The 144,179-nt window shown below is 42.5% G+C and overlaps 2 protein-coding genes across 4 annotated transcripts; one reads left to right on the top strand and one right to left on the bottom strand.

Annotated features, from left to right (window-relative positions):
- Nucleotides 1-44,043: 44,043 nt before the first annotated feature.
- LOC106611615 (AP-1 complex-associated regulatory protein) lies at nt 44,044-51,282 on the bottom strand. 3 transcript variants are annotated; one of them, XM_014212006.2, is made up of 10 exons: nt 50,901-51,282; nt 49,749-49,797; nt 49,609-49,635; nt 49,429-49,454; nt 49,238-49,334; nt 48,768-48,866; nt 47,566-47,630; nt 47,390-47,463; nt 47,070-47,192; nt 44,044-46,845 (listed from the first exon to the last, which is right to left on the bottom strand). In XM_014212006.2, exons 1-10 carry the CDS (start codon nt 50,969-50,971, stop codon nt 46,565-46,567), a joined length of 912 nt encoding a protein of 303 aa, XP_014067481.1. In that variant the 5' UTR covers nt 50,972-51,282; the 3' UTR covers nt 44,044-46,564. The 3 variants fall into 3 exon arrangements, with proteins under 3 accessions (XP_014067481.1, XP_014067482.1, XP_014067483.1); XM_014212007.2 differs by having other exon boundaries at nt 47,566-47,624; XM_014212008.2 differs by lacking the exon at nt 48,768-48,866.
- A 39,848-nt stretch (nt 51,283-91,130) lies between these two features.
- Nucleotides 91,131-134,606, top strand: LOC106611614 (gamma-aminobutyric acid receptor subunit alpha-4-like). Its single transcript, XM_014212003.2, has 9 exons — nt 91,131-91,634; nt 91,867-91,985; nt 94,078-94,145; nt 94,281-94,501; nt 95,812-95,894; nt 97,891-98,034; nt 98,415-98,567; nt 125,557-125,813; nt 127,727-134,606. The coding sequence occupies exons 1-9, from the start codon at nt 91,549-91,551 to the stop codon at nt 128,273-128,275; spliced, it is 1,680 nt and encodes a 559-aa protein (XP_014067478.1). The 5' UTR covers nt 91,131-91,548; the 3' UTR covers nt 128,276-134,606.
- Nucleotides 134,607-144,179: the final 9,573 nt, after the last annotated feature.

The raw sequence follows: 144,179 nt of genomic DNA, 5'->3' as shown, positions 1-144,179 counted from the left end.
GCCATAATGACCATTGTTATGTTTGGAGGAAAAAGGGGGAGGCTTGCAAGCCGAAGGACACCATCCCAACCGTGAAGCACGGGGGTGGCAGCATCATGTGTTGGGGGTGCTTTGCTGCAGGAGGGACTGGTGCACTTCACAAAATAGATGGCATCATGAGGTAGGAAAATTATGTGGATATATTGAAGCAACATCTCAAGACATCAGTCAGGAAGTCAAAGCTTGGTCGCAAATGGGTCTTCCAAATGGACAATGACCCCAAGCATACTTCCAAAGTTGTGGCAAAAATGCGTAAGGACAACAAAGTCAAGTTATTGGAGTGGCCATCACAAAGCCCTGACCTCAATCCTATAGAAAATTAGTGGGGAGAACTGAAAAAGTGTGTGCGAGCAAGGAGGCCTACAAACCTGACTCAATTACACCAGCTCTGTCAGGAGGAATGGGCCAAAATTCACCCAACATTTTGCGGGAAGCTAGTGGAAGGCTACCCGAAACGTTTTACCCAAATTAAACAATTTAAAGGCAATGCTACTAAATACTAATTGAGTGTATGTAAACTTCTGACCCACTGGGAATGTGATGAAAGAAATAAAAGCTGAAATAAATCATTCTCTCTACTATTATTCTGACATTTCGCATTCTTAAAATAAAGTGGTGATCCTAACTGACCTAAGACAGGGAATCTTTACTAGGATTAAATGTCAGGAATTGTGAAAAACTGAGTTTAAATGTATTTGGCTAAGGTGCATGTAAACTTCCGACTTTAACTGTTTACAGTTATACAGTTTTTATTTATATAGTTTTGCATTGTAAAGGACTTGTTGATCCTTGAGATTTGGTAGTGGGTAAAAGTATTTTTTTTCTTCTTTTCTTCGTCCTTTTTCTTCTTTTTTTGTGTACTTAAGGTGGTTAGGTGACCTACGCTCACATGACCTATGCTCAACTGAAGACTTCCTCCCAGAACCGTTGCAAGATGACAAGTCTGTACGCTTATGTAGATATTCCCCCCCAAAATCTGCAGTTTCCAGCTACAATAGTCATTTACAACATTAACAATGTCTACCCTGTATATCTGATCAATTTGATGTCATTTTAATGGACAAAAATGTGCTTTTCTTTAAAAAACAAGGACATTTCTAAGTGACCCCAACATTTTCAACGGTAGTGTATATGCCGTGCATTCGGGAAGTTTTCAGACCCCTTGACTTTTTCCACATTTTGTTACGTTACAGCGTTATTCTAAAATTGATTTAAAAAAAATGGTCCTCATCAATCTACACACAATACCTATTAATGACGAAGTGAAAACAGGTTTTTAGAAATGTTTGCATATCTATAAAAAATATACCTTATTTACATTAGTATTCATACCCTTTGCTATGAGACTCGAAATTGAGCTTAGACGCATCCTGTTTTCATTGAGATGTTTCTACAACTTGATTGGAGTCCACCTGTGGTAAATTAAATTGATTGAACCTGATTTGGAAAGGCACACACCTGTCTATATGTGACTAGTTTCAGAAAACTAGGCGTATGTCATGCGTCACTACTTTACAGGAGAGCCATTAGAACATAAACTTTTTTTTATCAATATGCGTTTTTTTTTGCAAAAATGCCTTCTTGAACATGTGAATTTTCACGTCCCTTAATAACAAACTTGTATGTCATCTGTAAATACGAATACAATTTTTAAATTACGTGCCTAGTTTGTTTAGCCACAGAAAAAATCAGCAACCTTCCTGCTAGCCATGATAATGATAATGAGTTGGCTGGACATGAGAGATGAGTTTGGATTGGTCTGACATGTAGCACGCTTCTGTCTGTAACATGAGCTGGTCAGTATGTGTAGGTAATCCTTTCTAACACGGCTTTTAAAATATATATATATCATGTAGTAGAACTGCATAAGTGTTGCTCTCCACTATCTGGAGGACCGAGTTTTGAAATCATTGGAATTAGAGTATGATAGCTAAGGAGATGGAGAATATTCTGGCGTTTGATTGCAAATATGCAGACGGAGTTGAAAAGAGAACATCCATGTTTACTGATAAGATAGTCTAGCTAGCTACATTTTCAGATATTACACGTTTCTAATTTTGTCAGAAAGTTAAAGTGTACTGTTAGCTAGCTAACATTAGCTGGCTGGCTCGCTAGCTAACATTACATGTATGATCCGTGTAGTTATATTATTCATATCTCAGAGCCATTTGCATTGCTAGTTATAGCCTAATGTTAGCTAGCTAACGTTGAACCTGGTTGGTTAGCTACCTACAGATTTATGCAGGGTAGTAACATTATGAGTTGGGATTATGGTTCATTGTTTAGCTTGCTAGCTGCATGTCTAAACAAAAGACTCCACTATGTAAGTAATCATTTCAATAGAATGTTCATGATGTCACTGCGACAACTGCTGATAGACGTAGCTGGTAAATTCGCTCTGAATAACATGAAAACAGCCTAACCAGCTCTGCTAGAGTGAGTAAAATTGTAAAAGTGAGGTGTTCTCTCATTTGTACTGGAAGCAGCTAGCAAGCTAGCCAACGTTAGCCAGTTAGCTTGGGTGCTTGACTGCTATTGTGAGGTCAGAACGTTCGGATCAACCCTACTCCTCGGCCAGAGGGTCCAGTGTGTGCTCTGAACACTCTGTATTTACGAATGGACAATCTGACAACGCTCTGATTTTAAGAATGCCCAGAGCACACTCTGGCACTCCAGATCAAATTCACAAACACATCCTTAGTATAAACCAGCCTTTAGTCTTGAAATCTTTGGTTGTTTAGTACATTTTGATGTACCAAAACATTCAAGAGACGTTTTCTCCAAAGTGAGGTTACAAGTTTAGCAACTTTCAAAGCAGAATTACTTTCCCATTGTTCCTCTACTGTGTATTAAAGTCTCTACTTTAATCCAATGTGAAAAACACAATTTCAAATGTTGCTACATAAGACCGAATCGAGCCAGTCGGTCACATTTAAGGTCCCACAGTTGACAATGCATGTCAGAGCAAAAACCAAGCCTTCAGGTTTAAGGAATTGTCCATAGAGCTCCGAGACAGTGTCCCCAAGTACACAGTGGCCTCCATTATTCTTAAATGGAAGAAGTTTGGAACCACCAAGACTCTTCCTAGAGCTGGCCTCAGGGCCAAACTGAGCAGTCGTGGGAGAATGGCTTTGGTCAAGGGGGTGACCAAGAACCTGATGGTCACTCTGACAGAGCTCCAGAGTTCCTCTGTGGAGATGGGAGAACCTTCCAGAAGGACAACCATCTCTGCAGAACTCCACCAATCAGGCCTTTATGGTAGAGTAGTACTCCTCAGTAAAAGGCACATGACAGCCCACTTGGATTTTTTCAAAAGGCACCTAAAGACTCTCAGACCATGAGAAACAAGATTATCTGGTCTGATGAAACCAAGATTGAATGAACTCTTTCGCCTGAATGCCAAGCGTCACGTCTGGAGGAAACCTGGCACCATACCTCCGGTGAAGCATGGTGGTGGCAGCATCATGCCGTGGGGTTGTTTTTTAGTGGCAGGGACTGGGAGACTAGTCAGGATTGAGGGTAAGATGAAAGTTCAGACTGGGGTGAAGGTTCATCTTCCAACAGGACAACAACCCTAAGCACACAGGCAAGACAATGCAGGAGTGGCTTCAGGACAAGCAATGAATGTCATTGAGTGGCTTGTATCGTCATACCCAAGAAGACTCGAGGCTGTAATCTCTGCCAAAGGTGCTTCAACAAAGTACTGAGTAAAGGGTCTGAATACTTATGTAAATGTAATATTTCAGTTATTTGCTAAAATTTCTATAAACCTGTTTTCTTTGTCATTATGGGATATTGTGTGTAGATTGATGAGGAAAGAATTACATTTAATCAATTTAAAAATAAGACTGTAACTTAACAAATTTTGGAAAAAGTCAATGGATCTAAATACTTTCCGAATGGACTATATACACTCCGGACTCCGACATTGCTCGTCCTAATTTTTTTATATTTCTTAATTCTTTCTTTTACTTTTAGATGTGTGTGTATTGCTGTGAATTGTTAGATATTACTGCACTGTTGGAGCTAGGAAGATAAGCATTTTGTTACTCCTGCAATTTCATCTGCTAAAAATGTGTAGGCCACCAATAACATATGATTTGATTAGATTTTTCTCTCAAAAAGATAGGTTTCAAAATTATTAGCACCGCTAAAGATTCTTGTAAATAAAATCAAACAAAATTAAATATGCATTAACATTATACTTTTTAATAAAGCTTAAGAAACTGGAGTGTGGCCTTCCATGGCTTACTATTTCACTGGGGTATAAAAATGAGGTAAAAGGCATGTAAAATCAATTTGTCATCCATCACCATGAGAAAAGGCAAAGAGCTCACAAACCAAAAGAGACAAATGTTTGTTGACCTTCATAGATCAGGCAATGGGCACAAAACAATGGCTATAAAACTAATTAAGACGTTTAAAACTATTGGAACGGTGGTAAACTTGCCTGGTAGAGGATGCATGTGTATCTTGTCCCAATGCAAAGAGAGGCAAAGATAAGTCCAAGGGCCACAGTTGGAGAATTACAGAACTTGGTCACATCTTGGGGTCACCAAATCTTTAACACTATAAAAGACTGGCCTAGATTGACCCCCCTTCGAGCCAATGACGTGTCTTTTAGATGTCAACATTATAACAGTCTAATAAACACATTTCATACATGCTATAGACAGGGTTGGGTATATTACTTTCTTAATGTAATCCATTACAGTTACTATTTACCAATCCAAAATTGTGATCAGTAATGTAACTTTTGGATTACCCTAATCTGATTACATTCAGTTACTTTTAGATTACTTTCCCCTTAAGAGGCATTAAAAGAAGACAAAACTGTATGTTACCAATTGAATGACATCTATTGCAGGATAAATCAATGTTAAGGTTTACATAGAAGTAAAATGTTACTTCATGAGGTGGTTATGTAGGCTTCTTCTAACCCATCCCTTTCTACTACATATAATAATACGATTAAATTATAGATTTACATTAAAAAACAAAGTCGATCAGCATTCCAGTCATTCCAATAAATGTTATATCCCTTGATCTTCAAGAATATGACTTGGAAATATGGAAGTATAGATTAGCTAAATTGTTTTACCTGAGCATGACCCCAAAACTAAGGACTTATTACCCAGCTCTACTCTGTTGTTTATGATTTGGTTGTCATGAAGGACTGATTGGGCTCATTGATTCGAGTTGAAAAATAAATGCTGCGCTGATGGTATGGCATGCTTTGAGCACTACTGAAAAGTGCTATTTACATGTAAAAAATGAATGCCAAATGCTGCTTTTGCAATAGGCCTATTGTTTACCTTTTTGTTGGTGACTCTTTGATATCTTGATAATATGCAGCTGTTTAAAGGGCAAATCCACAGATGAAACAATAATAAAATCGTCGCCCCGCCTCTGTTTTGGTAAAAAGCTGAGGGATGGGCCTGGAAACATCTAGCCACTCTCAGATTAATAGACAGAGCTATGGATGCAAGGACTGACCATCCATGATATCAAAATTATTGTTTTAACCATGTTTACAATGTTTTCAACATTGGAGAAAAACAAGCGTATATTTTGGGTTCTCATGGAGTTTGACAGTTGAACTAAGCATTTAGAAGTTATATTCTTCAAGAAGCAATGGATAGTCCAAAAATTGATGTAGCAACTACAGATTGTCCCTTAAAGTCTATCAAAAGTGTGCGAGTTTGGGCATGTGTCCATTAGGCCTATGGATTTATTTATTGTAGCAGCATTATTTAGATTGAGCAATAAAAGCCCCACTTTTATTCCATAGGCTGGGATCCGCACTATGCAGCTGTTGCAAGAGCACATTTTTCACTGGCTGTCCACTGGTTTCCAAAACAATGATTGATAGGCAGTTTTAACTACTTGAATTCAACCATTATTGGGTTTAAATACATATTTAGATTTGTGAACAGCCATCCACAACAACCACAATCCGTAAGGCACAAATATCTAAATGAGAGCGCAGTGTGATTCACATCAATGCATTATGTAGATATGTAGACCCAAAACAACGTTGCCGCAGAAGAGGTAGATGGAAAGGCCTCCTGGTCAGGCTTCGAAGGCGTGCACATCGCCCACCGCTTCCGAGTATACTACTCGCCAATGTCCAGTCTCTAGACGACAAGGTGGACGAAATTAGGGCAAGGGATGTCTTCCAGAGAGACATCAGAGATTGTAACATTCTCTGTTTCACGGAAACATGGCTCTCTCGGGATATGTTGTTGGAGTCAGTACAGCCACCGGGTTTCTTCATGCGTTGCACCGACAGAAATTAACATCTCTCTGGGAAGAAGAAGGTTAGGGGTGTATGCTTCATGGTTAACGACTCATGCTGTAACCATAACAACATACCGGAACTCAAGTCCTTCTGTTCACCTGACCTATAATTCCTTACAATCAAATGCTGACCATATTATCTCCCAAGAGAATTCTCATCAGTTATCGTCACAGCTGTGTATATACCCCCTCAAGCAGATACCATGACGGCCCTCAAGGAACTTCACTGGACTCTATGTAAACTGGAAACCATATATTCTGAGGCTGCATTAATTATAGCTGGCAATTTTAACAAAACAAATTGGAGAAAAAGGCTTCCTGAATTCTATCAGCATATAGATTGGACCACTGCTAATCTAACTTCCGCGATGCATACAAGGCCCTCCCTCGCCCTCCCTTTGGCAAATCCGACCACGACTCCATCTTGCTCCTACCGTCCTATAGAAACTCAAACAGGCTGTACCCGTGACTAGATCCATTCAACGCTGGTCTGACCAATTGGAAACCAAGCTTCAAGATTGTTTTGATCACGCGGACTGGGAAATGTTCCGGGCAGCGTCAGAGAATAACATCAATCTATACGCTGACTCAATGAGTGAGTTTATAATGAAGTGCATTGGAGATGTTGTACCTACTGTGACTATTAAAACCTACCCTAACCAAAAACCATGGATGGATGGCGGCATTCGCGCAAAACTGAAAGCGCGAACGACTGCATTTAACCATGGAAAGAGGACTGGGAATATGGCCGCATATATACAGGGTAGTTATTCCCTCCGCAAGGTAATCAAACAAGCAAAATGTTGGTATAGGGACAAAGTGGATTTGAAATTCAATGGCTCAGACGCAAGACGTATGTGGCAGGGTCGTCAGGCAATTACAGACTACAAAAATATAACCAGCCACATCACGGACACCGACGTATTGCTTCCAGACAAATGAAACACCTTCTTTTCCCTCTTTGAGGATAATACAGTGCCACCGACGTGGCCCACTAACAAGGACTGTGGGACACCCCTCTCCTTCTCCGTGGCCAATGTGAGTAAGACATTTAAGCATGTTAACCCTCGCAAGGCTGCCGGCCCAGACGACATCCCTAGCCGTGTCCTCAGAGCATGCGCAGACCAGCTGGCTGGTGTGTTTACCGACATATTCAATCGCTCCCTATCCCAGTCTGCTGTCCCCACATGCTTCAAGATGGCCACCATTGTTCCTGCACCCAAGAAGGCAAAGGTAACTGAACTAAATGACTATCGCCCCGTAGCACCCACTTCTGTCAACATGAAGTGCTTTGAGAGACTTGTCAAGGATCATATCACCTCCACCTTACCTGCCACCCTAGACCAACTTCAGTTTGCATACCGCCCCAACAGGTCCACAAATGATGCAATCGCCATCACACTGCACACTGCCCTATCCCATCTGGACAAGAGGAAAACCTATGTAAGAATGCTGTTCATTGACAACAGCTCAGCATTCAACACCATAGTACCATCCAAGCTCATCATTAAGCTGGAGGCCCTGGGTCTCAACCCCGCCCTGTGCAATTGGGTCCTGGACTTTCTGACGGGCCGCCCCCAGTTGGTGAAGATAGGAAACAACATCTCCACTTCACTGACCCTCAACACTGGGGCCCCACAAGGGTGCGTGCTCAGCCCCCTCTTGTACTCCCTGCTCACCCATAACTGCTTGGCCATGCACGCCTCCTGCTCAATCATCAAGTTTGCAGATGACGCAACAGTAGTGGGCTTGATTACCAACAACGACGAGACAACCTACAGGGAGGAGGTGAGAGCACTCTGAGTGTGGTGTCAGGAAAACAACCTCTTACTCAATGTTAACAAAACAAAAGAGATGATAGTGAACGTCAGGAAACAGCAGAGGGAGCACTCCCCTATCCACATCAAAGAGACAGTAGCGGAGAAGGTGGAAAGTTCCTTGGTGTACACATCACGGACAAACTGAAATGGTCCACACACAGACAGTGTGGTGAAGAAGGCAGAAAAGCATCTCTTCAACCTCAGGAGGCTGAATAAACTTGGCTTGTCACCTAAAACCCTGACAAACTTTTATAGATGCACAATTGAGAGCATCCTGTCGGGCTGTATCACCGCCTGGTACGGCAACTGCACCGCCCTCAACAGCAAGGCTCTCCAGAGGGTGGTGAGGTCTGCACAACCCATCACTGGGGGCAAACTATCTGCCCTCCAGGACACCTACAGCACCCGATGTCACAGGAAGGTCAAAAAGATCATCAAGGACAACAACCACCCGAGCCATTGCCTGTTCACCCTGCTACCATCCAGAAGGTGAGGTCAGTACAGGTGTGTCAAACTGGGACCGAGAGACTGAAAAACAGCTTCTATCTCAAGGCCATCAGACTGCTAAACATCAGTCACAAACTCAGAGAGGCTGCTGCCTACATAGAGTCTCACTGGTCACTTTTAACAATGCCACTTTAATAATGTTTACATATCTTACATTACTCATCTCATATGTATATACTATATCTTATACCATCTATTGCATCTTGCCTATTTCGCTAGGCCATCGCTCATCCATATATTTATATGTACATATTCTTATGCCATGTATTTAGATTTGTGTGTATTAGGTAATTGTTAGATTACTTGTTAGATATTACTGCACTGTCGGAACTAGAAGCACAAGCATTTCGCTACACTTGCATGAACATCTTCTAACCATGTGTATGTGACCAATAAAATTGGATTGGATTTGATTTGATTTATCAATAATAAGTGTTATCCGTATCGCTGTAGACTACACCATTGCTGTCATCCTTACCTGCAAGCGTTTATTCAAGTTGAATAATCGCTGACAGCGGTCGCACCATTGGAAGACATAGTTTGGACTGTAGCCTACAAAAGCCTATTTCTGCTCTTTTCCCACAATCCATCAAACCAATTTTGCATGTCATCATAGTGGTCTCTGACTTGTGGTCAGACTCACTCAGGTGGAACAAACTTAAATTTGCACCTTTTTTCAATGCTGATTTGAATGTAATTGAGAAAACAGGGAAGTGTCAAACATCCTTTCTGAATTTAAAAGTAATCCTCAAAGTAATCACCTAGTTTTAAAAAGTATCTGTAATCTGATTACAATATTTTCGCTGGTAACGTAACAGATTACAGTTACCGTTTTCTTTGTAATCCCTTACATGTAATCCGTTACTCCCCAACCCTGCCTGTATAAATGTTTTGTTTTTGTTTGTGTCTACGAAGGTCTTACATAACATTAGAATACAAAAGAAAATGTATTTCAAAGCACACAATAGCATTTTCATTAGTTTATATAACTGTAGGCTATATGTATAACACAAAAACACAAAAATACCACAATTCAAGTTTTGAAATCCATTAAATGTATAAGATAACAAAGATCATTAATTATTAATTCATTAAGGGCAGGTCTTAAGGAACATAAGGTAAGTAAAAAAATGCATTTGAAAAGAACAAAATGGCATATTTTTTGTTTAAATATACTACTGTGTTTCGAGTGTTGCACGTGGGAGCCCGAGGAATTGTGGTAATTCTGCCAAAAAGTTACATTTTGAAATATACCTCAAGGGGTCATTTTTAGGAGTTGTTTGACATGGATAGCTGATTAGGAAACTGCATAATCTGTTCTTTCTGATACTATATAGACATTAAAATGTCTTACCAGCTTGTGACTGAAAAAGTAAATTCCAAGCTGCTTTGTTCATCAGATTCTTCATGTCCAATTTAACGACTGATAATATTGCCAACTTAATCTAGTCTTTATTCTAACTCTATTATTATATGTGTGAAATTTGTTTCAATATAGTTTAGGTGTAGTTTCGATGGGTCATCATCAGCTGTGCAGGCTGACTGCCGATGAAGGTGAATGACTTCAAATCAAATTTTATTTGTCACATGAGCCGAATGGAGAAAAAGGCTTCCTGAATTCTATCAGCATATAGATTGCAGCACTCACGCGGGCTTTACACTGGACTACTGCTACTCTAACTTCCGCGATGCATACAAGGCCCTCCCTCGCCCTGTAGACCTTACAGTGAAATGGCTACTTACAAGCCCTTAACCAACAATGCAGTTTTAAGAAAATACCTAAAAAAGTAAAGATAAGAATAACAAATAATAAAAGAGCAGAAGTAAATAACAATAGCGGGGCTATCTACAGGGGTACCGGTACAGAGTCAATGTGCGGGGGCACCGTTTCCAAGATAATTGAGGTAATATGTACATGTAGGTAGAGTTATTAAAGTGACTATGCATAGATAATAACAGAGAGTAGCAGCAGTGTATAAGAGGAGCGGGGGGGCAATGCAAATAGTCTGGGTAGCCATTTGATTAGCTGTTCAGGAGTCTTATGGCTTGGGGTAGAAGCTGTTTAGAAGCCTCTTGGACCTAGACTTGGCGCTCCGGTACTGCTTGCTGTGCAGTAACAGAGAGAACAGTCTATGACTAGGGTGGCTGGAGTCTTTGACAATTTTAAGGGCCTTCTTCTGACACCGCCTGGTATAGAGGTCCTGGATGGCAGGAAGCTTGGCCGCGGTAATGTACTGGGCCGTACGCACTACCCTCTGTAGTGCCTTGCAGTCGGAGGCCAAGCAACCAGTCAGGATGCTCTCGATGGTGCAGCTGTAAAACCTTTTGAGGATCTGTGGACCCATGCAAAATCTTTTCAGTCTCCTGAGGGGGAGGTTTTGTTGTGCCCTCTTCACGACTGTGTTGGTGTGCTTGGACCATGTTAGTTTGTTGGTGATGTGGACACCAATGAACTTGAAGCTCTCAACCTGCTCCACTCGATGAGAATGGGGGTGTGCTCAGTCCTACTTTTCCTGTAGTAAACAATAATCTCCTTTGTCTTGATCATGCTGAGGGAGAGGTTGTTGTCCTTGCATCACACAGTCAGGTCTCTGACCTCCCTATAGGCTGTCTCATCGTTGTCGGTGATCAGGCCTACCACTGTTGTGTAACTTAATTATGGTGATGGAGTCGTGTCTGGTCATGCAGTCATGAATGAACAGGGAGTACAGGAGGGGACTGAGCACGCACTCCTGAGGGGCCCCCATGTTGAGGATCAGCGTGGCGGATGTGTTGTTACCTACCCTTACCACCTGGGGGCGTCCCGTCAGGACGTCCAGGATCCAGTTGCATTAGCTTAATGATGAGCTTTGAGGGCACTATGGTGTTGAACGCTGAGCTGTAGTCAATGAAAAGCATTCTCACATAGACTTACGGTGAATGTGGGGGGGGGGGGGGGGGGGAATTACACCCTCTTTAAACTGCTTATAACACACATTCTGTATTATTTAGGAAATGTCAAGGATGGGGGACATTACTTAAAAAATGTCAGAGTAATAAAACATCTACTTTCATTTTGCGTCCACATGATGCTCTCGACTTTTCTAGTGTTAATCTACAATCAGACGCCACCTCCATGCCAATAGGCTCTTTGGAGGGGTTGGCAGAAAAAAGCCTTTATTGAGAACAACCAACAAATGTAAACGTCTCAAGCTTGCTAAACTCACATTGGCACTAGTATTGGAACCAGATGCTATGGTGATATGAGCCGAAAATAGAGGTCTATTGCCACGCACACCAACGGTGGGTTTGGCGCCGATAGATGAATGCATGTGCAGAAAAGAACCTCATACCTACTTTAATTTGAAGTGGGGGATATTTTATATTGTGGGGCTGTTTTGCTTCCACTGGTCCTGAGGCCCTTGTTTAACAGTATCATGAACTCTACCAAGTACAAGGACATTTTAGCCAAAAACCTGGTTGCCTCTGCCAGGAGGCTGAAACTAGGCCACAAGTGGATCATCTAACAAGGCAATGACCCCAAACACAAATCAAAATCCACAAAGAAATGGTTAATTGACCACAAAATCAACGGTCTCTGGACTTTAACCCCATTGAAAACCTGTGGTTTGAATTGAAGAGGGCACTTCATAAGCGCAGACCAAAGGATATCAAGGATCTGGAAAGATTCTGTATGGAGGAATGGTCTAAGATCCCTCCCAATGTGTTCTCCAATCTCATAAAACATTATGGAAAAAGGCTGTGTCGTTGTCCTCGCAAGGGGAAGGTGCACAAAGTAATGAAAACGGGTGCCAATAATTTTGACATTATCTTTTGGAGAAAAAAAGTATTACTTGTTAACCAAAATCTTTTTCTCTGCGCTATTGTATTACTATAAAATAATATAATTGTATAATTTTTTTAGCATACAATATAGCTCAATATTTGGTATTATTCATTTTATACTGTATTTTTTGCTCATTATTATCAAGGGTGCCAATAAGATTGAATTGAGCAGGGGTACATAAACCTAAAATACTACCAATATATTATATACCAGCAAGATAACAAGGCCAGACCACCATGGTATCAAAATGATGTGCCACTGACACAGCAATCAGATGTGATCTTATTAAAAGGCACTAATGGCTTTGAGATTTGTCACATTTCCCCCTCAGAAAGGCTGCTGAGTTTGTTAGTACTGACATCAAAGGCGGGCATGACTATGATCATCAGCGCTCTGCTCATTGACAACATCTCGCATAAATCCACTTTGAAATAGACTTAGAGCTTACACATCAAATGTGGGAGCAGATTTTCGCTGTTAGTTGCAATTCCTTCCAGTGTGGCGGATGGGTGAATGGGTTCTTGTGATGGGAATTGCTTTAGTGTTAAATCCCAGTGTTAGAGGACACCATCTGGCATTAAATAATTCAGGACCCCACACTACCATCGAATACCAAGTCTAGTCGACACAGCATCTCTAAAAAGGGCTGGTGGCTACTTCTGATAGGGACAAACGGAAATGCTATAACATAGACAGGGACAGACACATACTGTAAATAAGCATGGTGCCGTGGTTCATTGATGTCAATTATTTTCACGATCACAGACCAAAGAGCATAATGCAACACATTACATTTTGCACTTCTCCTCTTGAACGTATCCTATTAGAAGTGATTAACTGTTACTAAAGGCATCAGTGTGTTGCATCTTGAGATGGACATCACAGATGTCTATGTTTATGTTTATTGATCACATATCAAACAACATTAAATCCATTAGGTCATCTTCCGCGGGCACCTCAGACACATTCTAATGAGATATATAAAAATGCTAATCCATCCACTAATGGAGTTTCTTCTTTTTTTTTGTTGTTATACTCATTAATGCAGGGGAACAGCGATGTGCAATCTCTCTCTCTGACTATTAAAACACAATTGGGGATAGCGTAAAGAGGCCTATTAGGCACCTCAGAATAGGCAATACAGAGCAAAAGGCACTGCACATACTTTGATCTAATTACGCGTCTCGCCCGGCTTCCCCATATCTTAACGGATGTTTGCGATGAGACGTGCTAGCTTTAACTTATGTTAATGTGAAGCAGGGGGGGAGTATATGAGAAGTGGGGTCATGACCTATAGTCTTCCTATTATGGCAGAATGCAATGGGCTCAGTCGGCACAGAGAATTCCAATTGAGATGCAGTACTTGAATAGTGGGTGCATACAATATACAGTATTTGACTGCTGATTGCCTATGTGCAGAGGGATTCTTAGTTGATATTCAGCTCACACACAAACCTTTTTATAGAGAGATTCACATTTCATATTTCAACATTTGCTTTGATCAACCCTGTTCCAATAAAATGATTGGAGTGATACTTCTACCCATTGGAGCAATACTTCTTCCCAAATTACTTTTCAGGTTCTATGCAGTACACTTGCATGATGAGGAAGAACATTGTATTGAGCCATACAAATAACATCTGCTACAGATCCGAAAGATGAAACACAGGGAATTTTAAGCCGTCGAAACTATCCTGAACTAAGACAGCCTGGTACCTCTGTGGGCTGTGGGCAGAAAGGCTGTGGGCAGACCTTTCTGTTTCTCCCTTCATTCAACACACCTCACTGCCCCACAATAGTGCCAGTCCCGCTTTAACAGTAATGGAGCTCAACATGATGAATAAGATGTGTATATGCTTATTAAAAATGGCTAACGAAGCGTTGAGGTTAATTATGCGTGGACGTCGCTCTCTGTATCCCTGACCACAGCGATTCAAAACCCAGGTTATTATTACATCTTACAGTATAAACCCAGGCAAGGTAAAACACTACATTTTAAAATTGTATCAATGTTGCAGATACATTTTATGTACTAATGTCACATTTGAATTACTCTTGAGAATGCAATTAAGAGTCCCACCACTCCCACACACAAATATGTTAACATTTAGCAGGATTATTGTATCCAAAAAAACCTCATAGCGGACCTGAAAAATAAGTAGTATGACGGCAGTATGTAAAAACAAGTAGGAGTTGTTCATATGTACTTAGTTGATAGCTCTAGGGGGTTAAAAGTGATAACTTTGCTGTTTGTGGGATTCCTGCAGGGTACAGGGTGTTCCCATTACATAATTTGCTTGGCATTGGCCTTATTTTAGCCAATAATCCCACATACCCCCTCCTGCTTACATACACAGCCCTGGGCTTAGTGTTGAGGATGTTAGCCAAAGATTCCCTTCTCTAAGAACTTTTTAGTAAAAAAGTTTCAAAATCTTCATCCTGGGATTTTTTTCTTAGATTCCCACAATACTTTTCTCAACGTTTTGCCCAGTGGAGGTGGAGCATTGACAACCTGAGCTATAGTGCATAAGGAAAACAAGAACTGTAGTGATTTGTTGTAGTAGTTTGCCTGTTAACTGGCTCTCCTGTAAACTGTATATCAGTGGATGGATGAAGTCCTTGTATATCCATCGTACTAAAATGAACATATTACCCCACATACATGTTCTACATACTAAACAACCATACATTCTCATTATGCTAGATATTGTGTAGGTATGTGATTCCGAACAAAGAATGAATGTTCTATAGCTCCTCAGACTCCAATTTTATAACTGTGTGGTTAATGGTTTGTAAGCTAATTTCCCAAAGTGCTCATCGTGTGACTGGCTATATCAAATGAGCACCTAAGAGGCAAGCTAAACAAAGCACCTCATTCTCCTAGCGGTACAGACAGAAGACTAGGGAGAGAAAAAAATCACCCTGCTTTAAATTGGCTGTGGCAGATTACATTTGACTTTTTAAAGGAGGGAAATCCATTCTCTTGATGAAATTCTGCAAGCGAGAGAGAGAATACTCCCTTCCTCAGATTCCACAACAGAACACAGAGAAGATTTAGACAGTCACTAGTTGACAGTCACTGGGAAATTCCACAGTAACAGAATGATGCTGAGACTTCACTTTATATAGACTCTTCACTTTAAAATGTACATCAAACAAAAAACAATGATTGCAAAGAATGGCGCCGAGACTCATATTTTTCACTTTTCAAACAAAAACCATTGATTGATAAGCTAAACAAACCGTGTAACTCCATGCACGAGGACATTCTTTCTTTTTTTTTTTTTACATTTACTCGAAGAACCGTGCAGATGTAAAGTTTGGTAGAAGTTTCCAAAAACTCTGTTAATTATTTAGTAATAATTAAGATTCAAAGATGTCTGCAGAAAGAATGGGGTGTCAGCTATGATATGACATCTTGAGTTTGAAAAAAAAATAAATGATTTTGGTGAAGTGGATTAACACCCAGTAACAGAATGTTCGTAACAGAATGTCATCATGGGTCCCTGATCTGTACTATACAGAAATGCATAATTATGCATGTCATTCTCTTCACAGTGATGTATGCTGGATAGGCACACAAATGTTTTTAATTTTGGGGCATTATTCTACTCACTGGCAACTGGCATTGAGCTCCACCCCCAAACAAGACCAAATTTGGTTGGTATGGACTGGACCATATCTGTACCAATCATACAGTTCAAGTCAGAAGTTTACATTCCCTGTTTTAGGTCAGTTAGGATCGCCACTTTATTTTAAGAATGTGAAATGTCAGAATAATAGTAGAGAGAATTATTTATTTCAGCTTTTATTTACTTCATCACATTCCCAGTGGGTCAGAAGTTTACGTACACTCAATTAGTATTTAGTAGCATTGCCTTTAAATTGTTTAACTTGGGTCAAACGTTTTGGGTAGCCTTCCACAACCTTCCCACAATAAGTTGGGTGAATTTTGGCCCATTCCTCCTGACAGAGCTGGTGTAACTGGGTCAGGTTTGTAGGCCTCCTTGCTCGCACACGCTTTTTCAGTTCTGCCAACACATTTTCTAATGGGTTGAGGTCAGGGCTTTGTGATGGACACTCCAATACCTTGACTTTGTTGTCCTTTTGCCACAACTTTGGAAGTATGCTTGGGGTCATTGTCCATTTGGAAGACCCATTTGCGACCAAGCTTTAACTTTCTCACTGATGTCTTGAGATGTTGCTTCAATATATCCACATCATTTTCCTTCCTCATGGTGCCATCTATTTTGTGAAGTGCACCAGTCCCTCCTGCAGCAAAGCACATTTACATTTATATTTAAGTCATTTAGCAGACACTCTTATCCAGAGCGACTTACAAATTGGTGCATTCACCTTATGATATCCAGTGGAACAACCACTTTACAAAAGTGCATCTAAATATTTTAAGGGGGGGGTTAGAAGGATTACTTTATCCTATCCTAGGTATTCCTTAAAGAGGTGGGGTTTCAGGTGTCTCCGGATTGACTCCACTGGTGATTGACTCCGCTGTCCTGGCGTCGTGAGGGAGCTTGTTCCACCATTGGGGTGCCAGAGCAGCGAACAGTTTTGACTGGGCTGAGCGGGAACTGTGCTTCCTCAGTGGTAGGGAGGCGAGCAGGCCAGAAGTGGATGAACGCAGTGCCCTTGTTTGGGTGTAGGGCCTGATCAGAGCCTGAAGGTACGGAGGTGCCGTTCCCCTCACAGCTCCGTAGGCAAGCACCATGGTCTTGTAGCGGATGCGAGCTTCAACTGGAAGTGGAGAGAGCGGAGGAGCGGGGTGACGTGAGAGAACTTGGGAAGGTTGAACACTAGACGGGCTGCGGCGTTCTGGATGAGTTGTAGGGGTTTAATGGCACAGGCAGGGAGCCCAGCCAACAGCGAGTTGCAGTAATCCAGACGGGAGATGACAAGTGCCTGGATTAGGACCTGCGCCGCTTCCTGTGTGAGGCAGGGTCATACTCTGCGAATGTTGTAGAGCATGAACCTACAGGATCGGGTCACCGCCTTGATGTTAGTGGAGAACGACAGGGTGTTGTCCAGGGTCACGCCAAGGTTCTTAGCACTCTGGGAGGAGGACACAATGGAGTTGTCAACCGTGATGGCGAGATCATGGAACGGGCAGTCCTTGCCCGGGAGGAAGAGCAGCTCCGTCTTTCCGAGGTTCAGCTTGAGGTGGTGATCCGTCATCCACACTGATATGTCTGCCAGACATGCAGAGATGCGATTCACCACCTGGTTATCAGAAGGGGGAAAGGAGAAGATGAATTGTGTGTCGTCTGCATAGCAATGATAGGAGAGACCATGTGAGGATATGACAGAGCCAAGTGACTTGGTGTATAGCGAGAATAGGAGAGGGCCTAGAACAGAGCCCTGGGGGACGCCAGTGGTGAGAGCATGTGGTGCGGAGACAGATTCTCGCCACGCCACCTGGTTGGAGCGACCTGTCAGGTAGGACGCAATCCAAGCGTGGGCCGCGCCGGAGATGCCCAACTCGGAGAGGGTGGAGAGGAGGATCTGATGGTTCACAGTATCAAAGGCAGCCGATAGGTCTAGAAGGATGAGAGCAGAGGAGAGAGAGTTAGCTTTAGCAGTGCGGAGCGCCTCCGTGACACAGAGAAGAGCAGTCTCAGCAGTCTCACCCCCACAACATGATGCTGCCACCCCTGTGCTTCATGGTTGGGATGGTGTTCTTTGGCTTGCAAATCTCCCCCTTTTTCCTCCAAACATAATGATGGTCATTATGGCCAAACAGCTATATTTTTGTTTCATTAGACCAGAGGACATTTCTCCAAAAAGTGCAATCTTTGTCCCCATGTGCAGTTGCAAACCATAGTCTGGCTTTTTTTATGGCGATTTTGGAGCAGTGGCTTTATTCCTTGCTGAGCGGCCTTTCAGGTTATTTCGATATAGGACTAGTTTACTGTGGATATAGATACTTTTGTGCCTGTTTCCTCCAGCATCTTCACAAGGTCCTTTGCTGTTGTTCTGGGATTTATTTGCACTTTTCGCACCAAAGTATGTTCATCTCTAGGAGACAGAATGCGTCTCCTTCCTGAGCGGTATGATGGCTGTGTGGTCCCATGGTGTTTATACTTGCTTACTATTGTTTGTAGAGATGAACGTGGTACCTTCAGGCATTTGGAAATTGCTTTCCACATTTTTCTTTTTTCAGAGATATTGTCTGATTTCTTTTGATTTTCCCATGTTGTCAAGCAAAGAGGCACTGAGTTTGAAGGTAGGCCTTGAAATACATTCACAGGTACACATCCAATTGACTCAAATGATGTCACTTAGCCTATCAGAAGCTTCTAAAGCCATGACATCATTTTCTGGAATTTTCCAAGCTGTTTAAAGGCACAGTCAACTAAGTGTATGTTAACTTCTGACCCACTGGAATTGTGATACAGTGAGTTATAAGTGAAATAATCTGTCTGTAAACAATTGTTGGAAAAATTACTTGTGTCATGCACTAAGTAGATGTCCTATCCGACTTCCCAAAACTATAGTTTGTTAAGAAGAAATTTGTGGAGTGGTTGAGAAACTATTTTTAATGACTCCAACCTAAGTGTATGTAAACTTCCGACCTCATTTCTAGATGTCCAAGTTTGGACATCACAGTACAGCACAGTACAGTACAGTGCAACACAGTACATTAGAGTATAGTTTTGTACAGTAAGGCAAAGTAGAGAAGAGTATAGTTCATTACAGTACAGTACTGTACACTACAATAGAGTAATTTATACTGTACTCTTCTTTAGTGTGTTCTACTGTCCTGTTTAAACTGTCCAAGTACCTCTGCTCCTTTGGGGATTTGGCTTTCAGCTCGACCGCCCCCAGCCTCTGGAATGTCCTCCCTGACGACCTGAAGGCAGCACTGTACAGCACTGTGTTCTACTGTACTGTACTGTGCTATCCAAACTTGTGAAACAGACATCGATGATTAGTTTACATTAGAACTGGACGTCCAGTGTCGGTCAGTGCTCAGTGGGTTAGAGGGCTGGTTACAGTGAATTGAAAGAGAGGGGGCTCATGGGTAGGTGTCAGTAAGAGCTAGGAGAGGTGACATTAACTGGAGAGAGAGAGAAGAAAGACAGGGAGCAAGAGAGGCTAGGGGTTGTCCAGACTGTTTTCACATTCTTGCTTTGGCCACCATGTGAGAGAAAGAGAAAGAAAACAGTTATGAGCAATGTTCCCTCACTGAGCAAATTTCAGCACAAACTTGAACGTTGTGAAAATTCTGTGAACACAGTTACAGTTTCACACAGTGGTCAAGTAAGCTACTGTGGCTATTTGATCATAATGTAGGTCTACCAGAGTGGCCTACCATCAAAAACAAAAACAGCCAATGTGTGGTGTTCAGTGTAGGTCTACTGTGCCTGCCATGAGACTTGTGAAGAAAAAAAACATGCAGGGCTTGACATTAACCTGTTTATCCACTTGTCCTTCAGACAAGGTGATTGAAAATGTTGTTGTGTTGTTTGATGCAAGAAACCACTTTACAAAATAAAATACATTATTATTCCCATACCATTATCAGACAAATTATGCTACCCTCTGCCTATTGGCTGCTTAGCTTATTCAACCCTGTCTGAAAATACAACACTTATCCTTTAAGACAAAAGAAAATGTCTTTACCTGACTCGCTTTTCAAAGATGTATTAAAATGTACACGTTTTGTGGTCTTGTAGGAAGCAATCACTCCTGCCATGGCTGGCTACAAATGATCTATAACTGGGCTAATACTGTAACTCACTAACTAGCAAAGCATATGAACAAATGTGCACCCGAGGCTACATGAAGCTCCCGCTTTGATCTCAGAAAAAGCACATCTACTCACAACCGCTCATGCTTTAAACGCAGTCCAGTTCAAAGTGAATGGCACAAATCCATATATGGCTATGGTCGATTGGTTATACCACACAGGTCTGTGTAGAGTTTGGGCTGAGTCCTCTGTGTCAATGCAACAGAATCCTCCTCCGATGCGTTCTGTCTACAACAAAATCTACTGCATAGTTAATTTTGCATACTAAGTCTCGCATAGTTCATTTTGTTTTGGTAAATTGCATTGAAAGTGTCTAATATTGCATTGATTCGATTCCCACAGTAATTGGAAACGTTGATAGTGTTAACTAAGGGGGAAATCTCTAGAAAATTGAGTGAAGTTCAAGCTCGTGCTTCTCTGCGGGGGCTGATATTTCTGCATGCGCAGCTTAGAGGAAACATTGGTTATGAACTGAACATAACAGTATCCCAGTGGACGGGAGGACAGTAGCAGGTGACCCAACTGTGGTTTGTGACTGCTATGAATTCCCACGGTAACCAATTCAGTTAGTCAATCTGTTACTGATTGTTTAGTCATTCTGTTACCAATTTAGTAACAAAATGATGCATTTTCATCAATTAATAAATCATAAACCAAATTGTTATCAGTAAAAACACTATAACTAATTGGTAGGTATACCTTACCTTGTTACTTCTGTAAACTTTCATTATCCTCCCTCCTCATGAGGGAGAGACATTATAAAATATCTTAAAGATATGTGGGGTTTTGGTAACAGAATAACCAGACACTAGGCAATATTTCTTACATTTATAGAAGGCAAATCATTTCTGAAAAACTAAATATAAATGTTGACATAAGTTGGAAGGGGTCTCTAATTTATTTCTAATACTTTTGAAGACTTTTTTTGCTCGAAATTTTCTAAGACCCCATTTCTATCTGTTTGGCCAGAAATCAAAGCCTTTGCTTATTCCAAATTTTGGGGATGGAAAAAGGTTGAACAATTTATATATGACTTAATTTTTCAAAAGAATATAGACTCTTAGCTGTCATTTGACACCAAATTTGATGAGCTCCTACGAACTTCACATGTTAGTGCTCATGGGGCTTTTTACATGGACATCTCTAGTTAAACGAATCATATGCACAATAACTACTCTAATAAATGTCCAATGGAAATCGAACAAAAACACATTACAAAATGTGGTATAAGAATGACAGCACAAACAGCACAAACTGTCATTCTGTTATCAAACTTTGCATCTGCACTGTTCTTCAAGTATAATCTTCAGTGAAAATTGGTAAAAGTCGTCCTTGTGCATAGAGTTGTATGGTTTGTTTAACTTTGCAATCATTGGTTTTTGTTTGGCATCCATTTTGAAGTGAAAACTCTGAGTCTCAGCATCATTCTGTTACTTTGAAATTGCCTATCTACCATGTTCATTGGGTACGGACTAGACAAGAAGGTGCCATATTCAACCATAGAATAAAAGGTTTTTCCTGTTAAGCTCTGGCAGTCAGGTGATTTTCCCAACCATAAGAACTGTCATAGATATATCTGCCATGTAATGCACTCCCTAATAGCCATGATGTTGTGAATTTCTGCAGTGCACATCTGATCTGAGGCCTATCAAATCTGGACCTGACGGGAAAACCCACCAAATCGCCTGATTTTGGCACTTTCAGAAAAAGGACGACTGATTGTCAAACTGGTTGAATTATTGTCTCCTACCCAAATAATACCCATGAAATGTGAAAAAGCAGGGAGAGCACAGGGGAATCTGTTCCTGTTGCACTGAGCTTAACCCCTGCAAACACATCACATCACAGCCAAACCCTTCTGTGTGCCTTCGGCAATGGTTCAAAATGACAAGATTTCAAGTGCTACTTCTTTCTTGCAGGGTAGACAAAAGCATGGTGTTAAATGTTTTTATAGCATTGGTCTATTCTGGCAACTAAACTTGGCAACACAGAAACTGAGAATATTCATCAGAATATTGAACAATGTTAATCTGTAATAATAACCCTATTGTGGCTTGGGACAATTGTTGTGGTGTCTCCAGTGTCAGGTTGGAACAAACTTGCATAAACCATAAACTTGTCAGAAAAAAATATATTGAGGAACTGTGTCAGCGCAATAACAGTATATTGATAAGAATATAATAGGGGTTCAACATAAACCAAACAAGAATGATATCAACATCAACATATTAAACAGTCCTATCAGAGACAACAGTCCATAGAGCAAATCCACAATGTAAATAAATAAGTGATCCGACTTCTCTGGATCTTTCTTCCTGACAGCTAACGGTCCCGAAGCTTCTGCGCATGTGCAAGATTCTCTACTTTACGCAGTCTCTGCTCTACTCGTAGAGAACAGGCTACTCTGGCGAATGGTGCTCATTTAATGAAGTTAGATCAAAGCTAAATCAATGTCTGCAAGATCACATACCGTAATTTCCGGACTATTGAGCGCACCTGAATATAATCCGCACCCAGTGAATTTTAAAAAATATATTATTTTGAACATAAGTAAACCGCACATGTCTATAAGCCGCAGGTGCCTACCGGTACATTGAAACAAATGAACTTTACACAGGCTTTAACGAAACACAGCTTGTAACAAAAATAAATAGGCTTTAACGAAACACGGCTTGTAACAAGAATAAATAGGCTTTAACGAAACACGGCTTGTAACAACAACAAAAAAATATTAGCAGTAAGCTTTAGTTGTCTTTTTGCACTGAGTCAATTCCTCACGCTGCTGTTTCCAACGTCTTATCATCGACTCATTAAGACCAAGCTCCCGTGCAGCAGCTCTATTTCCCTTTCCAACAGCCAGATCAAAACGCCTTCAACTTGAAAGCTGCATCATATGCATTTCTCCGTGTCTTTGCCATGATGAGGGTGACAAAATGACTACCGTAATCAGAATGATGGGAAGTTTGAGAGCGCTCGATTTAATCTAAACAGTAAACAAAAAAGTTGTTTGACCTTAACCCGTTCGGCAATTTCATTGGTCTAATGAAAGCTTCATGCCGCCAAAAAACTGAGCACGTCACAGAATGTGTTTTTTTGGAGAAAATACATTTGAAAGCGGGAAAAATTCATATATTAGCCGCGTCATTGTTTAAGCCACGAGGTTCAAAGCGTGGGAAAAAAAGTTGCGGCTTATAGTCCGGAAATTACGGTAATTATAGTATTCTACACAACATAACTGAATATAATAGAATAGTATAACGCTATATGACAAAAAACACCACCTTATTTCTTAGGAGATTTTAGGATGATTGTGCGACTGGTAACATTTTTCTCTCATTTAGCCAAAACTCAACAGCGAGCCACTAGGCAAAATATGTGCTTGACTTTAACTAACCATGGGTAGGCTATGCTAGAGTTTGTTAACACCATCTTCTAAAATATGTGTTCCCTGCACATAATTCAAAACAACACTGTGCATAACTAAGAACCCCTAAATGCATATTCCCGTGAAACTGATTGAGATCAAACGGTTGGCATGCAGATGCTGCATTGTAAAACTTGAAGAATTATGATTCCCGTTTGACAGTGAGAAATGTGAAGGGAAGGTGACCACAAAAATGTATGCTTGACGTAGAGGTAAAGAAACACATGCACAGAACGTGATACAGAGCGGGGAGATTACCTATGGTTACCTATGGATCTGGAGCCTCGCCAACAAAAAAACTTTTGTCCAACCAGAACCTCCAGTTTGGGTCTTTAAGTTTTGAAAAGAAGTTCAAGGCCAAATCTAACGAGATGGATAGAGTATGTAGTGAAAAGAGCACACTCTTAGAAAAAAAGGGTTCCAAAAGGTTTCTTTGGCTGTCCCCTTAGGAGAACCCTTTTTGTTTCCAGGCAGAACCCTTTTTGGTTCAAGGTAGAACGCTTTTGGGTTCCGTGTAGAACCCTCTGTGGAAACGATTCTACATTGAACCCAAAAGGGTTCTACCTGGAACCAAAATAGTTTTACATGGAAACAAAAAGGATTCTTCAAAATGTTCTCCTATGGAGACAGCCAAAGAACCTTTTTAGGTTCTAGATAGCTCCTTTTTTCACACCCTAGAGTGAATACTTGGTGGAAATATCTTTGGCAGCCATTACAGTTATGAATCATTTTCAATAATATTCTAATTACTTTGCACAACTCTTAGGGCAACATATGTCCATAGTTTTGTCAAAATTGCTCAAGCTCAGTAAAGTTGGATGGGAATCATTGATGGACAGCTATACTCAAACCTTGTCTCAAATTTTCAAGCAAAAAAACTCAACACCTCTTCGAAAGCCATTCTGGTCCAGTATTGTGGTGGCAGCATCATGTTATGGGTATGCTTATCACTGGCAGCGACTGGAGAGTTTGTTAGGATAAAATGTAATATGAAAGGAGCAAAGCCCACGTAAAGAAGAAAACCTGCCTCAGTCTTCTAAAAAGTTATATTTTTCCACGGGACAATTATACACATTTTTATGCCAAAGACACGCAAGAAAGGCTTTCCAATAGGTTTTAAGTGTTCCTGAATGAATTTCTTGTCACGTCCTGGCCAGTATAAGGTTAATTGTTTTTGTAGTTTGGTCAGGACGTGGCAGAGGGTATTTGTTTTATGTGGTTCGGGGTGTTGTGTTTGTGTAAAGGGTGTTTGATTTAGTATTTCTGGGTTTTTGGTTGATGGTCTATGTGGTTGTATTCTATGGTTAGTCTGGTGTGTGTGTTTCTATGTTTGGTTAATTGGGGTTGGGACTCTCAGTTGAAGGCAGGTGTTGTCTATCTGCCTTTGATTGAGAGTCCCATATATTAGGGTGTGTTTGTGTGTGTGATTTGTGGGTGATTATTCTGTGTATAGCCTTGTGCCTTACCAGACTGTTTATTTGTCGAGTGTTCGTTTTTTGTGTTTTGTTATTTTTTATGTTCATTTTTGAGATTAATTAAAAATCAAGATGAGCATTCACGTACCTGCTGCGTTTTGGTCCACATTTTCTGATGACGATTTCGCATTATCGTCAGAAGACGAAGACAATTGTGACATTTCTTTAATAGATTTTTATTTCACCTTAATTTAACGAGGCAAGTCAGTTAAGAACAAATTCTAATTTACAATGACGGTCTACCAAAAGGCCAAAGGCCTCCTGCGAGGACGGGGGCCTTGGATTAAAATAAATACAATATAAATATAGGACAAAACACACATCACTACATAAAGAGAGACCTAAGACAACAACATAGCAAGGCAGCAGCACATGACAACACAGCATGGTAACAACACAACATAACAACATGGCAGCAAGACAACATGGTAGCAGCACAAAACATAAAACTGTCCAGTTTGAGTGTTTGTTGCAGCTCATTCCAGTTGCTAGCTGCAGCGAACTGAAAAGAGGAGCAACCCAGTGATGTGTATGGTTTGGGGACCTTTAACAGAATGTGACTGGCAGAACAGGTGTTGTATGTGGAGGATGAGGGCTGCAGTAGATATCTCAGATAGGAGGGAGTGAGGCCTAAGAGGGTTTATAAATAAGCATCAACCAGTGGGTCTTGCGACGGGTATACAGAGATTACCAATTTACAGAGGAGTATAGAGTGCAGTGATGTGTCCTATAAGGAGGGAGCATTGGTGGCAAATCTGATGGCCGAATGGTATAGAATGTCTAGCCGCTCGAGAGCACCCTTACCTGCCGATCTATAAATTATGTCTCCGTAATCTAGCATGGGTAGGATGGTCATCTGAATCAGGGTTAATTTTGCAGCTGGGGTGAAAGAGGAGCGATTACGATATGAAACCAAGTCTAGATTTAACTTTAGCCTGCAGCTTTGATATGTGCTGAGAGAAGGACAGGGCACCGTCTACCATACTCCCAAGTTCTTGTATGAGGTGACCACCTCAAGCTCTAAACCCTCAGAGGTAGTAATAACACCTGTGGGAAGAGGGGCATTCTTCTTAACAAACCACATGACCTTTGTTTTGGAGGTGTTCAGAACTAGGTTAAGGGTAGACAAAGCTTGTTGGACAGTAAGAAAGCTTTGTTGTAGAGCATTTAACACAACATCCAGGGAGGGGCCAGCTGAGTATAAGATTGTATCATCTGCATATAAATGGATGAGAGAGCTTCCTACTGCCTGAGCTATGTTGTTGATGTAAATTGAGAAGAGCATGGGGCCTAGGATTGAGCCTTGGTGACAGGCAGTGGCTGAGACACCAGATTTTCTGACTTTATACACTGCACTCTGAGAGAGGTAGTTAGCAAACCAGACCAACGACCCCTCAGAGACACCAATACTCCTTAGCCAGCCCACAAGAAAGGAATGGTCTACCGTATCAAAAGCTTTGGCAAAGTCAATAAAAATAGCAGCACAATATTGCTTAGAATCAACGGCAATGGTGACATCATTGAGGACCTTTGAGTTTGCAGTGACACATCCATAACCTGAGTGGAAACCAGATTGCAGACCCGAGAGAATACTATAGATATCAAGAAAGCCAGTCAGTTGATTATTGACAAGTTTTTCCAGCACTTTTGATAAACAGGGAAAAATAGAAATAGGCCTATAACAGTTAGAATCAGCTTGATCTCCCCCTTTAAATATAGGACGAACTGTGGCTGCCTTCCAAGCAATGGAAACCTCCCCAGAAAGGAGAGACATGTTAAAAGGGTTGGAGATAGGCTTGGCGATGATAGGGGCAGCAACCTTAGAGAAGAAAGGGTCTAAACCATCTGACCCAGATGGTTTTTTGGGGGTCAAGTTTAAGGAGCTACTTCAGCACCTCGGACTCAGTGACTGCCTGCAGGGAGAAACTTTGTAGCGGGGCAGGGGAAAAAAAGAGGGAGAAGCATCGGGGCTAGTCGCATTAGAATGGGTGGGAGATGAGGAAATGTTGGACGGGAAAGGAGGCATGGCTGAGTCAAATATGACTCCATCCTTAAATCATGACTTAAATCTTAAATCTGCTTTAAAAAAATCTGAGACAAGGTTTGAATATTGCTGTCCTGTAACGGCCGTCTGAAAGAGTAGACCAAGGTGCAGCGTGGAATTTGTTCATCTTTTATTTTTTATGAAAAAAGGCACTTCACAAAGAAAAAACAAACGACAGCCAAACAGTCCTGTCAGGTATCCTAACACACTAAACAGAAATTAACTACCCACAAACCCCAAAGGAAAACAGGCTGCCTTAGTATGACTCCCAATCAGCGACAATGATGTACAGCTGTCCCTGATTGAGAGCCATACCAGGCCAAAACAAAGAAATACAAAGCATAGAAAAAAAGGACATAGAATGCCCACCCAAATCACACCCTGACAGTGACAGTACCCCCCAAAGGTGCGGACTCCGGCCGCAAAACCTGAACCTATAGGGGAGGGTCTGGGTGGGCATTTCTCCGCGGTGGCGGCTCTGGAGCGGGACGCAGACCCCGCTCCACCACTGGCTCACCCCACTTTGGTGGCGCCTCTAGAGCGGGGTCCCTCGCCACGGGCCCCGGACTGGAGGGCGACTCTGGCTGCGCCGGAGGACAGGCGGGCGACTCGGGCTGCGCCGGAGGACAGGCGGGCGACTCGGGCTGCGCGGATTCCCCAGGCTGGGGAGACCCACTGGAGGCCTGGTCCGTGGAGGAGGCACAGGATAAACCAGGCTGGGGAGACTTGCAGGAGGCCTGGCTCTGGGCGCAGGCACAGGACTCACCAGGCTGGGGAGACGTGCAGGAGGCCTGGCTCTGGGCGCCGGCACAGGATTCACCAGGCTGGGGAGACATGCAGGAGGCCTGGCTCTGGGAGCAGGCACAAGACGTGAAGGGCTGGGGAGGTGCACAGGAGGCCTGGTGCGTGGGGCTGGCACAGTCTTCACCAGACGGCTAGCACGCACCTCAGGACGAGTATGGAGAGCTGACTCAGGTGACATCAATTCTAGGACACGCTCCGTAGGGCGAATGTCGTGCCTCATGCACCAACACAGCAGCTCTCTCATATCTCTCTCCTCCAATCTCCCCATCAACTCCTTCACTGTCTCTGCTTCGCTCACCTCCAACTTCACCCCGACTGGCTCTTGTTCCATCCTCGGCAACGCCGACCTTCCGGTGTGCCCTCCCCCCAAAAAAATATTGGGGCTGCCTCTCCTCCTCTTGCCGTGCCAGCCGATCCTCCCAGAAATGCCGTTCTGCCTTCGCTGCCTCTATCTCCTCCGGCGGGCGGCGGTATTCTCCAGCTTGTCTCCAGGGTCCCTTTCCTTCCAGTATCTCTTCCCAAGTCCAGGAGTCCTGAACCCTCTGCTCCTCCTTACCACGCTGCTTGGTCCGTTGTAGGTGGGGTAGTTCTGTAACGGCCGTCTGAAAGAGTAGACCAAGGTGCAGCGTGGAATTTGTTCATCTTTTATTTTGGATGAAAAAAGACACTTCACAAAGAAACCACAAACACCAGCCAAACAGTCCCGTCAGGTATCCTAACACACTAAACAGAAATTAACTACCCACAAACCCCAAAGGAAAACAGGCTGCCTAAGTATGACTCCCAATCAGCGACAACGATGTACAGGTGTCCCTGATTGAGAGCCATACCAGGCCAAAACAAAGAAATACAAAGCATAGAAAAAAGGACATAGAATGCCCACACAAATCACACCCTGACCAACCTAAATAGAGACATAAAAAAGGCTCTCAGGTCAGGGCGTGACATGTCCATCCTTTATTCCCAACTAAATTAACTGAATTTAAGGAATTTTGCCAAAAACAATAGACATATGTTGCCCTATAGGTTGCCCTAAGAATTGTGCAAGGTTGGTAAAATCTTATTCAAAATGATTCACAGCTGTAATGCCTGACAAAGGTGCTTCACCAAATACACTACATAACCATCGCACTGATGTTGGGCGATAGGGCCTGGCTTGCAGTCGGCGTTCCAATTCATCCCAAAGGTGTTCGATGGGGTTAAGGTCAGGGCTCTGTGCAAGCCAGTCAAGTTCCTCCACACCGATCTCGACTTTGTGCAAGGGGGCATTGTCATGCTGAAACAGGAAAGGGCCTTCCCCAAACTGTTGCCCAAAGTAGGAAGCACAGAATCGTCTGGAAAGTCATTGTATGCTGTAGTGTTAAGATTTCCCTTCACTGGAACTAAGGGACCTAGCCCGAACCATGAAAAATAGCCAAAGACCATTATTCCTCCTCCAACAAACTTTACAGTTGGCACTATGCATTTGGGCTGGTAGCATTCTCATGGCATCTGCCAAACCCAGATTCGTCCGTCAGACTCCCAAATGGTGAAGCGTGATTCATCCCTCCAGAGGACGCTTTCCACTGCTTCAGAGTCCAATAGCGGCAAGCTTTACACCACTCCAGCCGACGCTTGGTATTGCTCATGGTGATCTTAGGCTTGTGTGCGACTGCTCGACCATGGAAACCAATTTCATGAAGCTCCCAATGAACAGCCTTTGTTGCTCCTTGATGTTTCCTCTACACAATAACAGCACTTACAGTAGACCAGGGCAGCTCTAGCAGGCTAGACATTTGACGAACTGACTTGTTGGAAAGGTGGCATTGTATGACGGTGCCAGGTTGAATGTCACTGAGCTCTTCAGTAAGGCCATTCTATTGAGATTGCATGGCTGTGTGCTTGATTTTATACACCTGTCAGAAACGGGTGTGGCTAAAATAGTCAGAATACAGTAATATAAAGGGGTGTCCACATACTTTTGTATATGTAGTGTATTAATTCTGGGGTGTGAAGACATAAGCAGTCAATACATCCTCATGATTCTCTTGAAATGTTGAAAACTTTCTAGAATTGTTCTTTCACTTTGCAAACATGGAATAGCTTGTGTAGATTAACTGGAATGAAATCCTATTTAATCCCTTTTCATATTTATCAAACCAAATTGTATTTGTCACACGCGCCGAATACAACAGGTGTAGACCTTACAGTGACATGCTTACTTACAAGCCCTTAACCAACAATGCTTTAAGAAGTTTTAAGAAAAAATAAGTGTTAAGTAAAAAATAGATAAGTAAAAATTTTGGAATAAAAATAACAAATAATTAAACAGCAGCAGTAAAATAACAATAGCGAGGCTATGTACAGGGGGTAGCGGTACAGAGTCAATGAGCGGGGGCACCGGTTAGTCAAGGTAATTGTGATATGTACATGTAGGTAGAGTTAAAGTGATTATGCATAGATAATAAACAGAGACTAGCAGCAGCGTAAAAGAGGGGTCTGGGTAGCCCATTAATTAGCTGTTCAGGAGTCTTCTGGCTTGGGGGTAGAAGCTGTTTAGAAGCCTTTTGGACCTAGACTTCTGCTCCGGTACCATTTGCCATGTGGTAGCAGAGAGAACAGAGTATGACTCGGATGGCTGGAGTCTTTGGCAATTTTTAGGGCCTTCCTCTGACACCGCCTGGTATAGAGGTCCTGGATGGCAGGAAGCTTGGCCCCAGTGACGTACTGGGTCATACGTACTACCCTCTATAGTGCCTTGTGGTCAGAGGCCGAGCAGTTGCCATACCAGGCAGTGATGCAACCATTCAGGATGCTCTCGATGGTGCAGCTGTAGAACCTTCTGAGGATCTGAGGACCCATGCCAAATTTTTTCAGTCTCCTGAGGGGGAATAGGCTTTGCCGTGCCCTCTTCACGACTGTCTTGGTGTGTTTGGACCATGATAGTTTGTTAGTGACGTGGATACCAAGGAACTTGAAGCTGTCAACCTGCTCCACTACAGCCCTGTTGATGAGAATGGGGGCGTGCTCGGTCCTCCTTTTCCTGTAGTCCACAATCATCTCTTTTGTCTTGATCACGTTGAGGGAGAGGTTGTTGTCCAGGCACCACATGGCCAGGTCTCTGACCTCCTCCCTATAGGCTGTCTCATCGATGTCGGGGATCACGACTACCACTGTTGTGTCATCGGCAAACTTGATGATGGTGTTGGAGTCATGCCTGGCCATGCAGTGTGAACAGCGAGCACAGGAGGGGATTGAGCACGTACCCCTGAGGGGCCCCCGTGTTGAGGATTAGCGTGGCGGATATGTTGTTACCTACCCTTACCACCTGGGGGCGGCCCGTCAGTAATTCCAGGATCCAGTTGCAGCGGGAGGTGTTATGTCCCAGGGTCCTTAGCTTAGTGATGAGCTTAGTGATGAGCAACACTATGGTGTTGAACGCTGAGCTGTAGTCAATGAATCGCATTCTCACATAGGTGTTCCTTTTGTCCAGGTGGGAAAGGGCAGTGTTAAGTGCAATAGAGATTGCATCATCTGTGGATCTGTTGGGGCAGTATGCAAATTAAGGGGTTTCTGGGATACTGGTGTTGATGTGAAGCCTTTCAAAGCACTTCATGGCTAGAAATGTGAATGCTACAGGTCGGTAGTCATTTAGGCAGGTTACCTTAGTGTTCTTGGGCACAGGGTGAGTCTGTAATACCAACATGTTTCAAGGAGACCACCATAGTGGTGGTCTCCTTGAAACATGTTGGTATTACAGACTCAGTCAGGGACAGGTTGAAAATGTCTGTGAAGACACTTGCCAGTTGGTCAGCAAATGTTCTGAGTTTTAAGGCAGAAAAATGTGAAGACTGTGCAAGGGGTGTGTAGACTTTCACCAGCAACTGTATATGTTCTATTCACGTGCTTGTCAGAGCTTCCTATTTCCTAGTTTTTGTTTCATTCATGTGCTTTTTGGTTGGAACAATTATTTAATCAGTAAGCTCTTAGCTAACTAGATAAGCTAGCTAATGTTGCTTATAATAAAGTTAGCTAGCTTGCTCAAAGATATTCACCATTACTTTTGTACACTTTTTATCCAGTAGTTCTAAAAGTAGCTCTCACAAGCCATGTGGTCCTTTCATTGCTCTGTCTCTCCCTCGCTCTCTGCTGTGTGTGCATCTTGCTAGCTGTCATTCAAATGGTGAGAGGGCTGAGGCTCATGGCTAGAACTAGGGGGCTGACCCACGTGGGGGAAAATGTTGGGAAAATGGAGCAGAGCAGCTTCCAGAAAAACAGCTGCTAATTGAGGTAAAGTATAATTATGCTCACAGATTATGCATGTGATTATGCAGATTATGCAGATTATGCATTATGCTCTGTCAGGTTGGATGTGGAGCATTGCTGCACAGCTATTTTGAGATCTCTCCAAAGATGTTTGATTGGGTTCAAGTCCGGGCTCTGGCTGGGCCACTCAAGGACTTTCAGAGACTTGTCCCAAAACAACTCCTGCGTTGTCTTGACTGCGTGCTTTGGGTCGTTGTTGTGTTTGAAGGTGAACATTTGCCCCAGTCTGAGGTCTTCAGCGCTCTGGAGCAGGTTTTCTTCAAGAAGCTCTCTGTACTTTGCTCTGTTCATCTTTGCCTCGATCCTGACTAGTCTTCAAATCCCTGCCACTGAAAAACATTCACACAGCATAATGCTGCCACCACCATGCTTTACCGTAGGGATGGTGCCAAGTTTCCTCCAGACGTGACGCTTGGCATTCAGGCCAAAGAGTTCAATCTTGATTTCATCAGACCAGAGAATCTTGTTTCTCATGGTCTGACAGTCTTTATGTGCCTTTTGGCAAAGGCGTGGCTTCCGTCTGGCCACTCTACCATAAAGGCCTGATTGGTAGAGTGCTGCAGAGATGGTTGTCCTTCTGGAATGTTCTCCCATCTCAACAGAGGAACTCTAGAGCTCTGTCAGAGTAACCATCAGGTTCTTGTTCACCTCCCTGACCAAGGCCCTTCTCCCCCGATTGCTCAATTTGGCCCGGGTGGAAAAAGTCAAGGGGTCCGAAGGCACTGTATGAACTACACATTGACAAATCCAGCAAGAGTTTAAAAAAAGTAGTTAGTAGTCTCCAAGGTTATGGAGCATGTCTTTAACATTGACAATATGGTCAAACTAGATACATAGTTGTCATAAACGGATTTGTTGACATCTATTGGTTGAAAATGTAAATAGCCAGTGGTGAAACGTCACAACTCGGCAACTCAGTCAGCAAAATTGTCTGAGTTTCCCACTTGTAATTCTAACTTGGAGAGTCGTTCAAGTGAATCTTCCCTGTCGAAACTTCCGATAACTCCGATAGCACCAACGGAAAAAATACAAAAAAGATAATCCAATATTCAATGATTATTTTTCACCAAAGCAGACTGGTTATGGGAAAACATATGACAAACAAAAAAGTACAAACAAGTACTTCCCAAACAATGGGCCTGCAGCCTAAATTCAAGATGGTACCTGTGGGTTGGACCTACCTCCAACCACACCCTACCTGCAGCCTTAATAGGCAATTATCAATACAATACAGTGTGTTAACATAGTCTTGGCCAAGTACATACATCATACATTTTTTCCTAGTTTAATCATTTACTTTATTTTAGGGGAAGTGTTACATTCATTTTCACTTCATGATTTCATGGGAATTCATGTTGGAAGGTAAAATCACTTGAAAGTGCAGTGGAAAGTTTTAAGTTCCCCGGCGTACACATAACAGACAAACTGAAATGGTCCACCCACACAGACAGTGTGGTGAAGAAGGAGCAACAGCGCCTCTTCAACCTCAGGAGGCTGAAGAAATTTGGCTTGTCACCCAAAACTCTGACTTTTACAGATGCACAATTGAGAGCATCCTGTCGGGCTGTATCACCGCCTGGTACGGCAACTGCACCGCCCTTAACTGCAAGGCTCTCCAGAGGGTGGTGTGGTCTGCACAACGCATCACCGGGGGCAAACTACATGCCCTGCAGGACACCTACATCACCCGATGTCACAGGAAGGCCAAAAAGATTAAGGACAACAACCACCCGAGCCACAACCACCCGAGCCACCCCGCTACCATCCAGAAGGTAAAGTCAGTACAGGTGCATCAAAGCTAGGACCGAGAGACTGAAAAACAGCTTCTATCTCAAGGCCATTAGTCTGCTAAAGAGCAACCACTAACTCAGAGAGGCTGCTGCCTACATTGAGACCCAATCACTGGCCACTTTAATAAATTGATCACTAGTCACTGTAAAAAAATGCCCTTTAAATAATGCCACTTTAATAATGTTTACATATCTTACGTTACTCATATCATATGTATATACTGTATTTTATACCATCTATTGCATCTTGCTATGCCACTCGGCCATCGCTCATCCATATATTTATATGTACATATTCTCATTCGCCCCATTAGATTTGTGTGTATTAGGTAGTTGTTGGGAAATTGTTAGATTACTTGTTAGATATTACTGCACTGTCGGAACTAGAAGCACAAGCACTTCACTACACTCGCATTAACATCTGCTAACCATGTGTATGTGACCAATACAGTTTGATTTGATTTGATTTACTGGCAAGACGTATCCAATAAACGGAATGACAGGCCCACAAATTACCCCACATTTCACTGCCCCTTAACTGAAGTGTTTCTGAGCAATGGTGTTGAGATGCCTCCATTCTTTGGACTCCACCCCCCTTTGGGACTTATAGTATATTCCCAACAGGCGACCACCATTTTGATGGACAGTGTCCATTGAGCTCCACTGTGTCCATTGAGCAACACATGTGAAGATAAGGAGGCTCTCTCAAAACTAATCACGAGGTTCCAGGCATTAGAAAAGTCCACTTATGAGGAGAGAAGAAAGCATCTCCGGTCAAAAAAGGATCCATGTGGCCATTGAGGGATACGTACGTTTGAGTGGCAGTTTCCCGGGGGACGCAGTAGGAGGAAAACCCCAATGTGGTTGAATCGGGGAAAGAATTGTCCTTTAAGTCTCAATGGACTCTCAATGAGACGTTGAGTGCCACCTCCTCCTCTCTGAGACAGAAAGAAGTTCCACACTCGCAAGGAGAGGTCTTCACCCATCCCTGCCCTTTGAGAGAGAGAGAGAGACAGCGACAGAGACAGAGAGCAAAACATGTTCTCCATCATCAAATATGAACAACAGGACCTCCAAGACACATTGAGTTCCAAGAGAGCAAGCCATCTCCAAATCCTGTCTTACAAATCCCAGTGGACTAAACAGAAATTTCACTCAAAATGACATGGCTGCATGGGCAACAGAACAAATCCTCTGTTGGTGGCATTTGGGTCCTTCTCACAGATGGCCCCATTGGAGCTGTGCCTGTCAGAAAGAAAAGAGCTACACCATTTGAGATGACAAATTTTGCCCCCCCCGTCTACCAAGGAGGCTGCCAGAGCTAGTAAGGTACCTAACGTGCTCCGAGGCATTCATATATCTATGGCTGCTTCAGCAATAATGGACTCCTAGGAAAAAATCTCTGCAGTTCCACAACCTTTTCTATTTTTCTCTATACACAATCAAGGACATAAAATTAAGCCTAGTTCAGTTTTCAACTGGAAACTGGTCTTTCACCTATACATGTCCTTATTAAATTCAGAGATGAGTCTGTGTGTGTGTTTGTTCATGTGGGTACTTGTTTGCCTGCAACTGTGTGTGTGCATGCAAAAAAAAGCCATTAAGCAACCCAGTATGTTCCTTTTGCCTAATAAGAGGCCCTCGGATCTATAATTCCACACATTTCAATCCACATTGGATTTTTGTGCAAAAATCAATACCCTCATCGCATTGGTTTGTGATTACCCATCATGCAGAGTGAATTGATCCTTTAATAAAATAGTGTGCTTCGATCCACACTAGCCAGCTATAGAGGCAATTGTTCTTCCACATTCTTTCTCCCTCTCTTTCCCAACATACCTGTGCAGTGCTGATATTAAACACAATTTTTTTTTTATACCTTTATTTAACTAGGCAAGTCAATTAAGAACAAATTCTTATTTTCAATGACAGCCTAGGAACAGTGGGTTAACTGCCTTGTTCAGGGGCATAACCACATATTTTTTACCTTGTCAGCTCGGGGATTCAATCTGGCAAACTTTCGGCTATCTGCCGCCCCAAACATAATGCAATCACAATGCCTACAACTGATTTCATTATCCAAATTTAGCATACCACAAAACAGATGCAGTGAGGCATTTGTGACTATCTTCTATTCTTGTTGAGGGTGAAATTAGTATTGTTTTGAACCAGATGTGGTTTCTATTCACAGCAGTAGTCTGACATGGCAGTGCCCCCTATGGTATAAAAAAGGAACTACACTTTCAAATAGACGTTAAAATGTATAGTGGGCCAGGCGCTTTTCCTGACCATGTCACTGTAGCTTGAGAAGGTACTCTCGACCTCTCGGTGCTGGAGGAAATAACGACCAGTCAGGTATTTCATCAGCTCATAGGGCAGTATATCACTCTGCTATATAATGCATTATGCAACTTTCCTAGAAGGCTTTATGGATATAGTTTTACAAGGTGTTTATGGGCAGTTATAAACACCTATGTTTTTGCATTATAATACATAGCTCATAAATCATTATGAATATACGCTTGTAATGCATTAAGAGGATATATTCACAGGCAGTGTAACCCTATTCTGTCAAATGAAACACATTTTTATTTTACCACATCCCTTGCCTCCACACTTGGTCAGACCAAAGGTCTAAAATGGGAATGATATGTGGGAGGTCTCTTTTACCCTGTGGCAGAAAAGTTGCTTCCTCCAAATCGATTACGCACAAAGCCCTCTCTTAAGACCTTTGGTCTCCATGGAGGTCCAGCTTCCCTGTGTCCTTCTGGAGTAGGAACACTTCACATTCTACAGATCCTGCCTGAAGATTAAAGAACGGCACTTTTGGGATTTTGTTTATGGAGCCAGCACTATTCTCCTCCGCCACTATTAGGAAAGACAGCCATTAAAGGAGATGGTAATCTTGCTCTTGCATGATGTAATGTAGGATGACTCAGATATGAAGGTGAAGTACAATTAATTCAATTGCAGATAAAGGGGATGCGTTCTGCTGGTTCACTCAGAATGTTTACTCTGAATCGGAGGCGTTAACTGCATTAAAACATCCACAACCCGCAAGCTGTTCCTCTCAGTGGATATTATCTTTAGATATTGATAACAAACCATACCTATCCTTAAAATCCCCCATTATAACATTATCTGCAAATTACTGAATTGGGTTCAAACAAAAGTCCTCGCACCCAAGATTATAAGAAATTGTTCCAAGTAGATGTTCGGTGCTAATTCCAAAAATATATAACTTTGATATCTTGCGTGTGCTTTTTCCCGTGGATATATTTTTACTCTCCTGTCTGTCTTTATTTTACACCTCTCTCTAAAATGACATTCAAGCGTCGCTCTGACAGAACTATGGTTATTGTGTCCAGTTTACTGTTTTTAAAACGTGTTTAATAAGTTGACTTCCCAATCCGTCCTCTTTGTGCCATAGAGGACTGCCTTCCTCCCACGCTTGTACAGTATCAAGCTGAATTGTACATATTTGGACCAAGCTAAGCACAGATGTGAATAGAGGTCCTACACAAACACACACACAGGCAGACAATGACTGGCAATGAATCTAGCTACAAAATATATATATACCATAGGCTTTGAAGTACTACTTACTGTAAGTCGTTTTTTGGGGTATCTGTACTTTACTATCTATATTTTTTTAGAATGTCTAGATTTACTTCACTACATTCCTAAAGAAAATACGTATATACTCCCATTTCATTGAAATTACGTTGAACCACCATGGAATAGACATTGAATTGACGTCTGTGCCCTGCGGGCGTGGTCTTCACTACTGCCTCTGATCTGGCGGACTCACTAAACACAAATGCTTTGTTTGTAAATGATGTCTGAGTGTTGGAGTGTACTCGCGGCTTCCTTAAAAAAAAATATATAATAATAATTGTGCTGTCTGGTTTGCTTAATATAAGGAATTTGAAATGATTTATAGCATTTACTTTTGATTCTAAGTAAATTTTTGCAATTACATTTGCTTTTGATACTTAAGTTAAGTATATTTCAAACCAAATATATTTAGACTTTTACTCAAGTAGTATTTTACTGGGTGAATTTAACTTTTACTTGAGTCATTTCCTATTAAGGTATCTTTACTTTTACTTAAGTAGTGTTTTACTGGATGACTTTTACTTTTACTTGAGTCATTTCCTATTAAGGTATCTTTACTTTTACTTAAGTAGTGTTTTACTGGATGACTTTTACTTTTACTTGAGTCATTTCCTATTAAGGTATCTTTACTTTTACTTAAGTAGTGTTTTACTGGATGACTTTTACTTTTACTTGAGTCATTTCCTATTAAAGAATCTTTACTTTTACTCAAGTATGACAATTGGGTACTTTTTCCACCACTGAAATCTAGTTATGAAATCATCTTTAACCAATCCCCTGTCCTTTCTTCTCCTCCTCCAGCGAAAAAGAAGAGAGGTCCTCATTCGCTGTCCTCCTCGTCATCATCAGTGGCTTGAGAAAAAGGGACCCTTGATGGCCTCTCGAGGGAACAGAGAGTTCTATTTCTGGTGCACGAAATGGCCTGCCGCCTCCCTCCCTCGTTGCCTCCCACCATTGCTGTCTATTCATTATTGTGAAGCACTGCTGCTGTGATCAGATATGAACCGAACAGACATCCAGTGTTCTTCTGACCTTGCCTCTTTTTCCTACTTCATCCTTAATGTTTCAGCGCTGTAAGGAGCACAATTCCATTTACAGTTCATGAAATGTTGCATTAATTGATAGACTAAAAGCGAAAGATTTGAGGAAATGTGGTAATGGGATAACACAGCAATGCAAGTGAAAGTTGTGGGGTTTTAGACAAAGGTGACATGTGAATCGGAGTGTGGTGGTGCTGGAGTTGGAGGAGGGGTGGGGGAGGAGGAGAAGACGCTTAGCAGAGGCGTGCATCTGTGTGCAGGCATAAATATTGAACAGGTGGCTTGTGCGGTTGACGGAACGGCATGGCGCTACGATGATGGAGCCGTCTCTCATGAGCGACGACACCTCTCCTCGCTCCGAGGGGTAATTCTATTTCTCCAGACGTCAGTCAGACTTAATGGATGCTAATTCCCAATGCTAGTCCCTCACTGCTTATCAAATTCACCCTTGATATTCTATGGCGCTTTCTCTCTGGTGTTTTTGTCCAATGGTTGATCTTGGGTGTCCATTTCTCTTATGTAACATCATATGATTGTGTAGCAAATCTCATTCCAGCAGGCCAGGTTCACCATCTCCACAAATAGGTTTTCCTTGGAATTCCTTTGATTTTATAACAAGCCATATGCATAGACCTAGATGTGCTCAACCCCTTTGATAGATCTGTTCCCTGAGGAGGTGTCGTTGCACACAACAAGGTTCTAGATGGTAGACAATATTTTCATTACTATCTGTATACATTGAGAAGTAGCCTATAACATCACAGATCACTTGAATGTACAATGCCTTTTTAAGGCGCACTTTCTGCATACATGCACAAGTGTTACAGTATTAGCTAAATGTCTATTGACACTCCTTTGGAAAACTTGCCTGAAAAAGCCCTTGAGATGGTACACAATGAAATCATAACCATCGTGATATGAGAAGACCCTGCCATTCTACAAATAGCTTGGAGCCTAATCTCTCCCAAACACTCTCTCCTACTTTTTAGGGCTAAAACTTTCCCAGCGTCTGTAGCTTCATAGAACTTCCAGCACTGTGACGGGGTGTGTGAGTATAAAGGCAAGGCCTTTGCTTCAGGAGCCTGGGGGCACCGCCAACAGAACACAGCTCTTTAAGTGTTTGATTTATAATGAGAGCCTCCAGCTTCGATAACACAGAGAGCAGCCATCACCTCATTGAGAAAAAGAGAGAAAAGAGGAGGTGTAGTGGGTGAAGAAAGAGGTTAGAGGATGGCACAGGGTTGATGGTTAGGATCACTGTGGGGTCCATGTTTACATTGAGTGGTAGAGAATTGTGTACACAGGGGCTACTCTCAAAGTAATAATCATAAACAGTTCCAGAGAACCGAAAGCGTTTACTGTAACAGTACAGTACTTATTTTATCCAAGGAAAAGGATGCTTTCAATGTAATTCAGTAAAGCTAGCTCTTATTTATTGTCTGAACTGTTCTCTCCTTTCATTTATCTCCTTGCCAGCTCCCACAATCCTTTGAGGGAGACAAGGTTTTCAGGTGCAGGGCCTCGATTGTCTCTGGTCTGCCGTTTGTCTTCATTGTCCTCGCCTTCACTTTTCCATGGTGGAGGATAGGAAATTGAGTTTTGGGGCAAGGTGTTCTCTTAACACACTGAGTAACACACACACACACTCACTCACACAATTTAATTTCATAATGTTGTTTTAGTGGAAGCTGGTCCTCAAAATTCCTTCCAGCTACGAGATTTGCTGGGGTACAGTATTTTGTCTGACTTGCCAAACATTAATAGATAGTTAATAGCTTCCTTCTAGCCACTTGGCATAAAGGCCCGTTTTGTAGAGTGAGATACGGGGATGTTGTCAATCAGGCACAGTAATTCAGTGCCTTCAGAAAGTACTCATACCCCTTGACTTATTCTATTAAATTAAATAGATGTTTTTTCTCACAACTCTACACACAATAACACATAATGACAAAGTGAAAACATATTTTTTGAAATGTTTGCACATTTATTGTAAATGAAATACAGATATATCTCATTTACATAAGTATTCACACCCCTGAGTCAATACTTTGTAGAAGCACCTTTGGCAGCGATTACAGCTGTGAGTCTTTCTGGGTACATCTCTAAGAGCTTTCCACACCTGCATTGTTTGCCCATTATTCTTTTCAAAATTATTCAAACTGTCAAATTGGTTGTTTTTCATTGCTAGACAACCATTTTCAGGTTTTGCCACAGATTTTCAAACAGATTTAAGTCAAAACTGTAACTCCGCCACTCTGGAACATTCAGTGTCTTCTTGTTAACCTCTACAGGATTGGTTCCCCCCCCCCGCAGGATGGTTGAGCTAACGTAGGCTAATGTTATTATCATGAGGTTGTAAGTAACAAAACAAAATCCCAGGACATAGACATATCTCATATGGGCGGAAAGCTTAAATTCTTGTTAATCTAACTGCACTGTCCAATTTAAAGTAGCTATTACAGTGAAAGAATACCATGCTATTGTATTAGGAGAGTCCCCACTATGAACTTAAACATGTATTAATAAACCAATTAGGCACATTTGGGCAGTCTTGAACAACATTTTGAACAGATACTGTATGCAATGGTTCAATGGATCAGTCTGAAACTTTGCACATACACTTCTGCCATCTAGTGGCCAAAATCTAAATTGCACCTGGGCTGGAATAATACATTATGGCCTTTGTCTTGCATTTAAAAAATGCATGTTTTTTCTTGGTATTATCTTTTACCAGATATAATGTGTTATATTCTCCTACATTCATTTCACATTTCCACAAACTTCAAAGTGTTTCCTTTCAAATGGTATCAAGAATATGCATATACTTGCTTCAGGTCCTGAGCTACAGGCAGTTAGATTTGGGTATGTCATTTCAGGCAAAAATTGAAAAAAAGTGTCAGATCCTTAAGAGGTTGATAAGCAACTCCAGTGTAGATTTGGCCTTGTGTTTTAGGTTATTGTCCTGCTGAAAGGTGAATTAATCTCCCAGTGTCTGGTGGAAAGCAGATTAAACCAGGTTTTCATCTAGGATTTTGCCTTTGCTTAGCACCATTACGTTTCAATTTTATCCTGAAAAATTCCACAGTCCTTCATGATTACAAGCATACCCATAACATAATGCAGCCACCACTATGCTTAAAAATATGGAGAGTGGTACTAAGTAATGTGTTGTATTGGATTTGCCCCAAACATAACACTTTATATTCAAGACCAAAAATGTATTGATTTGCCACATTTTTTGCAGTATTACTTCAGTGCCATGTTGCAAACAGGATGCATATTTTGGAATATGTTTATTATCTACAGGGTTCCCTTTTTCACTCTGTCATTTAAGTTATTATTGTGGAAACTACAATGTTGTTGATCCATCCTCAGTTTTCTCCTATCACGGCCATTAAACTCTGGAACTGTCACCATTCTCGGTTTCTTTCCTTAGGAAGGACACCTGTATCTTTGTAGTGACTGGGTGTATTGATACACCCTCTAAAGTGTAATTAATAACTTCACCATAGATATTCAATGTCTGATTTTTGTATTTATAAATAGGTGCCCTTATTTGCGAGGCATTGGAAAACCTTCCTGGTCTTTGTGGATCTGTGTTTGCAATTCACTGCTCGGCTGAGGGACCTTACAGATAACTGTATGTGTGGGGTACAAAGATGAGGTAGTCATTTAAAAAATAATGTTAAACACAATAGGCTTGCCATAACAAAAAGGTTTAATACTTATTGACTCAAGACTTTTCAGCTTCTCATTAATTTGTAAAAATTTCAAAAAACATAATTCCACTTTGACATTATGGGGTATTGTGTGTAGGCCTGCGACAAAACATCTCAATTTAATCCATTAAAAATTCAGGCTGTAACACAAAATGTTGAAAAAGTCAAGGGTGTGAATACTTTCTGAACGCACTGTACATATGCTGGAATTCTCATAGAACGTAATGGAGTGATACTGCCACCTGCTGGAGATTATCGCCCATGCATTTGATCTGTATTACATTGCATCAGCAAGGGATATTTAGATAATTAGATGAAAGACAAACATACACTGAACAAATATATAAATGCAACATGCAACAATATCTAAGATTTTACTGAGTTACAGTTCATATACATTCATTAGGCCCTAATCTATGGATTCACATGACTGGGAATACAGATATGCAAAAGTCAGTATCTTGTGTGACCACCATTTTCCCTTATGCAGCGTGACAATTCTCCTTCGTATAGAGTTGCTCAGGCTGTTGATAGTCGCCTGTAGAATGTTGTCCCATTCCTCTTCAATGGCTGTGCGAAGTTGCTGGATATTGTCGGGAAATGGAACACGGTGTCGTACATGTTGATCCAGAGCATCCCAAACATGCTCAATGGGTGACATGTAGGGTGAGTATGCAGGCCATGGAAGAACTGGGACATTTTCAGCTTCCAGGAATTGGTGTACAGATCCTTGCGACATGGGGCCGCTAAAACATGGTGATGCCGGCGGATGAGTGACACAATGGGCCTCAGGATAAATTCACAGTATATCTGGGCATTCAAGTCTGAAGTCGGATACGATGCCAAACTGCAGTCAGGTCAAGACCCTGCTGAGGACGACGAGCACGCAGATGAGCTTCCCTGAGATGGTCTCTCACCGTTTGTACAGAAATTCTTCGGTTGTGCAAACCCAGTTTCATCAGCTGTCCGGGTGGCTGGTTTTAGACGATCCCGCAGGTGAAGAAGCCAGATGTGGAGGTCTTGGGCTGGCGTTGTTACACGTGGTCTGCGGTTGTGAGGCCAGTTAGACGTACTGCCAAATTCTCTAAAACGACGAAGGCAGCTTTTGTTAGAAAAATTATGCTTAAATTATCTGGCAACAGCTCTAGTGGACATTCCTGCATTCAGCAGGCCAATTGTGCGCTCCCTCAAAACTTGAGACATCTGTGGCATTGAGTGGTGTGACAAAACTGCACATTTTAGAGTGGCCTTTTATTGTCCACAACACAAGTTGCATCTGTGTAATGATCATGCTGTTTAATCAACTTCTTGATATGCCACACCTGTCAAGTGGATGGATTATCTTGGAAAAGGAGAAATGCTCACTAACAGGGATATAAACACATTTCTGCACACTTTGGGAGAAATAAGCTTTTTGACCGTGTGAAAAAATGTGGGGACTTTTATTTCAGCTCATGAAATAACACTTTACATGTTGCGTTTATATTTTTGTTCAGTTTAGTTAATTATACACACAAACTACACTGTTTATATATCATTCTGCATTGACAACTCAAATGATCACAGATTAAGAAGTTTGTAGGTTTTATTGTAGTTGCACTCAAACTTAAAATACTGTTATACAGTATTAACAGAACGGCACAGGTGTTGATACATTCTGTTTGCAATAGAATTCTAATCATTAGGGATCATGACTATGGGTGTCATCCAAACCTGGGAATCATGTGTGAAAATCAGACCTCATCAAATCCTATTGATATCAATGAGAGTTTTGCATCCAATTCTGAGTTTAGACATGCTTGGATCTCAAATTAGGATTCAGGTCACACCCCATCCTGTACCATTTCCCAGTAAGAGTAACCAAATAAAACTGGCCCATTTCTGAAATTCCTTTACATTATTCTCAGTAACAAATAAAAACCTTTCTAAATCAGTGGAATGATATGAATGAAGCACACAGAGGTTCAGTCCATCCTTGTGATTGCACCCGTAATGTACTGTGTCCAACCCGTTAACACTGCCAATTCTTGCCAAACCATTTGATTGTCCAACATTTTAGAGGTTAACAGTGTTGGACAGTGCTGTTCGAAAACAAACCAGTCATTGTTTGGACACACCAGTTTCAGTAAGTCAAACAGTGCATAGATAAAACTGCAATACAATCTCTCCCATCATTACAGTCTGTACACTTTATGTGGACAATATATTCAAAATTGAGTTATGATGCCAGCCAAATAGAGGGGTGTCTGAAAAAGTTGGGCCAATTGTGCAGCTGTGGTAATTCTTCACCACAATCATGATTACACTTTAATTGCTAAAGGCAAATGGCTTTTGTTTCTAGGATGGTAAAGCTATAGACAGTGCAAATAATTAAATAAAAGTTAAACTCACTTTCAATACGGTGAAACAACATAAACAGCGCCACTTTGGATTCCCCAGGTAGTGGTGCACTATGGGGGAAATCGCTGTTCACTCAAATATCACAACAATTGACAAAAATCAAGGTGAGATGCAGTGCTCTGCACAATAAAGCTAGTCTCCAAAGTAGGCACATCAGCAAATACACATTGAAAGGGTGCGGTGAGAGGGACTCCTTTTGCTGTGCGGGAAGACAAAAACCCATTTGCTTGGGCACACAAAGAAATGATAGCTACACACATTGGTCCATCTCTAGAAGCCTCCTAAACCTGGAGTATACTGTAGTCTCCAAACCATTCATATCCTCATTATCCCTAGCCCAGTGTCTTTATGGCAACCACTTCACTAAAGTTAAACATATACATGTCCAAGTCCAGTGAGCAGGGTTACATTCTTTTCTCGAAAAAAGTCTAACGATTGTGCTAAAACAGAAGTAAAGGCGAGATTGAAGAGTTGGGAGTCCAAGGTGTACCGCCATACTTATTGGCAGTGCCATTTCGCCAATAGATGCAGGTTTATCCATGTGCTCTTGTAATCAGTTGGTCTTAAGCGTACAATGAACAATTCACAACTTCTGCATGGAGTCCCTCACTATGAGATATTGCTCCTAAATATTGAAAGAAAAAAAGATAAGAAAAGTCATATGCTGTGGGGTTTAGGTTTGTACACAGGGGAGTAAGGAATTATAAAAATTGGAGGTAGCAAACCTTCAAGATATATAAAACTATACAAATAAGAATGTTTTGTCGCACAAGCCTGTTCATACCTTGAGCTGCATTTGACTGAAACATTTTGTTTAAAATAAATAAAATAAGTGGAGTAGTACGTGTCCATGATGACTCACTTGTTAACTGGAAATGAGGAAAAACAAAACAGCAATGATAGCACAATGCATGTACACTTTGGACAGACAAGTTGCTACATTATATGATATACTCCACTCAAGAGTTTCTATACATGTTTCATACCAGGGAACTGGCAAGCTATGATCCTTGAAGATCCACTTTGATTAAAATACGCACTTGCTAATGGACAATCTTTGTCAGCTAACTACTAGATGAACTGGTCAACAACTTATTTGCCATTTTATTTTCTAGTCATTGAGGCACTGATAGAAGTAGTGATAGTTGTTGCTTTGATCATATTTGTTCCTATATGCTTTCGGTGAATTTTAACTGTGAAGACACTGTAGCCCTCTCACAAATACAAATCCAATCAATCACACCAACTTGATATGCAAATTGCACTTGTGTCAAAGATGCACTGGGTGATGTGATTCCAAGAAAATGTTGTCAGTCCAACTAAGGCTATATCATTAACATACAAGAGAAGATTGTCAAATCAAAAAACCTTGGCCCACCAGTCAATGAGGACAAACGAACGCACACCGCTGATGAGGTTAGGTGTAGCATCAAACATTCCCAAAGAACAAATATTTGACACAGCGGATGGATCAGAGAAATTCTGGCATGTCCACAGCTTTATCTGATCTGTATGTACATAGCCTATTTGACAGACATGCCCAGGTTAATGACACAACCATTCAGAGCAAGCAGACTTAGAAGTCTTGAGTAGTAGTAAATCAATTTCCCTTTTGGGTGAGGCAATGGGCTGGTGGACTAACGCTAGGATTTGACTCTGGTACCCCTGGCGATGGGGGCTATCTCTCCTCAGTCTCCGGTGATATCGAGCGGTGGTGTTTCCTCAGATGGGGTGTCCATATCCATGATGGGGTTGACAAAGCACTCGTATTCAGAATCCTCTGCGTTCTCCTCAGCACTTTCCTCGGCATGCGCGCTCACAAAGTCGTTCTCCCACTCCAGGGCGTTGGAGTCCTCCGAAGCGGAGGCCGGACCGCTGGTCGCCTGCTTATCGCCCGGCCGGAGTGCCGCTCGGAGTATGTCCTCCTCCGTTTTAGACCTCTCCCACGCTGTGACCGTCCGGTTCATCCCTGAAGACAAGGACAACGTGATACACCGAAACATGGAATTAAACCTCACATGGTCGTTCAACTGGTGGTTTTTGAGGGTTGAATTTGACAATTGCTGTCGTTGTTCAATAAAACTGCACAGTGTAAGCAGTACAAGTTCAGGGAATGTAGTGCAAATTCATGGAATGCCACCAACAAAACATCCCAAAGGGGACAATAAGTAAAATAATTAGACAAGCCCCCACCTTCCTCGTCCTCCCACTCCAGGTCCAGTGAGGTTCCGTCATCATTGGTGGAGCGGGTCTTGGTGTTGAAGTCCCAGCTGCTCTCCGTGTTGGGAGTGATCACGTTAGTCTCAGAGGACAGCCCTGATGACACAAACAAGTTACAGGTGGTGTTAAAGAGCAAGAGGTCTCATAATGATGCATGAGGATGACCTTTCAAGGATACAGAACGTAATTTATCTTAAAATATAATTTTTGTATGCACAATTTAAGAGTTTTATCAAGCACAGACTATAATATATAGGCTACAGAAAATAGTTGTGCTAAAATAGCGGACTCACTGCTGCTCCTGAAGGCTTCCGACGTGGCTTTCACATTCTGTAGGTAGACATCAAAGTCTTCACCGGAGCCATGCCTAGAACAGAATCCAACCAGTGAAAGAGAAACTGTAAATTTGACTCAATTTGACACACAGACCATGAGGTGGTAGACATTTCTGCTTTGTTGATATACTCACTTTTTCAGATGGGCTGCGCCACCTTTGACTTCCGCCTTGCCTTTTGTCCATTGTGCAAGCTTATACTTTGAAAAATAGGAATACCTCAGAAAAACACTTGGTCGAAATGGTAAACAATCATCTCTTGAAAATGTGTTAGTGAAATGCAGCCAATCAACTGTTAAAATTGATTAAGGTGGGAGCTGGGCAAACACATATGAAACAGAAATGAATTAAAAAGACAAGTTAACTTTTTGTGAACAAAATCTAAAAAAAATTATGTAAATGTCATGTTATAGAAGTGTGCAGACACTAGCAATTTCACTTGGTTTTCGAGAAGCTTGCCCCGCCATCGAAATACTACCTCATGCTCGTTTTTCAGTTGCAGGGGCACAGATAAACCAATAACAAAGGCTCCAAAAACACACAAATACATCCTTTTAGAAGGGAATAGGCTCTCAGTATAGTGTTGTAGGTCTTTAGATGTTGTACACATGAAAGTGTATCATTATAAACTTTATCCACAACGTTATATTCCATTTTGTTGGACTCAAGCAATACTTTTCCGTGTGTGAATATGCGTAGGCTTTTAATCACCACAACGGGAAGGAAAAAGCAAGTGCATCCTCGCACAAGGAGATGTGTCGCTCGAGTCCAACAAAATGGAATATAACGTTGCGGATATGACACAATTAAGTTAGGAATTAAACAATTTCATTTTTACAACATCTAAAGACCTGCATTACTACAGTATACTGAGCTCTTTGCCATTTCCAAAAGGATGTATTTGGGTGCTTTTGGAGCCTTTGTTCATGTTAACCAAGAGGAAAGCTGTGGAATGACAAATTAAAAAAAAATCACAGCATGGACAAACAAAAGAATGGAAGTAAATGGTTATATCATTTGAGGATAGGAAATGGAGTGTGGACAAATGCTCCAGTTAATTCAGGTAAAAAAGGAAAGGCAAACCAAATGCCAAGTCTGTTTTTTACAGTTCAGATAGTTTGACTTTAAAAGGACACTTGCCTGGGGGTACGATTTACAAATTCATATAGAGATACATACCATAGGCTACATTACTTTAGATTGACCACCAGTTTATGTGGTATTATGTACTTGAAGGGGTTATCAAGAGAAGTAGGGGGAGAGCCAAGGAAAAGCTGAGTGAGGCGTAAAAAAGTAGTGAAGGGACGACAGGCTCACTTCAATAATGGCCGCCTCACCTCCTTTATCTTTCGATCACGTGCCAGCCTGGCAGCCTCACGCTGGGCAGCATTTATAGCCTCCTCTTCTAGCCTTAACTTCTCCTCTTGTGCCAATAACTGAGCAGAAATGATGGAACATAAAGAACACAAAATTGAGAACAGAAAACTAAGACTGCAAAACAATTATGCAAAGCAAATAATGGAAAATTAAGATCGAACCAAATTAAAATAAGCCTTTTATGAGCACTTAGTTAAGATAAGTTGATGCTTAGCCTATCTAGCAACATGAAAGGCACTGCAAAGCTTATAAATGAGAATTTGGGAAGTGTAATGATTCTGTTGAATTGAACCTTCAATTATCAATAAGCAAAAAAAAAAAAAAAAGGTTCTATGTAAAACTACATCTGCATGTATCCATCCCTTTCAGAGGCTCTGGTCTATATACCTTACATAGATGGAGAAGAAACTAGTTGCTTGAGTAAGCCTACCTCTGCTTGCAGCTTCTCGTCTATCAAGGTCTGCTGATTGGAAATTGCAGCATAGCGGTGCTCTTTGAGGTGGAGGATCTCATCTTCGCTGATAGGCCTGGTATCAAAATGAAACAAAGATTACCTCAAGCTAACCTTGACTCACCAAGCCCTGATTAACATTATTCTTCTGAAATGCATTTGAAACATACCTGGGACAGCTTTGTGGGCTCTCTGCCTGAAATTAGAATAAGACAACTTCAAACCAAAAGTGGGCAAAGAATAATGTGCAATACGACAACACTCATTGTGTCTTCTGTGCATCTTCAGACAATATCACCCTTTGGGATTATTTCAAATCAAACAAATATGGTCTACATGTTCACACTTACCTCATCACTCTCAACAAGGTTTTCAAACTGTGGAGACAGAACGGCAATGTAAGTATTAGGTAGTTACATCACCTTCTTTCTTCAAACCAAGTGATGAATGATGAAACATGTCATCTTCCAGAAAGATCTAAGTACAATACCTCTATTGTGTAATGTTCCCCAGCAGTACTGCTTCTAAAGTATTTTGACCTGCATGGACAGAAATATGAAAACACTGTCATCCATTTAGGCTGCTTTTGGTCACTGTGACTTTACATGATTGTCATAACTAGTTCTTTCAATCGAATATATACTGCCTGACATCAAAACTAACATTAAAGCCTAACTGATATCAATAACATCAAGCCTACAGTTTAAATCTGTGTACGCGACTAATACACTTTGATTTGTCACCTCAGAATGTGATTTTCCCTCTAAGGAAGGATGTAATGACTATTCTGCCTACAAAATGTTTTAGATTTGTTTAAATCAGAATTCAATAAAGCATAATCAAATATTAAAAGGAAACGCATCATGCACTCCCACAAATGATGCGTGTCTGTATGGCAAGACGCATACGATGTTTTATTTTACCTTTATTTAACTAGGCAAGTCAGTTAAGAACAAATTCTTATTTTTAATGACGGCCTAAGAACAGTGAGTAAACTGCTTTGTTCAGGGGCAGAACGACAGATTTATACCTTGTCAACTCGGGGATTTCGATCTTGCAACCTTTCTGTTACTGGCCCAACGCTCTAACCACTAGGCAGGGTGAGGAACGCTTCAGTATTGACAATAGAGTTACAGATTGAACAATGAGACAGATATTTCACCGGATGTACTGTAGACTTTAGTCTTGCCAAAGTTTCCAAAAATATCGTTTTTTAGGAGTGCAAGGGCGAATTTAGTTATTGCACACGCGCACTTCACAGGCGTTCCCTAATGGAAATGTGCAAATAAATGGTAGAATGCGCCAATAGGATCTCACTAGCTCCAGCTTGACTCTGCCCACTATGACTCATTTGTTCACATTGGAAACGACAGGCTGTGGTCTATCTTGGGTTAGTTATAAACATCTTCGGTACAGTATAGGTACTAGGTTTAGAAACTATGATTGCTGATGCTGAAAAACCTAACTACCTAGTAGAGAAAGGTGTTTGACAAGCAACTGTGGCACGTATACACCCTTGGGCACCGTGGAGGTTTTAACGCTGCATTGTAACGTTATTGTATGACTGCCAACCCACTGAATACTTGTGTCTAGTTAGCTAACCTAGGCTGGTCAACGCTAGTGTAAAGGGCGTATCACTTACCCGCCTCCTCGTTTTATCCTGTTCGCTTCTCTTCTGAAGATCCCAGAACAATAAGCCCAACAGTTCCCCATCGCATTCTGTCAAAAATACAACTTCGTTGGGTTGGGTGCTAACTTCCTGGATAATCTGAGAAATTAGTTGGATAGCTAGCACAGGTGTTTCATTCCTAAAATCTTCAACCCGTCGCCGCGGACATTAGCTAGCTCTTAAAATTAAAGGGTGACATGACACCCAATGCACAACAGCTCATCGTGATACAGTCTATATTTTTATATACAGAAGCCTGTTGAACATTAATCAGAAAAATGTGGCTAGCAACAGCCGTGGTTTTTTTTGAAGTCTCAGTCAATACTTCCTTTTCCTCGTTCTAGGCACGTGACCCATGTTTAGCTACGGAATCTAACCTGGCTCAAACGAAATGTGCACGCTTCAGATGCAAAAACACTGTTTTGAGACAACAAGAAACTCCTAGGCCCACCATTATTTTTGTAAGATCAACAACTTTTTGGGTGGCTTTTTCACCATCCTCTGTAGTTCTACATAGGACTGATATAAATGAAAACATAGACCGCATATTATATGTTGTACAACATTACAGTAGCCCACATATATTTTAAAACATTATTTTCTCCATTGACACATTGTTCCCTTGGCGCAATTTGGTAGATTATAATTTCAACACTCAATGATAAACATATGTACACGGTAAGCATAAAAAATTGACATCTTTAAAAGTATAGATTGGTAGTGGACTTTGAAGTTGCCGCTCAAGGAGATTTTGGGGGGTAAGCCTACCTGTGACCTTCCAAATCTAGTACATGAGAAGCCTGGGCTTCTAAGTTTAGTGCATATATTGCATTCAGAGCCAAGTGAAGGGATGGTGGTAATACCAGTTGTGAAGTCGTAAATAATGTTTTGTTGTTGTTATTGTGGTAATTTCCTTAGTAGGTGACATCAGAGGTCAACATTTGGGAACTCTGGGATGTAGACCTAAATGGTGCTTTTAAGACAACTGGGCAGTGTTGTAGTACTCAAGTCCGGTTTCCAGACCACATTGAGTGTCTCGGTCTTGGATAAATGTTTACACCGTCTGAGACAACGAGGACTCTTAATTTTTTCCCGAGACCAGGAGAATAAAAAAAACTCATAATTATCATCTCCCATTCAGTCAGCAGATAAAACCGCTTCGCCAGTCCAAATATCCGCACTCCTTTCATGTCACCTTAATATCTTATCACTTACTTTATCCTCAAACTTTGTTTGAATTTCCTTGATTTGCTGGTAGAGAAGAGGGGGAAATTGTGTGAAAGTTGCATGCTTAGTATTAGTAAGGGGAGACTGAGGAAAGTTGTAACATATTTTGTCCTATCTAATATAGACCTGTTTGGGTTAGTGCTAATTTGTAGAGTGCAGTGGTGGAAAAAGTACCCAGTTGTCATACTTGAGTAAAAGTAAAGATACGTTAATAGAAAATGACTCAAGTAAAAGTGAAAGTCGCCCAGTAAAATACTACTTGAGTAAAAGTCTAAAAGTATTTGCTTTAAAATATACTTAAGTATCAAAGTAAATGTAACTGATAAAATATACTTAAGCATTAAAAGTCAAAGTATACATAATTTCTAATTCCTTATATTAAGCAAGTCAGAAGGTACCTTTTTCATGTTTTTTTGTTATTTACGGATAGCCAGGGACACACTCCAACACTCAGACATAATTTACAAATGAAGCATGTGTGTTTAATGAGTCCGCCAGATCAGAGGCAGTAGGGATGACCAGCGATGTTCTCTTATTAATGGTGTGAATTGTACCATTTTCCTGTCCTGCTAAGCATTTCAAAATGTAACTAATACTTTTGGGTGTCAGGGAAAATGTATGGAGTAAAAAGTACATTATTTTCTTTAAGAATGTGGTAAAGTAAAAGTAGTCAAAAATATAAATAGTAAAGTAAAGTACTGAAGTAGTACTTTCAAATATTTTTTACGTAAGTACTTTACACCACTGGTAGAGTGGCTCTTTATTTGCCATCATAATGCATTTTTTTCACCATTCTGAATCTCTATAGAATCTTCTTCTTCTTCTTCTTCTGTGGAGTTTAACGGAGGTTGGCATCCAATATGTTGCATTACCGCCCCCAACTGAACTATAGTATAAATCCATTACACTTTGTGATACAAAATGGTAAAAAGGGAAACAGGAAAAATATTTGTAATTACCCTACCCTTATTAGAAACCAACTACCCCATTCCACTACTTTTACCCTACTTGCTCCTGCACCAACGGCCTGGGAGGATGGGATACCACCACTAAACACACCCTGTAACTCTTCTGAAGTCAAATATCGTATACCCAAATACTTCCCTGCAGCTGCCACCACAACATCTATTTTCTGTGACTTACGTTCTATTTCTGCGATAGAGTCGATAACCACTGCTATGAACGCTAAGAAGCCAACCTTACTGAAGCATATATCAATCGTTGGCCTATCCCTCTGTGCTGACACAGATCTACTACTCTCAGGATCCCTCACCCTTAACCCATCCTTCTCTACTTTCTTCTCTGCCTCATCATACAACACCTTTTGCACTACTCTGACTCTAGCCACCTCAACCTGCCTCGTACCGGACACTTCCGGTCCCCCCCAGCAACATGGGCACCCCTACAGTTGACACACACAACTTTATCCATGAAACTACATAATGCTCTATACCATGCCCTCCTGCACACTTCCCACATCTTGGAATCTCCCTCCTACAAACTGCTGTGACATGGCCATAAATATTGAACGCAGTGCATATGGCACAAAAGCTCTAACAGTTTTCTAGTATGACTTTGTCGGGTAAAGACTCACACCTCAAAAGGTCTGACAGTGACTCCTCTGTTTCACCAAGCTCACCACCAGGTCTCCTTTGCAGTAATTGGTGGGCATCACAAACACCAGGAATCTTCAACTTCAATTGCACCTGTCGTGGAAAATTGTCTTAAGAACATAACACTCTTACAAGAACTTGTGAATTCAATATAGACTTTAATACAGAGTAGCAAAGCCGGGCCCTTCCATGGAAGGACCCTACCACACACGCAACAGGGCCGAGCCCCTCCATGAAAAAGACTAAATTGTCATATTACAGAGTCCTTTTTTTATATGATTCTGTCTTTGCATAACGTATAGAGTCCCCTCCCTCTATATGAAAATAGCTTCCCTTGACCGTTCTTTACCATTATCTCTCCATATCCGTTGTTGCTTGTTAACGCCCACATCTGACAGCTGTATAGATTATAATGCTAGCAGGGCCTCCTCATGTGATTTCTCTGTACTTCTTTGTCTGGCTATCTTGAGTATTTGGGCCCTTTCTGCATAACTCAAGTCTGGTTGTCAGGTCGCTATGCCTCCCACCGTGGCCTGTTACTCTATCAGAATCGGATGTCTTCTTCTCTTCCTATAGCCAAAATATTTATGTTCTTTCCCCCTCAGCACATCTTCTTATCTCCCACACGCCACCTCCACACTTAACGCTACCACAGAAATGACTCCTTTTAATGGTGCCCTGTTCCTAAGATTAAAGCAAGAAACAGATCTTGACACAAGTTGCGTGACATGCAGCGCCCACTCTCTCTGGTCAGAAGAAACACAAACAAATAGCTCAAGTCCACAACAGCTTACCGTCAACTCCTTTCCCACCCACCCTGAAACCACAAATGGATCCGGCAAAAGGCAAGGATCCACTTTCTCCCAAAATGTCACTCCTACTGGACCAGATTCTTCTTTATCATGTCCACTGATTACAGACTTGGGTTCTGAGCTCTTCACCACACCTTCCATCTCACTTAACTAGCCCTCATTCACTTCAATTTCCCCTCCGGAACCCAGTCTGGCGCATGGCTCACTCTGTACTTGACACCAAACTTCTTCAACACCCCATCTTCGTTTTTATTGCCATCTTCCTCAAATTCAACCTCTACTTTTCACATTGTCTATTTTTCCCCTCCATTCCTCTTCAGAAATCCACCTTTCTGCGTCCCTGTCCCAATATTCCTCTCCTCCCGACTTTGCTTGCAACCCGGTGGCATCCCGACGTAGCTCCATCTCATAATCGTCTTGCTCACCTCGGAAACGTGTCTTCTCCGAGTGCCAACATTTTGAGAGCATGATTAGTGGCCACACACAGAAAAACGACCACCAAACTCAACTCTCTTCTCTTCATTCAACTGCATGGCCTTCTCTCTTCCACCTTCCCACTTGGTCATGAAAGCAGCAGAAGTGCACCAGTAATTAGGTCATAATAAAGATTGTCCATGCACCACACCTGTGTTAGTTTATACACAGCCAATCAGCAGAGAACAAACACGCACATTAACAGGTTTATGTAATTACCCTTAGTTATCAACTCCAATAAATACTTTGGCCTGCAAACACTTGCATAATATTACCATATTTCAAAGAGTGTATTGCATATTTTACTGTGGTTTCAGGTTTAGTCAGGCTACTTTGATTCTGGTATTGTGTAACAGTGTTGCTTCCGTCCCTCTCTTTGCCCCAACCTCGGCTACAATTTTGCCAGGCGGGACTAGGGGTACAACTGACATTGTACACCTAGTTTCTTTCTGTGACCATGAAACAGTGAAACATTATTAGGCCAAATAGTCACAGAACGGGGCCAGTCATTTCTACATGATGTCATTCATAAAGATTATAATGCATCTTTAACCACCATGCGAGACTGATAAACCTGCCTTCATTGAGCAGAAAGAGGATTCTCCTATCAACTTTCATAATAACCAGTTCTCCTTATGAAAACCATCACTCACTGAGCCTTTCTTCCCATCACCATGTTTCACAGCAAATTAATATCCTTACTGGCACGGTTATCGATTAAAATCTGATAATCCACGTTTTTTATTTACGGCTATTTTAATTCCCAACGCAACGCAGGAAATCATATCAAATCCCAATGCACATCCTCAAGCATCCCCCCATCCACCTACTTACCTCCACAGCATCCCTTGTTCCTCTCACAATAGCGTCTGGCATCATCATGGAAAACGTGAAGCAGAGCCAAGCTGGATTTTCCATGATGCTAGTGAGTTAACAGAAGAAAAAAAATCACTGCTGTTCCAATTTTATACACTGTATATTGCAGAGGAGGTACTGCCAATGAGTGGTTCTCCGTTAAAATAAGTCAAATAAAGTGAACATAGTATGATAATTGGCTATGGTGATTATACAGCATGTCTCACATCATTCTAGGTTGACTAAAAATGGAAAATAGTGAATATGGTAAAATAAATCTGCAGTTTGTGTGCCATCTTGTCAGTAATAGAACACACACACACACACACACACACACACACACACACACACACACACACACACACACACACACACACACACACACACACACACACACACACACACACACACACACACAGACACACACACACACACTACAGGAAGTGACTTTACACCACAAATAGTAGTGGTAATTGACATCTAACAGATGCTCCTGTTCTTCAACATGTCTCTGAAGTACTTTGCTCATTTCCCATTTCTTCACAATGACGTTGGAGTCACCTCAACCATATGCGTGTAGGAGCCTGCAGGTCTTTATAGTGTCCGAAAGAAATTACTCTGTCTGCTGCCCAGAGTAGTGACATTGTAAAATATCCTTTAAAATATTCCCATTTATAGTGGATAAATGTGCATTCATATAACAATGGACTAGGTTTGTAAAATTCAGGTACATTTTTTAAAATTCCTACTTTTTGCAGAAATTCCAGTTGGAAGATTCACAGAATCTGTATGGAATAAACAGGAAATCCAGAATCCTCCAACCAGGAATTTAAGGAAAGTTACTGGAATTTCGAGTGAGGGAAAATCCAGATGCATTCTCCATTCATTCATGAATGATATGTAAGGTAGTCATTCATTCATCACGTCCATCTCAATGGATATCCCAGTGTGTGTGGTTCATGACAGACACACAGTATTACCACTCAGTACATTGCAAGGACATTCCACAAACATTCCCAAGACACTCATATCATTGGAAACCATCTAGTTGGTTTTTAAACGACTACACATTGTAGTAATTTAAAAAAAAGACAACTACTGCACAGACTGTACAGTGTATACAGTATTCATGAAGGAAGAAATTGTTTCCCTCTTTCTCTATGGGAAACTGTAGGAGAAAACGTGGCTTTAGTGTCCTATGTTGAGTTTATTAATAGATGTTATATATCTCAGAACTTCGAGCAATGAAGGAGCAATGAAAAGCCTAGACAACTACAATGGTAACTTCACATCTGCCATCAAAGAGAGCCTTCTGGTCTCCCTATAGAACACATTAAAATACATACTCTTCCACCACTACTGTAACTCCCTCTGGCTGGTAAAAAAATGTATTTGATGACTTTAGACAAAGAAATTCCCAGAAGCTTTGCAGACAATCTTTTGCTTTCATTACAGCAAAATCGACCTCTATCAAAATCTATAACAGTAATTATGTTTGGGCAATTCCAAGGTAACAGAATGATGCTGAGACTCCGATCTTTCACTTTAAAACGTAAGTAAAAAATAAAAATAAAACTATGATTGCTAAGTTAAACAAACCATTACAACTCTATTCACAAGGACTACTTTTAACAATTTCCACATAAATGGTTACAAAAATACAATTACTTAATGAACCGTGCAGATACAAATGTTGGTAACAGAATGATGGCACAAACAGCACAATCTATAATTCTCCTACCAAACTTTGCATCTGCACTGTTCTTCAAGTAAATGTATTTTTGTAAAATGATCTGTGAATATTGTTAAAAGTCATCCTTGTTGTTGCTGTATGTTTTAAAAAAAAACTTAACTCATTGGTTTGTGTTTGACATACATTTTAAAGTAAAAAAAAAATATGAGTTTCCGCATCACTCTGTTACTGTGGATTTACCCATTTATAATTTAATTTATATTGATCAAAATACATCAAAGCCAGTGAAGTATCCTTCATCAAAGAGAGAGTAAGGATTCAACAGCATACATCAGAGGTCGCATGTTCTCCAGTCTCCTGTCATTTTATTTATACACAAATAGAGTTTTATCAAAAATAAATAAAATGGAAGTGTTAAAAAATAAAACATAGCTATGAAAGACAATCAAATTAGGACTAATTCAAGCCGGCACTGACCTTTCATAGACTACACCTGGGTGTTTCTTTTCTTTCTTTAAATTATTTCTCCCTTTTTCTCCCCAATTTCTTGGTATCCAATTGGTAGTTACAGTCTTGTCTCATTGCTGCAACACCCGTACGGACTCGGGAGAGGTGAAGGTCGAGAGCCGTGCGTCCTCTGAAACACAACCCAACCAAGCCACACTGCTTCTTGACACAATGCCCTCTTAACCCGGAAGCCAGCCGCACCAATGTGTCGGAGGAAACACGTACACCTGGCGACCGTGTCAGCGTGCACTGCGCCCGGCCAGCCACAGGAGTCGCTAGTGCGTGATGGGACAAGGGCTTCCCTGCCAGCCAAACCCTCCCCTAACCCGGACGACGCTGGGACAATTGTGTGCCCCGCCACGGGTCTCCCGGTCGCAGCCGGCTGCGACAGAGCCTGGACTCAAACCCAGAATCTCTAGTGGCACAGCCAGTGCTGCGATGCAGTGCCTCAGACCACTGCGCCACTCGGGAGGCCCTGACACCTGGGTGTTTATAGAAATTGTTTGAATTCCGGCCTTACTCTGAAAGTGCAGTCAAAATCATGCTTTCTGTGTTTTATCAATATTTCCACACTATAAGGTTGGAATAATACTGTGAAAGTGTGCAAATGATGATAATGCCCTTTTAGCGTAAGAGCTGTTTGAAAGGACTGCCTGAAATTTCAGCCTGTTTTGGTGGGATGGCATTTTGGCCTGCATAGTGACATCACTAGGTGGTAAATTAGTTAATAGACCAATAAGAAAGAGAATTCCGAACCTCTCTGCCAATATCAGTTCGTTTTCCCCTCCCCACTGAGACCACTCCCAGACAGTCCTAGCAAAACTCGTGCTTGAGAAACTGCTCGTTGTGCTAAGAAGCTACTTTTGTTTATTTTTGACGATTTTAATTTGGAAACAATCAAAGTATGGTACATCATTGTTACCCAGAAATGATTTAATATTGAGATAAAAACAGCTGCATTGGATCTTTAAAGTACTTCAACCGGGGGCTACCTCACCTCTATTCAGTAGATCTGAAACAGCAGTACAGTAGCGATGTAAGTAGAATCTGTTTGTCATTGTTAAATGTCTAGTCTACACTGGACTGGTGCTGGTGGGTTTTCTAGTGGCAGGCCCAAATGAAGCCATTTGCCTAAGCCGTCTGTTGAGGGGATGGAGTGTGAGTGACCCCCTGTGGAACCGTGTTCAATTTCAGCACTGCCTGTAAGCCCCAGTACACAAAGGTGATAAAGACAGACACCGCTCCTTCTGAATATAGGTCATTTAGCAGCATTTCCTACGCAGGGCAGACTCCTATGTAGCTCCATGGGGAGCGATGAGTGTAAATTGCTTCATCTTCACTTTCAATACTCTCTGTAATAGCTATGTACAGCGTGGCTCATGTGGCTTTATTGATGATCCAACATCTGTTTTGAGATCACGCAAGGTTAAAACTTTGACATTCACTGTAACCTACTACAGTAGTGTGGCATTAGCCAATCCCTGATCAGAGATTCTCTCTACTGCTTAGTGCCCTCCCGTAATAGGTTATTTGGGCTACACAGGAAAATCCTATTTAAATTCAGAAGACATGTATATAGAAGTGGAAAGACCCTGGTTTCCCTACTTTCTGGAAGTGTGCTGGGTGCAAACAAGTTTCCTGCTACTAGGACATGCTCTCTCTCTGTTTGTGAGGGGAAGCGGGTGTCATTAATCAAAATGATGTGATCTAATTTCATGTGTACTGTGTGTATTCTATTCCCAAGTGTAAACTTTGGACGGATGCATGCATATTTCCTAAAGAAGTAAGTGGAGCCGGCCGGATATCATCAAATGTGACCCAATTCAGCAAGCTAGGTGTATGTCGTTTTCCCCCATGTGGGCCAGGCTCCTATCAATTTGAGTTCTAGCCAATGAGCTTCAGCCCCTCACCATTTGAGTGACAGCTAGCAAGATGCACACACAGCAAAGTGAGGGAGCAAACATTATTGCATTTAGCAGAAGCTCTTATGTAGAGCAACTTACAATAGTGAGTGCATAGATTTTTGGTACTTTTTCATACTGGTCCCCCATGGGAAATGAACCCACAACCTTTATATTGCAAGCACCATTCTCTACCAATTGAGCCACATGGGACCAATTATTATTGCATCAGCATTTTGTATATAGATACCTCCTCAACGTTTGCTCTGTCTTCATTCTATCTAGATCCTGAAATCTGGGTCCCAGAAATGTGGTACTTCAACCCAGATCAGCAATGTCTCCCAGCCAGAGTCACATCCATAGTGATCCACTAGATGGTGTAGATAAGGGTCTGTCTGAATATAATCACCCTATCTCTGCTCAGCACATTTCTGTGCTGAGCAGAAATGTTTGGAATTGCCCAAACATAATTACTTTTATAGATTTTGATAGAGGTCGATTTTGCCACATGTATAGCCCCGTTGGAAAATGTAAATGGGCTATTTGAAAATGTAAAAAAAAAAAAATGTTAATCACATTTTTATTTGGCGTACCCTCCACAGCATTGGGGCGGCAGGTAGCCTAGTGGTTAGACCTGTATCCGAAAGGTTGCAAAATCGAATCCCTGAGCTGACAAGACAAAAATCTGTCGTTCTGCCCCTGAACAAGGCAGTTAACCCACTGTTCCTAGGCCATCATTGAAAATAAGAGTTTGTTCTTAACTGACTTGTGTAGTTAAATAAAAAAATGTAAATTGCGTGTACCCCAGTTTGGGAATACCTGCTCTACCAATAACATTCAGTAGTCCAACCATAAAAGGTGGAAGAGGGTCTTTAGGAACACACAGGAAACATTGTCTATTGGCTGTTATTTTATAGATCACATTTGCTTTTGTTTGTATGTGTACAAATGCAATGATAACAAACAGTGATTAGGTCTAAGTTGATTGGAATCGCCCACTCTCTTGCATTTTGTGTAAGGATGAAAATGCTCATAACCATGCATCGCCTCCCACCCATCCACATATGACCCTGCACATCTTAAATCTTCAAGGCAGCCCACGCTTTCTCTTGGAAGAGATCCCAATATAAACAGGTCAAAGAGCCTCTGTGTAACACACATCATACATACAGTAGGGTAGTGTTAATTCTCACTGCAGGAAAATGGAAGGCTGGCAGGATAAGGAGGCACAGGTTGAAGCGAGTTGAAACTCGTGTTCTAAAATAAGTTGCCATGTTTAGTTCGAAAAAGAGGGAAGGACTGAAAACTGTTGATTCAGTACATTAAATATTGGCCTTGGCCTGCACCTTGAAAATATAGATAACACTAATGTAGCGTCTCTACATTGGTGTCAGAATCAGAATCACCTTTATTTGCCAAAAACATTTGCATGTACAGGATTTTGACTCTGTGAAATGGTGCTGCCACAATAAACAGAATATACAGACAGACAGACAGACAGACAGACAGACAGACAGACAGACAGACAGACAGACAGACAGACAGACAGACAGACAGACAGACAGACAGACAGACAGACAGACAGACAGACAGACAGACAGACAGACAGACAGACAGACAGACAGACAGACAGACAGACAGACAATAAACAGTATATATGGAAAAAAATATATGGACTAAGAATTTACACAATCCACATATAGTATATAGTATGAACACTGATGCTAAAAACTGCAGACTACACTGTAAACACTACAAGCTACATTATAATCATGCATGTAGAGATGTATGAATAACTATGGGATGGTGCCATTCCACTTCTGATATAATGTTAATCACAATTTGCGTTATCTACTCTGTTGATAGCATCTCACTCCAGTTCTATTGTCATTACATTGGCTACCTGTAAAGTACTGACCTGACAGCAAGTCACTCCATGATAGACGTGGTTGTTCCATACAACCCAGGTCAAGATGCTCCACTCCCAAGGAATGTTAACAATACCAAGGTTTATAGAAACGAGACTGGGGGCAGAGCATTCTCAATCAGAGCTCCACAGTTATGGAACAGCTTGCCAAGTCAGGTGACAGGGGTAGTGGGGCACATGCCAGATGCCTCATGCCAGATGCCTGTAGGGAAATATTCAACACTTTACTGGTATCATCATCCTCATGCACTGCTTCTAAAATTGTCCCCATTTCTTCTAGTACAGGGGTACGTGCAATGCCGTCAGTGGTACGCCAACTAAACATTTAATAAAAAAATTAAAAATTAAAACAATATATTTCTATTTTTTCTTCACATTTTCAAACATTACATTTATATTTTCCAACGGGGCTATACATCTAAGTATAGCCTCGTTTCACTGCCAAAAATAACATTAATAAATCCTCTTACAGCTCCTTAAGGATAGGGGGCAGTATTGACAATTTCGGAAAAAATATGTGCCCATATTAAACTGCCTCCTACACAAACTCAGAAGCTAGGATATGCATATTATTAGTATATTTGGATAGAAAACACTCTGAAGTTTCTAAAACCGTTTGAATGGTGTCTGTGAGTATAACAGAACTCATATGGCAAGCAAACACCTGAGAGAAATCCTACCAGGAAGTGGAAATCTGGATGCATGGGCTCTCTTCAAGTCGTTTCCTATTGAAATCACAGTGACATAGTAATAATTGTGCACTTCCTAAGGCTTCCACTAGATGTCAAGTCTTTACAAAGTTGTTTGAGTCGTCTACGATGAACAGAGACCGAATGAGAAGGTGGGGAAGTTGGTGAGGCAGGGAATGACATCACTTCAATGGCGCACGTTCACGAGGGTGGATCCTCTGTTCCAAAACGTTTTTCAAGACACAGGAACCGTCCGGTTGAAATATTACTGAATCTTCACGTTCTAAAGGCCCTAAAGATTGATGTTTTACAACGTTTGACATGTTTGAACGAATGTAAATACAACTTTTTTTTACTTTTCGTCGTGACATTGTCCGCGCGCTTCCTACATTTGGAGTAGCTTACTGAACGCGCGAACAACAAGGAGTTATTTGGACATAAATTATGGACTTTATTGAACAAAACAACATTTGTTGTGGACCTGGGAATCCTGGAAGTGCCTTCTGATGAAGATCATCAAAGGTAAGGGAATATTTCTAATGCAATTTATGATTTTAGATGACTCCAAGATGGCGGCTATCTGTATAGCCTAGTGTATTTTTCTGAGCTCAGTACTCAGATTATTGCAAAGAGTGCTTTCCTCGTGAAGCTTTTTTAAATTTTTTCATAGCATTTGCATAAAGGAGAAGTTCATCTATAATTCTTTGAATGACAGTTACATTTTTTATCAACGTTTATGACAAGTATTTTTGTAAATTGTAGCGCTGATTCACCGGCAGAATTTGAGGGAAAATATTTTCTGAACATCACGCGCTGATGTAAAATGCTGGTTTTATATATAAATATGAACTTTATCGAACAAAAAATGCATGTATTGTGTAACATGATGTCCTAGGAGTGTCATGAAGATCGTCAAAGGTTAGTGCTGCATTTAGCTGTGTTTTGGGTATTTGTGATGCATGCCAGTTGCTTGGAAAATGGCTGTGTGGTTATTTGTGTCGATGTACTCTCCTAACATAATCTAATGTTTTGCTTTCGCTGTAAAGCCTTTTTGAAATCGGACAACATGGTTCGATTCAGGAGAAGTGTATCTATAAAATGGTGTAAAATAGTCCTATGTTTGAGAAATAGAAATTATTAGATTTGGTTTTGAATATGGCGCTCGGATTTTTCACTGGCTGTTGATCCCGCTAACGGGATCGGTGTTGTAAGAGGTTTTAAACCATCTAGGGTTCAGTAAAATAACAACACAATGTATTTATATATTTTATTAACCTCTTACATCTAGACGTTCCACTAGCGGAACACCTGCTCCAATATCCAATGATGGGCGTGGCGCGAAATACAAACTCCTCTAAAATCTGAAAACTTCAATTTTTCAAACATATGACTATTTTACACCATTTTAAAGACAAGACTCTCGTTAATCTAACCACACTGTCCGATTTCAAAAAGGCTTTACAGCGAAAGCAAAACATTAGATTATGTCAGCAGAGTACCCAGCCAGAAATAATCAGACACCCATTTTTCAAGCTAGCATATAATGTCACAAAAAACAAAACCACAGCTAAATGCAGCACTAACCTTTGATGATCTTCATCAGATGACAACCCTAGGACATTATGTTATACAATGCATGCATGTTTTGTTCAATCAAGTTCATATTTATATAAAAAACCAGCTTTTTTACATTAGCATGTGACGTTCAGAACTAGCATACCCCCGCAAACATCCGGTGAATTTACTAAATTACTCACGATAAACGTTCACAAAAAACATAACAATTATTTTAAGAATTATAGATACAGAACTCCTCTATGCACTCGATATGTCCGATTTTAAAATAGCTTTTCGGTGAAAGCACATTTTGCAATATTCTCAGTAGATAGCCCAGCCATCATGGCTAGCCATTTAGACACCGACCAAGTTTAGCCCTGACCAAACTCCGATTTACTATTACAAAAGTTTGATTACCTTTGTTGTCTTCGTCAGAATGCACTCCCAGGACTGCTACTTCAATAACAAATGTTGGTTTGGTCCAAAATAATCCATCGTTATATCCAAATAGCGGTGTTTTGTTCGTGCGTTCAAGACACTATCCGAAGTGTAAATAAGGGTCATGAGCATGGCGCAATTCGTGACAAAAGATTTCTAAATATTCCATTACCGTACTTCGAAGCATGTCAACCGCTGTTTAAAATAAATGTTTATGCCATTTTTCTCGTAAAAAAGCGATAATATTCCGACCGGGAATCTGCGTTTAGGTAAACAGACGAAAGAAAACATAGCATGGGGTCGACGCGGGCACGCGCCTGAGTCTCACAGTACTGTAACCAGCCACTACCCAAACGCGCTATTTTTTTTCAACCAGAGCCTGCAAAGCCACGATTCAGCTTTTTGCCGCCTTCTGAGAGCCCATGGGAGCCGTAGGAAGTGTCACGTAACAGCAGAGATCCTCTGTAATGGATAGAGATAATCAAGAAGGGCAAGAAATTGTCAGACAGGCCACTTCCTGCATGGAATCTTCTCAGGGTTTGGCCTGCCAAATGACTTCTGTTATACTCACAGACACCATTCAAACAGTTTTAGAAACTTTGGAGTGTTTTCTATCCAAAGCTAATAATTATATGTATATTCTAGTTTCTGGGCAGGAGTAATAATCAGATTAAATCGGGTACGTTTTTTTATCCGGCTGTGAAAATACTGCCCCCTAGCCATAACAGGTTAACCTTTATTTAACTAGGCAAGTCAGTTAAGATCAAATTCTTATTTACAATGACAGCCTACCCCAGCCAAACGTGAGCCAATTGTATGCCACCCTATGGGACTCCCAATCACATCCAGATGTGATGCAGCCTGGATTCAAACCAGAGACTACACTGACACCTCTTAAACAGAAATGCAGTGCCTTAGAACGCGGCGCCACTCCGGAGCCCAAAAATGCAAATGCAGGTAGCATAGTCAAATACACTGCTCAAAAAAATAAAGGGAACACTTAAACAACACAATGTAACTCCAAGTCAATCACACTTCTGTGAAATCAAACTGTCCACTTAGGAAGCAACACTGATTGACAATAAATTTCACAAGCTGTTGTGCAAATGGAATAGACAACAGGTGGAAATTATAGGCAATTAGCAAGACACCCCCAATAAAGGAGTGGTTCTGCAGGTGGTGACCACAGACCACTTCTCAGTTCCTATGCTTCCTGGCTGATGTTTTGGTCACTTTTTACATTTACATTTACATTTAAGTCATTTAGCAGACGCTCTTATCCAGAGCGACTTACAAATTGGTGCATTCACCTTATGATATCCAGTGGAACAACCACTTTACAATAGTGCATCTAAATGTTTTAAAAGGGGGGGGGGGTTAGAAGGATTACTTTATCCTATCCTAGGTATTCCTTAAAGAGGTGGGGTTTCAGGTGTCTCCGGAAGGTGGTGATTGACTCCGCTGTCCTGGCGTCGTGAGGGAGCTTGTTCCAATATTGGGGTGCCAGAGCAGCGAACACTTTTGACTGGGCTGAGCGGGAACTGTGCTTCCTCAGAGGTAGGGGGACCAGCAGGCCAGAGGTGGATGAACGCAGTGCCCTTGTTTGGGTGTAGGGCCTGATCAGAGCCTGAAGGTACGGAGGTGCCGTTCCCTTCACAGCTCCGTAGGCAATCACCATGGTCTTGTAGCGGATGCGAGCTTCAACTGGAAGCCAGTGGAGAGAGCGGAGGAGCGGGGTGACGTGAGAGAACTTGGGAAGGTTGAACACCAGACGGGCTGCGGCGTTCTGGATGAGTTGTAGGGGTTTAATGGCACAGGCAGGGAGCCCAGCCAACAGCGAGTTGCAGTAATCCAGACGGGAGATGACAAGTGCCTGGATTAGGACCTGCGCCGCTTCCTGTGTGAGGCAGGGTCGTACTCTGCGAATGTTGTAGAGCATGAACCTACAGGATCACGCCAAGGTTCTTAGCACTCTGGGAGGAGGACACAAGGGAGTTGTCAACCGTGATGGCGAGATCATGGAACGGGCAGTCCTTCCCCGGGAGGAAGAGCAGCTCCGTCTTGCCGAGGTTTTTGAATGCTGGCAGTGCTTTCACTCGAGTGGTAGCATGAGACGGAGTCTACAACCCACACAAGTGGCTCAGGTAGTGCAGCTCATCCAGGATGGCACATCAATGCGAGCTGTGGCGTAGTGTCCAGAGCATGGAGGCGCTACCAGGAGACAGGCCAGTACATCAGGAGACGTGGAGGAGGCCGTAGGAGGGCAACAACCCAGCAGCAGGACCGCTACCTCCGCCTTTGTGCAAGGAGGAGCAGGAGGAGCACTACCAGAGCCCTGCAAAATGACCTCCAGCAGGCCACAAATGTGCATGTGTCTGCTCAAACGGTCAGAAACAGACTCCATGAGGGTGGTATGAGGGCCCGACGTCCACAGGTGGGGGTTGTGCTTACAGCCCAACACCGTGCAGGACGTTTGGCATTTGCCAGAGAACACCAAGATTGGCAAATTCGCCACTGGCGCCCTGTGCTCTTCACAGATGAAAGCAGGTTCACACTGAGCACATGTGACAGACGTGACAGAGTCTGGAGACACCGTGGAGAACGTTCTGCTGCCTGCAACATCCTCCAGCATTACCCGTTTTGGTGGTGCGTTAGTCATGGTGTGGGGTTTCATTTCTTTGGGGGGCCGCACAGCCCTCCATGTGCTTGCCAGAGGTAGCCTGACTGCCATTAGGTACCGAGATGAGATCCTCAGACTCCTTGTGAGACCATATGCTGGTGCGGTTGGCCCTGGGTTCCTCCTAATGCAAGACAATGCTAGACCTCATGTGGCTGGAGTGTGTCAGCAGTTCCTGCAAGAGGAAGGCATTGATGCTATGGACTGGCCCGCCCGTTCTCCAGACCTGAATCCAATTGAGCACATCTGGGACATCATGTCTCGTTCCATCCACCAACGCCACATTGCACCACAGACTGTCCAGGAGTTGGCGGATGCTTTAGTCCAGGTCTGGGAGGAGATCCCACAGGAGACCATCCGCCACCTCATCAGGAGCATGCCCAGGCGTTGTAGGGAGGTCATACAGGCACGTGGAGGCCACACACACTACTGAGCCTCATTTTGACTTGTTTTAAGGACATTACATCAAAGTTGGATCAGCCTGTAGTGTGGTTTTCCACATTCATTTTGATTGTGACTCCAAATCCAGACCTCCATGGGTTGATAAATTGGATTTCCATTGATTATTTTTGTGTGATTTTGTTGTCAGCACATTCAACTATGTAAAGAAAAAAGTATTTAATAAGATTATTTCATTCATTCAGATCTAGGATGTGTTATTTTAGTGTTCCCTTTATTTTTCTGAGCAGTGTAATTAACATCCAATCACATTAATCGTTACTCTCTTGCGGGGACATTTGCGCAGACATTTAGAAACGAAACATGACAATTTGAAAAATAAGCCACGGGAGTTATTTGAGCGAGAATAAAAACACATTTCGAGTAGTAAGACATGTATAAAAGCAACAGATACCATTAATAAGAAGGGGCTTGAAGCGTCTTATATGGTGAGCTACAGAGTGACTAGGACAGGCAAGCCCCATACTATTGTGGAGGACGTAATTCTTCCTGCTGCCGCGGATATGGCTGGGACAATGCTGGGGGAAAAGGCAAGAAAAACTATACAGACAATGTCTTCATCAAACAACACTGTTTCACGACACATCAGTGACATGGCAGAGATGTTTTGAAACAATTACTGCTTCGCATACAAGCCAGTGAATTATATGCATTACAGCTGGATGAGTCAACAGACGTGGCAGGCCTGGCACAGCTTCTGGTATATGTCCGTTACGTTTATGGAGGGGTCAATTAAGGAAGACATGCTCTTCTGCAAACCACTGGAAACCTGAAAAACATGAGAGGATATTTTTAAAGTACTGGACAGCTTTGTGACATCAAATGGACTTTGGTGGTCAAGATGTGTTGGTATCTGTACTGATGGAGCAAAAGCCATGACAGGGAGACATAGTGGAGTGGTAAAGCGTCTGCAAGCAGTTGCTCCCAACACCACTTTGGTACACTGCAGCATCCACCGAGAGGCTCTTGCTGCCAAGGGAATGCCTGACAGCTTTGATAGGCGTTTTGGACACTACAGTGAAAATGGTTAACTTTGTTAAAGCAAGGCCCCTGAATACTCGTGTATTTTCTGCACTATGCAATGATTTGGCAGCAAACATGTAACGCTTTTACAACACATAGAAGTGTGCTGGTTATCAAGGGGCAAAGTATTGGCACGTTCTTTTTTTAATTGAGAGACGAGCTTAAAGTTTTCTTTACCGACCACAATTTTCACTTGTCTGACAGCTTGCATGATGATGCGTTTCTCATACGACTGGCCTATCTGGGTGATGTTTTTTCTCACCTAAATTATCTGAATCTAGGATTACAGGGACTCTCCGCAACTATTTTAAACTTGCGGGACAAAATTGAGTCTATGATTAAGAAGTTGGAGCTCTTTTCTGTCTGCATTAACAAGGACAACACACAGGTCCTTCCATCGTTGTATGATTTTTTGTGTGCAAATTAACTCAAGTTTACGGACAATGTCAAATGTGATATAGCGAAGCACCTGAGTGAGCTGGTTGCGCAATTATGCAGGTACTTTCCCGAAACGGACGACACAAACAACTGGATTCGTTATCCCTTCATGCCCTGCCTCCAATCCACTTACCGATATCTGAACGAGAGAGCCTCATCGAAATTGCAACAAGCGGTTCTGTGAAAATTGTATTTAATCAGAAGCCACTGCCAGATGATTTCTGGATAGGGCTGCGCTCAGAGTTTCTTGCCTTGGCAAATCACGCTGTTAAGACACTGATGCCCTTTGCAACCACGTACCTATGTGAGAGTGGATTCTCGGCCCTCACTGGCATGAAAACTAAATACAGGCACAGACTTTGGGTGGAAAATTATTTAAGACTGAGACTCTCTCCAATACAACCCAACATTGCAGAGTTATGTGCATCCTTTCAAGCACACCCTTCTCATTAACCTGTGGTGAGTTATTCACAATTTTGAACAAATAAGGTTTTATATGTAAGATAGCTAATTAAAGAGCAAATGAGTATTAAAGAGCAAAAGAGTATTGATTATTATTGTATTATAATTTGTGTCCTGGTCCTATAAGAGCTCTTTGTCACTTCCCACGAGTCGTGTTGTGACAAAAACTCACACTCATTCTTATGTTTAATAAATGTATCGTATAGTGTGTGTGGCAGGCTTACAATGATTTGAGAGTGCGCTGACCCTGGTGATAGAGGGGGTACGAATGTTTGAAGGCGTACGGGACTATAAAAAGTTGGGGAACCACTGTTCTAGTAGATTTGGTCCCACTTTCACAGTCAGAGCATTAACATACAGTGCATTCGGAAAATGTATCGGTCTGTGCAGATGGACAATTCAGCATTGTTCATGTGGCAGTGGGGACTGTAGGTGATTTTCCCCCACACTGAGCAGTACGTTATTTAGACTACACTACCTAGTATCACATTTTTGGGATCATATACAGTGACTATACAGTGATATATAGAAATAAAAAAAACAGAAATACCTTATTTACATAAGTATTCAGACCCTTTGCTATGAGACTCGAAATTGAGATCAGGTGCATCTTGTTTCCATTCATCATCCTTGAGATGTTTCTACAACTTGATTGGAGTCCACCTGTGGTAAATTCAATTGATTGGACATGATTTGGAAAGGCACACACCAGTCTATATAAGGTTCCACAGTTGACAGTGCATATCAGAGCAAAAACCAAGCCATGAAGTTGAAGGAATTGTCCGTAGAGCAGCGGTATAAAGAGTACTCAATTGTCATACTTCAGTAAAAGTAAAGATACCTTAATAGAAAATGTAAAAGTGAAATTCACTCAGTAAAGTACTACTTGGGTAAAGTCTAGAAGTATTTGGTTTTAAATATACTTAAGTATCAAAAGTAAATGGAATTATTAAAATGTACTTAAGTATCAAAAGTTAAAGTATAAATCATTTCAAGTTCCTTATATTAAGCAATCCAGATGGCACATGTTATTTTTATTTTTTATTGATGGATAGCCAGGGGCACACTCCAACACACAGGCATAATTTAAAAACAAAGCATTTGTGTTTAGTGAGTCCGCCAGATCAGAGGCAGTAGGGATGATCAGGGATGTTCTCTTGATAAGTGTGTGAATTGGACCATTTTCCTGTCAAAATGTAATGAGTACTTTTGGGTGTCAGAGAAAATGTATGGAGTAAAAAGTACATTATTTTCTATAGAAATGTAATGAAGTAAAAGTAAAAGTTGGCAAAAATATGAATAGTAAAGTAAAGTACAGATACCCCAAAAAACTACTTAAGTAGTACTTTACACCACTGCCGTAGAGCTCCGAGACAGGATTGTCGAAGCACAGATCTGGGGAAGGGTACCAAAAAATGTCTGCAGCATTGAAGGCCCCTAAGAACAGAGTAGCCTCCATCATTCTTAAATGGAAGAAGTTTGGAACCGCCAAGACTCATCCTTGAGCTGGCCCCCCAGCCAAACTGAGCAATCGAGGAGAAGGGCCTTGGTCAGGGAGGTGACCAAGAACCCAATGGTCAGTCTGACAGAGCTCAAGAGTTCCTCTGTGGAGATGGGAGAACCTTCCAGAAGGACAACCATCTCTGCAGCACTCCACTAATCAGGCCTTTATGGTAGAGTGGCCAGACGGAAGCCACTTCTCAGTAAATGGCACATGACAGCCCGCTTGGAGTTTGCAAAAAGGCACCTAAAGGCTCAGATCATGAGAAACAAGATTATCTGGTCTGATGAAACCAAGATTGAACTCTTTGGCCTGAATGCCAAGTGTCACATTTTACATTTACATTTTAGTAATTTAGCAGACGCTCTTATCCAGAGCGACTTACAGTAGTGAATGCATACATTTCATACATTTCTTATTATTATTTTATTTTTTTCATACGTCTTTTTTTTTCATACGTTTTGTCACGTCTGGAGGAAACCTGGCACCATCCCTACTGTGAAGCATGGTGGTGGCAGCATCATGCTGTGGAGATGTTTTTCAGCGGCAGGGACTGGGAGACTAGTCAGGGTCGAGGCAAAGGTTAACGGAGCAAAGTACAGAGAGATCCTTGATGAAAACCTGCTCCAGAGCACTCAGGACCTCAGACTGGGGCGAAGGTTCATCTTCCAACAGGACAATGACCTTAAGCACACAGCCAAGACAACGCAGGAGTGGCTTCGGGACAAATCTCTGAATGTCCTTTAGTGGCACAGCCAGAGCCCGGACTTGAACCCGATCGAACATCTCTGGAGAGACCTGTAAATAGCTGAGCAGTGACACTCCCCATCCAACCTGACAGAGCTTGAGAGCATCTTCAGAGAGGAATGGGAGAACCTCCCCAAATACAGGTGTGCCAAGCTTGTAGCGTCATACCCAAGAAGACTCAAGGCTGTAATCGCTGCCAAAGCTGCTTCAACAAAGTACTGAGTAGAGGGTCTGAATACTTATGTAAATGTTTCTTATTTTTAAGACATTTGCTAAAATCTCTACAAACTTTTTTTTGCTTTGTCATTATGGGGTACTGTGTGTAAATTGATGAGGAAAAAAACAATTGAATCAATTTTAGAATAAGGTTTTAATGTAACAAAATGTAAAAATAATTGAAGGGGTCTGAATACTTTCAGAATGCACTGTATGGCTAAATTAGTATTCAGGGACTGTAATTGAAAGGTACCTCCCATTACACCAACAGTATACTGTACATTTCTATGCAATCTGCTTTGTTGAAATAATTGGAGTAAAGTGAGGCTTCTTTTAGATAGGTTAAATATAGCCTAGTCCGAACCATGGCTATTGCAAGTTAACAGGGAATAATTATTACATTTGCTGTGAGTGACAGAATCCAAGGCTTGCCACAAAGCACATCATTCCCTAAATTTGCCCCAATGTTTCAGCAGTGTAACGTATAGTATGTTGAATGTATAGTCCTTCTTATTGATTGAAGTTATAAAACAGCCATATTTTAATTAGTAGAGTACCAGTATGTGGATGTTGGATTTTGTATGTCATTGTTGGATTTTGCTGTGTTCTTGTCTGGACAATTTTAAGGGCTGTCGTGAGAGAGAGACCAAGGTGCAGCAGAGGATGTGTTCATCATTAGAATTTTAATTCAAAAAAGAGAACACTTTACAAAAACGAAACAAAAACGACCAGAAACAGTCCTGTCAGGAAACACACTGAACAGAAACAATTACCCACAAAACCCAAAGGAAAAACATGCTCCTTATGTGTGACTCCCAATCAGCAACAACGAGCTTCAGCTGTGCCTGATTGGGAGCCACACACGGCCCAAAACAAAGAAATACAAAAACATAGAAAAAGGAACATAGAACGCCCACCCAATGTAACACCCTGGCCTAACCAAAATAAAGAACAAAAAACCCCTCTCTATGGCCAGGGCGTTACAGTAGCCCCCCCCCCAAGGTGCGGACTCCGGCCGCAAAACCTGACACTGAAGGGGAGGGTCCGGGTGGGCCTTCTTACGGCGGCGGCTCAGGTGCGGGACGTGGCCTCTGCTCCACCCTTGGCGTTGCCCTCTTAGGTGGCGCACCTGGCCGCGCCGAAGGTCTGGTGGGCGACCCTGACTGCGCCCGGCTGGCGGGCGGCGATGGTTGCGCCCAGCTGGCGGGCGGCGATGGCTGCGCCTGGCTGGCGGGCGACCCTGGTTGCGCCCGGCTGGCGGGCGTCCCTGGCTGCGCCCGGCTGGTGGGCGTCCCTGGCGGCTCCGGCGGCACTGACCCAGGATTCACCAGGCTGAGGAGACATGTAAGAGGCCTGGCCCTAGGCGTAGGCACAGGACTCACCGGGCTGGCGGGTGGCTCTGACTGCTCTGGACAGGCGAGCGGCTCTGGCGGCTCCGGACAGGCGGGCGGCTCTGGCGGCTCCGGACAGGCGGGCGGCTCTGGCGGCTCCGGACAGGCGGGCGGCTCTGGCGGCTCCGGACTGGCGGGCAGCTCTGGCGGCTCCGGACTGGCGGGCAGCTCTGGCGGCTCCGGACTGGCGAGACCCACTGGAGGCCTAGTCCTAGGAGGCGGCACAGGACGGACCAGGATGGGGAGACCCACTGGAGGCCTAGTCCTGGGAGGTGGCACAGGACGGACCAGGATGGGGAGACCCACTGGAGACCTGGTCCGTGGAGCAGGCACAGGACTGACCAGGATGGGGAGACCCACGGGAGGCCTGGTCCGAGGAGGAGGCACAGGATAAACCGGGCTGTGGGGGAGCACTGGAGTTCTGGTACGGATGCTCTTTACCCACACTCCAGGCTGAATGCCCACTTTGGCCCGGCACGGGCGGAGAGCAGGCATTGGGCGAACTGGACCCTCCCAGCGCTCTGGAGACACAGTGCGCAACGCCGGCGCAGGATAACCTGGACCGAGGAGGCGAACTGGAGACCAGACGCGCTGAGCTGGCACCATCCTCCCTGGCTCGATGCCTGCACTCGCATGGCACTTGCTGGGGGCTGGTATGTAGCGCACCGGGCTTTGAACGCACACTGGGGACACCGTGCGCTCCACAGCATAACACGGTGTCTTACCAGTACCACGCTGCTTCCGGTAAGCACGGGGAGTTGGCTCAGGTCTACCGCCTGACTCCGCCAATCTCCCCGTGTGCCCCCCCAAAACATTTTTTGGGGGCTGCCTCTCGTGTCTGCTGCGCTCCCTTTCCTCATACCAGCGCCTCTCAGCTCTCGCCGCCTCGATCTCCCACTGCGGGCGGCGATAATCCCCAGCTTGAGCCAATGGTCCTTTCCCGTCCAGGATTTCCTCCCAAGTCCACGAATCCTGAATGCTCCTCTCCTGGCGCTTCTCCTTCCTCCGCTGCTTGGTCCATTGTTGGTGGGTAATTCTGTAAGGGCTGTCATGAGAGAGAGACCAAGGTGCAGCAGAGGATGTGTTCATCATTAGAATTTTAATTCAAAAAAAGAGAACACTTTACAAAAACGAAACAAAAACGACCAGAAACAGTCCTGTCAGGAAACACACTGAACAGAAACAATTACCCACAAAACCCAAAGGAAAAACATGCTCCTTATGTGTGACTCCCAATCAGCAACAACGAGCTTCAGCTGTGCCTGATTGGGAGCCACACACGGCCCAAAACAAAGAAATACAAAAACATAGAAAAAGGAACATAGAACGCCCACCCAATGTAACACCCTGGCCTAACCAAAATAAAGAACAAAAAACCCCTCTCTATGGCCAGGGCGTTACAGTACCCCCCCCCCAAGGTGCGGACTCCGGCTGCAAAACCTGACACTGAAGGGGAGGGTCCGGGTGGGCCTTCTTACGGCGGCGGCTCAGGTGCGGGACGTGGCCTCTGCTCCACCCTTGGCGTTGCCCTCTTAGGTGGCGCACCTGGCCGCGCCGAAGGTCTGGTGGGCGACCCTGACTGCGCCCGGCTGGCGGGCGGTGATGGTTGCGCCCGGCTGGCGGCGACCCTGCTTGCGCCCGGCTGGAGGGCGGCGATGGCTGCGCCCGGCTGGCGGGCGGCGATAGCTGCGCCCGGCTGGCGGGCGGCGATGGCTGCGCCCGGTTGGCGGGCGGCGATGGTTGCGCCCGGTTGGCGGGCGACCCTGGTTGCGCCCGGCTGGCGGGCGTCCCTGGCTGCGCCCGGCTGGCGGGCGTCCCTGGCTGCGCCCGGCTGGCGGGCGTCCCTGGCGGCTCCGGCGGCACTGACCCAGGATTCACCATGCTGAGGAGACATGTAAGAGGCCTGGCCCTAGGCGTAGGCACAGGACTCACCGGGCTGGCGGGCGGCTCTGACTGCTCTGGACAGGCGGGCGGCTCTGGCGGCTCCGGACAGGCGGGCGGCTCTGGCAGCTCCGGACAGGCGGGCGGCTCTGGCTGCTCCGGACCAGAAACAGTCCTGTCAGGAAACACACTGAACAGAAACAATTACCCACAAAACCCAAAGGAAAAACATGCTCCTTATGTGTAACTCCCAATCAGCAACAACGAGCCTCAGCTGTGCCTGATTGGGAGCCACACACGGCCTAAAACAAAGAAATACAAAAACATAGAAAAAGGAACATAGAACGCCCACCCAATGTAACACCCTGGCCTAACCAAAATAAAGAACAAAAAACCCCTCTCTATGGCCAGGGCGTTACAACAATGCTTTCTAAATGTAAGGTTTTAATTCTCATACAGTCTCTAAAATAATGTAATGTGAAGTGTAGAGAACAGGTTTAAAATAAATAAACTATTAATATACTGTGCCACTGCTAAATTAATTGCCAGTGAGACTTTCTGTGAGTACTGCACAATCCACCATTCTGACAGAAATGACTAAGGATGATGTACCTTTTCACCTTGACCTCAAAAAAACATATTTAAGGTTTTTAAGGTTTAATTTATCCGGGACAAACTGAATTATTATTTTTCCCAATGATCAGTACATGATTTTAATGGTCTTTGCCCGTTATTGCCAATTTCTTTACGTTGAAGTTGTCACTAAGGTTACTTGTGTAATGTATTGATCATGTATCATTCTTTATGATAGATAATCATAATTGTGGGTGCTTATATCTGTCCTATTTCACACATGTACAAGTGTGTTAAATATGAATGTGTGAATTGGAAGTGTGTTTCTTGCATATCTCAAATCACCCTGAGACACCCTCAGCAATTGGGGTTAAGTGCCTTGCTCAAGGTCACATCGGCCAATTCTTCACCTGGTCAGCTCGGGGATTCAAACTAGTGTCCTTTCGGGCCCAATGCTTTAACCACTAGGCTCCCTGCCGACCTAGAGTGGTGATAGCCTGGCAATCATCCAAGATCTCCCCGTCAATGAGAAATACATATGCTTGACCCAAACACTTACTTTATCGTCACCTGCTTTGAAGCAGTGACAGATTCGTGGTGTAGCTTTTGTATTGGTATGGAGTTGAAAAGTCCTCCAGCTCTGTTTAAAAGAGGACTCTTCACAAAGATTGTTTCATCAATGTGGTAAAAATAGATTGGGATTTCATCAGAGGACAATTGCACGCAAATCAGTCTCCCTTGAAGGGTTGAGCTACCCAGGGGACAGAAGTAAAGGAGATTTAGGTTGGATCTACTCAGCAGCCATTTTAGTCCACTGGGATTCCTTGATTTTTATTCTCCCACACATAAAGCCATTGTGCTAATGTTAGCCATGAGTCACTATTAAGCAAGTACAGCATCAGGGCGCGTTATTTATATATTGGAGTTATTGTAGATACTGGTAATGTACTCTACTCAATATGTCTGTTTTGGGGGTGGAGGATTGAAGCAGTTGGTCCTGAGTAGTCTGGCTTAGGTAAGTTATTGCAGTAGTGCTTTACATGCAAATGTAATGAGTTGAGCTGGACTATTCAGCTTTAACCCCCTTGTCCACTGTTGACACTACTCCCACTGGGCACAAGCTGACCATTTTTCCATGGGACAATGTTGTATCCATGTGGAAAACAGCATGAATTTGTAACTTAATTTTTTTTTCTCACCCAAACTTCAACAAACAATTTCAAATGACTTTGATTGACAGCTTAATGAAATAGTGACACAAACTAGGCACACAAGTGACGTCAGTGCCCAGTCAGTGGGTTCTTGCTTTCCAGAAAGAGTGGGCCAATTGCAACCACTGATGGCAATCAGATTATCACCAGCTGATCTCTCCTTAAAACATCAATACGCTCTAAAAATCACTCGCACAGCTGATCTCAATTGCAACCATCACTGATTTACCGTTCCATAACACGGAATTCGGGGTTATCTTTAGTTCTGATCGCAACCAGTATTTTTCAAGACAATTTCGCCCTCTGGTGGGTATTATCATCTGACCATTTTATATTCTTGCTTATTAAGCAGACAAAGGGCGATTTATCTATTTGACAATCATTCCGTACAACTGAAATAAAGTATTTTATAACAATTTATGAATTGATTTATTGCACACGTGCACTTCACAGAGAAGTTGTTCCCCGACGGAAATATGCAAATACATGCTTGAATCTTGCTAGCTTGTGCTCGGCTCTGCCCACCACCTTGCATGTTCTGCCCACTATGCTTAATTTGCTCCCATTGAAAACAACACAGATAAACTATCTTGGGTTAGATATAATTATATTTGGTAACAGCATCAGATCAGTTGGACTGCTAGTTTTTATTCCACAGGTTTTTAGCTTTGAGCGCTATGTAATCTTCTGTTAGTAATGCGTTTAGAAATCCAGAGGTAACGTGCAGGTTCTGAGTCTTCATTGCAATTCTGACATAGGTCAGCTTTCCTCCATCCGGCTGGCAATTATCACAAGTCATTGCTCATCAGGTCCTGCTGTTAGCTGCTGAATGGTCAGTCACCAGGAGGGATGTTTTACATTACGCTTGACCCAGGTTCCTGCAGCTTCGGTCCACTATCACAGGCCGAAAGATATGAATTACACCCCGATGTCTTTAAACTGCTAACAATGAAGTCAAAAATGCTTTTTAAGGGGCACACGTATTGCATGCCACTGACCTGTCACAGCAGATGAAGGACACCACTGACAGACACGGTGCTTCTCATGCCTTGGCCCCCAGTTCAGCAGTATCAAATCAGGTCAACATTCACCATCGCAGAGTGTCGACCGCTCTCGTTCTGTTTGCGTACACATCCGCTGCAGGGGCAGCAGTGATGTGGAAAACCTTCACACTTCACATGCAAAACAACGACAGTCATTTCTCATTAAGTCATGTGTGCCCTGCTCAACTGCATGCACCCGAACTACTGTGTGTGTGAGCGAAGACAATAATGACAGCGGACAAAAGTTGCTTGATTTGAGTCTTTGGAAGTTATCGCCGGGAGTCGTGTGGTCATTACGAATTAGGACGAAGAAGTAAGACTGCAGCTTATGTCTATGATGAAAGTGGGGAAATAAATATTCATTAGCACCTTTGGGCTGCAGAGACCATGGAATACTTGAGGGAGAACGTCAAACATGTCTGTTAATGGTTCTGTTCATTTAATGCTCAACATAATCACGTAAACAATATTCAGGACAGGAAAGAGAGAGGGAAATATGCCTGTTAGCTGGAAGAGTCGCATTGAACAACAAGTGGACGAGAGTAAATGTCACGCACACCCAGACATACTTGTAGCTAACCTTTTGGTTTGCAGTTGGCAAACCTTTTGGTTTGCAGTTATGCATAATAATGCATAATTTGGCTATTTGTGTAACCATCTTTAACCTGTCTAGAATAAATGACCCTTCATTCCAGATTCTCCACATAGGGTACACATGATTCAAAAGAGGGTGTCTCAATTCCTGAAAGACATCAACACCCACTTCAAATATGCTACCAAAATAACACAACTTAATAAACTATAAAAGTGGGAGGCAGGTAACTTAGTGGTTACCCAAGCCGACAAGGTGAAAAATATGTTGATGTGCCCTTGAGCAAGGCACTTAACCCTAATTTGCTCCGGGGGTGATGCACTACTATGGCTGATCCTGTAAAACAACTCATTTCACTGCACCTACGTATCTGGTATATGTTGACAACAAAATGTTTTTTTTTGTTTGTTGTTTTTTAAAGGGTTCCACAAAACATAACTTTTGAATGTCTTACAGTTACAGTAAGCCCTATAGCTCTATGTTGAGGGTAGCAGTTGGGTATCTGGCCATGGGTTCAGCCATCTCCTGAGAGCCTCCTATGAGAACCCAGGGCTATTTCCAGTGTGCTAGGCTATTTATAGAGTGCTGCTTGTCTCAATAGAGAGGCAAAATGAGCCGGATCTTCCAAGCAATCAGGCCAGTAATCTGACCGACTAAGGGCTTTGTTGAATCAAAACTGTAGCTTGCTTGAGCATTATGGGTGTTCGGGTCATTTTAAATCCTCAGACTTATGAGGTCATGATCACCTCAATAAAGTAGGTAAGTGTATCACAATAGGAGTGGTGTATCATACCTAAACACCTTTTCTGGAGGAAGTGATTGAGTTCATTAGCCTTTTGCTGTGTGTCTGTGTGTGCTTGGCGTGCATAGCCATGTTTGGTGTAAAGTCACCAACTTTGCCGGATGTGTTTGCAGCAGCTTCAGGGTACAGATTCTAATGAGGTGGAGTCCTCCATGGTTCTTGAATGTAGTGCACACAAATTCACAAACAACATTAATGTAGAGGCATTAAGGAGGAGGCATTAAGGAAGACACTAAAATAAACTTCCAGAATGAAAACTTAACCTAAAGTCACATGGGCAACTTTTTTCTTTTTTTCTTGGACCATTAGACTGTATTACGACATCCAAAGCTAAGATGTACCAAACATGCAATGAATCGCATTAAAAGTCTCAAGCTTGTTATTGGAGGCATTTAAGAAGCTGGTGACCTCCCTTTCTCTCATTACATGGTCTAATAGACATTGATGAGCCTCGTTGATCTGTGCTTTGTTTTCTGAACGCACAAGCTAACTCACAGTGTTGTGCTACACTGGCACTTGTAGACGACAGGTATTTATGTCTTAAACAAGGGGAACTCACACGTCTCTGGGGTACGTGGCCGGTGGGAGATGAAAGGAGAGGCGTTAAAATAAAGTTAGTGGGAAAACGTTTGCTCTGGAGATAATAGTGTGCGTAAGTGTAGTTCTCTCTCCTCTCTCTCCACTTTCTGTGAATGCATTACTCCTCCGGCGCATCAACTCTGCGCTTTATGAAGCACCCCCTCTCCAATCGATTGGTGTACATAACTCTAGTAAGACTGGAACCTGATGATTGTTGCAAGGCAGTCTTGTCTTCCTCTCTCTTTCTCCATCCAAACTCAGTCAAATAAAGCAAGCCTAAATTCTCTCCTTCTGTGAATATTGGATCATATAGAATGGTCCTTTTCCAGAGCTGTTTGAATTTCACATAATGTAGAATGTAATCTATGGATACATTTATAATGCCCCACTGGTGACTCTTGAATGGTCTACTTGCTTAAGTACTTGTTCCTTGTCATCATATTTTGTAAATTGAATCGTTAACTTTTAGAATGAAAGCCAATGTGAAAGACAAAAGCATAAAATGGTCTGATTAGATTGCAGCTTTCTCCTTTCCCCAGCAATTCACAAATCCCCTGGCGGCTACTGTTCATCTATAACAATTAATGATGAAGAGTATATTACTGCTTAACTACCCCAAATTGGTATTTTGGGCTTTCAAGATGGATTCCCCAGCACCTTTCTCCATTAAGATGAGAAGAAATGCACTGCTTGAACAGTTTTTTTGTTATGATGCGCCGGAGGGTAGGGCTGCCGTCTTATCGGCTCTCAACCAATCATGCTATTTTGTTTGTTTTTTCACTTTGTTCGTAACTTGTTTTGTAGATAATGTTGCTGCTACCGTCTCTTATGACCGAAAAGAGCTTCTGGACATCAGAACTGGGATTACTCACCTCAAATTGGATGAGGAGATCTTCTTCAATGAGTCGGACGCGAGGGACATAATGCAGACACCCGACCAGGCCCCGATCCCAGTGATTCACTGGAGAAAGAAACAGAGATTTCGAGGCAAAAGATCAGGGTGCTTTGCGAGGATCAGGTGACGAATGGCTAATCTGCCCTTGCCTTCCGTTCTGCTAGCTAATGTTCCATCACTGGAAAATAAGATGGGATGAACTGAAAGCACGTATACCCTACCAATCGGACATTAAAAACTGTAATATCTTATGTTTCACCAAGTCGTGGATGAACGACAACAATAAGAACATACAGCTGGCGGGTTATACACTGTATCGGCAAGACAGAACAGCAGCCTCTGATAAGACATGGGGCAGGGACCTATGAATTTATGTAAACAACAGCTGGTGCACGATATCTAAGGAAGTCTCAAAGTTTGGCTCGCCTGAGGTAGAGTATCTCATGATAAGCTGTAGACCAAACTATCTACCTAGAGAGTTTATCTGTATTTTTCGTAGCTGTCTACATACCACCACAGAGCGAGGTTGGCACTTAAACCGCACTCAATGTGCCATAAGAAAACAGGAAAATGCTCATCCAGAGGCGGCGCTCCTAATGGCCAGTGACTTTAATGCAGGGAAACTTAAAACCTGTTGGGGCTAGGGGGCAGTATTGCACGGCCGGATAAAATAGTACCCGATTTAAACTGGTTACTACTCTTGCCCAGAAACGAGAATATGCATATAATTAGTAGATTTGGATAGAAAACACTCTAAAGTTTCTAAAACTGTTTGAATGGTGTCTGTGAGTATAACAGAACTCATATGGCAGGCCAAAACCTGAGAAGATTACATACAGGAAGTGCCATGTCTGACAATTTGTTGTCCTTCTGTTGCATCTCTATCGAAAATACAGCATCTGTGCTGTAACGTGACACTTTCTAAGGCTCCCATTGGCTCTCTAAAGCCGCCAGAAAGTGGAATGGGGTGTCTGCTGTCTCTGGGAAAAGAACAGCAGGAGAATTTGTAAGTGGTCAGCCTGGGGACAGTGAGACTGAGATGCGTGTTCACGAGAATTCTCCATGTTTTTCTTTCAGCCTTTGAATGACTACAACGTTGCCCGGTTGGAATATTATCGCTATTTTACGAGAAAAATTGCGTAAAAATTGATTTTAAACAGCGTTTGACATGCTTCTAAGTACGGTAATGGAATATTTAGAATTTTCTTGTCACGAAATGCGCTCGCGCGTCACCCTTCGGATAGTGACCTGAACGCATGAACAAAATGGAGCTATTTGAATATAACTATGGATTATTTGGAACCAAAACAACATTTGTTGTTGAAGTAGAAGTCCTGGGAGTGCATTCTGACGAAGAACAGCAAAGGTAATCCAATTTTTCTAATAGCAATTCTGAGTTTAGTGAGTCCCAAACTTGGTGGGTGTCAAAATAGCTAGCCGTGATGGCCAAGCTATGTACTCAGAATATTGCAAAATGTGCTTTCGCAGAAAAGCTATTTTAAAATCTGACACCGCGATAGCATAAAGGAGTTCTGTATCTATAATTCTTAAAATAATTGTTATGTATTTTGTGAACGTTTATCATGAGTAATTTAGTAAATTCACCGGAAGTTTTCGGTGGGTATGCTAGTTCTGAACATCACATGCTAATGTAAAAAAGCTGGTTTTTGATATAATATGAACTTGATTGAACAAAACATGCATGTATTGTATAACATAATGTCCTATGAGTGTTATCTGATGAAGATCATCAAAGGTTAGTGCTGCATTTAGCTGTGGTTTTGGTTTATGTGACATATATGCTTGCTTTGAAAATGGCTGTGTGATTATTTTTGGCAGGGTACCGTCCTGACATAATCTAATGTTTTGCTTTCGCTGTAAAGCCTTTTTGAAATCGGACAATGTGGTTAGAGTAACGAGAGTCTTGTCTTTAAAATGGTGCAAAATAGTCATATGTTTGAGTAATTGAAGTTATAGCATTTTTTAGGTATTTGTATTTCGCGCCATGCGATTCCACTGGCTGTTGACTAGAGTGGGAAAAATAATTCTAGACCACCTTTACTCCACACACGGAGATGCGTACAAAACTCTCCCTCGCCCTCCATTTGGCAAATCTGATCATAACTCCATCCTCCTGATTCCTGCTTACAAGCAAATATTAAAGCAGGAAGCACCAGTGACTCGGTCTATAAAAAAGTGATCAGATGAAAGAGATGCTAAACTTGTTTTGCTAGTATAGACTGGAATATGTTCTGGGATTCTTCCGATGGCATTGAGGACTACACCACATCAGTCACTGGCTTTATCAATAAGTGCATCGAGGACATCGTCCCCACAGTGACTGTAAGTACATACCCTAACCAGAAGCAATGGATTACAGGCAACATTCGCACTGAGCTAAAGGGTAGAGCTGCCGCTTTCAAAGAGTGTGACTCTAACCCGGATGCTTATAAGAAATCCCGCTGTGCCCTCCAACGAACCATCAAACAGGCAAAGTGTCAATACAGGACTAAGATCAGATCGTACTACACCGGCTCCGACACTCGTCGGATGTGGCAGGACTTGCAAACTATTACAGACTACAAAGGGAAGCACAGCCGAGAGCTGCGCAGTGACACGAGCCTTCCAGACAAGCTAAATTACTTCTATGCTCGCTTCGAGGCAAGTAACACTGAAACATGCATGAGAGCATCAACTGTTTCGGATGACTGTGTGATCACGCTCTCTGCAGCCGATGTGAGTAAGACCTTCAAACAGGTCAACATTCACAAGGCCGCTGGGCCAAACAGATTACCAGGATGTCTACTCCGAGCATGCGCTGACCAACTGGCAAGTGTCTTCAATGATATTTTTAACCTCTCCTGTTTGAGTCTGTTAGTTTGCTGATGACACAACAGTGCTAGGCCTGATCACCCACAACGATGAGACAGCCTATAGCGAGGAGGTCAGAGACCTGACCGTGTGGTGCAAGGACAACAACCTCCCCCTCAACGTGACCAAGACAAAGGAGATGATTGTGAACTACAGGAAAAGGAAGACCGAGCACGCCCCCATTCTCATCAACAGGGCTGTAGTGGAGCAGGTTGAGAGCTTCAAATTCCTTGCCGTCCACATCACCAACAAACTAACATGGTCCAAGCACACCAAGACAGTCGTGAAGAGGGCACAACAAAACATATTCCCCCTCAGGAGACTGAAAATATTTGGCATGGGTCTTCAGATCCTTAAAAGGTTTTACAGCTGCACCATCGAGAGCATCCTGACGGGTTGCATCACTGCCTGGTATGGCAACTGCTCGGCCTCCGATCGCAAGGCACTACAGAAGATAGTGCGTACGGCCCAGTACATCATCAGGCCCAAGCTTTCTGCCATCCAGGACATCTATACCAGGCGGTGTCAGAGGAAGGCCCTAAAAATTGTCAAAGACTCCAGCCACCCTAGTCATAGACTGTTCCCTCTGCTACCGCACAGCAAGTGGTACCGGAACGCCAAGTCTAGGTCCAAGAGGCTTCTAAACAGCTTCTACCCCCAAGTCATAAGACTCCTGAATAGCTAATCAAATGGCTACCCAGACTATTTGCCCTCCCCCCCTCCCTACGCTGCAGCTACTCTCTGTTATCGTCTATGCGTAGCCATTTTAATAACCCTACCTGCATGTATATCATTACCTCAACTACCTCGACCCCGGTTGCCCCGCACATTGTCACATTGACTCTGAACCATTACCACCTGTATATAGCCCCGGTATTGTTATTTACTGCTGTTCTTTAATTCTTTGTTTTTCTTATCCCTTACTTTTATTTTTATTTTATTAATTTTTTTAGGTATTTTCTTAAAACTGCATTGTTGGTTAAGGGCTTGTAAGTAAGCATTTCACTGTAAGAGAAATGTGTTTTGATTTGTTTGGCCTGAGTTTGACAGACTACCTCATGGCTTCTGCAATGCACCTTGCACCTTCATGAGAAGCATGTCAACCTTCAGTGATTAAAACTACACCATCTCAACGACCTTCAAATGAGATTGCTCTAGATAGTCTGGAGAGATTTCAGCTACCTGTAGGTAGACCAATGGCCTCAAACTTGATGCAAAGAATTGCCTCCTTCTGAGATGTGAGCACGATACATGTCAATGCTTATGTGTGAGAGTAACTCTAAACACACACGTTCCTAGTGCACATTTTAAAGTCATTTCCTGATCAATTTATATTTACCTACATGTCTCTATCTGGTTCAGACAATCACCACCTGTATTCCGAAATTATTTATTTGGAGTAAGAAACCACCCCAGACTCATAAAAGCCTCTTACAGAGACAAAATCATTTGGGTCGCATGGGTTTGTCAAATTTCTCATTTTATGACTTGGACATTGGCAGCATACTTGTACTGTGTGGGTGTCTATGGAAGTGTTTCCAGAAAGACTTCCTCTTTGAGGGCATTGCTCTGCACTCCAACCACTACGCACAACACTAACTATTTCAGTTTGGGCTCAATGTAGGAAATATTTTTGATAGAGAGCGACTTTCTGTTTAGGCTGATCTGTTACCCGCTAGCACCTCGCCTGGTCAGGGGGGATGAGGCAACCTCACAGAGTAACACACAGGGACACTTTATTGACATACAACAGACATGGAATTTGAATGGGAACGGTTGTGGTTCTGTAATAGACAGAAAGCGAGGGTAATGAATACACGGTACCTACAATAGCCCCAGAGCAATAATAACATTAAGAAGAAGGGGGCTGTGAGATGGTACTTACAGTCACCGTCAGGGAATTCCTACGAATGTTGGTCTTTAACATCATCCATCCTCTCTTTCTTCCCTCTTTTTAAGACAGGGCGCTTGGTGCCCAGGATGGACAGGATCTTTCCTTTATCAGTTGTCTTGAGAGGCGTGACCTTCCCAGGGCACAATTAATTATTTTGATATCTCTATCGGTGCTTTGTTTCTAAGTCACTTTGCATTGGATCTTACGAGTAAAGTAAATGTCTGGCAGCCAAAAAACAACAACTACACAACACTTTGTGTAGTTTTATCAGACTGCTTTGTGGCGCTGAAAGCTGCTCTTTTGTCTTTTCCCTCTTTGTACTCGTCTCCTTGCCTCCTCATGAGGGTATCATGGAAACATGGTCACAGTGTGCGTCCTGCATCACTTCCTCATCCGTTTCCACGGCAGCACCCGCCCCCCACCAGTAGCAGCAGATGTATGCACAACACTTGTGCTGGGGCTTTTTGTTGAGCCACAGCAAATGGGATGGAAACCAAGTGACATCGTCATAAACTTGAGTTAGATAGAACATTGACACACCACACCAAACTCTGCGTGTTACAATAACTGTGGCATCGTTTTAGTTCCTGAAGCACCACGACGTGCTGCAGCATGTGGAGCCTTGTTTTGCTTGTCATCAGATCTAATGTGCACATTAAGGTTAGCCACATGAGACTGTAATTTCCTGCCATTGTAAATCTATTGGATTTTAAATTAATTAAAATGCACTAGTCCACAACAGGGTTTTCCAAACTCGGTCCTGAGGCCCCCCTCCCCCCTGGGTGCACAGTCTGGTTCTTGCCATAGCACATCACAGCTGATTGGGGGGGGGGGGGGCAAAACCGAGTTTGAGAAACGCTGGTCTACAAGATGCCCCACAATTCAGAGGAATTCCCAAATGTAATAACATTACATGATGTGTAATGTGCCTTTTTATGTCTCTATTTAGGTTTGGTCAGGGTGCGATTTGGGTGGGCATTCTATGTCCTTTTTTCTATGTTTTTGTATTTCTTTGTTTTGGCCTGGTATGGCTCTCAATCAGGGACAGCTGTACATCGTTGTCGCTGATTGGGAGTCATACTTAGGCAGCCTGTTTTCCTTTGGGGTTTTGTGTGTAGTTGTTTTCTGTCTTGTGTGTGTTCACCTGGCAGAACTGTTGGCTTTCGGTTTCTTGTTTGTTTTGAAGTGTTTCATTAAATATAATTATGACCACTTACCACGCTGCATCGTGGTCCCCTCTTCCAGACGAACGTTACATGATGTGGCTCTAGTGAGTTTTCAAAGCTCATGCTAGGTTTGGTGATCTATCTTTGACACTTTGTTTAAAATGTCGGCACATTATCAAATGAATAGAAAGCTTCATAAATATATAAATAGAAAGGTTTTAACTGTTGGAGATCTCTTTTAATGATAATGATGGTGGTGGTGAGGAATTGGATGATCACAATGATCACCCAGTCAATAACATAGTCATTCTTCCAGCGGAGTGTTTTAGTACGGAAACATACTATCTTTCTACTTTATCTCTTTGCCTATACTTGTTGTGCCTCTGTTCAGCCAACATGTCAGTCTTTGGTTGGGGTGTGATCACTAGACAGCTTGATTCACAGTTCTAACTCATTAGCTTCATGTGCCAACGCCGCCATTTAGCCTCATCAATCGCACCCCCCCCCCCCCCAGTGCAAAGTGGCTGCTTTCTTTCTCTACCTGCCCATTATGTTCTTTGTGCTTAATGCAATTACCTAAACAAATGACACACAATGACAGAAAATACACAGCTACAATGGCGTTTGTGTTGCTTCATTTTCTGTTAAAACACCAAAAACTTGAAGATTGACTGTAAATCTATAATCGGGGGAAAATTGCTGGGGCTTGCACTTTGCACACAAAAACATATATATTTTCTCTCTGACATTTAGGTTTTAAGCAAGCATATTTTTAGCATGGATGTACACACAAACACAGGCTTATAGCCAGACACACCTACACGCACGCCTGCACACATGCTCAAAAACAACCACACGCCACACATGTATTCGCACGCACATCACACACACACATTGGTGAGAAACTAGGTTATCATAGCAGTCATTATTGCTGTAGGGTATATAGCTTACAGAGCAAGGGAACATGTTTCAAGGAGTCCTGGGACGTGGACTACCAAACACACACACACGCACACAGTATACATAGACTAAAATATGTTGATTTCTGTCATCACCATCCTAACCTCACAAGTTATTGTCTCAAGGCTAAAACAACATCCCTTGGTTTTTTCGCTAGAAAATGCACAGTACAATGCATTTTGTTCTCTCTAAGACAGGTCAGGACATACTATGAAAGGGCAAGATAGCATAAAAACCTTGCATGCATTTGAACCAAAACACTCCTGTCACAATATGACATTTTACGACATTCCATTGCACACATTTATGAATATTAATACATATATGTCCAATTCTGTTCATGCCCAGAGTCCTCAAGTGAAACATACACGTTTTAATATTTGTATATTTTAGCAGGAGGTATTACGGTTAAGTGCCGTTGCTCAAGGGCACATTGACAAATGTTTCACCAAGTCAGCTCTGGAATTAGAACCAGTGACCTTTCGGTTACTGGCCCAACCACTAGGCTACGTGCCGAATGGAATAACAGCAATATAAAGGGTTGTAGTTGGAACAAAGCCCCACAAAGAGACATGCGCATTACTCATCCCCCACAATGAAAGAAGCGATGCTTCAGTGTATTGTGGGTGGACCATGGTGGGTGGACCATAGTTAGTGGCAGGGTTGTGTGTAGAAGTTAGGGAACTGCTCTGTTACCACATGATTCTAAGTCTCCATGCCAAATGGCATCCTATTACCTATATAGTGCACTACTTTTCCTCGTAGTGTGCACTGCTTTTGATCAGAGTCCTATGGGCACTGGCCAAAAGTAATTCACTATAGGGAATAGGGCAGGGTTCCCCAACTGGCGGCCCCTCAAGTTTTCTGAGCAAAACAAATGAATATATATTTTTCTATTACATTTTCATTGTTAGACATAAAAGACTGTAAAAACACCAGGGAATGTGTTCCAAGTGATTTTACTTTAAGAAATCGGTTCCCAAGTATTCCCACACATAATAGAGAGACACGTGATCAGATACAAAAGTAAGTAAGGTTTTAAATTACTATGTTTTAGTCAAACATGATATCCGTTTGGGCTTCATACAGTCAATATGTAATCAATAAATTATTTTTGGCCCCCAGACCATCCACTCAAGAGAAAACATCCCAGTGGTTGAATCTAGTTGATGATCCCTGGAATAGGGAACCATACCAGGTTCACTCTGATTGTTCACTCTATGCACATTTCTAGCTCCAATACAACCTCCTGAGTTGCCAACACGTTGTTCAGCCTCCCAACCATCGAGTCCTAATTAGCGTCTCCTCTGTTAAAGGCAGTACTGTGTAAGAGCCTAGACAGTTATATACTGTCTGGTTGCAGATCAGCTGCACTTTAAAAGCCAAGTGGCATAACCAGGTTCGTGGAAACCAGACATCTTGTCTGTCCCTTAACATTTTACCCGCACCAAGCCTTCAGGGGCATAGACTCAGGGGCACACACAGACAAGGAATGAGATGAGACAGATTGAGTGAATAAGTGGGTGGCGGGGCTGGTGTGATTAGACTGTGATTAGGCTGTGAGTTCGCAAATCAGACAGGTTGACGGGATTGGCTGTTGTTTCCGTTTAAAACCTTGTGTTATGCGTGGTTCTTGTTAGGGAACTGAGTGGAAAATGCCTCTTCAGAAGCTTGCCTAACCTTTTGCAAAAACAATTGTTGGGAGGGGTACTATCCCCTATGCAAGTTCGAAAATCTTGTCTGTCTTTATTTTTCTGTGATTGCATTTTATCAGTGTCTGCAAGAATTCTTAATGGCAAATTCAAAAGAGGAAGTTAGCAGCTGCGGACAACGAGCTGGGGCTGTGAAGCTGTAATCCGAAAGGCGATCAGTGGACCAAGAGAGGTATTGGTACAACGTGCATCTGGGAGTTTATAGGGCCACCCAGTAACGGACATAATTCTTCGTGTTTCCCTTACGCTAGGTTTCCCTCTGAACCATTTTGCCAAACCACTGAAAGCCACCATTGCGGCAGGTTGCCCTGTGGGATCTCTTTCTCGTTCCCAGTGCCGGAAGCGGCGGTATCGGTGACTTCGCCAGGCAGAGTCCCAGACCGGGCGTGTTCCAGATCAGGAGCTGTGCGGCCTTCGGCAGATCGCCAGACAGACATTTCTTAAAGATTTTTGTGGGGATCAGGTTTCTCAGGCCCCAGAAATTGAGAACCTATCCCCACCCTCTCGACTACATGTTGTCCTGTCTCTTTCGGGGGGGGGGGGGGGCAGAGTAGAGCAAGCACTAATGAGATTTGCAGTGCCTTTCACCATATTGTTTGCAGTGCCTTCCATTATAATAAAGGTATTGTTTGCAATGCCCTAACAGAATAATTCAGTGTGTAGTGTCTTGTAGTATGTCACTTTTGCAGGTCATACTACTTATCCTGGGAGTAACCTACCTGAAGGGAGGATCTGCTGTGCTGACAGTCTGGGGAACAGTACAGTCTGCTGTGGGAGGTAGGAAAGGGGGGTCCAGTATGTTAACCTATGAATTGGGAATAAAACTTGCCTTCGAGCATACTTACCTGTCCTGGTCGTCTGTGTTGGGGTTGTGCGCTGGATAACTTTAAATAATGTGTTGTGTGGAGTTAGGGGTTCACTATAAACTGTGACAGGCACAAACACTTTTTGACAAAGCCCTCCTTATCTGTAAAGATATGACCCACGCACTCTGAAGCTCCTCTCTCGGGTGCAGAGAAATCTGTGAAGCGGCACATGGCTTGTGGCCAGTTCCGCTACACTACTGTGTGTGTATTCCTGATTGCGTATTGCGACAAGACTGACCCATTTGAATTTAGGCTGTAGATTAATAAATTGTTCAGTCTTATACAGACTCAGGACTCCTTAATTCTCATCAATTGCTTTAGGTGAGGTGAAGTGATGGACAAACACAAATTTAGTTTGCAATCTGGCATTTTCACGCTAAAAGATATTTTGCCTAATATGGCTGAGCATATGGTCCACTCTAAATGAAAAAGTGTAACAGCACTATTGTGATCATGGCTTTGACAACATCAGATGTGTTTCATTGAGCTCTGGGGGGGTGGGTGGGGGAGTAACTAACTATAAGCAGTCAGATCTTGAATCGAAAGCTGGTTGTTGTGCCCTGATTCTCTCGCTGTTGGTCTCACCACTGGATTTATTGCGCGGTAGACGGACAACCCAATTTTTCCATAAAACCTTGCGTTTCAACGCAGCACAGTTCACGTCTATTCTAATCTCTCAAGTCAAACCGTGGAGTGAAACAGAGGATACCTACTGGACTTGGGGTGGATGCCAACAACTGAGAGAAGACTGTTTTTGGTTCAGTCATCGGGCGACAGCAGGAAAGGTGCACGCGTTCAGATGCTCAGTTGGCAAGGGCTTTTTTTCCCCCTGGCGATAACGGGAGATGCTGCTGAAGTTGCATTGGCGCCATTCCGTTCTCTCTGTCTCTCTGGTTTTAATCTTTCCATGTTGGGACAATACATTTGGCGAAGGGAGATGTGAAGAGGCTTAAAGTATGGCATGCAAAGATGGTTTCTGCCAAGAAGGAGATGGTAACTGCGATGTACCCCAGTTACATTTCGACTCTCTTCTACTTTTTCTGCTTGATTGCTTGGTGAGTTCCGAGGATACATGATCTGTGGGGAATATTTTGTTCCTGTCAGATTGGCGCTGCGCTGGTGCCACTGCCCATGGTCCTGAAGACTCTAGGTGCTGAAATCTGAAAGTGCTGTAATTGTGATAAGATCGACTCCTAATGTTAATTTTGTCATCCATAGCTTGGGTATCGGAGAGGCTACTGTATTTCACGATAACAAATCATTTTGATTATTTGTGTCGTTTTTCAGTGTAAAGAGAATCTCTGGAACGATAAAAAAGGATGACAGAATATATCCCGAGAATTTCACACGCATTTTAGACAGACTACTGGACGGGTATGACAACAGACTGCGACCTGGATTTGGGGGTAGGTACATACCTGAAACGGTGACAGTTTTCGGCTGTCCAATTAGTTTGTGTGCTACAGTGGTTCAAAGAGATGAGCGACTATGATTTCCACTATTGTACCAATGCCCCAGAGCCTGGTTCCTCCCTAGGGTTCTTCCTAGGTTCCTGCCTTTCTAGTGAGTTTTTCCAAGCCACCAAGCTTCTGCATTGCTTGCCGTTTGGGGTTTTAGGCTGGGTTTCTGTATTGCACTTTGTGACATCTGCTGATGTAAAAAGGGCTTTATAAATCAATTTTATTGATTTTAGTTGTTTAAATAGGCTATGAGGTTGACAGATCAAAATCACATAGTATTTTTCAACCAGAGGGCATGAGCTTTTCCGTAGCCTACTGTTTCAAATGAGACATGTTCCTCCACTGAGCCACGACTACTGCCTCCCACAGATGTGAAACGACATTCCATGTTTCAAAAGCCAGTCGTCATAACCTGAATTAACACTTTCTTATAATCACTGCTTTGATGCGTGTGTGCAACTGAAAACGGTAGGCTACCTTCAAATGTTTAAGCGAGTTTAGATATGTAGTCTAATCGCTGTGGGGAAAGCCGCTTATTGCACTATTTACATAGAAAGAGTGCAGTGTCGTTTTCTTGTGTCAAATTCTCCACGAGCACCAAGTACCAGACACACACATGTTTAAAGACTGTATGCTTGAATGTGAATTAATAACGAAAAAGTAAGCTATTTTTCTTTCATTATAGACTTGGCGGTGTGTTTGAAAATAGCCTACCTTAGGATACGTCCTTCAACTCCACCCTCAAAAAGATTCTACCTTAGTGCGCGTAAACTTCAAAACTCACCAAGTGTGCATAAGTTATATACTGATCGGCTTACTCCCAGAAATGTATGTTTTAAACCTATTTATCTCTGGTTCACTGCATTATATAAAAGCTTAGAACCTGGTGCAGGTTATTAGGTAGGCATAAGTTGCTGGCTATTGCATATACTGTAGGGTTTTGGCACACATCTCCACAGCACTATCAACCCAACTTTTGGCAAATGTTAGGCTGTTACTGTGGTATTATGTTTTACATATTATTCCATGACAGGCCTACATGTGAATATAACTAGGTCTACTTAAATTCAGTTGAGGATTGGTTCATAAAGGCTAGTCTAATAAACCAGAACAAGAGTGCCTATAGAAAGTATACAGACCCCTTGGATTTCTTCACATTTTATTGTTTTCAAAGTGGGACTAAAGTGGATGTGTCATTTTTTGTCAACAATCTTCACAAAATATCAAAGTGCAAGAACAATAAACATTAATGAAAAAAAAAACACTAATATATCTTGATTAGATAAGTATTAGATAAGTATTTATTACTGTGTTTCGGGGTTTTGGTTTATGTTCTATGTTTTCTATTTCTATGTGGGTTTTCTAGTTTTTCTATATCTATGTTAGTTTTGGGAACGATCTCCAATTAGAGGCAGCTGGTTGTTGTTGCTTCTAATTGGAGGCCATATTTAAGTGGGTTTATTTTCTCTTGTGTTTGTGGGTGGTTGTTTCCTTGTATAGTCAGTGCACCTGATGGGACTGGTTTTTCGTCGGCATTTTGTTTAAGTGTGTACCTTCAATAAATACGAAGATGAGCAATTTATCCGCTGCTTCTTCCTCCTCAGACGACGACGATGGTTATGACACATAAGGCTTTGCATTTAGGCCAAAAAGTCTATTCCTTTGCTTTATTTTTATTATTGTTTTTGCATTACTTTAGTGCCATGTTGCAAAAAAAGCTTTTTTTTTTACTTTGACATTATAGTATTTTGTGTAAATAACATCATCTATTTTAATCCCACTTTGTAATGCAACGAAATGTGAAAAAAAGTTCAAGGCACTGTACTTGTCTAAGGTCACTTCAATTAATCACATTCATTTTATAAAGTCCTTTTTACATCAGCAGTTGTCACAAAGCGCATTTCAGATACCCAGCATAAAACCCCAAAGAGCAATCAATGCAGAAGCAATGCTTCTGGGGCTATGATGTGATGTGCTTAGGATATTCTAGATATAGCTTGGGTATATTGTGAAACTGATTGAATTTTTCTCTCAATAGGTCCGGTGACAGAGGTGAAAACAGACATTTATGTGACAAGTTTTGGGCCTGTCTCTGATGTTGAAATGGTATGTACCGAATCAACAACTTGAAACAGATGAATGGCCTAAAAAAAGTTTGATTCGTGTAGACAATACATTTAACGTTTCATAGAAGAAAAAAGACAACCTTAACTGTTTCGATTTTGGTTTCTGCTTCCTCAGGAGTACACCATGGACGTGTTCTTCAGACAGACATGGGTCGACAGGAGGCTGAGGTATGAGGGTCCTATTGAGATCCTCCGACTCAACAACATGATGGTCGCCAATGTGTGGACTCCTGACACCTTCTTTAGGAATGGCAAGAAGTCTGTGGCACACAACATGACTGCCCCCAACAGGTTGTTCCGCATCATGAAGAACGGCACGATTCTTTACACCATGAGGTACTACATATACCAAAATGCTTTACACCATGATGCATACATTACCCAGCATGCCAGTTTTTCACCATGCTAACATCCTGTCCAAACAATCAGCGTTGGGTGTGTGAGCGTTGCAAAATAAATGTACACATGCATCCAAACTGCTCGCGGGCGTCTGCAAAGCCAGGTGCTAAAATATATTATATTTTAGATGCTTGACGCACTGCAAGTCCTGCCTCTCCCATCTACTCATTGGTTTTTAGACACATACTAACCCACCTGGGTGATTGAGAGTTTAAGCCACACTCCAGTCCAGTCCAGTTGGTGGCAGAAATGCACCTTAAAGTTGGTTGCCAACCGCTATATAAAATCCACAGAAGAAGAAGGAGAAGCAGAAGAAGGAGGGGGAGCAAAAGGAGAATGAACAAGGATAAATTAATCAAAGAAAAACTAAGTTTCCCCTTTTATCTGTGGATCAATTGTCAGAGTAGAGAACATACGATTTTGTGTGACCCAAAATTCTAAAAAGATCCAGCAAAAAAAAGGAACATATGTGATCCACCGCCTCGATTCAGTCTTATGTAGAAAAATTAGAAACATTGTGTTTTTACATTGGATAAAAGTAGAGATGCAGAGCTACAAAATGCTATATCGTACACTGATGTTGAGGAATAATGGGAAAGTGATTCTGCTTTGAAAGTTGATCAACTTGTAACCCCACTTTTGAGAAAATGGCCCTAGAATGTTTTGGTACACCCACTGAAGAGCTGCTCTTTGTCGACATCTATTCAGCATTGTTCACACCCTCTTAAGGCACATGAAAGTTCACATGTTCCAGAAGGCATTTCTGCCCAAAAAGCATTTTGATTAAAAAAAATATAAAAACAAAACATTCCAATGCCTCTCCTGTGAAGTAGTGACGTTCGACATACGCCTACCTTCTTGAAATGGGTCACATGCATTTCAGGTAAAAATAACAACCCAGTGTTTATCTCCCAAGACAAATTAGCTAGCAACAACAAGCTAGCTAAATGTCCATGAATGTTTAATGGGTTTCGACCTGTCCCCAAAACAATATAGTTGGTTCACAGTTGGTTTTGGTATTTTAACCTGCGTGTCATGAACACGTCTGGCGGGGATAGGCAAAATCAACATGCGCATGATGGAGCTAGTTTGGTCAGCATGTGCTTCTCAGCCTACCTACAGTATCCATCCTAAAGGTAGTTCTCCACTTTATGGATATGATACATGTTTGTCTTCTGTTTGGAGGGGTCCCTACTCTCTCCAACTCCCATTAGTTTCAATATGTTTAGATGTATGTGTCCCCATAGGTTGACTATCAGTGCAGAGTGTCCCATGAAGCTTGTGGACTTCCCCATGGATGGACATGCATGCCCTCTCAAGTTTGGAAGCTGTAAGTATGATATGATATACTTTAAGTCTATTCTAATAGAAGTGGCTTGAGAAGTGACTTAAAAAAGCGGTTCTTCATTCTTCTCATGAGACTAATAAATTGTATGACATGCATACTTCTTGAACACTATGTATTGAAATACACCCCAATGCAAATCCGACTATACCGTTTCTTAGCAGATATTAAACCTGACACTGTTTGTGTTTACATGCTCTAACAGTTCTTTGTCCTGATTGATTTAGTTTGCAATGTTTAAAAAAATGCATATTTTCATACACAGATCACACCAATTTACCAGCCGGCTTCTTTTCCCCTGCTTTTTGGTATATCTGAAAGGGGTAGGGTTTTTAAAAACATGACAAATTTAAACCCACCTATACACCTTTCACACAAGACGTTTTCCCACCAACTTCAGCATCCCGCCAACGTTTTGCAGACTTGCATTTGTTACAGATAATATACCACATCTTCTGTCTGAAATGTGTAGATGTACTCAATATATCCCAGTGTGTCACTTTTTTTTTTTTTTTTACCAGTTTGTTTTTGAGAAAAATACTACCATTACCGTCCCCATATGCAGTGTCAAGCTTGTGGTATTCTTCCCGTTTTGTCATATTTTGGAATTTCATACATATTCCTCAAGTAAGAAGTAATTTGCTTTTTTCTCACATTGACGCTAATAATACATGACATTCATTTTGTACCAAAAACAGAACAAAGAAACCCAAATTCAGCACTATTGTTCATAATGAGCGTAACGGTCAGCAAAACAGTGACTTATCTCCAATGGAAGAAGTTTTCAAATGAGGGTTCTGTCTTATCAGAAAACAGTAGCGATTTAAAGATAGCATCTACTGAGGGAAAAGCAAAAGAAAGGAGGAGGATCGGAGGATGGTTTCCCATGCACTTCCCAACCCTCCCCCAATCTATTATCAGCAATTGTGACATTGTAGAGGCAGAGGACAAAATAGATTCCTCACTTATCATTCAGTTACATTATTCTTGGTTTAACATAGTACCTTCCCCAAATCCCATCCTCCCATCCTGGCCCAGAATCAGGGAAGCAGACGCTGCATCTGATGGGGCCTGTAGCTCGGGAAAGGTCAGAATCCCTCTTCCCGCCCCAGGTTAGCTCAGACCTATTCTGGATCTCTCCAGAGCTAGTGTGAGTTGGCACCCCGGCAGCAGTCCACTCCACAACGCCCCAGCCGACCCATTTTCCCTGCGCAGTTGGTGTCATGCCGACTTTGAGTCCCCTGTGGGAAACGACAAACGGGAACAGACCCCGACATGAACCCAAGCATGTGTTGTTTTTTTCTTCTTTCAGCCCTCTTGTATGAACCCTCATGTCACATTTCAAAGTTTTTGCACTATTTTTGCAACGTTGGATATGCAAAGACTTTTACATGTAACAAAGAGCTTGTGAGACCTGGCAGTTTGTTGAAAAGCAGACTCATTGAGCACACAGAGGTCTACATTTTGAGCACACAGTAGACACCCACACCCTTTATTACCATGCTACTGTACTACTCATTTTCAATCAAATTATGAGGAAAAGGTCTCTAAAAATCCAGAGTGCACTATTTCAGGTAATCTTCAACGTCTGTATGTATTAAGCCAGTGAGGGATGTACAGATAAAGTGTGGAAACCATGCGTAACTGGACTGCACACCATCACATCACACATCATTGTGTCTTTGAAATGCATTGTGATCAACTGACTAGATGAGGGAGATAGAAACATTTATCATGTTCACAAAGCTTAGAGTTATGAAGAGGATATCACTTGCATACAGTAGTCATACTCTCATAGACTACCATTTTAACATTTCCACTTAATGACGCTCTCTCTCTCTCACAATAAAGGCCCTATTATATCTCTCTCTCAGCTCAGTACCTCCATTGTACATGTTTTTTCATTTCAGCTACAATTTTGAATTTGCCTTAACCCCCCACTTGAGAGTTTAATACATATATTTTCCTTCTCTCCCCTCAGATGCATACCCTAAAACAGAGATGATATATACCTGGACCAAAGGACCACAGTATTCAGTGGAGGTTCCCCCAGAATCCTCCAGCCTAGTACAGTATGATCTCATTGGCCACACTGTCAGCAGTGAGGAGGTCAAGTCAATCACAGGTATGGTAGGCCATTGGTAAGATACAGTAGATATCCCCAACTCTGATGATAGTGATGCCATTCTTTGTTAATAAACATTGTAATTTCTTCTTCACTTCTTAATTAAGTTTGGAATGTTTTCTGTACAGTAGCTTTGTCCAAAATAACTAGTCTAGTCATATTTTTATTTGATCATGATTCACTTTTACGCTGTCTCCAAAGGCACTCTATGGTGTCAGTAAAAATTATTGATTTTGTTTGACGCTGTATCCCTCAGAGAACAGTGAAGACACAATACAAACTAGCTGGAGTACATCATTTTCTGTGCTTGTGCTCATTGTCTCATGTCAGTCTGTTTTTTATGGAACGAATCAACCGTCACATCTATGGCTATCCTCCAGGTGAATACGTGGTGATGACAGTATACTTCCACTTGAAGCGGAAAATGGGCTACTTCATGATTCAGACGTATATCCCCTGCATCATGACAGTAATCCTCTCCCAAGTGTCCTTCTGGATAAATAAAGAATCGGTCCCGGCTCGAACAGTCTTCGGTACGTATTGCACACAAATCCCGCCATTCTGTAAAGTACTTATTTTGAGAGGCAGAGAAGATCCACATGTGAAGTGTGTGTGAAGAGTGAAGTGCCTCAACTGTGTGTCTCTGTCTCCATTTTCATTTTGTGACTATGTGCGGATGAACAATGGACTTTGCTGTCTTTAGCCTCTTACATAATAATTAAGGGCTACGATTTATTAAATGTGTGTTATACTTCCATTGTTGTTATCCATCAAGTGGCAGTTGCATTTGCCAATACCTGCCCATTTGTTTACAAACAGAAGTCCATAGGAGACCAAGCAAACAGAGGATATTTACTTAACATCAGGTAAGGTAGCCTTAAAGGTACTCTAATTCCATGCAAGGTGCACAAGGTTCCCAACTTAAAGGTGCACTCCTCAATCTCTGACTCCACCCACAGTGGGGCCCTACCACTTCTGTTTGTTAACAAATGGGCTTCCATCTTACTCTTGAAAGTTGTCATAGTAGAATGCACAAGGTGCAATTTCTAAATTGGGTAGTGCATCATCAGTTTTCCTCTTGTCATGTCAGTCATTGCATACCTTAGAGTTATTTATAACTTGTCAGAAATGTCCTGTTCAACTAGCCCATGTCAGCTAACGTATTTTCTTTGCCAGGATTTTTAGCCCATAGATTGTTTTCTAATGAATACACATTAGACATGGCAAAATGTAGAGAACTGCATGAAAATTTGCTTTAAACCTGCAAAATGTTATCTCCGCCAATAAGAGGGGTGTAAAAAGTTTGTGTCATGAACAGTGCTTATGCCCATAGAAATAGACGTGGTGCGTGCTCACCCATAACGGGGGTGGGGATGTTCCCCAATGCTGGAAAGGGGGCCTGAATGAAAAGGTTTGAGAACCCCTGCTCTAGAACTTCTCAATACCACAGCACATTTCCATTACTTTCATTAACCTGTGTTTTACAAGTACTCCATGAAAATCAGCCTTTCTTATGTGTTACCCCTGAGCTTGGGACATCTCATACTGTATTACATAATTCACCCTTCGCTAAGCCCCACCCCAGAATTTTTGGCAACCAATTGCAGTGTTCCAATATATAGCAATTGATTGGTTTGGGTTAAATTCGGAAGACACATTTCGGTTGAATGCATGGTTCTGAATACTTTCCGAAGGCACTATGTATGTATGTATGTATATATATATATATACACACACAGTTGAAGTCAGAAGTTTACATACACTTAGGTTGGAGTCATTAAAAGTCGTTTTTCAACCACTCCACAAATATCTTGTTAACAAACTATAGTTTTGGCAAGTCGGTTAGGACATCTACTTTGTGCATGACACAAGTAATTTTTCCAACAATTGTTTACAGACAGATTATTTCACTTATAATTCACTGCATCAAAATTCCAGTGGGTCAGAAGTTTACATACACTAAGTTGACTGTGCCTTTAAACAGCTTGGAAAATTCCAGAAAATGATGTCATGGTTTTGGAAGCTTCTGATGGGCTAATTGACATAATTTGAGTCAATTGGAGGTGTACCTGTGTCTGTATTTCAAGGTCTACCTTCAAACTCGGTGCCTCTTTGCTTGGCATCATGGGGAAATCAAAAAGAAAACAGCCAAGACAACAAATTGTAGACCTCCACAAGTCTGGTTCATCCTTGGGAGCAATTTCCAAACGCCTCAAGGTACCACATTCATCTGTACAAACAATAGTACACAAGTATAAACAAGCATGGGACCACGCAGCTGTCATACCGCTCAGGAAGGAGACGCGTTCTGTCTTCTAGAGATGAACGTACTTTGGTGCGAAAAGTGCAGATCAATCCCAGAACAACAGCAAAGGACCTTGTGAAGATGCTGGAGGAAACAGGTACAAAAGTATCTATATCCACAGTAAAACGAGTCCTATATCGACATAACCTGAAAGGCCGCTCAGCAAGGAAGAAGCCACTGCTCCAAAACCACCATAAAAAAGCCAGACTACGGTTTGCAACTGCACATGGGGACAAAGATCGTACTTTTTGGAGAAATGTCCTCTGGTCTGATGAAAAAAAATAGAACTGTTTGGCTATAATGACCATCGTTATGTTTGGAGGAAAAATGGGGAGGCTTGCAAGCCGAAGAACACCATCCCAACCGTGTAGCATCATGTTGTGGGGGTGCTTTGCTGCAGGAGGGACTGGTGCACTTCACAAAATTGATGGCATCTTGAAGAAGGAAAATTATGTGGATATATTGAAGCAACATCTCAAGACATCAGTCAGGAAGTTAAAGCTTGGTCGCAAATGGGTCTTCCAAATGGACAATGACCTCAAGCATACTTCCAAAGTTGTGGCAAAATGGCTTAACGACAACAAAGTCAAGGTATTGGAGTGGCCATCACAAAGCCCTGACCTCAATCCCATAGAAGATTTGTGGGCAGAACAGAAAAAGTGTGTGCGAGAAAGGAGGCCTACAAACCTGACTCGGTTACACCAGCTCTGTCAGGAGGAATGGGCCAAAATTCACCCAACTTATTGTGGGAAGCTTGTGGAAGTTTACCCGACACGTTTGACCCAAGTTAAACCATTTAAAGGCAATGCTACCAAATACTAATTGAGTGTATGTAAACTTCTGACCCACTGGGAATGTGATGAAAGAAATAAAAGCTGAAATAAGTCCTTCTCTCTACTATTATTCCGACATTTCACATTCTTAAAATAAAGTGGTGATCCTAACTGACCTAAAACAGGGAATGTTTACTGGGATTAAATGTCAGGAATTGTGAAAAACTGAGTTTAAATGTATTTGGCTAAGGTTTATGTAAACTTCCGACTTCAACTGTATGTATGTATGTATGTATGTATGTATGTATGTATGTCTGGAAAAAATTAAGAGACGACTACAAAATTATCAGTTTCTCTGGTTTTACTATTTATAGGTATGTTTGGGTAAAATTAACATTTTTGTTTTATTCTATAAACTAGTGACAACATTTCTCCCAAATACCAAATTTCACAGTGGGTGCTAGACCTGGAGAGGCCTACAAGCCACAGAGTCTTGCACCCAATGTGAAATTTGGTGGAGGATCGGTGATGATCTGGGGGTGCTTCAGCAAGGCTGGAATCACGCAGATTTGTCTTTGTAAAGGACGCATGAATCAAGCCACGTACAAGGTTGTCCTGGAAGAAATCTTGCTTCCTTCTGCTCTGACAATGTTCCCCAACTCTGAGGATTGGTTTTTCTAGCAGGACAATGCTCCATGGCACACAGCCAGGTCAATCAAGGTGTGGATGGAGAATCACCAGATCAAGTCCCTGTCATGGCCAGCCCAATCTCCAGACCTGAACCCCATTGAAAACCTCTGGAATGTGATCAAGAGGAAGATGGATGGTCACAAGCCATCAAACAAAGCCGAGCTGCTTGAATTTTTGCACCAGGAGTGGCATAAAGTCACCCAACATCAATGTGAAAGACTGGTGGAGAGCATGCCAAGACACATGAAAGCTGTGATTTTAAATCAGGGTTATTCCACCAAATATTGATTTCTGAACTCTTCCTAAGTTAAAACGTTAGTATTGTGTTGTTTAAAAATGAATATTAACTTATTTTCTTTGCATTATTCAAGGTCTGACAACACTGCATCTTTTTTTGTTATTTTGACCAGTTATCATTTTCTGCAAATAAATGCTCTAAATGACAATATTTGGGGGGGGATTAGGGATAAATGTTGTCAGTTTATAGTATAAAACAAAAATGTTAATTTTACCCAAACACATAGTAAAACCAGACTAACTGATAATTTTGCAGTGGTCTCTTAATTTTTTCAAGAGCTGTATGTATGTATGTATGTATGTATGTATGTATGTGTATGTATATGTATGTATATATATATATATATATATATATATATATATATATATATATATATATACTGTGTGTGTATACAGTGCATTTGGAAAGTATTCAGACTCTTGACTTTTTATTAAATAGTTTTTTTTCTTCATCTACAGACAATACCCCGTAATGACAAAGCAAAAAACATTTATTAAACATTAAAAACTGAAATGTTACATTTATATAAGTTTTCAGATCCTTTAGTCAGTACTTTGTTGAAGCACCTGTGGCAATGATTACAGCCTCGAGTCTTCTTGGGTATGACGCTACAAGCTTGGCACACATGGGGAGTTTCTCCCATTCTTCTCTGCAGATCCTATCAAGCTCTGTCAGGTTGGATGGGGAGCAACGCTGCACAGCTATTTTCAGGTCTCTTCAGAGATGTTTGATCGGGTTCAAGTCCGGGCTCTGGCTGGGCCATTCAAGGACATTCAGAGACTTGTCCCGAAGCCTCTCCTGCCTTGTCTTGGCTGTGTGCTTTGGGTAGTTGTCCTATTGGAAGGTGAACCTTCGCCCCAGTCTGAGGTTCTGAGCTCTCAAGAGCAGATCTTTCTGTACTGCTCCGTTCATCTTTCCCTCGATCCTGACTAGTCTCCCAGTTCTTGCCACTGAAAAACATCCCCACAGCATGATGCTGCCATCACCGTGCTTCACCGTAGGGATAGTGCCAGGTTTCAGACGTGACGCTTGGCATTCAGGCCAAAGAGTTCATTCAATCTTGGTTTCATCAGGCCAGAGAATCTTGTTTCTCATGGTCTGAGTCCATTAGGTGCCTTTTGGCAAACTCCAAGCGGGCTGTCATGTGCCTTTTAATGAGGAGTGGCTTTCGTCTGGCCACTTTACCATAAATACCTGATTGGTGGAGTGCTGCAGAGATGGTGTCCTTCTGGGAAGGTTCTCCCATCTCCACAAAGGAACTCTGTAGCTCTGTCAGAGTGACCATCGGGTTCTTGGTCACCACTCTGAACAAAGCCCTTCTCCCCTGCTTGCTCAGTTTGACCAGGTGGCCAGCTCTAGGAAGAGTCTTGATGGATCCAAACTTCTTCCTTTTAATAATGATGGAGGCCACTGTGTTCTTGGACATTCAATGCTGCAGACATTTTTTGGTCACCTTTCCCTGACACAATCCTGTCTCGTAGCTCTACGGACAATTCCTTCGACCTCATGGCTTGGTTTTTGCTCTGACATTTCACTGTCAACTGTGGGAACTTATATGGACAGCTGTGTGTCCAATCAATTGAATATACCATAGGTGGACTCCAATCAAGTTGTAAAAACATCTCAAGGATGATCAATGGAAACAGGAAGCACCTGAGCTCAATTTCGAGTCTCATAGCAAAGAGTCTGAATACTTACATAAATTAGTTCTGTTTTTTATTTCTAATAAATTTGCTAACATTTCTAAAAACCTGTTTTCACTTTGTCATTATTGTCTATTGTGTGTAGATTGATGAGAAATTATTACTTTAATCCATTTTAGAATAAGGCTGTAACGTAACAAAAAGTTTGGACACACCGACTCATTCAATGTTTTTTGTTGTTGTTGTTTTTTTTTACTATTTTCTACATTGAAGAATAATAGTGAAGACATCAAAACTATGAAATAATACAGTAACAAAAAAAATCGGCTTTGCACACTCTTGGCATTCTCTCAACCAGCTTCACCTTGAATGCTTTTCCAACAGTCTTGAAGGAGTTTCCACATATGCTGAGCACTGGCTGCTTTTCCTTCACTCTGTGGTCCAACTCATCCCAAACCATCTCAATTGCGGGTGATTGTGGACGCCAGGTCATCTGATGCAGCACTCCATAACTCTCCTTGTTCAAATAGCCCTTACACAGTCTGGAGGTGTGTTGCGTCATTGTCCTGTTGAAAAAACAAATGATAGTACCACTAAGAGCAAACCAGATGGGATGGCGTAAAGCTGCAAAATGCTGTGGTAGCCAGGCTGGTTAAGTCTGCCTTATTCTAAATAAATAAATGCTGTCACCAGCAAAGCACCATCCCACCTCCTCCTCCATGCTTCACGGTGGGAACCACACATGCAGAGATCATTCGTTCACCTATTCTGCATCTCACAAAGACACGTTGGTTGGAACCAAAAATCAAAAATTTGGACTCATCAGGCCAAAGGACAGATATCCACCGGTCTAATGTCCATTGCTCGTGTTTCTTTGCCCAAGCAAGTCTCATATTATTATTGGTGTTCTTTAGTGGTGGTTTCTTTGCAGCAAATCAGCCATGAAGGACTGATTCACACAGTCTTCTGTGAACAGTTGATGTTGAGATGTCGGTTACTTGAACTCTGTGAAGCATTTATTTGGGCTGGTAATTCTTATGAACTTATCCTCTGCAGCAGTGGTAACTCTGGGTCTTCCTTTCCTGTGGCGGTCCTCATGAGAGCTAGTTTCATCATAGAGCTTGATGGTTTTTGCGACTGCACTTGAAACTTTCAAAGTTCTTGACATTTTCCGGATTGACTGACCTTCATGTCTAAAAGAACTGATAGACTGTCATTTCTCTTTGCTTATTTGAGCTTTTCTTGCCATAATATGGACTGGTCTTTTACCAAATAGGGCTATCTTCTGTATACCACCCCTACCTTGGCACAACACAACTGATTCACTCAAATGCATTAAGAAAGAAATTCCACAAATTAACTTTTAACAAGGCACACCTGTTCATTGAAATGCATTCCAGGTGACTACCTCATGAGGCTGGTTGAGAAAATGCCAAGAGTGTGTAAAGCTGTCAGTAAGGCAAAGGGTGGCTACTTTGAAGAATCTCAAATATAAAATATATTTTGATTTGTTTAAAACTTTTTTGCTTGCTACATGATTCCATATGTGTTATTTAATAGTGTTGATGTCTTCACTATTATTCTACAATGTAGAAAATAGTAAAACAAAGAAAAACACTGGAATGTGTAGGTGTGTCCAAACTTTTGACTGGTACTGTATATATGATGGTGTTTATAGACATTATGGAGAGTATATGAATAGAAAAGGTGTGTACAGCAGTAGATAAACAGGATGAGCTTTGACTAGAGTACAGTGTATATACACTGTACATATGAAGTGGGTAAAACAGTATGTAAACATTATTAAAGTGACCAGTTTTCAATGACAGCAATCTCTAAGGTGTAGGGTTGAGTACCGGGTTGTAGCCGGCTAGTAACAGTAACTAAACTTCAGGACAGGTTACTGGGCGGAGGCCGTCTAGTGGTGACTCTTTAACAGTCTGATGGTCTGGAGATAGAAGCTGTTGATCAGTCTGACGGTCTGGAGATAGAAGCTGTTGATCAGTCTGACGGTCTGGAGATAGAAGCTGTTGATCAGTCTGACGGTCTGGAGATAGAAGCTGTTGATCAGTCTGACGGTCTGGAGATAGAAGCTGTTGATCAGTCTGACGGTCTGGAGATAGAAGCTGTTGATCAGTCTGACGGTCTGGAGATAGAAGCTGTTGATCAGTCTCTCGGTCACAGCTTTGATGCACCTGTATTGTCTTCGCCTTCTAGATGGTAGGGGTTGAACAGCCCTGCAGTTGCCGTACCAGGGGGTGATAAAGCCCGAATGGAAGTTTTAGAGGTACAGTTGCTCCTTCTTCACCACACTCTGTGTGAATGGACCATTTCAGGTTGTTAGTGATGTCCACTGCGGCCCCATTGTGGATAGGGAGCGTGATCCCTCTGCTGTCTCCTGAAGTCCACGATCAGCTCCGTTTTGTTGACATTGAGGGAGAGGTTATTGTCCTGGCACCACTTCGCCAGGGCCCTCTCCCCCTCCCTGTAGGCTGTGTTGTTGTTGTTGGTAATCAGACCTACTACTGTTGTGTCCTCTGCAAACTTGATGATTGAGTTGGAGACGTGCGTGGCACCCTTGTCGGCCCCCAGTGTTGAGGATCAGCAGGAAGTCACGTCAGGAAGTCGAGGACCCAGTTGCAGAGGGCGGATTTCAGACCCAGCGCCCCTAGCTTAGAATTGAGCTTGGAGGGTACTATGGTGTTGAAGACTGTGCTGTAGTCGATGAAGAGCATTCTTTTTTTTCTTTAACTAGGCAAGTCAGCTAAGAACAAATTCTTATTTTACAATGATGGCCTACACCGGCCAAACCCTAACTGGCCAATTGTGTGCCGCCCTATGGGACTCCCAATCACTGCCGGTTGTGATTCAGCCCGGGATCGAACCAGTGTCTGTAGTGACGCTTCTAGCACTGACATGCAGTGCCTTGGACAGCTGCACCATTCGGGAGCCGAGGAGGGGGTACAGCATTCTTACATAGGTATTCCTCTTGTCCTGATGGGATAGGGCAGTGTGCAGTGGAGATTGTGTCATCTGTGGATCTGTTGGGGCTGTATGCAAATTGTAGTGGGTCTAGGCTAAGGTGGAGGTGATATGATCCTTAATTAGCCTCTCAATGCACTTCATGTTGACAAAAAAAATCGAAATCAAATTTATTTATATAGCCCTTCTTACATCAGCTGATATCTCAAAGTGCTGTACAGAAACCCAGCCTAAAACCCCAAACAGCAAGCAATGCAGGTATAGAAGCACAGTGGCTAGGAAAAACTCCCTAGAAAGGCCAAAACCTAGGAAGAAACCTAGAGGAACCAGGCTATGAGGGGTGGCCAGTCCTCTTCTGGCTGTGCCGGGTGGAGATTTTAACGGAACATGGCCAAGATGTTCAAATGTTCATAAATGACCAGCATGGTCAAACAATAATAATTACAGTAGTTGTCGAGGGTGCAACAAGTCAGCACATCAAGAGTAAATGTTAGTTGGCGTTTCATAGCTGATCATTGAGAGTATCTCTACCGCTCCTGCTGTCTCTAGAGAGTTGAAAACAGCAGGTCTGGGACAGGTAGCACGTCCGGTGAACAGGTCAGGGTTCCATAGCCGCAGGCAGAACAGTTGAAACTGGAGCAGCAGCACGGCCAGGTGGACTGGGGACAGCAAGGAGTCATCATGCCAGGTAGTCCTGAGACATGGTCCTAGGGCAGGGAAATGGGCTGCCTAAGTATGGTTCCCAATCAGAGACAACGATAGGCAGCTGCCTCTGATTGGAAACCATACCTGACCAAGACATAGAAATATAAACCATAGAATGCCCACCCCACACCCTGACCTAACAACCTAGAGAAATAAACCGTCTCTCTCAGGTCAGGGCGTGACAGCTTCACCATGTTTCATTGAAATGTACAGCTGTGTGTCATCCGCATAGCAGGGAAATGTAACATTATGTTTTCGAATTACATCCCCAAGAGGTAAAATATATAGTGAAACAATAGTAGTCCTAAAACGGAACCTTGAGGAACACCAAAATTTACAGTTGATTTGTCAGAGGACAAATCATTCACAGAAACAAACTGATATCTTTCCAACAGATAAGATCTAAACCAGGCCAAAACTTGTCCGTGTAGACCAATTTGCGTTTCCAATCTCTCCAAAAGAATGTGGTGATCGATGGTATCAAAATCAGCACTAAGGTATAGGAGCACAAGGACAGATGCAGAGCCTCGGTCTGACGTCATTAAAAGGTCATTTACCACCTTCACAAGTGCAGTCTCAGTGCTATGATTGTCACGACACCGACGGATGGTGGCGCCCCTCCTCGCCCGGGCGGCACTCAGCGGTCGTCGTCGCCGGCCTACTAGCTGCCATCGATCCTCTGTTTCACTTTCTGTTGGTTAGGTCTTGGTTAGGCGCGCACCTGTTTTGTTTTAGTTGTTAGTGGGGGGTATTTAGTCTAGCTAGGTAGGTTTGTGTTTTGTGCGTGATTGTTCTATGTCAGGACTGTGGTAGTTTGAGGACGAGTGTTTTCCCTCTGCCAGTGTTTTTGTTTGCCACAGAGGTTTTGTGGGCTGCGTCCCTGCCTAGTTTAAGCTGGGTTTTTTGAGCGTTGTTTGTTATGCGCCCTGCCCTACCGTGTTTGGACTTTGTGGATACCCATTAAAAGTGTGTTCACGGATTTTCTGTCTCCTGCGCTTGACTCTGCCTCTCCTGCTTCCTTGAGCCACCCTTGACAATGATGGGGTCTAAAACCAGACTGAAGCATTTCGTATACATTGTTTGTCTTCAGGAAGGCAGTGAGTTGCTGCGCAACAGCTTTTTCCCAAAAAATTGAGAGGAATGGAATTCGATATAGGCCGATATTTTTTTATATTTTCTGGGTCAAGGTTTGGCTTTTTCAAGAGAGGCTTTATTACTGCCACTTTTAGTGAGTTTGGTACACATCCGGTGGATAGAGAGCCGTTTATTATGTTCAACATAGGAGGGCCAAGCACAGGAAGCAGCTCTTTCAGTAGTTTAGTTGGAATAGGGTCCAGTATGCAGCTTGAAGGTTTAGAGGCCATGATTATTTTCATCATTGTGTCGAGATATAGTACTAAAACACTTTAGTGTTTCCCTTGATCCTAGGTCCTGACAGAGTTGTGCAGACTCAGGACAACGGAGCTTTGGAGGAATACGCAAATTTAAAGAGGAATCTGTAATTTGCTTTCTAATGATCATGATCTTTTCCTCAAAGAAGTTCATGAATGTATTACTGCTTAAGTGAAAGCCATCCTTTCTTGGGGAATGCTGCTTTTCAGTTAGCTTTGCGACAGTATCAAAAAGACATTTCGGATTGTTCTTATTTTCCTCAATTAAGTTGGAAAAATAGGATGATCGAGCAGCTGTGAGGGCTCTTCGATACTGCATGGTACTGTCTTTCCAAGCTAGTCGGAAGACTTCCAGTTTGGTGTGGCGCCATTTCCATTCCAATTTTCTGGAAGCTTGCTTCAGAGCTCGTGTATTTTCTGTATATCAACGAGCTAGTTTCTTATGACAAATGTTTTTAGTTTTTAGGGGTGCAACTGCATCTAGGGTATAGCGCAAGGTTAAATTGAGTTCCTCAGTTAGGTGGTTAACTGATTTTTGTCCTCTGACGTCCTTGGGTAGGCAGAGGGAGTCTGCAAGGGCTTTAAGGAATCTTTGGGTTGTCTGAGAATTTATAGCATGACTTTTGATGCTCCAGGGTTGGGGTCTGAGCAGATTATTTGTTGCGATTGCAAACGTAATAAAATGGTGGTCCGATAGTCCAGGATTATGAGGAAAAACATTAAAATCCACAACATTTATTCCATGGGACAAAACTAAGTCCAGAGTATGACTGTGGCAGTGAGTAGGTCCAGAGACATGTTGGACAAAACCCACTGAGTCGACAGAAGTGAGTTTTACGGGGCGATAGTTATTCAGTTCAGTTACCTTCGCTTTCTTGGGTACAGGAACAATGGTGGACATCTTGAAGCAAGTGGGGACAACAGACTGGGATAAGGGGAGGTTGAATATGTCCGTCAACACTCCAGCCACCTGGTCTGCACATGCTCTGAGGACACAGCTAGGGATGTATGTTAGCTAGCTAAGTTAGCCATGTTATGTCGACCTCAGGATATGATTTGAGAGCACTAGTTAGTGGTTAGCTAGTAACTTGGCTGCATGCTAACAGTATATTCAGCGGCTAGCCACACTAGAAAAACTCAGAAAAAACAAACAGTAATAAGGTCTTCAATCAGCTTTCTAAATTGCCCTAGAGGCACCAAAACATAACATTTTAAGAACATTTTGAAGATTGTTCCACAAATAAGGTGCAAGAAAACTAAAAGCTGATTTACCTAACTGACACCAAAGGAATTTCTAAAGTTAGCCATCCCTGAGACTGGGTGTGGTAACTCATACGTCTAAAGTTTAGGAAAGATGTTAGGTACAGCGGGAGTTTTTGTAAAAGGGCTTTATACATGAAAACATAGCAATGTATCAACCTACACGACATCAAAGAGGGCCAACCAACTTTCTGGTAAAGAATGCAGTGATGAGTACTAAAACTGTTACCCGTAATAAAAGCGCAGTGCGCTATGATAAACTGCATCTAACGGCTTTAATGAAGTGGCAGTGGCGTGCATATAGATAGGAACGTCTACTGAAACATCTGCTTTCTACTGTTTAGCGAGAGGCAGGACCTATTTCTATAGAAGAACCCCATTTTTATTCTCAGCTTCTTAACGAACTCATCAATATGGTTTTTAAAAAGACAGCTTTTCATCTATCCAGATGCCCAGATATTTGTAAGCAGGGACACGATCAGTATGGACACCATCCAAAGTACATATGTTTAAATTATCAGACTTATTTTGATGCAAGCTAGAGAACAACATATACTTTGTTTTACCCTCATTCAGTACTAATTTCACGTCAATAAAGTTTTTCTGTAACACAATGAAAACAGACTGTAGTTCAGATAGAGAAATGGTCAACGGTGGGGGCAATAGAATACAAAACACTATCATTGACATACAAGTGCAAGTTACCCGATTTAACACTGTAGATACACATTGGGTCAGTTTTAATGACACAGAATATGCCTAATCCTAGACTAAATTGCACTTTTAAACTGGACTAACTGAAATGGCATTTCTCAGACATGGTTTAAAATAGTCTGATTTGCCCAAGTCTGGATTTAAAAAGTCTGATTTCCAGAAGGACGATTAGAATTAATCTAGATCCAAGTGAAGGCTTAAATGAAACCTGTCCAGAGGAATAAAGGGGGCAGAGAGCTGCAGCAAAAATGTATCAAGCGTATCACCCTGGCGATTTTCTTTCATCAATCTTAAGCAAGGCATCTAGCACGTCACAGGTAGTAAATTGTTGAAATGAAAACAAAAAGCTAGAGGCTGGCAGAGGTAAGAACAGTCGATTGACTGACCAGAGTCAATTTAAACCACCGTTACTCTCAATTATAAAGCCTGCCGAGATGATAAAATTATGAATAAAATAATCACTTATCCCATTCTTCTCAGTTAGGATGCCAGAGTCAGACAGAACTTGCTGAGGCAGCAAAGAAGGGGAATTTTTATGCTTCAGTGCATTTACTGTTTTCCAATGCATTTTGCCCTTTCATGTGTTGATGAAAAGATAAATGAGCACCCACTTTTGGCACTGTTTTGCATGATTCCCCACATGTGTGTATCTGCATCTGTTGCATCTATGAGCCTATTTGTTTTGCCCGCTGACTTTCTTACAAAGACAAACATATGATTGCTGAGTCAATGGGTTCTACTCATATCCTAGCAGCTGTAGAAGTTAGTGCGTGTTATTTCACAGCCACACTGATTCACACAACGCCCCAGTGCGTTCCCACTTCCTGTCTCAGCGGCGAGCTAATGAAACTGTCCAATATGTGACAGGAGGGTGTTGTGGGAACATAAATATTGTTGCATTGGCCAAACCCCCAGGCTGTGGGGCTGTTACAGTACTCTCTCGTGTGTGTGTGTGTGTGTGTGTGTGTGTGTGTGTGTGTGTGTGTGTGTGTGTGTGTGTGTGTGTGTGTGTGTGTGTGTGTGTGTGTGTGTGTGTGTGTGTGTGTGTGTGTGTGTGTGTGTGTGTGTGTGTGTGTGTGTGTGTGTCTGTGTCTGTGTCTGTGTGTGTGAAAGGAGGGAAAGAAAGGAATTGACTTGAGGGATGATTAAGAAGCTCCCCTGGTGGCTCAATATGTTATTGTCTCGTGAAATGTATGGCATATACAGTTGAAGTCGGAAGTTTACATACACCTTAGCCAAACACATTTAAACATTTAATCCTAGTAAAAATCCCTGTGTAGGTCAGTTAAGATCACCACTTTATTGTAAGAATGTGAAATGTCAGAATAATAGTAGAGAGAATGATTTATTTCAGCTTTTATTTCTTTCATCACATTCCCAGTGGGTCAGAAGTTTACATACACTCAATTAGTACTTGATAGAATTGCCTTTTAATTGTTTAACTTCGGTCAAACGTTTCGTGTAGCCTTCCACAAACTTCCCACAATAAGTTGGGTGAATTTTGGCCCATTCCTCCTGACAGAGCTGGTGTAACTGAGTCAGGTTTGTAGGCCTCCTTGCTTGCACACGCGTTTTCAGTTCTGCCCATAAATGTTCTATGGGATTGAGGTCAGGGCTTTGCGATGGCCACTCCAATACCTTGACTTTGTTGTCCTTAAGCCATTTTGTCACAACTTTGGGAGTATGCTTGGGGTCATTGTCCATTTGGAAGACCCATTTGCGACCAAGCTTTAACTTCCTGACTGATGTCTTGAGATGTTTCTTCAATATATCCACATCATTTTCCTACCTCATGATGCCATCTATTTTGTGAAGTGCACCAGTCCTTCCTGCTGCAAAGCACCTCCACAACATGATGCTGCCACCCCCGTGTATCACGGTTGGGATGGTGTTCGTCAGCTTGCAAGGCTCCCCCTTTTTCCTCCAAACATAACAATGGTTGTTATGGCCAAACAGTTCTATTTTGTTTCATCAGAACAGAGGACATTTCTCCAAAAAGTATGATCTTTGTCCACATGTGCAGTTGCAAACCATAGTCTGGCTTTTTTATGGCGGTTTTGGAGCAGTGGCTTCTTCCTTGCAGAGCGGTCTTTCAGGTTATGTCGATATAGGACTCGTTTTACTGTGGATATAGATACTTTTGTACCTGTTTCCTCCAGCATCTTCACAAGGTCCTTTGCTGTTGTTCTGGGATTGATCTGCACTTTTCGCAGTAAAGTACGTTCATCTCTAGAAGACAGAATGCGTCTCCTTCCTGAGCGGTATGACGGCTGCGTGGTCCCATGGTGTTTATACTTGCGTACTATTGTTTGTACAGATGAACGTGGTACCTTCAGGCATTTGGAAATTGCTCTCAAGGATGAACCAGACTTGTGGAGGTCTACAATTTGTTTTCTGAGGTCTTGGCTGATTTCTTTTTGATTTTCCCATGATGTCAAGCAAAGAGGCACTGAGTTTGAAGGTAGGCCTTGAAATACATCTACAGGTACACCTCCAATTGACTCAAATTATGTCAATTAGACTATCAGAAGCTTCTAAAGCCATGACATCATTTTTTGGAATTTTCCAAGCTGTTTAAAGGCACAGTCAACTTAGTGTATGTAAACTTCTGACCAACTGGAATAGTTATACAGTGAATTGTAAGTGAAATAGTCTGTAAACAATTGTTGGAAAATTACTTGTGTCATGCACAAAGTAGATGTCCTAACCAACTTGCCAAAACTATAGTTTGTTTACAAGAAATTTGTGGCGTTGTTGAAAAACAAGTTTTAATGGCTCCAAACTAAGTGTATGTAAACTTCTGACTTCAACTGCAGCCTAAAACTTGCCTTGTCTCAGATCTGTTTGTCCAATCAATGTTTGGCATGATGAATGCCAAAGGGGTTGGCAAGACAGCACAAACCGATCTGGGACTAGGATAATGTTAAACTGGTTCTGCCTCTTGGACATGCACTGGTCATGTTTCAATACATTTGAGGGACTGATATGCATCTAGCATTTCATAGATGGCATAGCAGCTTGTTTTTGTAGATTCTTTCATCTCTATCTAACCTTTTAATCTATACACTGACCGATGGTACGTCTGTGTCCATCCTCAATTTGACTGAATATGGTGTGAGCTCTGTGTGGGATGTGTTTGTGTGTGGCGTGTGTGAGTGCATGTGTTGGGAGAGTTATGTCCCCCATTCACCTTTTTCTCAGTATCAATTCTCAATGACCCATTGTTTTTTAGTATGAACAATTCTCTACCACCTGAGTGCTTACTGGAATATTTCTCAATCTCTGTTGTCCTCAATGCATCCTATACGCACTCATTGAAACAGTAGAGACGGGGAGGAGACACTGAATGCACTAACATGTGGACCCTGAGCCACTCTGGGGACATTCATACTGACTCACAATCCTCACAGTAGCCTACCAGATGTTGTAAGTAGATGCAATGTTTGAACACTTATATATTATGAAGTTAGAAAGACCAACACAGCCATACAAGGGCCTCCCCAGGGGAACATGTACCAACATGGCTTACAACATCCGGTAGGCTACTGTGAGGATTGTGAGTCACAATGAATATCCCCAGAGTGGCTTAGGGTCCATATATAAATTATGAATACCCTACTGTTTATATATATACAAATATTGCGGCAGACCAGGGGGTTGGGTCAAAACGTTGACACAGATCAGACACGGACAGAGTAGGATTAGCTCAGTTTCAAAGGTGTTTATTAAAATAATAGTTCAAAAGAAAAGAATAGGTCTCCCCCATGAGACCCTCTCCGGGATACCGTGTTCTGGGCTCCGGGTCTTGCTGTATCCTGTGGGGATCAAAAACTGAACTCACTCCTGTTACCTCTGCAACCATCCCCAACTATACAGGAGTCCTTTCTTCCCCCACTTTCTCCCCTGTATGCTGCCCTTCTGGCAGCTTTATGAGACTTGTACAGCTGGTGAGCGATCAGCCCTTGATTACTCACGAACTCCAAATCAGCCCCAATTAGTCTTGGCCGGAGAGCCCGTCGAGGCCTGGCACATCCAGCAGATGAAGCCATCGCCTCTTGATGTATACTCCGTCTGTCACCAGGCCTCGACGAGTCTCCCCCTGGTGGCTGACCTGCTGTACGCCACACACCCCCTTAGCTCTGTCGGGGAGGGGACTGTCATCAGTGCGACGTATGTCTCCCTTCTCGATAGGGCATCCGCGTTTCCATGCTTCGCCCCTGACCTGTGCACAACAGAAAAAGAGAAGCGTTGAAGGGACAAGAACCACCTGGTGACCAGATTGTTTGTGTCCCTTCCCCTGGCCATCCAGACCAGGAGAGCCTGGTCCGTGACCAGGGTGAAGTGAGTACCTAACAGGTAATACTTGAGTGTCTAGTGCTCACTTCACCGCTAGACACTCTTTCTCAACAATAGAGTATTTTTTCTCTCTGGGTATCAGCTTTCGGCTGATGTACATGATGGGGTGCTCCTCCCCATCGTGTACCTGGGACAGAATGGCCCCTAGTCCCGTGTCACATGCATCCGTCTGGACCAACATCGGCACTTGGAAATCGGGCGTTACGAGAATCGGATGGGAGCACTGTGCTTCCTTCAGGCGCCTGAACGCTGCTTCTGTCTTGTCCGTCCATTTCACTGTTTTCGGGAGGCGGGCCCTGGTTAGATCGGTGAGGGAGGAAGCTATAGCCACAAAGTTGGGGATAAACCGGCTATAGTATCCTGCCAGTCCCAGGAAGGACTTGACCTGTGTCTTGGTGTGTGGAACGGGCCAGTCACGTACCGTGTGAACCTTCCTCTCCAGGGGCTTGACATTCCCTGTTCGATCAAATACCCCAGGTACTCCACCTCCTCGAAATCTAGTTTGCATTTCTTGGGGGTCGCGGTCAACCGGCTTGTCTGAGCGCATCCAGCACCGCCTGGAGGCGCGTCAGGTGCTCTTCCCAACCTTGGCTGTGAATGATGATATCATCCAAATAGGCCGCTGCGTACTGCTGGTGGGGTCGAAGTACTTTGTTCATCAGTCGCTGGAATGTGGGAGGGGCTCCGTGGAGACCGAACAGGAGCACCCGGTACTGATACAATCAATCTGGTGTCGAAAACATCGTCTTCTCCCGGAAGGAGGCTGCCAACGGTACCTGCCAATATCCTTTGGTCAGGTCAAGGGTGCTGATGTACCGGGCCTTTCCCAATCGGTCGATGAACTCATCCACCCTCGGCATGGGGTAGGCGTCGAACTAGCTTATGTTGTTCACACCCCAGAAATCATTACAGAAGCGGAGGCTACCGTCCGGTTTGGGCACCAACACAATGGGGCTGCACCATGCACTGTGGGACTCTTCAATGACCCCCATCCTCAGCATAGCCTCCACTTCCTGTTTCACGGCCTTCCTTCGGGCCTCCGGAATCCAATGTGGCCTCTTTCGTACCGTTTCACCGCCGTGTTCTGATGAATGAGCTCCCTGAGCACTTGCTTCTGGGCCGTGTCGAGGTCCTCATTTCTCGGGACCACCACTGGTACCGTTGGCGTCCTGGGTCCCGACCATAACACAGCCAAGGCTGTCCTCTTGTGCCACTTCTTCAACAGGTTCACGTGGTAAATCTGTTGGGGTTTCCATCTCCCCGGTTGCCGTACGCGGTAATTGACAGGTCCTAGCTTCTCGATCAATCTAGAAAAAAGAAACGCACACCTTTAAAGGCGAGGTGCTGGCTAGCGGAGTAGAACACTAGAAAATAAAGGAAAGCCGCACACTCTAAGAGCTCAGATGCAAAAATTTAATCACCAACGTTTAGACAGCGAAGCTGTCTTCATCACCTAGCTTCTCGATCACCTCGTATGGCCCGTGCCATGTTGCCAGTAACTTACTTTCGGCCGTGGGGATTAAGACCAACACCCTGCCTCCCACCTGGAATTCTCGGGGCTGGGCTCCCCGATTGTAGACCTGGGCTTGGGTGCGTTGGGCCTTCTCCATATGTTCTCTCACGACTGGCCATATGGCTGTCATCCTCTCCCTCATCGTCTCCACATGCTCTATCATTCTGCGTAAGGGGGTCGGTTGGGCTTCCCACACCTCCTTGGCGAGGTACAGTAGGCCGCGTGCCCTCCTCCCGTAGAGGAGTTCGAAAGGGGAAAACCCAGTGGAGGACTGGTGTACTTCTCGGATTGAGAACATTAGGTGGGGTAGTAGCTGGTCTCAGTTCTTCCTGTCCTGCTTGATGACCTTCCGCAGCATTTGTTTGAGCATTTATTGAAGCGCTCGACAAGCCCATCCATCTGCGGGTGAAAGTCGGAGGTCCAGATCTGCTTGATCTGCAGGAGAGCACACAACTCTTTCATTAGGCTGGACAAACTCAGTACCTTGGTCTGTCAGGATCTCGTTCGGGATGCCCACCCGGCTAAAGAGGTGGAACAGCTCCCGGGCAATTCCCTTGGATACCGCCGCCCGTAGGAGAATGGCCTCGTGATAACGGGTGGCATAGTCTATCACCAGAATGTACCGGTGTCCTCGTGCTGTTTTTACCAGGGGTCCCACTATGTCCGTGGTGATGCGTTCAAAGGGCACCCCAATGATCGGTAGGGGGACCAGTGGGTTTCGGAAGTGGGCCTTTGGGGCAGTTATTTGGCACTCCGGGCAGCTGCAACAGTAGTCTTCCACGGCCCTCCTCATCCCGGGCCAGTGGAACCGGGCGGCGATCCGTTCCCGGGTCTTCTCCATTCCCAGGTGCGTCCCCAACAGGTGGGTGTGGGCCAGATGAAGAAAGGTTCCCACGTCCCGTCGGGGCAGCAACAATACCTCTCGAAGTTCCCACTGCTACAAAAGGTTATTCTTGATTTGGAAATGGGGGTGTCGCCAGTCACTCACCCCCGGAAGTAGCTGTCCATCCATCGCTATCACTTGGGCTGCGGCGGCTTTCAAGTTGGGATCCTCCCACTGGGCCGTCCCGAATTGTCCCCTCAGTTGGCCCCCAGCGGGTGTCTCGACTTGCCCCTCGAAATTGAGGAGGGGGAGGCTGGGCTCTTCCTCCCGTGGTTACCCGGGGGGGGGGGTTCCGGCACCCCCTCCGACTCCAGACCCGTAGATGCAGGTTGGTCAACCGTTTGCTTCCAGGCCGCAAAGGCGATGGGTCATCCTCACTCTCGTCTTCGGCCGGCTCGTACCTTCTTCCTCAGCTTGTGCCCCCACAGGGCCGCGAACAGTGGACAATCTCGTCCCACTAGGAGAGGTACCGGCAACTCTGGCACTGCACCCAACCTTCATCTGGCAGCTCCCTTGTGGCGTCACGATGTTGGCCCATATGGTTGGATACCACTTTGTCCCCGTGAACACAGGAAATGGACATCTCCCAACCACGTTCGGTCTCCTTGTTCAGCAGGCTCGTGGTTACGAGGATAACCATACTTCCGGAGACTAATAGAGCGTTCGTGTCTTGTCCGTCAACCTTCACCGGGACCATGGGTGTAGTTGATTTGTGGTGTGCCCAACAGGAGGTGACATAGTTCACTGCGTGAACCACCTCGCCTCCAGGGCTTGCTTATAGCATCAACTCCTCTCGAGCCGGGCAATTCCAGGCAATGTGCCCTCGGGCGCCACACTCAAAACAACTCCTTTGGTCTCCATCTACCTGGGGTCGTCGGTGGCGGGTCGGCCCTACCTCAGCCATCTCTCCAGGGGTTTGCTGTCCTTTGGCGCATAGACTCGCTGCCCACTTCATGTCGTGGGGTAGTGCCCGTAGGAAGCGATCCAGGACCACTTTGTCTAGGATGGAGAGGGTGAATACGTCAGTTAGGAGCCATCTCCTGGTGACGCGCAGTAGGTTGCTCATCTGGGCTCGGGGGGAAGAGTCGGCTACGAATCTCCAGTTGTGGAAGAGTTGAGCCCGATGGACCAGGCTGTACACATAGCGGCTGAGTATCTCCTGTTTGAGTCCGTCGTAGTTTGCCACTCTGTTCATCGTTCAGGTCCCAATACGCCTTTTGGGCATTCCCAGAGAGGAACGGGGCCAGCAGACTGGCCCACTTCGGTCTTGGCCATCCTTCCCGCAGTGCTGTCCGTTCAAACGTACAGAGGTAGGTTTCGATGTCGTCATCTTTTGTTAGCTTCATTAAAAACTGGTTTGGATGTGATTCAGTAGACGCTCCTCCTTTTAGCTTCCTGATTTCCTCAATGAGGCGCCGTTTTGTAGCCGTTGTTCCTTCAGCGTTCGTTCCTTAACCGCCTGTTGGGCTTGTTGGGCCCGGATGAACTGAGCTATCAACTCGTCCATGCTGATGCTGCATAAACGTCAACCCTGATCTGACCACGTTATCAGAATGCTCGCATTCTCCACCACTTGCGGCAGACCAGGGGGTGGGTCAAAACATTGACACAGATCAGACAGAGTAGGATTAGCTCAGTTTCAAAGGTGTTTATTAACTTCTCTAGGGCCAGTGGGACGATTTCGTCCCACCTACGTAACAGCCAGTGGAATCCTGTGGCGCGTTATTCAAATACCTTAGAAATGCTATTACTTCAATTTCTCAAACATATGACTATTTTACACCATTTTAAAGACAAGACTCTCATTAATCTAACCACACTGTCCGATTTCAAAAAGGCTTTACAACGAAAGCAAAACATTAGATTATGTCAGCAGAGTACCCAGCCAGAAATAATCAGACACCCATTTTTCAAGCTAGCATATAATGTCACATAAACCCAAACCACAGCTAAATGCAGCACTAACCTTTGATGATCTTCATCAGATGACAATCTTACGAAATTATGTTATACAATACATGCATGTTTTGTTCAATCAAGTTCATATTTATATAAAAAAACAGCTTTTTACATTAGCATGTGACGTTCAGAACTAGCATACCCCCCGCAAACTTCCGGTGAATTTACTAAATTACTCACGATAAACGTTCACAAAAAACATAACAATTATTTTTAAGAATTATAGATACAGAACTCCTCTATTCACTCGCTATGTCCGATTTTAAAATAGCTTTTTGGTGAAAGCACATTTTGCAATATTCTGAGTAGATAGCCCGGCCATCAGATTTACTATAAGAAAAATGTTATTACCTTTGCTGTTCTTCGTCAGAATGCACTCCCAGGACTTCTACTTCAATAACAAATGTTGGTTTGGTTCAAAATAATCCATAGTTATGTTCAAATATCCTCTGTTTTGTTCGTATGTTCAAGACACTATCCGAAGTGTAAAGAAGGGTGACGCGCACGACGCGTTTCGTGACAAAAAAAAATCTAAATATTCCATTACTGTACTTCGAAGCATGTCAACCGCTGTTTAAAATCAATTTTTATGCCATTTTTTATGCCATTAATATTCTGGCCGGGAATCTCTGTTTTAGTACAAAGAGAGAGAAAATAAAAACATGGGGTCGACGCGTGCACGCGCCTCAGTCTGATGGTCCTCTGACCGACCACTATCCAAACGCGCTAATGTTTTTCAGCCAGGGGCTGCCTCGACATCATTCAGCTTTTTCCCGGGTTCTGAGAGCCTATGGGAGCCGTTGGAAGTGTCACGTTACAGCAAAGATCCTAAGTTTTCAATGAAAAGAGTCAAGAAGCTCAAGGAATGGTCAGAGAGGGCACTTCCTGTACAGAATCTTCTCAGGTTTTTGCCTGCCATATGAGTTCTGTTATACTCACAGACACCATTCAAACAGTTTTAGAAACTTTAGGGTGTTTTCTATCCAAAGCCAATAATTATATGCATATTCTAGTTTCTGGGCAGTAGTAATAACCAGATTAAATCGGGTACGTTTTTTTATCCGGCCATGTAAATACTGCCCCCTAGCCCTAACAGGTTAAAATAATAGTTTAAAAGAAAAGGTCTCCCCCATGAGACCCTCTCCGGGATACCGTCTTCTGGGCTCCTGGTCTTGCTGTATCCTGTGGGGATAAAAAACTGAACTCACTCCTTTTACCTCTGCAACCGTCCCCAACTATATGGGAGTCCTTTCTTCCCCCACTCTCTCCCCTGTGTGCTGCCCTTCTGGCAGCTTTATGGGACTTGCACAGCTGGTGAGCAATCAGCCCTTGACTACTCACCAACTCCCAATCAGCCCCAATTAGTCCTGGCCGGAGAGCCCGTCGAGGCCTGGCACGTCCAGCAGATGGAGCCAGCGCCTCGTGATGTATACTCCGTCTGTCACCAGGCCTCGATGAGTCTCCCCTGGTGGATGACCTGCACCACAATATATATAGAAATGTCAATACAATGTGAACCCTTACGTGGCGCTGGAGAAGAAGGTTGACGTTTTACGTGTCCCCAACTAATTGGTTTTTTTTGTTTGTTTGTTTGCAACTTATTTTTTTACTTATTTTGTACATAATGTTGCGTCTACCGTCTCCTATGACCAAAAATAACTTTTGGACATCAGGACTGCGATTACTCACCACAGACTGGCAGAATATTTTTTTTCCTTTAATGAGACTGACAAGCCCAATGTGAATGATATACTGTTCTCGCGGGAACAAGCCCAGATCCCCGTGATTTGCGTGAAGAGAAGGCGGAGAAAAAGGCGCCAAAGGGCGGGCTGCCTTCTGAGAATTCGTAGGCGACCCCCACTTCCTTCCATTCTGCTAGCAAACATGCGATCTTTGGAAAATAAAATGGATGACCTACACGGAAGACTAAACTACCAACGGGAAATTCAAAACTGTAATATCTTATGCTTCACGGAGTCGTGATTGAACGATGACACTATCAACATACAGCTGGCTGGTTATACACTGTACCGGCAGGATAGAACAGTGGCATCTGGTAAGACAAGGGGCAGTGGACTATGTATTTTTGTAAATAACAGCTGGTCCACGATATCTAAGGAAGTCTCAAGCTATTGCTCGCCTGAAGTATAGTATCTCATGATAAGCTGTAGACCACACAATCTACCTAGAGAGAGTTTTGATCTGTATTTTTCATAGCTGTTTTACATACCACCACAGACTGAGGCTGGCACTTAGACTGCATTGAATGAGCTGTATTCCGCCATAAGCAAACAAGAAAATGCTCACCCAGAGGCGGTGCTCCTAGTAGCCGGGGACTTTAATGCAGGGAAACTTAAACCCGTTTAACAAAATTTAGAGCAGCATGCTAAATGTGCAACCAGAGGGGGAAAAACTCCACCTTTACTCCACACAGAGACACATACAAAGCTCTCCCTCGCCCTCCATTTGGCAAATCTGACCATACTTTTTTCCTTCTGATTAACGCTTACAAGCAAAAGTTAAAGCAGGAAGCACCAGTGACTCGATCAATAAAAAAATTGGTCAGATAAAGCAGATGCTAAGCTACAGGACTGTTTTGCTAGCACAGACTGGAATATGTTCCGGGATTCCTCCGATGGCATTGAGGAGTACACCACATCAGTCATTGGTTTCATCAATAAGTGCATCGATGACGTTGTCCACACAGTGACCGTACATGCATACCCCAACCAGAAACCATGGATTACAGACAACAGCCTCACTGAGCTAAAGGCTAGAGATGCCGCTTTCAAGGAGCGGGACTCTAACCCGGAAGCTTATAAGAAGTCCCGCTATGCTCTCCTACGAACCATCAAACAGGCAAAGTGTCAATACAGGACTAAGATTGAATCGTACTACACCGGCTCTGACGCTCAACGGATGTGGCAGGGCTTGCAAACCATTACAGACTACAAAGGGAAGCACAGCCGAGAGATGCCCAGTGACACAAGCCTACCAGACGAGCTAAACTACTTCTATGCTCGCTTCGAGGCAAATAACACTGAAACATGCATGAGTGCACCAGCTGTTCCGGAAGACTGTGTGATCACGCTCTCCGCAACCGATGTGAGTAAGACCTTTAAACAGGTCAACATTCACAAGGCCCCAGGGCCAGACGGATTACCAGGATGTGTACTGCGAGCATGCGCTGACCAACTGTCAAGTGTCTTCACTGACATTTTCAAACTCTCCCTGTCTGAGTCTGTAATACCAACATGTTTGAAGCAGACCACCATAGCCCCTGTTCCCAAGAACACTAAGGTTACCTGCCTAAATGATTACCGACCCGTAGCACTCACGTCTGTAGCCATGAAGTGCTTTGAAAAGCTGGTCATGGCTCACATCAACACCATTATCCCAGAAACCCTAGACCCACTCCAATTTGCATACCGCCCCAACAGATCCACAGATGATGCAATCTCTATTGCGCTCCACACTGCCCTTTCCCACCTGGACAAAAGGAACACCTATGTGAGAATGCTATTCATTGACTACCGCTCAGCATTCAAAACCATAGTGCCCTCAAAGCTCATCAATAAGCTAAGGACCCTGGGACTAAACACCTCCCTCTGCAACTGGATCCTGGACTTCCTGACGGGCCACCCCCAGGTGGTAAGGGTAGGTAACACATCCACCACGCTGATCCTCAACACAGGGGCCCCTCAGGGGTGCGTGCTCAGTCCCCTCCTATACTCCCTGTTCAGTCATGACTGCACGGCCAGGCACGACTCCAATTCCATCATTAAGTTTGCCGATGACACAACAGTGGTAGGCCTGATCAACGACAACAACGAGACAGCCTATAGGGAGGTCAGAGACCTGGCCGTGTGGTGCCAGGACAACAACCTCTCCCTCAGCGTGATTAAGACAAAGGAGATGATTGTGGACTACGGGAAAAAGAGGACCGAGCACGCCCCCATTCTCATCGACGGGGCTGTAGTGGAGCAGGTTGAGAGCTTCAAGTGTCCTTGGTGTCCACATCACCAACAAACTAACATGGTCCAAACACACCAAGACAGTCGTGAAGAGGGCACGACAAAACCTATTCCCCCTCAGGAGACTGAATAGATTTGGCATGGGTCCTCCGATCCTTAAAGGGTTCTACAGCTGCACCATCGAGAGCATCCTGACTGGTTGCATCACTGCCTGGTATGGCATCTGCTCGGCCTCTGACCGCAAGGCACTACAGAGGGTAGTGCGAACGGTCCAGTACATCATTGGGGCCAAGCTTCCTGCCACCCAGGACCTCTATACCAGGCAGTCAGAGGAATACCCTAAAAATTGTCAAAGACTCCAGCCAACCTAGTCATAGACTGTTCTCTCTGCTACTGCACGGCAAGCGGTACCGAAGCGCCAAGTCTAGGTCCAAGAGGCTTCTAAACAGCTTCTACCCCCAAGCCATAAGACTCCTGAACACCTAATCAAATGGCTACCCATAATATTTGCATTGCCCCCCCTCCCCTCTCCCCCTCTTTTACTGCTCTCTGTTGTTATCATCTATGCATAGTCACTTTAATAAACTCTACCTACATGTACATATTACCTCAACTGGTGCCCCGCACATTGACTCTTCACCGGTACCCCCCATGTATATAGTCTTGCTATTGTTATTTTACTGCTGCTCTTTAATTACTTGTTACTTTTATTTCTTATTCTTATCTGTATTTTTTAAACTGCATTGTTGGTTAAGGGCTCTTAAGTAAGCATTTCACTGTAAGGTTTACACCTGTTGTATTCGGCGCATGTGACTAATACAATTTGATTTGATTTTTAATTGAAGTTACAGAACAGAGTAGCGGTGTTCTATAGTACACTGTATTACTTCTCCAACTAATATAAGGACAGGACATGAGATGGGAGTAGAAACTAACGTGGGCATTGTTTAATGCACTTCGCAGAACAATACATTCCAAGCATTCCAATGTATGTAAGCAGGGGGGCGTTACAGGTGCCCTAAAGAACATCAATACACAACACTTGTAGAATATAACTTATTTTCTACTCCCAATATAATGTAAGCAAGACCCATTTTGTCCTAATCCAAGCATCTCCAAAGCAATGCGTTCTAATCTAAACAATGTGTCACAAGATGAGGAATGAAGACTGTACTCCAACAGAAGCAATCATTGCTATTACTCCTTAATTTGATTATTATAGCTCATCTGATTAAATCAGTCACACTTTATTAATCTGTACCAGGAACGATTGTGCATCTGATCTTGCCAATTAATCCAATGAAAGACACATTTTATTAAAGCTAATATTTACTGTACCTTTGGAAGTCCTCTGCCTCATACACTTACATATTCATGCTGTGGTAGGCAGAGTTTTGGAGATGGAGGATGAAGTTATGTTTCTGTATCGCTAACATAAAGGGGATTTTCTCTGAATCACATTACAGCTATTTGCTAATAATCCCAAGGACAAGTGACCTGCAAGCTTACTATAACTCCCCAGTTATTGTAAACGTATAATCCTCAGCGTGGAGCCGATTTGGTTATTGTTTAAAAAGGAATTGGAGGCGAGGGAAAGTAGGTATGCTATGTGAGGTGGTCGCTTGGGCAACCTCATTAGGATGAAAACACAGGAAGCAAAGGTCAAGAGGTCATCGACTGGATGTTTACAAGTCATTCTAGTGTCAGAAACGTTGCGTTTCCTGTTTTTCATATTAAATATTAAAGCTGGCATTCATTGATTAGTGTTGGATTTTCACAAATTATTTTCAGTGATTTTTCTATGTAGTTGTATCCCTGAACTAGCACACCTGATTCAATTAGTCAAGGGACTGATGATTAGTTGAGAAGTTGAATCAGGTGTGCAAGCCCTGGAATAGATGAAATACAATGGACAGCCAGCGGGGTCCCCTCGGAATTGTTTGAGTCATGCTATAGAACGATGGTTAGGCTTATACCGACTGTTTTAGTACTGTATGTATTATTTGAGTGTGTTGACGTAACTATTATTTTGGTTACAATTTACAGCCAAGGTTACAAACTTTTTCAAATTTTCAGGCATCACCACGGTCCTGACCATGACCACGTTAAGCATCAGCGCACGCCACTCCCTCCCCAAGGTCTCCTACGCCACCGCCATGGACTGGTTCATTGCCGTGTGTTTCGCCTTTGTCTTCTCCGCTCTCATCGAGTTCGCTGCCGTCAACTACTTCACCAACGCAGAGATGGAGAGACTGAAAAGGAAGCCACCAAAATGCCCGCCGGCACCCCAAACAACCCCAGTGAAAGTGAAGGATATGGAGGAAGTTCTGCAGGTGTGTTAAGACCTATCCTCATTCCCTATACCCTTTTCCACTTCAGAGACTGAAGTGTGTACTTGTTCGTTCCCCTTCGTTAATTTGTATGCTGATCATCAAATGGAGATTCATTGCAAGTCTAAAAATTGGCGAAATAGACTTATAGACCGACGGTTACTTTAGCATTGATCATTTATTAAGTTTGGAGGGTCTCTCTCTATTTTCCTGGCTGTCTCTCCCTCTTTGTACCTCTTTTTTTTCTCTTTGTACTCTCTTTGTACCTCTTTTTTTCTCTTTGTACCTCTTTTTTTCTCTTTGTACCTCTTTTTTTCTCTTTGTACCTCTTTTTTTCTCTTTGTACCTCTTTCTGCCAGCATTCTCTCCCACTCTCTACATGATATCATGAGCTAGAAACATTCACTTCCTGAAGGCCAAATAGGAATAGTAAATGGTGAATACATGTTAAGTTTGTCCCATTTAGAGTACAGCTGCACAGCTGTCTGCTTAGATCAATGCACGCCATTTGTAATCCAGCGCAGAGGCTTAGCAATATTATCTCTAAAAATTCTAAATATGCTCTGAATGTCCTACATTTGCTTGCTTTCTCATAATTTCAAAAAAATTCTTCAGCATGAAGATAAATTGTTTTGAAGACTTGTGTTATAGAATATTCTTAACATTTTCATTTCTTACCTACATTTACAATGTGTTGCAAGCATGTTTGCAAGAGCCATTTTGGTATTACAAAAAAATGTACGGCTCCTACAAAGGTTTTGGTTTTGCTCGTCATACTGAGTACAGCATGTTCTCATGAAAGGGTATTCGTGCGAATCGCGTGTAATGGGGGTTGACCAAACATGTTCATATTGAATTCATTACGCCATGCATTTGCACTCTACTGTAGTAAGAGCACAATCCTTCATTTAAGGGGAAATTGCATGCTAACTATCACATGTCACAGTCCAACTGTTGATTGATGGCTGATACTGACCGGAAAACAGCCATACATTCCCCCTGTATGGCCCGATGACTGCTTAAAGTGTGCCCTGTGGATCTCAAATCTTTGTGCAGAGTAATCGCGCCTGAATGCAGTTTTAGTGACAACAGCACATCAATGGATTAGCAGGTTGCCACAGCAACACTGCTGGGGCACATCTGTACAAGTTTCAGAAGCCCTGGCGCCGGGAGATAACTCTGTTCCTACAGAGCTGTGGCTCCAGCCTCGCACAGCTAACAGTGGGCAAATCTGCTCGGCATTAGGGCCCGCGGTGTGTATTGATGTGGCTCAGATTGATCTAAAATCTTTTACCTCCCAGCCATAGTGATGTCAAACCTAGCCTAGTGTCCACAGCACTGCGCCTCACATTTCTCAGACCGTAAGCAATACGCTTAGCCAGTTAGCACATTCCAGTGGGGGAATTATCACCGGTGAGGCTATAGTGCAGCACCTCCCTCTTCTGGGGCTGAAACCTATGCTAGCTCTCAGGAGATAAGCTCTTTTGATGTTTTACTGTACTGCCATGCTGCCCCATGGAACAGTACTTTGTGACATAAGCTTGTGTGAAATGAGTGAAAACCTACACAAATAATGTCTGGGAGCTGGGCTATTCTACCACGCAGTGCAGTATGTATGCAGACTAAAGAGTGTCGGCGGTATAAAGTAGGCCAGTCATATTCAGGCCCATAGGCAAGGTGTAGAATCAGAGGTTCTTGACTGTTAACATGGTATAGCTCTTAATAGTTGATATTTATCAGCTCAGTACAATTGTCATATTGTACCTTATCACAAAGAATCAAGTAAAATAGTCACATTTAATTCAAATTGCTCCACTTCAAGGGATTTGCTTGTTGTTGCACATGAGTGAACTATGTGCACAATTCATTCACATCACTGCAGTTTTGGGTTGATGGTTATTTTTCCCTCTCCACAGCATAACCCTGACACCAATGGTAACCTGCGGAAACGGATGAACTATATGTCCCAGCTAGATGGCCAGAAAGCTGAATCCAACAGCACAGCAGCGGCAAGAGGGGTAACCAGGAAACAACCCCAGTCTGTCCAATCATCTTCATCCAAGGGGGCAACTGGCGGTGCCATCATCCTACCACACTCCAGCCCCGGCCCCGCCAGCCAATCCAACACTTCCTCCTTGACCCTGTCTGCCATGAACATGCCCCTGGCTCCACCCACAACTGAGAGAGCAATGACAATACCAGCCAACCAGAGCCAGCCCACTGCTGACTCCTCGCTCCAGGACCTTCTAGGACCCAGACTGGAGCACATTCACCTCATGGGCAAAAATGAGCCCAAGCAGTCGCCATGCTCCCAGCCGACCGCCGCCAATATGGGCGGGACCAGTAAAATCGACAAGTATGCCCGCATCCTGTTCCCGGTGTCCTTTGGCGCATTCAACATGGTCTACTGGGTGGTTTACTTGTCCAAAGATACCATGGAGGCCAAATTTAGAGGCCAAATCTAGTTTCTAACTCCTCTTGGGGTCATTTTGGGAATCATTTTCTACAAAATGTAAAATGACAGGAGGAAAAAGAGCTTTGGAGACATGGGAGATTAAATCATTTTTCAACTAACAAGGAAACCAAATATGCTGGACAAGAGCCTCAAAAGATTACACCCAGGAATACTAATCTCAGCACATCTGTTTGTTTCATTTCCGAGAAGTCTTCTGAGAATGAGCATGGTAACAAAACCATTTTAAAAATGTCTGATTCGAACAAATATCACAACTATCCCCTGGGTGGCCATATCCAATATGCAATACAGTAAGGGTTTGATGGATTGGTTAGTTGTTTTAATGTTAGTGAGTAGAGTAACGGCTAATAGGTCCCTCTATTCTTAGCAGGCATTGCGCCAACGACAAAGGATAAGGACAATATCACTGAAGATGAGCTGGACACACAAGTCGCAAGGTGTCGAGCATATGAACAAGAAGATTTTGGGTGTATTTTCTCCCTTACTGATGACCAGAAGTAAATGACTGGGTATGTTGTCATTTTGTTCTTGTATCAAAAGTAGATACATTTTTGTCCACTCAAGTCTAATTTGTGCTCCCAAGTCTATACAGCAAACCTCGACCAAGCTTTGTTAAATAGCATAGAATGAGGATACCAAATACCATAGATGCTGGCCTATTTACTTCACTCAGTACCCTACAAACAACATTTCCAGGGGGGTAATGTTCTTCTAAGCCCCATTAGTTCCCTCCAAAAACATTCTAGGAAGTCTTTGTTTGAATGTTCAACTATGAAACGATGAGTGTTTTTCTTTAACATTGTCCGTTTCTGGAACATTGTGTACTAATGTATTCAATCAATATTCTTCTTTCATGTTAACTTACAAAGGAACATATTGTAGGAACCCTTTGGTTTGGGAACGTTTCCTCTGAGATCGTGAGTGTTTATTTGTTAGCAAATGTGGGGCCTGATTCATACCTGTTATTGTGCATCATGTGTGCAGAGGAAGGGTCATTCCCCATAACCAAATTCCTACTATTAAATGTAGAATGGCATGCACTACCATGAGTCCATCGGGACACGCCCAGAAGTTCTGTTGGTTACCCACTGGGCGCACTACGTCATTTCAACATGGAAATGTTGGTAATATTTGGTTGAGACGTTGATCAAAAAGATTTCAACCTTTTATTCACCCACTCAAAAAGAAAGCCATGAGTTTATTAAATTCCCAATGTGTTATCACTGTGCTTTTACCCCTCTAACAGCACAACCAAATTCCAATGGGAAAAACAATGTCGGATTTTTGGTTTAGTTGTCATCTAAATGTGTTATTAGTGCGCTTTCAGCCGTTTTAAAAAGCAGAACAAAGTTCAAATGGAAATACAATGTTAGATGTTGTATTTATAGACGAACTTCATGTGTTATCACTGTGCTTCATCTAATAGCGGAACCAAATGACCTGGGTTGCAGTTGAGCTGACATTTAAAGTGCAGGTGGCGCTGTCGCGATTCTGCGCAGATTATTATAGCAATTGTGAAGATCTCCGCAGACCTGCGACCTTTGCATGCTGTCTTGAACATGCACGCTTTCTATGATTACATAAGAAGACATTTAGTAACAGTAACCTCGGTGTGGCCATGGACGTGTTACTCATATTAGGTTCATTAAGTACTGTTACATTAGTTTGTAAGATAGCCTTAACTTCATGCTATTTACTGTATTACAAAAGTAATATTGAATTGTTTGTCACCAAATATCAAAGTTTAAAGGAGACGTTCTGTATCTAATGATTGGAAAGTTTCATCTGTGCCACTGGCTTAATCCGATTCTTTAAAATGTTGAGTTTTGGTTGAGATGGAGGTATATAAATTATTAAATTGTATACAAACTGGAATCAAAGCCAGTCTGTCAGTGGCAAAGAACTATCCAAACAGAAAATACATCTCCTTCAAATGTTAATATTTGGTTGCGTTGAATAACAAAACAAAACACAACTCCATATCCAGCTTGTCTAAAAATGAATAACTGACGTTGGATTCACGTCTCCATCTCAACCAAAAAGTTAAAGTTAAAGAATAGGACTAAATAAAATCAAAAGGGAAATGTACTTTATTCAAAGTTTGATTTAGTACTATTCTTCAACTTAGATTTTTGGTTGAGATGAAGACGTGTATCCAACATAATAATTAATAACTTTAAACCTTTAAATCAACCAAAGCTTGAAACCCTCGACCCATGTGTTTTTAGTTGAACCCTGGGTTGAATTGAAACAGTAGCTGTTGAGGACTTCGCACATGTTATATAGACCTGAATAGTATCATTGATGATATTGTGTACTTATAAAGTATGGTTACATTTCATTTGCTTTTTTAATAGTCATTCTCCCCATAGCACATTGGTAGTAGTCAGTGACATATCGAAGCTGGGCTTGGTTAAAACCCTGGATGTGAGACATTTACATTACATTTAAGTCATTTAGCAGACGCTCTTATCCAGAGCGACTTACAAAATACCAAAGGGATAGATCAATTCTCCAGTAGGAGGTGCTGCCCAGCCTATATTTTTTTTCCTGATAGTGAGTTTAACGTTGAAGGTCTGACATTGGTACAAATTCAACATATTTTATACAAGGTTCGTGTATGTTGAAAGTTGGTTTCCCTGATGACATAATCCTGTGGTTTTAAATATCACCCTCAAAAAAACAGGTTACGTTCTTTTTTCAAATCCATTGTATTTTCCACATTGATTCCACATCACCATACATTGACAAATTAAATTGAAACAACGTTGGTTCAACCACTTTGTGCCCAGTGGGTAGGGACTTGGTGGGAAAGTGTGCTATGTAATTCTCTCTGATCGTTAGGTATCGAGGGTCTTTATAGGGTCTCTATGCCAACTTTGGAAAGATTTCCACTGATAAGTTACAGAAGTCTACATGGTCAATTCTTACACTTGTGCTATGTCCATAGCATCCTCTTACGGTGAAAGTGTACTTCTGTCTAATCTTTCCCTGATGGCAACTCTCCTCTCGCGTTGTCAGCTGAGGTGATGTCACCTGCAGAGGCATGGTCGGTGATCATGCTGAAGCTTGGTTTCCTGCAGTGCTAATGGCTATTATCACCCAGACAGGTCACACATCGATGGCCCCTCTGTCACTGTTGACGTAATAGTGCATTTCTTCCATTTCCTGAAGGTGGGGCTCAAAACAGAGGCTGATGGACAGATCAAGATGTCTGCCTCAGCTTCATGTCTCCTCGACGCACTCGTGTGAAATTGATTCTGCCCCCCCACCCCCCCAACGTCACGCACACACTCATCGTCCCCTTAACAAAACACACATCCACGTACAACAACACTCTTTAAGGACCTTGTTAGCAGCAGGTGAGATGGTGGTTTGATGCATTTCTCTGTGTTCTATTTTCCCAGCTGTCCCCATTGTTTTCTGTCTCAATAACACACCTTGCCTAGGGATTGATGTGGGTGTCATCGGTGGGTCGCCTTGCTTGTTTAAACAATCCTAGGCTAGACGGCGGCCGGCTAATGAAAGTTAGGTCTTACGTAAGGAGCTCCTGGATGCTGTTTGGGAGCGGCAGAACAGAGGAGAAGTGTAGTGAGTCTAGTGGAAATAGCCAGAGTGCTCTTGCAGAGGATGTGGTTGACTGGTTACATCTGATACTTAAGCATCTACCTGGGTGGTTAGCATCACCATAGCAGAGGGAGATAGAGGTATTGCCTAGGCCCAATGAGGAAACACATCAACGTCACAGTTTTTTTTTTTCTTAAGTACAATATATATTTTTTTTATGTCCTGAATATCTGAGGCTGCTTAGAAGAAGCAGATCTGGGAAATAATGTGTTAAAACACCGCAAACCCGGACATAAACAGTCCACCACTGTTAAGCCCAAGTGTTGGATTTTCTTTTTTTTTAATTGCCCACTGAGAACATCGTTAGAGACATGGTCCTGAAGGTCAATAGTTCAATTTATAGGACATACGTTGGTTTTCATAACGCCCTGTTCATTGTCGCATATTAATCAGAAACGCAACTCTTTCAAAGGTCCTTTTTATCATATGTATTTTTGGTTCAATAATATGTGGGGTTACATTTCAGTGTAATTGTGTCTTACACAAAAGTCTTGTGAGGTTTGTGTTCTTATGCGGTAACTATAATTTCAGCTTGGAGATCACGTTAAGCTTTCCTCCACCCATTTGTATGGTTTTAACGATTACTGTCATATTGGACTCAGGTACAGAGCTTTGTCTTTGTTTTCTGTTTTCGGGATAAAGCTTATTCCTCGATCTACTGCCATTGGAAGATAATCATATTTGGTAAATGACTTGGCAATGGAAGTCTTTGTCTCTGAGAAACACTGGAGATTGAAAATGATTTATTGTGCAATTAATTATGTGCGCAGATATCCATAATTGTCTTTGGAATACCTCCAGAGACCAGAACCAAGCCCAGGAGAGAAATATAACTACAATAAGAATTGGGATGGCATACACATGGGTGGAACTTCTTAAGTATATATTTTGACTTCTTTCCAAAAAGGTCAACCCTTACAACACATTGTGGACTCCTCCTGACTGTACATACAACAATAACCGAATGTCTTTGTACAAAATACTGACGTTTTTGTAGTCACGAGAATATTTATCGTTGCCCTATGCAAGAATGACACTATAGAATTGTTACATAGTTGCCCATGCTGGGTTCCTTGGTGAGGAAGTGACATCACCATCAGCCAAATAAACAGAGTGCATATGTTACAGCATTTGGTAGTACTGTTTTCTCCATCTTCTCTTCCTGAAGAATTCAGCAGGTTTTGTGTTACTATATGTTATGTGGTCAGCCATTAGGCTATATAGTTAATGTTCCAGCCATGTGTCTTCTTCAGCCCCCTATCTGGTAAAAGGCTTGTATTGTGATGCGTTTTAACAAACAAAAAAAATAAATAACTAGGTGAATCTGTTTGTATAACAAAATGTTTACATCCATATTAGGACATCCCTAACCCCTAACACAGGTCAAACATAAACCCTCCAGTTTTGTCCCGTTCTCTCTTTTTTTGGACATCCTAACCCTTAGGGCTAAAGTGTTACAAACTGCAGAGTGCAAAGTAACTGCAGTGACAGCCCCCGTGTGAAAAATAATAATAGCTTGGCTGTAAATAACATTGACAATTTGTCGGTGCTTGACTGGGCAATTTCACAAAGCAATTAAAGCATAATTAAGAAATATTACTTCATAGACGGTTGGCTAAGCGCATGTCACTGACAAGTGCTAGGCAAAGGGCTGAGGGCTGTGACTCGTGCTTGTTGTGTCCTGCTGCTGCTATCCCCATTTTACACAGGGACATCTCACTGGTTAGCATCTGCATGTCACAGCAGTCAATGGTGTGAGCAACTCGACAACAACCCCAAACTGGATTGAAATGAGGAAATGTCTCAATTAGTAGAGTATTGTGTCCGAGTACAGTATTGGTGGTGACATATATGCATGTACTCTACTGTGGGTTTTTCCTCTCTTTACCCACAACAGTTTTGTCTGTTCATGTAGCCAATTGCTTCTTTGATTATAGTAAGGAAAGACAGTTGTACTAATCTCATTTTCATAATCAGGGGTTATATTTCATTATTCAAAATGATTGGAATCCTTACCTTGCTTCTTACCTTTGCCAAAATCAACTCACATCCTCTTCATGTCCATAAAAGGTCAACACACTAGTCTGTCCTACTTTAAATATGTTTACTATAATGCCCCCTGCTGACATGTTATGATATTACACAATAAACTGAAAATACTGTAGCAGCAATAACTATAAAGCCTTACTGTTTTTTAGTGTACGTTGTCAGAATTTGCCTACTGATAATGAGTCTTGCAGCCTAATCTAAGGGGACAGAACTATACAAATGTAAACATCTAAGCTACCAACCTTTTACTGAAATAGACATATTAACCCAGAGGTATTTCATTTGTGATGTTTTGGTAGTGATTAGGGCATATTTATAGATTTAGTCATGTGTTATAAGGTTGTGTTTTGTTGGATTCTTTTTTGTACTGCCCTCAACTACGCTTTTCAAGATGATAGGTCCTGACTTTGTGTGGTGTGATAATGAAAGTTGTGGGTGTATTACATTTTCTTACATAATATTTTGTTTTCCTAGTATCTTGTACCCTACCAAAAACAAGAGTGCTCCAGCATCTGTGGTGCTTGGACCTCTAAGTTCAGAAATGCATTCACATACAAATGTACACACATTCATCTATACTCAGTGGTGGAAAAAGTACCCAATTGTCATAACGGTAAAGATAACTTAATAGAAAATGACTAGTAAAAGTGAAATTCCCCCAGTAAAATACTACTTGAGTAAAAGTCGAAGTATTTGGTTTTAAATATACTTAAGTATAAAAAAGTAAAGTAAAATTATTTAAAAAAATTCAAATTCCTTATATTAAGCAAACTAGAAAGCACCATTTTCTTGTTTTTTTATTTATGGATAGTCCAACACTCCAAGACATAATTTACAAACGAAGCATGTGTTTAGTAAGTTCCTCAGATCAGAGGCAGTAGGGATGACCAGCAATGTTCTCTTGATAATTGGGTGAATTGGACCATTTTCCTGTCCTGTTAAGCATTCAAGTACTTTTGGAGTGTCAGGGAAATGGAGTAAAAAATACATTATTTTCATTAGGAATGTAATGAAGTAAAAGTTGCCAAAAATATAAATAGTAAAGTACAGATACCCCCTCTCAAACTATTCAAGTACTACTTTAAAAGTAGGCCTACAGCCTATACTTATTTAGGCTAACCGTTTGTTTTGCACCTTTTTGTGCATTTCCTATTTCTTATGGTTAAATAAAAAACTCTCCCACTGTAAGAATTCCCTTCCATTGCTGGATGTTCTTCTCCTTGAGCATATTCATGTTTTCTCGTTAATGTTATTCTCAGAGAAATGTACTGAAGAGAATTGGTCACAACGAACTGCAACAAAAAAAAAAGAGACGGAGGTAGAATTCCATTTGGTTTGTTTCCTTGGTAACCTGAAGTAAATTAGCAACTAAATGCAAACAGATTAACACCTGGGAATTACATTGCCAAGGACACAAGGTTGGCATCTTAATTCACATACATGTGTGTATAATTCATTCATCTCTCCTCCACATAAGAGAAGAGCTAAAAATATATATATTTTTAAATGGTTATGTATGGACTTCATTACATTAATAATTTCATCTTTCATAATTTTTTCACTGTTTAGTCTTTCTTCAGTTTGGTGCATTTACTCTAAATTAAAGTGGGGTTAAATCTGAAAGTTTGGGAGTGCCATTTTCAGTTGCCCATGTTCCCTAATTGCATCTAGAAATGAAAAGGCATACATTTTCTTTATTTTGTACATACTTCATAATTCAGTTGTTTCTATTGTTTCATAACAGGGAAGCATTTCGGGTTACCATTACATTTGAGTAAAGGAAAAGCAAAGCAACACAAAAGCTAAATCTCCATTATATGCATGACATGTTTCACAATTTAAACAATCATTTCAGCGAGACCCATGTATGTGTGTAACCAATTTCATTAATGTATGTATTAATTAATGTTTTTATTAATCCATACTTAGAGTCAATAACCAACACTTGTAACAGAGGAAAAGCTAAGTATTTGTGAAGCATGACTGAGTTATTGTTGCCATCTGTCAGAGCACATTAATCATGTGCAATGTTTTGAAATGCATAAATGTTTTACAGATTCATGAACAACACCAGAATATCAAGGTATGCCAAGTGTCATACTATTTCACATTTTTGTCACCTGGCATTCTAGAGAGACAAGGGTTCTACATTAGGTTTGAATAGCGGGAACCGAGATTTACCAATATTTCCAGCCCAAAACCCACTCCCTTTTCCCGGGATAACTAACTGCAAGAAACCGGTAAATTATAATAAAGATTTATATGAATGTGAAATGGAGCTGTTAAATGATATGCAATTCCTAAATCTGACTTCTCTATGGCCTTCTCTCTTCTATCTACATGATCAATGCTTAGGGTGGGGGAAAGACGGTGCATCTCATCATGTAGTGCAGTTCACAATGCATGTATCTCATCATGGTAACATTTTTAATTGTGACAGATAGGCCTACATTTGCTGCAGCATAATATGCTACAGTAAAATAAAGACTGAATGCGCTTCTAATTTACACATCTCCATTTGGCTTTTGGGGTTCAAATAATTTTTTATTGTAAAGATATTTTTTTTGCAGCTGCAGTTTTAAAACGTATCACTCGAATATCATTGCTTCAAATCAGTGCACGCAAGCTCTGTCTTTCTCTTTCCATCAATACCATATATACATTATGTATAAAAAGGTATGTGGACACCCTTTAAGTTAGTGGAATCAGCTATTTCAGCCACACCCATTGCTGACAGGTGTATAAAATCGAGCACACAGCCATGCAATCTCCATAGACAAACATTGGCAGTAGAATGGCCTTACAGAAGAGCTCAGTGACTTTCAACATGGCACCATCATAGGATGTCACCTTTCCAACAAGTCAGTTAGGCTAATTTCTGTCTTGCTAGAGCTGCCCCGGTCAACTGTAAGTGCTGTTATTGTGAAGTGGAAACGTCTAAGTGCAACAACGGCTCAGCCATGAAGTGGTAGGCCACAGAAACTCGCAGAACGGGACCGCCGAGTGTTGAAGCGTGTAAAAATCATCTGTCCTCAGTTGCAACACTCACTACCGAGTTCCAAGCTGCCTCTGGAAGCAACGTCAGCACAAGAACTGTTCAGGTTTCCATTGCCGAGCAGCCGCACACAAGCCTAAAATCACAATGTGTAATGCCAATCGGCAGCTGGAGTTGTAAAACTCGCCGCCATTGGACTTTGGAGCAGTGGAAACGCGTTCTCTGGAGTGATGAATCATGCTTTACCATCTGGCACTCTGACTGACAAATTTGGTTTTGCCGGATGCCAGGAGAACGCTAGCTGCCCCAATGTATAGTGCCAACTGTAAAGTTTGGTCGGGGGCTGTTTTTCATGGTTCATTGAAGTTCCAATGAAGGAAAATATTAACGCTACAGCATACAATAACATTCTAGACAATTCTGTGCTTCCAACTTTGTGGCAACACTTTCCTGTTTCAACATGACAAGCCCCCATGCACAAAGCGAGGTTCATATAGAAATGGTTAATCGAGGTCGGTGTGGAAGAACTTGACTGGCCTTCACAGAGCCCTGACCTCAACCCCATCGAACACCTTTGGGATGAATTGGCACGCCGACTGTGAGCCGGGCCTAACCACCCAACATCAGTGCCAGACCTCACTAATGGTCTTGTGACTGAATGGAAGCAAGTCCCCGCAGCTATGTTCCAACATCTAGTGGAAAGCCTTCCCAGAAGAGTGGAGGCTGTTATAGCTGCACAGGGGGGACCAACTCCATATTAATGGCCATAATTTTGGAATGAGATGTTCGATGAACAGGTGCCCATATACTTCTGGTCATGTAGTATGTATGTATGGATGTATGGATGGATGGATGGATGGATGGATGGATGGATGGATAGACTACCAGTCAAAAGTTTTAGAACACCTACTCATTCAAGGGTTTGTCTTTATTTTACTATTTTCTACATTGTACAATAATAGTGAAGACATCAAAACTATGAAATAACACATAAGGAATCATGTAGTAACTCAAAGTTCTAAACAAATCAAAATATTGTATATTTGAGATTCTTCAAATAGCCACCCTTTGCCTTCATGACAGCTTTACACACTCTTGGCATTCTCTCAACCAGCCTCATGAGGTAGTCACCTGGAATGCATTTCAATTAACAGGTGTGCCTTGTTAAAAGTACATTTTTTGGCATTTATTTCCTTCTTAATGCCTTTGAGCCAATAAATTGTGTTGTGACAAGGTAGCCCTATTTGGTAAAAGACCAAGTCCATATTATGGCGAGAACAGCTCAAATAAGCAAGGAGAAATGACAGTCCATCATTACTTTAAGACATGGTCAGTCAATATGGAAAATTTCATGAACTTTCAAAGTTTCTTCAAGTGCAGTCGCAAAAAAACATCAAGCGCTATGATGAAACTGGCTCTCATGAGCACCGCCACAGGAAAGGAAGACCCAGAGTTACCTCTGCTGCAGAGGATAAGTTCATTAGAGAGTTTCCAGCCTCAGATATTGCAGCTCAAATAAATGCTTCTCAGAGTTCAAGTAACAGACATCTCAACATCAACTGTTCAGAGGAGCCTGTGTGAATCAGGCAACCATGGACGAATTGCTGCATAAAAACCACTACTAAGGACACCAATAAGAAGAAGAGACTTGCTTGGGCCAAGAAACACGAGCAATGGACATTAGACCTGTGGAAATGTGTCCTTTGGTCTGGAGTCTAAATTGGAGATTTTTGGTTTCAACCGCTGTGTGTTTGTGAGATGCTGTGTGGGTGAATGGATGATCTCTGCATGTGTAGTTCCCACCGTAAAGCATGGAGGAGGAGGTGTTATGGTGTGAGGGTGCTTTGCTGGTGACACTGATTTATTTAGAATTCAAGGCACACTTAACCAGCATGGTTATTCTACAATGTAGAAAATAGTAAAATAAAGAAAATCCTTGAATGAGTAGGTGTTCTAAAACTTTTGACCGTTAGTGTAGACTGATTCTTCGTGAAGAGAAGAAAAGGTATCTGTATCTTATTCTAGTCCTATATTATTCAGCATGTCATTACAATGCTGAAGATCAGCTCAATGAAACACTTCATTTAACTGCTGAAAGAAAGGAAGGAATGAAACAACAATAGAGAGAGAAAGAGGTAGGCTAATAGGCATCTTGCAAAGCATTAGGGGAAATGTTAGGAAAGGTAAGCTATACAGTGCCTACAGAAAGCATTCATACCCCTTGACTTATCCACATTTTGTCTTACCCATCTACACACAATACCCCATAATGACAAAGTGAAAACATGTTTTTAGATACTTTAGCAAATGTATTGAAATACAGAAATATCTCATTTACATAAGTATTTACGCCCCTTGGCTATGACACTCCAAATTAAGCTCAGGTACATCCAATTTCATTTGATCATCCTTGTGATGTCGCTACAATTGATTGGAGTCCACCTGAGGCCAATTCAATTGTTTGGACATGATTTAGAAAGAAACACGCCCGTCTATACACAGTAAGGTCCCACAGTTGACTGTTCATGTCAGAGCAGAAACTATATCATGAAGTCCAAGGAACTGTCCGTAGATCTCTGAGATTTGTGATGAGGCATAGTATATCTGGGGATGGGGATAAAACAATTTCTAGATTGTTGAAAGTTTCCAAGAGCACAGTGGTCTCCATCATTGAGAAATTGAAAAAAATGTCCCATCTAACTTAACAGAGCTTGAGAAAATCTGCAAAGAAGAATGGGAGAAAATCCCTGAATCCAGATGTGCAAAGCTGATACAGACCTACCTAAATATGAACGAAAGCTGTAATCGCAAAGTATTGACTCAGGGGTGTGAATACTTATGTAAATTAGATGTTTCTGTATTTCATTTTCAATACAATTGCAAAAATATGTTTTCACTTTTTCATTGTGGACTATTGTCTGTAGATGGGTGCGGAAAAATATTTAATCCATTTTGAATTCAGGCTGTAACACAGAATGTGGATTAAGTCAAGGGGTATGAATACTTTCTGAAGGCACTGTATACATTGAGTGTACAAAACATCAGACACCTTCCGAATACCGAATTGCAGTCATGGAAAAAGACGTTGTTCCTAAAGTTTTGTAAACTCAGGTTATATAAGGCTACATATGCATCAGCCTACTAATTATAAAAATGTAAAATGGGGCCTATTATATTTCAAAACAAGGCAACAGTAAACATGTCATCCCCCACAAATGATGCAGCCCCATGGAGCTTGTTTCATTTACATCTACGGGCTTTTATATTTTCCTGTCGTGCATAAGGTGCGGTAGCATTGGCCTATATATCATAGGCTATGTATTGGATAACAGCACAATCATTTGGGATTTTTTGGGGCTTGGACTCATAAAATGTCTTTAATGTATGGCTCATCAGGCTCAGGTACTGTAGCATCAGGTTTGAATTGTTATGCCGTACAAAGCTCTAATCGAGTTCAGACATATTTACGGTACGTGCTTTATGCTCTAGAATGACACTTCCGGTTTTGGCGGGAAATACCAGGATACCCGGTAGAAAAGTGATTTATTCTCAGGAGGGAACATTTGTAAAATACCGGAAAACTTATTCAAAAAACATGTTGGGTGAACAGGTTCTACATGGAAAGGGTTCTACGGTGACAAGCCAGATGACAAGCCTCCAGCGACGCTCCCCAGTCCGGAGCCTCCAGTGACGCTCCCCAGTCCGGAGCCTCCAGCGGCCTGCAGCCCAGAACCTCCAGTGACGATCTACAATCCGGTTCCTTCGACGACGATCCACGGTCCGGTGGTACTAAAGCAGAGGGATCAGCGGGTGGAGCGGGGTTACACCCCGAACCGGAGCTGCCTCCTCTGCTGGAGGATAAGGTTATGTGGACTGCACTAGAGCTGCCATAAACAGGAGTTACCCACCCTACCCTCCCGTTTTAGTTTTTTAGGAGCATTCGGAGTCTGCACCGTTGGGGGGGAGGGGTACTGTCACGTCCTGACCATAGTAAGATGTTATTTTCTATGGTAGAGTAGGTCAGGGCGTGACAGGGGATGTTTTGTGTTTTCTATATCTATGTTTAGTTCTAGTTTTCTATTTCTATGTTGTTTTTTGGGGGGAGGATCTCCAATTAGAGGCAGCTGGTCCTTGTTGTCTCTAATTGGCGATCATACTTAAGTTGGGTTTTTTTCCACCTGTGTAGGTAGTTATTTTCTGTTTAGTTAGTCTGTGTACCTGACAGAACTGTGAGCTGATCGCTTTCGCTTTTGTTATTTTCTTTAGTTTTCTGTGTTAAAAGAAATTTAATCATGAGCACTCAACACGCTGCGTTTTGGTCCCCTCTACGACAGTCGTTACAATGGCAAATACTTTTTCTCTTATTTTTAGATATTTTAAGACTAGTGTACAGTCTGACAAGGAGAAAAGAAAAGGCGAGAAACTAATGTATGACATTAGAGAGCATCCTGTAACATTATCATAATAATATACAAAGTACATTGACTTAATAAGCCAATTCTGTTACAAATTAAACAATTATACATACTTCATTGAACCTATTAGACTTGCAACGTCTTCATATCTCTATTTCTCTCTCACTCACACACTCGCTCTCTTACACACACACACACACACACACACACACACACACACTCTCTCTGTCTCACAAACACACTCTCTCTTTCACAAATACTCAAACATACACTCAGTCTTTCACACACACACAATTTTGCCTCCTGAGTCCTTGCTACCTGTGAAGATGTAACACGGCTTGTCTTTTCTCATGAAGCAGTGGGATCTTTATCAGTGTCACAGACCCTCGACAGCCTCTTCATCTGTATTCTGCACAGCTTGTTGCCGAGGCAACTGGCGAGAGACGGGTCTGGCAGTTCCATCAACATGTGTAGGATCAGCTGACCAAAATTATGATAATGTACGGCTGATTTAAGTGTGTGATTTGTGTGTTCTCGTAAATCACTGCTTGCTGTTAATTGCCCTTGTTATACGTTTTTCTCAAATAATTCCAGCATGTCTAGTTTAAATACACAATTACAGTAGTATCTTATCTTGCCATTTTATAATAACGTAAAACACATGAATGCCCTATATCACCTCAGTAAGCAGATTAGAATATGTAATAACATGTCTATTTTGGATACACATTGAAATAGTGTCAATGTCTTGACTGTTAATATTGCAATCTTCCCCTCACAGATATAGCTATACTGTGAGGAACAATAGATGATAAATATGAGTAAAGATCATTTTAGATGGTAAAATGAGTTGTTTCTTTATAAAGATGTAAAAAAAAATATGTAAACATGGGAAGTGATATGTTGAGAGTAACAGTAATATTTTTCTCCAACAGAGGATGCTGTCATCCCCATTACTGGTTGTTGTTGGTATTGGCGGCAAGTGAAACATTCAGGGGCGGGAGTGCACATTTTGGCAAGTATTCCTCAACCCTGCAAATCACACCTTCAATTCCTATCCAGATTCCTTCTGCTACATTAATCATCTTGCCGTGTCACTCAGTCATCATTTCCAAAGATGAACCCATGAGTCCTGTAAGCTTAATGTGATGCAACACCTAGCAATACAAATGATGTGCCATAATAACTTGTGGTTTTCTCATGATCTTTTTCTGGCTGCTATAAAATGTTCTTTGCCAATGGCACAGAAATGTAGATAAAATATTTTTTGTGCGGCAAATTCCTGTGAATTCTAAGATTTGCTTGACCTCATTGAACTGTATTCTTCCTTCCAGACTGCTCTCCCTTTCAGCCATGGAGTTTAGTGTACCCTGCTCATTGCAGGTTTGACTTGGCAGTGGGTATAGACCCCTTAAAGGACACGGTAATGAGAGTGAAAGTGCCATTGATGACCGGTCACAAACTCCCAGGTATATCCACTAATGGGATCAATGTAAACGTCCCTGGCATGGAATGACAGCCTCCTCAGGCTGATTAGCTGCAGTAATAGCTCAATGCTGGTGGGAAATTGTGTTGTAATGAAAGGGTGGGTCGGAGTTGTAATTTTGAAGGTTCTAAATCAGTTATTGTAATATCGTAGTCTTACGCAGTACCAGTACTACAAGAATGTGCTTTAACCGAGTCTTGGAACTAAGAACCAAATTTCACATGCTCCTCGGTCATTTAACAGTCCATCAAACTAGCTGGAACCAACCTATAGCTTTAATAATTTGTAAATACATTTCTCCAAATAATCAATATTAGGTCTGAAGGATGGTCCCCTTGACGGCTGGTTTGTTTCCCTACATTTCTTTCCTCGGCTGCCCGCAACCTTGGTCTGTCAGCTACCAAGGTGTCTGACACCATGCTGGCCTGGACGTGAGATGACACAGAGAACAAGGAGAGGGCAAAAAGAAGGGTGGACTTAGCGGCATCAAGGGGGAAAAAAAGAGTGGAGAAAGATTCAGCAGATGGGAGGGAGAAATGACGGAGGAGGGGAAAGAGGTGGGAGAGTGTGTGCACAGATTGCGTTGGGTGGTGACATCCGGGTAGCAGTATGGCCATACAGATACATCTGAACATGTGAACATCTGAAAAATCTAAAGTCATTGCATGTGCTGGTTAATATTAATGTAAATGTAGTGACGGTGTTGTTATTATGTATTTACATGTAGGTTATTGATTGAGAGGTGGTGTGTTTATTCCTTACAATTTTAGGCAACCATTTATTTCCCTGTTAAAACAAGACGTTTTGGGGCCGTCTCTCAGCTAAGGAGCAAACGGTTAAATCTTGCTCTCATCTTGTCACTGTAACCGTGTTTATGTTGGTCTTCATGCGTACAGTATTCCTTCCTCGCCATTCAAATTATTTCACCCCATCCACTCACAAGCCACCTACATCACTGTGCCACACATTATTTTGTTTTTCAATAAGAAACTGGAGACATAATCAATGTATCTGATAGTTGGGATGTGCAAAAAAATTGTATTATACTGTAGACTAGGCCTATATAGACAGAATGAGGCAGTTTATGCGTTTCCATTAGCAAATAAGTAGACTAAACTTACAGATGGAAGTGGTCTCTAAAACATGCACATTTTTCTTCTTCTTCTTGGAAGTATCAACATTCCTCTCTACTTTAAAAAATGGATCTGCTATGTGGAAAATGCGATTAGAGTAAGATCAAAATTGCAACTCCTTGCCTTCACTAGAGAGTGCCATTTTTCTTTCAGAAATAAGGTATTTCTCCTATGTGTTTTGCTCTTGG

This window comes from Salmo salar, chromosome ssa09, assembly GCF_905237065.1.
Source record: "Salmo salar chromosome ssa09, Ssal_v3.1, whole genome shotgun sequence".
In the NCBI taxonomy this organism is placed as follows: domain Eukaryota; kingdom Metazoa; phylum Chordata; class Actinopteri; order Salmoniformes; family Salmonidae; genus Salmo; species Salmo salar.
Note: the sequence above shows the minus strand (reverse complement) of the source record. Positions and strands in the feature narration are given on the sequence as shown.

Bases quoted from the DNA above. Each gene is read 5' to 3' on its own strand.
- LOC106611615 (XM_014212006.2), bottom strand. From the start codon at position 50,971: ATGGGGAACTGTTGGGCTTATTGTTCTGGGATCTTCAGAAGAGAAGCG. The intron at 49,455-49,608 runs GTAAGTGTGAAC...TTCTAATTTCAG, and splicing joins ACCTTGTTGAGAGTGATGAG to GCAGAGAGCCCACAAAGCTG. The intron at 47,631-48,767 runs GTGAGGCGGCCA...TATTTTTCAAAG, and splicing joins GTGATCGAAAGATAAAGGAG to TATAAGCTTGCACAATGGAC.
- LOC106611614 (XM_014212003.2), top strand. From the start codon at position 91,549: ATGGTTTCTGCCAAGAAGGAGATGGTAACTGCGATGTACCCCAGTTAC. The intron at 91,635-91,866 runs GTGAGTTCCGAG...GTCGTTTTTCAG, and splicing joins TTTTTCTGCTTGATTGCTTG to TGTAAAGAGAATCTCTGGAA. The intron at 98,035-98,414 runs GTATGGTAGGCC...GCTATCCTCCAG, and splicing joins GGAGGTCAAGTCAATCACAG to GTGAATACGTGGTGATGACA.